Source organism: Siphateles boraxobius, unplaced genomic scaffold (assembly GCF_051911475.1).
Source record: "Siphateles boraxobius isolate OS27281-9 unplaced genomic scaffold, OSU_SipBor_1 29, whole genome shotgun sequence".
NCBI classification, from domain to species: Eukaryota; Metazoa; Chordata; class Actinopteri; order Cypriniformes; family Leuciscidae; genus Siphateles; species Siphateles boraxobius.
Window position 1 is genome coordinate 10,301,286 of NW_027508908.1, and position 125,300 is coordinate 10,426,585.

The 125,300-nt window shown below is 39.1% G+C and overlaps 5 protein-coding genes across 8 annotated transcripts; 3 read left to right on the forward strand and 2 right to left on the reverse strand.

Moving 5' to 3' along the window:
• Positions 1-5,297: 5,297 nt before the first annotated feature.
• On the reverse strand, positions 5,298-51,034 carry LOC143753777 (sarcoplasmic/endoplasmic reticulum calcium ATPase 2). Of its 3 annotated transcripts, XM_077246492.1 has the most exons (23): positions 50,425-50,557; positions 49,295-49,414; positions 49,147-49,164; positions 48,747-48,829; positions 47,963-48,067; positions 47,681-47,819; positions 44,460-44,626; positions 43,210-43,365; positions 40,916-41,057; positions 37,204-37,370; positions 36,925-37,013; positions 36,620-36,722; positions 36,393-36,524; positions 35,702-35,827; positions 33,946-34,167; positions 28,955-29,066; positions 27,753-27,994; positions 25,018-25,238; positions 22,098-22,300; positions 20,273-20,358; positions 10,956-11,089; positions 9,131-9,248; positions 5,298-7,811 (listed from the first exon to the last, which is right to left on the reverse strand). In XM_077246492.1, exons 2-23 carry the CDS (start codon positions 49,410-49,412, stop codon positions 7,527-7,529), a joined length of 3,168 nt encoding a protein of 1,055 aa, XP_077102607.1. In that variant the 5' UTR covers positions 49,413-49,414; positions 50,425-50,557; the 3' UTR covers positions 5,298-7,526. The 3 variants fall into 3 exon arrangements, with proteins under 3 accessions (XP_077102607.1, XP_077102610.1, XP_077102608.1); XM_077246495.1 differs by lacking the exon at positions 49,147-49,164 and having other exon boundaries at positions 49,272-49,414; positions 50,425-51,034; XM_077246493.1 differs by lacking the exon at positions 49,147-49,164 and having other exon boundaries at positions 48,747-48,824; positions 49,272-49,414.
• Positions 51,035-52,108: 1,074 nt separating this feature from the next.
• Positions 52,109-55,294, reverse strand: pold4 (DNA polymerase delta 4, accessory subunit). Its single transcript, XM_077246497.1, has 5 exons — positions 55,148-55,294; positions 54,212-54,313; positions 53,965-54,054; positions 52,361-52,472; positions 52,109-52,263 (listed from the first exon to the last, which is right to left on the reverse strand). The coding sequence occupies exons 1-5, from the start codon at positions 55,263-55,265 to the stop codon at positions 52,239-52,241; spliced, it is 447 nt and encodes a 148-aa protein (XP_077102612.1). The 5' UTR covers positions 55,266-55,294; the 3' UTR covers positions 52,109-52,238.
• Positions 55,292-71,739, forward strand: ssrp1b (structure specific recognition protein 1b). The gene is made up of 18 exons (XM_077246496.1): positions 55,292-55,395; positions 55,808-55,907; positions 55,998-56,183; positions 56,280-56,385; positions 57,564-57,757; positions 58,758-58,858; positions 58,968-59,097; positions 59,233-59,336; positions 59,750-59,878; positions 60,293-60,514; positions 61,817-61,889; positions 62,572-62,704; positions 64,286-64,331; positions 64,633-64,756; positions 64,895-65,062; positions 65,954-66,057; positions 66,217-66,391; positions 69,553-71,739. Exons 2-18 carry the CDS (start codon positions 55,854-55,856, stop codon positions 69,616-69,618), a joined length of 2,115 nt encoding a protein of 704 aa, XP_077102611.1. The 5' UTR covers positions 55,292-55,395; positions 55,808-55,853; the 3' UTR covers positions 69,619-71,739.
• A 7,220-nt stretch (positions 71,740-78,959) lies between these two features.
• p2rx3b (purinergic receptor P2X, ligand-gated ion channel, 3b) lies at positions 78,960-90,993 on the forward strand. 2 transcript variants are annotated; one of them, XM_077246950.1, is made up of 12 exons: positions 78,960-79,727; positions 80,329-80,464; positions 83,484-83,555; positions 83,688-83,757; positions 86,994-87,087; positions 87,171-87,248; positions 87,413-87,554; positions 88,249-88,385; positions 88,636-88,729; positions 88,815-88,880; positions 90,631-90,708; positions 90,804-90,993. In XM_077246950.1, exons 1-12 carry the CDS (start codon positions 79,585-79,587, stop codon positions 90,930-90,932), a joined length of 1,239 nt encoding a protein of 412 aa, XP_077103065.1. In that variant the 5' UTR covers positions 78,960-79,584; the 3' UTR covers positions 90,933-90,993. The 2 variants fall into 2 exon arrangements, with proteins under 2 accessions (XP_077103065.1, XP_077103066.1); XM_077246951.1 differs by lacking the exon at positions 90,631-90,708.
• A 1,846-nt stretch (positions 90,994-92,839) lies between these two features.
• On the forward strand, positions 92,840-96,194 carry LOC143754020 (galactose-specific lectin nattectin-like). The gene is made up of 6 exons (XM_077246952.1): positions 92,840-94,791; positions 94,934-95,015; positions 95,135-95,277; positions 95,415-95,555; positions 95,649-95,763; positions 96,007-96,194. Exons 1-6 carry the CDS (start codon positions 94,759-94,761, stop codon positions 96,087-96,089), a joined length of 597 nt encoding a protein of 198 aa, XP_077103067.1. The 5' UTR covers positions 92,840-94,758; the 3' UTR covers positions 96,090-96,194.
• The last annotated feature ends 29,106 nt before the right edge of the window (positions 96,195-125,300 follow it).

Genomic DNA, 125,300 nt, shown 5'->3' on the forward strand with positions numbered 1-125,300 from the left:
AGGGCCTACGCAAGTGTGCATTTCCCCCAGTTAGTCTTCTCACACAGACACTGTGCAAAGTCAGGGAGGACGAGGAGCAGGTCTTGTTAGTTGCGCCGTTGTTACGGCCCTTAACCAGCTTTAGCTCGTTCTAAAACAGACAAAAAGGTACTGACTGAACATACCAAAAATCACAGACGATTCATTTCTTTCTGACGTCCAGTTATGCCATAATGTTTTTAATTGAGGAGTCACGTGAACAAGTACACAAAAGACAATAAACCATATCAATGATTAAGAAAATAATAACAGTACTAAGGCAGGGCAGCTAAATAAACCAGAAAATCCTGACTACACCTAGTTAACAGGAGAGATCTTACCTAGCTCCCAAAAAGAATAGAACAGGTGAGTCTTGCGGGCAACTGCTTACCTCGCTGATCTAACTAAATTACAAAACGTGAACTAAGAAAAGTAAACCCATGACTTGTTACTGAAGGGACATAACAAAATACTGGGGCGGCAGTGGCTCAGTGGTTCATGTAGGTTGTCTACAAACCGAAAGGTTGGTGGTTCAATCCCCGGTTCCACCTGACCAAGTGTCGAGGTGTCCATGAGCAAGACACCTAACCCCAACTGCTCCCGACGAGCTGGGTGGCGCCTTGCATGGCTGACACCGCCGTCGGTGTATGAATGTGTGTATGAATGGGTGAATGTGAGGCAAATATGTAAAGCGCTTTGGTGGCCATTCGGTCTGTGAAAGCGCTATATAAATGCAGTCCATTTACCATTTACCATTTACCAAATACAATCAAACACTTGATCGCTCCAGCACGTAGAGGAGAGGCGGTGAGCAATCTCGCCATAAGGCGCGAGACACCCAGCAAACAAACAGGAGAGAGACCGCCATCAACGCCATTGCAGTTTAAATAGCAGAAACCCCGATGACGTCACTCCACTTCTATGGTTCAGGGAAAATCCCTTCTCACGACTCCACCTACAAACTAGGATAAATAAATCACACACAGTTCTACATGCACCCACGTAACAGCTGTATTGGCCCAACTGGACCTGGTTCCCAGAACTCATGCTCCTCGCGACAGCAGCTCCTTGGCCCATTCCTTCATTCCCCATTCCTTGGCCCATTCCTTTGGCCCGTTCCTGCTTTCTCGGAGACGGGGCACTCTATGGGACCCGCGTCCAGACCTCTGGAAACTCAATGTCTGGTCCCTGGATGGGACGCGGAGGTTCTAGGTGACCTACCCCAGGCAGTGGTAGACACCATCACTTCTGATAGAGCCCCCTCAATGAGGCGCCTCTATGCTCTGAAGTGGAACCTGTTCGTTGAAAGGTGTTCTTCCCACCGGGAAGACCCCCGAAGATGTCCGATCAGAGTCGTGCTTTCTTTCCTGCAAGATGGGTTGGAGCGAAGGCTGTCTCCCTCCACCCGCAAAGTATATGTTGCTGCTATTGCCGCACATCACGATGCAGTTGAAGGCAAGTCATTAGGAAAGCATGACCTGATCATTAGGTTCCTGAGGGGAGCGAGGCGACTAAATCCGCCTCGGTCGACGAATTGTGCCCTGAGACCCCGGCTTGGATATGTGCCCAGGGTTTCTATCAGTCCCTTCAGGGACCACGTAGTGAACCTGCAAGCGCAGCCTTCGGAGGAGGCAGACCCAGCCCCGGCTTTTCTCTGTTCTGTCCGCTCCTTGCGGTTTTACGTGGACAGAACGCAAAGCTTTAGGACCTCAGATCAGCTCTTCGTCTGTTATGGAGGCTAGCAGAAGGGAAAGGCTGTCTCCAAGCAGAGGATGGCCCACTGGATATTGGATGCCATTGTCTTGGATTATGAAGCCTTGTGAAGGTGTGCCTTGCCCGTTCGGGTTGCGAGCACACTCAACTAGAAGTGTTGCTTCCTCCTGGGCACTGGCTTAAGGCACCTCGCTGACAGACATATGTAGAGCTGCGGGCTGAGCGACACCTAACACGTTCGCTAGATTCAATAGCCTCCGTGTAGAGCCGGTATCTTCCCATGTACTCGCCCCTAGTGGCCAGTAGCACGAAGGACCCGTTCTTAGTGTTGGCTTGCAACGCCACTCCTGCCCCCATGGGCCGGATATTTGCGTCTATTGCTCCAGTAGTGTTCCCCAGAAATGGCTAACCCTGTGAGTTCCTCCGTCACCTTTGCGGCAGTCAGACGTTGTGGAGCGTCTGACGCCAGGCCTACACTCGTATGCATTGTAGAACCTGTGTTAGGCTGGATGTCCATATGTAGCGGTCCCTGCGGCGACCCCATATGTGTATTCCTCCATGATCAGCTCCTCTGCAGACGAGCCCATGTCTTTCCTGGGCTCTGTCGTCTCTGCTGGTGTTCTCCCCCCCTATAACTAGGCTGGAACCACCACAGAGCCTGGCATATGTTGTACTACCCTGCTTGGCTAGTCCATATGTGTATCCGTCACAGTGCCTCCCTCCGGGGTAGGATGAGGCTTCCGCAGCGTTCCCTTCCCCAAGGGCACGCTTTCCCAGCGTTATCCAATAAGTCACACTAGGTAGGCTCCTCAGCAGAAAAACAAGGATGCGAATGCACCTGCTGCTTATTATATGCTCACGCCGCGATGCACAGCAGCTGGTGCACTTATCGCATGCCAATATGCATTGGCTGGTTTTATTTCACTCGAAGTAGATAGGATCTTGCAAGCGATCCCCATCCGTCAGAATCACTTCTGACTCACGCTGTAGTGATCTGACAAAGGGGAACAAGGGTTACCATACGTAACCGAGATGTTTACGAGCTGTTTAATTCATAAAATGTATTTAAAATGAATTAAAACAAAATTCCTTAAAGGACTTTTATGATGGAAACACCTTAAAGTTTACTGTAAAAAAAAGTTGCTTCCTTAAAATTTTAAGTACAATCAACTTGGATGTTTAAGTAATTTCAACTTAAAATACATTAAACTGACTTTATGAATGAGTTGAATCAACTTATAAAAAAGTTGAAAATTGCAGTTAAAGCAATGTAACAACAACATGTGTTGTCGTAACCTATTGATTATCATATCATATATGAAGTGCCTGACAGAGAACCCTTTAAGGTTCTATATATAACCTTTTCTTAAGAGTGTATTGCTTAGTTAAATTTTTTGTTTTGGCACTGACCTTCAATGTCGTAATATTGTAACCCAAAATATTTCAAATAGGCTAATGTATATTAGCTATATATAAATATATATTAAAACAAATATTTTGAGTTATTAATTGTTAATTTATTAAATTTATTTTCAGTTGTGTGCTATATCACAATACACAAATTATAATATTATAATTATATATAATAATAATGTCAGTTATCACAAAGCACATCTCAAATAAGTGTTACTATTTACTACTAGAATTATTCTTTCAGATTATATGTATACCAATGTATAATTTATAAACTAAACTTATGAAAGGGTTGAAATAATGTATATTTTAAGAATTATAGACATAGGGTTAGTAATGATAAATGAGTATTGTTTTTTGCAAGGCTGTTTTCCCCTTACTGGTGGAAAAAGATTAAGAACCAGCTCATTTGTTCACCTTTAATCTGAATATTGGGGAGACTATACATATTCCCATATGGATGTATGGATAGTATAACAGACAAAAAATATATATAAATAGAGATGAAGTGTAATGTATGTTTAAATTAATATTAAAAGTGCATACAAATGTACAATAAAAATGTGCAATGCATTGCCGTACAGAAACAGTGGACATTCATTTCTTCAACTATTTCTTAAAGGACATGAAGAAAGATGTGAACCTGAAAGTCCTGTTGAAATTTTTTCCCCTACCTGAGATATGCCAGTCAAGAAACAAAGTGTTTTAAGTATTCTGGGAATACTATTCCATGCATAATTACATAATTTCCGATAGTTTCCCAGGAGGAAGTGACAAGCAGTGAGCACTAGGGCTTAGGAAATTCTAACGAATTGACAATAGCGTTGAGACATGTCAATACACCCACACAAAATTCACATACACTTTCTAGTCTGGTAAGAAGGTTGATGACACTTCAGAAGTTTTCTCTGAAAGTTTTGAGTCCAGTGCTAGAAGCTTGTGATGAAAGAGGACCTCAAGATATATAAGATGGAGAATCAGGAACATGTGCAGAAGCCGTTGCACAGACATCGATCTCTGACAAGGGCACCCAACTCTAAAACACTGCCAGCAAAGACTTTGTGTTTGACACCAAGGAGATACAAGTAAGACTTTATACGATTGAGAAAATTTAGAGTTTGCTTGTGATTTATTTGCTGTCCTATCAGTGTATGAGCTTTCTGGTTTTGTTTTACAGTGCATTCTATGATATATGCCTCCCTAATGATACTGTGTGTGAGGTCTGGCAGCCTTGCACCCACTGCACACATATGGAGTCCAATAACCTGCAAAAATACAAGGCTGCAGGTTGACAGGATAAAACATTTTTTGACCATTGAAAGTGTAAGTGCAAGTGTCATTAATATCAGTCTATTTTGAGTTAATTTTCTTAATATAATGATAATTCCATTTGTATATTTAGTTCACACCTACTCCGAGTACAAGCAGGGTCATCTCTGAAAAGGGCAGTAGAAAGGTAAGTTACTGGTTGACATTTTACTTTTAACAGCTTCTTTTAGCTAGTGCTTATAGCCACTGTACTGTATCTGACAAGATATGCATTTGTTCTTTTCTCACTCAAAGTGTGAAGTTTTACAGGAACTTGATGATTACTGTAACTGTGAGGAGGTGTTTCAAAATGATGGCGATAAAATCAGGAACGAAATTAAAGGCCTAATTGACAACTTACAGGTAATGAAAAGTGTTAAAGATAAATTAACTACATTTTCAAATATTACACAAGATGAGTTGCAACGTATCTTTGTATTTGCAGATGCTCGAACGCTCAAAAGATGAAAAAACGTGCAATTTATCAGATCCCTCGTGCCCCTCGGAAATTCAACAACTCTCTTCGTGGAAAAAATATGGACATTTTAAGAAGCTCATTGGGAAATGTTTACAAATAATACAACATGTGTGTCCTTAAGTGTCTTAAAAAGGACTGGAAATATCCTGCCACTTTTATATTTATATATTTTTATTTATCATTTAAAATCGTTTTTATATGATATGTTTTCACACATTGTTTGTGCACCTGACCTCTGGTATAAATTGGAAATATGTATTTTTTTATTGTGATAAATGTATGTCAATAAAAAATGTTTTACATTTTAATATTTACAGTAGTGTTTTGTCAAATGTTTCAATATGCTACAAGACACAAACACAGCTAATGAATTTTAAATCAAGAGTTTATTTTCCATTTCATGAAGCGGTTTCCATTTCCCTGTTAATGGAACAGTGATTAAATGACAATTATGGTATCAACTGCATGAATAACAAAATACTACAAAAATTTAAAATGTCTTTTTCAAGAAATAGGAAATAAATAGAATCTATATGACAAATAGAAAGAAAAGGATTTTCATTCTTGTATAAAGCTCCTTTAGTGGAATGATTTTCAATGGGAAAAAAAAGAGCTAACATTAAAATAAGACTCAGATGGATGAGGGAAACAATGACCAAAAGGATGAATACATGAAATAAACAGGTTATGAACATGAACATTTTCCTTTCCCCCCCAAAACTCGACACATTAGGATGGAATTCAACTTAATCGCTCTGTTCTTAACAACAACTGATCCACAACTGATCTTGAAACTGAAAAAAAAAATTTTTTTTGGGGCTCTGATCAATTACAGATGCTATTGCCAAACGTTTTCAGCATCCATCTGATAAGCGGAGTATGATAACTGGACACCTGATAAAGATGTTTGGTCTTAATACGCAATAAATGGCCCCCAATAAATAGTAGCTGGTTAGACTCAGGACACAAGAGTCGTATTAAAGGATAAAGAAAGGGAAAACAACATTCCCTGCCATACTGGCACAGCAATAAAAATAAAGCAGTCACACTGAAAATATTTTAAAAAATCCCCAACGTAATTTTGAAAGTAATGATTCAACGTGAGCTTGAGAGTTCCAAAACCCCAACCCCCTATAAAGGGAATGAAATTTGATAGCGCATGCTATGAGACTTGTATGACCAGTTTTCAATACTCATGGTATAGCTGGCATACCCAAATAAAAGATCTTCAAAAATGCAATGCGATGACAAGGAAGTGTTCCGTCTAAGATAATGAAAGTTTTTTTGTTTTTTTTACCGTCACATCTGACTGGGGAAATTTTAGGAAATTACAATGAACGGCATGCGAAAATATGAAATATGACTTTGTGACTTGATAAAAAAAATTTTTTCGAGTACCAAACAAATAAACATGAAACGCCTGAAACATAAGAATATCGTATGCTGCTAAAAATGTGTATTTTACCCCAAGCACAAGTGAAGTAACATTGGAAAATAGTAAAAAAAAATCATAAATTTGTTCCTTTCTGGGATATTTACTTTTTCAGCCTGCTTTTGACTTAAAAACATCACCCCTAAACATTTAGTTAAAATGTTTTAAGGCCCAACAAACATATTTTAATGTATGTGGCAGTATGTGGTTAAAATGTAATTTATCATCAAAAATTTGTCTATGATAGACAATTGCGATGCTTTTGGGCTGTTTAAACTATATTTCTTTAGGGAAAGTGTGCCAATAGCAGCACCAGATAAAGTTTCCACTGTCTTTCATAGGTCAGTCAAATGGATAGTCCTGCTAAATTCATGCGGCTGAGCCAATGTTTTTATGTCTCACCCGGTTGGGCTGATTAAGCAAACATATGGCATTTCCGTTTGGTATCGCTAGTAATACAAAAATTAAAGTTATACACATTTTTAAAGTAACCTTTAAAAAGCAACTAATTCAAAGAAAAAAATAATATTGACGTATGTGCATTTTTTAACTTATTTTCAAAAAATAAATAACAAAAACAAAAACTAACAGTACAATGCAAAACCAGTGACACATGGGGAAGGCTGAAGTAGTTGGTCATGAGCACATCATTTGCCATTTTTTAAGACTGAATAAATTTGTTCTCCCTCTGTCTGTCCCTAGCTTTTCCCAGCATTCATTTATCTGTGATTGTCCTGGTCCTGCTCTACCTTTTACAGAGCACCTAAAAGGACATGGGGATGAAAAAGTGTTTCAAAAGTTTTGCGAGGAAACGCAATGGTTTTTGCAAACGAATGAAAAGATTCATAGAGGAACACAAACTTGACATCAAAATGTTGATCCTAAAAAAGCTAAAATAATTTTTCCTCCCATGTTTTTTTCCTTCACCATTTCCTTTTAGTGGCTCCGTAACTGTTCCTTCGTACTTCTCCGTTTTTCACTGTTTCTGTACATCTGCCGCTTTTCTCTTTCTGCCTCTGACACACACACACACACACACACACACACACACACACACACACACACACACACACACACACACACACACACACACACACACACACACACACACACACACACACACACACACACACACACACACACACACACACACACACACTCCTTCTAATCCCAGAAGATATTGGTTATGTCTGAGTCCAGGCTGAAGATCCAGACCAGCAATGGGGCAGAGATGAGCACAAATGACCAGGATACACCCCTAAATGCCTGCTGCAGTTTGCCAATCACCCCCCTGGCCACGTTTCCATCCTCCTCCAGCAACTCGTTTCCAGGCTCAATGTAGTTTCTGGCCAGGAACTTCAGGGCTTCATCCATCAAAATAACAGGCAGAGACATCTTCAGAACAGTCACCCACTGAGGCCAAGATAATGGTCTGATCTGAAATATGAACTACAGAGACAAACAGTAACTTACATGAGTAGTTCAGCTAAACAGTATGTCCATTCTAAAATGTCTGACTTTCTATCTTCTGTGGAGCCTAAGTTAATCATAGAACAATTGACATCAATGGACTCTACGATCAACTTAGGCTTATACTGCTTTTGGGAAACGCAGCCCAGTTTGATTTGCGAACTGAAGCATTGAATTCGATTAATTAAAAAGATTCAACTCAAAATAATTTATTTTTTCACAAATATGATGCGTCTACTCTTATTATTAACACAAGGAGCAATAGGGCGGATGTCAAGATTTGTAATATATAACATCGTAAATTTATGATATATCCAGCATTCAAGATACTTTCATGGTGCTTTTTTTGCCATTTTGAAGCTTTATGGCACAAGTCCTAATTCACTTTATAGTGACCAAGATAATCTTCAAAAGATAGAAGGAAAAAAAAATCACCTTTTGTGTCCCACCAAAGTGGGAAAGTCATACTGGTTTTTGGAGCGACATACACCATCATTCAAAGGTTTATGGTCAGTAAGATTTGTTCAAAGAATTTTATACTTTTATTCAGCAAGGACGCATTTTATTGATCAAAAGTGATAGTAGAGGCATAATGTTACAAAAGACTTCCATTTCAAAGAAATGATGTTCTTCTAAAATTTCTAATTCTCAAAGAATCCTGAAAAATATATATATGATTGGTTTTACTTGAGCACCAAATCAGAATATTAGACTGATTTCTAAAGGATCATGTGATACTGAAGACTGGAGTAATGATGCTGAAAATACAGCTTTGCATCAGGAATAAATCTTTAAATGTACAGTATTAAAAGATTGTTTAATTGTGACAAGAGTTCACAATATAGAACTATTTTACTGTATTTATGATCAAATAAATATACCATTGGTGAGAAATTTTTAAAAACTTTTAAAAACGCATTGAGCCCAAACTTTTGTACGGAAGTGTAAATGACACAATTTTTAACTTTCATTCTGAAAGATGACAATTTCCTTAACATTGCATAATTCTACTGATAAAGTCACAAATATTCCTGGTGTGGCGGGGTTATGATTTCCTGTATTATCATCCATCATAGCCGTTATTTTTCAGGGAAGCCTTTCATCATCAGTGAAATAAACCGCAATCTCCATAATTTCCTAGATTCATTAGGCAACCACTTTCACTGTAGCTTACTGACAGACAGGCATGCACAAGCCCAACCTATCAAACTCACACATTCCTCTTAAACTATGCCCAGGCATTTTTCTGAGATACTTCTGAATCATCTTTTAAAACTGGCACACAGAATCTTACTTACAGGAAGAGGGTCCACATATAAGATAAGGAAGTGTAGGGCCATGGAGAGACAGATGGCTCCCACCAGCCAGGGGTTTGACCACGGTGGCATCTTGAGTAGTGACTGATTTTCGGACAAACTGAAACACACATAGACAAAAAAAGTCAATAAGAGCAGTCCATACTCCCCTGTCTTAAAACCAAGCATAGGTAGAATGATCTGCCCTTTTCAGTATTATTACTGTTTAGAAAGATATTATAATATTACTTCAAAGTATAAATTATATTTTTTGACATTTATTTTAATGTATTATGTATTAAATATACAACACATATAAAAATAACAAACACATTTACAATGATTATTTAGTACTGGGATATTTCAGGCAACAAAGAAAAACTTTTTTAGTTTTTGTAACAAAGAATTCTTTTGGATTAATCTGTTCAGTCCCCTATTGAAGCTTGTTTCCGCCACTGAATAAAAAAAAATAAAAAAAAATTGTGACTTTTTATCTCACAATTGCGAGATATGAAGTCAGAATTCTGAGAAATAAAGTCTCAATTCTGAGATATAAAGTCGCAATTCTGAGAAATAAAGTCACAATTCTGAGAAATAAAGTCGCAATTGTGAGAAATAAAGTCGCAACTGCGAGGTATAAAATCAGAATTGCGAGAGAAAAAACTAAGAATTCTGACTTTTTTTCTCGCAATTCCGCCTTTATATCACGCAATTCTGACTTTACAACACATAATTGTGAGATATAAACTCGCAATTGCGAGTTATAAAGTCCAATTCTATGGGAAAAAAAAGACTGACTATTTTTCCCCTTAGAATAGTTTATATCTCATAATTCTGACTTTACAACACGCAATTGCGACTTTATATCACGCAATTCTGACTTTATAACTTGCAATTGCAACTTTATATCAATCAATTCTGACTTTATATCTCGCAATTTTGACTTTATAACACACAATTGCGACTTTATTTCACGCAATTCTGACTTTATATCTCGCAATTTTGAGAAATAAAGTCAGAATTGCGAGATATAAACTCGCAATTATGAGAAAAAAATCGTATCTTTTTTATTTTTCATTCTGTGGCGGAAACAAGCTTCCATAGTCCCCTGTTTCTCCCATGTTCTCAGAAAAGCAGTTATTCCCTTGCTTTAGATACAAAAATAATATGTCAAATACAGTACCTTTCAAAAGTTCGGGGTCAGGAAGATTTTTTATGTTTTTGAAGGCTGAATTTATTGGATCAAAAATACAGTAAAAACAAATAATATTTTTTAAATTGAATATACATTCAAATGTAATTTATTCCTGTGATGTCAAAGCTGAATTTACAGCGTCATTACTCCATTCTTCAGTGTCACATGATCCTTCAGAAATCATTCTAATATGCTGATTTGCTGCTCAAGAAACATTTCTTATTCTCAATGTTGAAAACATGTTGTGCTGCTTAATATTTTTGGGAAACCGTGCTAGATGTTTTTTTTAAGGATTCTTTGAATAGAAAGTTCAAAAAGAAGCATTTATTTAAAATATAATTTTTTGTAACAATATAAAAATCCCATTTAATTAATTTAATGAGTCCTTGCTGAATGAAAGTATTAATTTCTTTTAAAAAAATCTTACTGTCCCCAAATTTTTGAATGGTAGTGCATATATTATATACTTTATAAGTGAGATACATCATCAGTTTTATGAAATAAAGAGAAAATCAAATTAAATGTTATATTTGCATTAAGAATATTTTAGCATAATATAAATGTTCTATTCTCCCCTTAAAAAATCCAGGTTGTGGTTTTATATCATGACAGCATTTCTTAAAAATAACATACCTGTTGAGGGCATTGCACATCTCTATAGTGACCAGCACAGACAGGGCCATAGTCATGGGGTATGGAGACTCGAACACGGAACACTGCACTCCTGCAAACTCAGCATGACCTTCACTGCACTGCAGATAGTGAGACTATAGAGAAAACAGAGAAGATGTATTTACAGAACTGTCTTCCTTGGTCAAAAATTATATTTTATCCTTATCCTCTCCTCCTGTACCTGTAACAAATCCTTCCCTCGCGGGTCAGAATGACCCGAAGCCCTACAATTATACTAATTCACTTTTATAAAGCTTATATCATTTCATTTTAATGCAATTGTTTTTGAGGCATTTTGTTATTTTTTATTTTATTTACCTCTAAATTATTAGATTGTATCAATAATTTTAATATAAATAATCACATCCACATTCTTTCACTTAAATACAAAATAACTCTCCATTAAATGCAAAAACTTGTTGAAGTCGTCATGAAATGGAAGTTGATTGTCAACCTCCATTTCATGAAAGATTGTCCTTTTTTCCTTATTGTGACGTATATCAGAGTGAAACGGCTTCTGAAATTAGAAAAAGATGTAGGGCGGGGCTTGATTTCGTCCTTTGGGAATTGATTAGATCGTTGGAGGCTGGGCGTTGCTAACAAAATGGAGGCAGATTTGAATGCCAGTTTACAGTCAGTTGTGGAGGATCCTCCACTGGACTCACCACCGTTACCCTCCCATGAAGCATTTTTAATTGAGGAAACCGACGATGAGACCGAGGACGAGCAGCCAAATATACCGGAAGGAATCACCCCATATTTATATGAGCCTCCCACGAACCAAGATGAGGCAGCTGATAGATAGTCAAGTCAAAAGAGACAGACCACAATAGCCACGCCCTCTAGTAATAGTTTTTGACCGGAAGAGAAGAGAAGTCGTTTCGAGGGGGGAGGGAAGGGTAACGTATGTGATTAAAGATTATAAGCGATATTTCATGACTCCCGTCACTAGATGGCCTTATTGCTCTATGGAGCAAATTAAAGGACAATTCCGGCCAAAAATGAACCTAGGGCTAAATAACAAATGGGAAGCGAGTCAACCGTTCTCTGGGATGCGTTTTCATGATAATCGAATGTACCCAGTTTTAATGCTAGTTTTAGTTTAACCACAGATTAGCTTATAATGCTAGTGTACGGGGCATTGAATAAGTAAAAATAAAAATCGCTAGTTAATACCACTAAGAAGGCTCAAAATAGCCCCACACTAACACGGTAGCATAATTAGGGTCTGTACCTGCAAACCGAAGCATTGAGAACTTTGTAAGTGAACAGAGAGTTTAATAAGAAGATACTTTATGAAGACAGTATAATTCGCGTATACAAGCAGGAGCCATCTTTGGAAAACAGTCTCGACCAATCGAACCACAAACGCTGTGCTACGTCCTGGTCGATAGTCACAGTTCAGCTCACATAGCACGGCGTTCGTGGTTTGACTGGTCGAGACTGTTCCCATTCGAAGGGAACTCGAACTGTGTCAAGCGCCATGGGAAACGCCTCAGCGTGACCGATGACTGAAACACTGTAGAATCACGACAATCCTATTGGCTGGCGTCAGCCATGACGTCATAATCTAGCGCGACCAGGAAGTATAAGAGGAGCGCCTAGAGAACATGTCATCCACTTCTTCGTCTGAAGGGACTGTAAAAGCAGACCAGAGGCATGGCGACGAGACGCAGTGTCTCGTTCACTGTTCTCAGGGAACATAGGTTACAGTCGCAACCTGAGACGTTCCCTTTCGAAGGGAACTCGAACTGCGTAAAGCGCTATGGGGAACGAGATACCCACGCTGCCATGCTGAGGGGATGCTTTAGCAACTATGGCTACAAGCAAAAACACATTAACTCAAAGTTAAAGCCCCTTACTGCTTAGACGTTAGGCTAACTGTAGCACTACTCCCTACGGCCACTGCCTGAGCTCCATGCTAAGCGAGGGGAACTCTGTGAATCACACAGAGGGCTTGCCAGCTCGAGGGCATGGGAAGCACAGCCCGACCTACAGAGGGGGGTCCCTTTAAAGGAGTATAGCCTGGAGCCTATGGGCCCTAGCCTGCTACTTTCGGGGGGACAGTGTCATTTTTCTGAAGCATCTTCTGGCCCAACAGCCAGTGTTCTGTTGGCTTCGAGCTTGGATGAGCAGGATGGGGCTGAAGCAGGTGAAGATGTTAGGATGGCTGAACCTGCCCAGCCCCCCTGCCCCGCGTATGCAGAGCTGGTGGAGTTGATGGAGCGCGCCACCACTAGGCTTGAGTTATCATGGCAGCGCTTCAGAGGGGAAGTCGCTCGTGGAAGACTTGATGAGCGCTTTCTCTCTGGCCACACCCCATCAGCCCCGGTGAGCCTTCCTTTCCTTCCCGACCTCCATGCAGAGGTTGTGAAGGCATGGAAACACCCGTATTTGGCTCGCATTCACCGTTTCCAGCATTCAAACTACTCGAATGTGGAGGGAATGCGAGAACACGGGTATGTGTCGATGCCTCCCGTTGAGGAGACGTTTGCGAGCTATCTCTCGCTAGGGGAGACATCGACATTAAGAGCTCCAACCCTGCCATCTATACCACTCCAGACTACATCTCGTCTGAATGGCAGGGCATACGCGGCGGCAGGTCAGGCTGGTGCTGCGCACGATGGCTGTGTTGCAGGCGTACCAGGCTGACCTGCTGAGGGACCTGGACCAGGGGCAGGGTCTGACCCCAGGCGCGGAGGTTGAGTTGCGCCGCACCATAGACCTGGCTCTCCGGGCCACTAAACAGACAGCCGCCGCGATCGGGCGATCGTTGGCAGCCATGGTGGCCACGGAGAGGCATCTTTGGGTGAACCTGGCAGGCATCGGGGAGAAAGAAAAAACTTTTCTCCTCGATGCCCCGGTTTCGCCCTCTAAACTTTTTGGGACCTCCATTGAGGCGGTGGTCGGGAAGTTCAGGGAGGCGAAGGCGCGCTCAGCATCTTATAGATCTTGTATACCGCGCAGGTCCAGGCCCACACCCAGACAGCCTGGGGGCCCTGGCCTGTCTCGTTCTGAGGATCAGAGACAGGGCCAGCGGGACTCAGTCGCCACTCGTGCCCCTCCTCCTGGCAGGAGTATGTCATCGAGGCAGCACGAGTCCAGGAGGAACAGGCAGGGTGTCAGGGAAGTAGCTCAGGCCAGACGTGGTCGTCCTGGCACGGGCAGAGGCAGATAAACGCCTCCTTCCCTGTGCACACCTTCCTCTTTCCCCCTTGTCCATAACATCTGGCCCATAGTGCCTGACCAATGATGATAATCTATTCTGACGTTCGACCTTAGGCCTTTTGTTGTGTGACCAACCAAGATCAGCGACTGAGAACATCCCCTGTAGTAGTTGGCACTAGGTGCCCTCCTCAGGTTAGATGAACGTAGTTAGGCTGTTCCCAAAAAAAAAAAAAATTATAATATGATTTTTTAATGGGTTATTCAGCCTCCGATCCCCTCCTGGTTGGGATGGGTTCCCCTTACGGTGTGGTGAGTCTATTACAGGGCCTTTGTCGCTTTATTCACTAAGTTTTTTGTCAGCCAGATCTGAAGTCAGCTTGTATTGTAGTAGTGGTAAGCACAGGTAGCAGGTTCCCTCCCAGGCGTGGTTAGGCTTCCTCTCACTTCAGAGAGTTATCAGCTGAGGCCTGCGCTCTCTAGAGCTCGACAGAATGTTTATTTTCCTGGGATGATGTTTTTACCCCCCTAGTTAGCAAAAAGAAGGTGTTTTTCGTTAGAGTGCTCCATCTCTTGGATAAGCGCAGTGTGAGCGTGTACTACCCCTGGTCCTCTGGATCACTATGCAGAGTATGTCACCTCTGGTTGAGTTTTAGCAGGCCCTCACAAAGCTTGGGCCTCTGTACTCCCAGTAGGTAGGTAGGGTGACAGGCTTTCACAAGTGCAGACTCCATTACTCCCCTTAATGTTTAGGGTCGTCACAATACTCCTCCAGCTACCGTATTTCTGAGAATACCCATAGGGCTGTTCTATAGCATGTGTCAGGCCTCCTCTCCTTCGAGAGTCATCCTGCTGAGACTTCCATGCAAACGGCATTCCAGGTAGAGCTTGAGGAGTGGCCCCTCTCTCTATGAGGAGGTGCTTTAGGCCCTTCGCTCCCTGAGCTCGTATGATTGTTAAGCTAGCTCCTAAATATGGGTCAGACCTCCTCTCCTTTGAGAGTCATCCTGCTGAGGCCTCCATATTTTACAGTTAGGCTGTGCTATCTGTTTCCAGCATGTGTCAGGCCTCCTCTCCTTCGAGAGTCATCCTGCTGAGGCTTCCATGCATACAGCATTTCAGGTGGAGCTTGAAGTGGTCCCTCTCTATCTGAAGAGGTGCTTTAGGCCCTTTGCTCCCTGAGCACCGGTGATCATCAAGCTAGCTCTCCTAAAATATTTGTTTCTGTTTTTAGCATGTGTCAGGCCTCCTCTCCTTCGAGAGTCAGCCTGCTGAGGCATCCATGCATGCAGCAGTTGGAGCTTGAAAAGTGGCCCTTCTCTCTATGAGGAGGTGCTTTAGGCCCTTCGCTCCCTGAGCTCTTAAGATTGATAAGATAGCTCCTAAATATGTGTCAGACCTCCTCTCCTTAGAGAGTCATCCTGCTGAGGCCTCCATATATACAGTTAGGCTGTGCTATCTGTTTTCAGCATGTGTCAGGCCTCCTCTCCTTCGAGAGTCATCCTGCTGAGGCTTCCATGCATTCAGCATTTCAGGTGGAGCTTGAAGTGGCCCCTCCCTATCTAAAGAGGTGCTTTAGGCCCTTCGCTCCATGAGCTCCGGTGATCGTCAAGCTAGCTCTCCTAGAATATGTGCCAGGCCTCCCCTCCTTTGAGTCATCCTGCTGAGGCCTCCATATATACAGTCTGGCTGTGTTTATCTGTTCCATAGAATGTGTCAGGGCTCCTCTCCTTCGAGAGTCATCCTGCTGAGGCTTCCAGGCATACAGCATTTCAGGTGGAGCTTGAAGTGACCCCTCTCTATCTGAAGAGGTGCTTTAGGCCCTTCGCTCCCTGAGCTCTGATGATCGTCGAGCCCTCCTCTTCGTTGATATGTACAGCTGCTGAGTTGATTGGTTTTATAGCATGTGTCAGGCCTCCTCTCCTTCGAGTGGATCCTGCTGAGGCCTCCATGCAAACAGCTTTGTAGGTAGTAGTAAAGGGCCCTCTCACTAACAGAGAGTTGTTTAGGCCCCTTACTTCCGGAGTTCTGCATCATAGCTTTATTCACCCTATGAGGAAAAGCTCTAGACCACAGTGGTGTAAGTGTGGCAGGCCTCCTCTAATCTCAGAGTCATCCTGCTGAGGCCTCCGCTTCCCATAGCACTGTGAAGGAACTATCGTCTCTGGCTAGAGACTGTGGTTGATTAATGTAAACTCAAACAGGTTGTTGGCTTCAGTGTTGAGCATGATAGCCTCCCTGGTGTGGGGATTGACACTGTCCCCCCGAAAGTAGCAGGCTAGAGCCCATAGGCTCCAGGCTATACTCCTTTAAAGGGACCCCCCTCTGTAGGTCGGGCTGTGCTTCCCATGGCCTCGAGCTGGCAAGCCCTCTGTGTGATTCACAGAGTCCCCTCGCTTAGCATGGAGCTCAGGCAGTGGCCGTAGGGAGTAGTGCTACAGTTAGCCTAACGTCTAAGCAGTAAGGGGCTTTAACTTTGAGTTAATGTGTTTTTGCTTGTAGCCATAGTTGCTAAAGCATCCCCTCAGCATGGCAGCGTGGGTATCTCGTTCACCATAGCGCTTGACGCAGTTCGAGTTCCCTTCGAAAGGGAACGTCTCAGGTTACGACTGTAACCTATGTTCCCTGAGAACAGGGAACGAGACACTGCGTCTCGTCGCCATGCCTCTGGTCTGCTTTTACAGTCCCTTCAGACGAAGAAGTGGATGACATGTTCTCTAGTCGCTCCTCTTATACTTCCTGGTCGCGCTAGAGCATGACGTCATGGCTGACGCCGGCCAATAGGATTGTCGTGATTCTACAGTGTTTCAGTCATCAGTCACGCTGAGGCGTTCCCCATAGCGCTTGACGCAGTGACTCGTTCCCTGTTCTCAGGGAACATAGGTTACAGTCAGAACATAGGTTAACCTGAGACGTTTTCCAAAGATGGCGATTTTTATTTTTACTCATTCTATGCCCCATACACTAGTGTTATAAGCTAATCTGTGTTTAAACTAAAACTAACGTTAAAACTGGGTACATTCGATTATCGTGAAAACAGAGAACGGTCGACTCGGTACCCATGTGTTATTTTGCCCTAGGTTAATTTTTGGCCAGAATTGTCCTTTAACTGCTCCCCGGGGTCCTAAAGTCAGTTCTTCAATTTCTTTCTTTAGTTTGCATTCAGGAATATATTATAAAATCTATTTTTGGTAAAGTTTTAGCACTTTTTGTTTACATTTTGAGCATTTTTTTAGAGTTGTATTTCTACTGAAGTATTAGATTTTGTAATAATTCAAGTCAGTAAGGTGGACAGCAGGGGAAAAAAACAAAAAAGAAAGGATTTGTTACGTTTTTTTATTACAACTAGGGGTGGGCGATATGCCAAAAATATCATATCACGATTTTTTTCGAGAAAATCACGATTCACTATTTTATCACAATTTTTTTCATTTAGGTTTTACTATTTTCAAGTGAGTGAGCATTACAGCCAAACTAATGTCCACATTTTAAAAAACAAAGCCTAACAAGGAAACAAAATATATATATAAAAAAAATGGCAGACATTTAGGCCAAGTGGCAAAGATTAAAATCTTTGTTATTACTTTCTTTGTTATTAGAAAATGAGAACAAAGATACACATTACATATACACAACTTAAAGGTGCTCAAAGCGATGTCACACGTTTTTTAGGCCAAAACATTTTTTTGTCACATACAACAAACATCTCCTCACTATCCGCAAGCTGCCTGTCCCCTGAACACACTGTAAAAAAAACACGGTCTCTGCAGACACCCCAGGCTCCACAAACGGCAACAAAAACAAACTGGGCTTACCCGCACCAAGAAACATAACAAACTGTTCCAGCCAATAACTGATAAGAAGGGTTTGGGGGTGGGGTTTGGGGGGTTAGTGCACGGAATAGAAGGAGGGAGGGTCTAACTAGCCTTCGTTTTGTTTGACAATACTTTAAACGTCAACAAGAAGTGATGTCACCCGACATCGCTTAGAGCACCTTTAATATACAACTGAAATAAACAGTGCTTTATTTTTTCAGCTACAGTATGTGCATTTAACAAAAAGATTAATGAACAAATATAAAAATAAAACACTACAAGGACTTCACTGTATAAATTATACATTGATTCTTATTAAAACTACTATTAAAGTTCTCAGTCAAGAGCAGTGAGTGATTTTCTCGTGGTGTTTTGTTGTTTTATTAACATTAAAGGGATAGTTCCTCCAAAAAAAGAAAATTGTCATCATTTAAGTTGTTTTAAACCTGAATAAGATTCTTTCTACTGTAGGAAATAAAAGTTATTTTGAAGTATGTGGGTTTCCAAACAGTTGCTGGTCCCCAGTGACTTCCATAGTATAGTTTGTTCTACTATGGAAGTCAATGGGAACAAGCAACTGTTTGGTTACCCTCATTCTTCAAAATATCTTATTTTGTGTTCAGCACAAGAAATAAATGAATACAGGTTTGGAACAACATTAGAGTGGGTAATTAATGACAGAATTTTCATATTTGGGTGAACTATCCCTTAAAGGACAAGCAGCAGAATGTTTACTATTAGGCTACTGTTACTTTAAATGGACAATGTGTAGGAATTTCTCCCATCTAGCGGTGAAATTGTATTTTGCATTCAAACGAATTGTGCTCTACAGTGCCTATCTTTATCAAATGCGTGTTGCAATTACGGTAGCCGTTATGTACCAAAAAGCCATGACAGGATGTCTTCTAATAGCACTTTGTCGAGTTTTCCTTCGGGTGAACAGGTTTGTTATTTCAAACAAACTGCAACTTGACACAACGTACAAACGGATGTTTGAAAGAATTGAAAGTTTCCAAAGGCAGAGAATCGACCAAAAAAAGCTTGTAATTTAGACCGTAACATTGACTTAACGTTACCTGTTGAGAAGAAAGCAAGCAAGTTCAGCGTCTCTTTTGAAAGCTTTCTCCTGCATCGACTCTTTCAACCTGGAAAAAGCTATCCTGACATTAAACCTTGTTTTTTGCAATCTCCTGTGGCTCCACATAAGTATCGTCCTCCATTATAAATAACCGTGCAGTGCAGCCTTTTAAACTTGCCGGGGCCGTGACAAGCGTCTCTCAAATCTTCTCGTCTGGTTCAGCTGCTTTCAGTCACGTGACGCTGGCTCTGAACGAAAACGCGTAGTGGAAACTCGTTGGCCTATTACTTTTTGTCCCTCTCTGCTATTATAGTTTTACAAGATGGGGGAATGACATGGAAGCCTCCGTGGACCTACCCGTCACATGTATATAAAGATAATAAATTCTTTGTTTATGAGGATAAGTCAGATCATTGGCAGAGGTATTTGTGCACCATTGAGGACATATTTATGAATAAAAATATTGATTTTAGATAATAAAATACTTAAAAAACAACACATTGTCCCTTTTAGAATGGCACGCATCTATTCTAAAATACACGCAAATGACACACACCCGATTTTCTCTCAAATGTTTGCTTTCACTTTAGACATAACCAACTGTGTTTGTGCGCAATATTAGCGCAATAAGACTCGAACGATAACTTAGTCCAGTAACCAGGCAGGCACTGTTTGACAGACATTCAATGCCTGTGCACTTCTGGTGTATGTGCTCAGAAAAGCGCATGTTACAACAGCGCATCAGCCCGCGAATTAAATGTTTAACCGGTGAGGCTTTAAAGCACATGCAAATAATGAACTTTTGTGAATTACAGTGTCAATGTGAGTATAACTACCTCTGCGTTAACATGATTTGATACTACGATATTTCTTCAAAAGCAGATCGTGGAGAGAATTTAATTGTCCACGTTCAAAAATCGTGATATCACACACCCCTAATTACAACCACATAAACTTTTCGAATCCAGTCAAAAAAAGAATTTGTGTATTCCAAGTTCAAGTGCGACAAATCTCCCAAGGTCTTGGACCACTCAGATGAACAATTTTTAAAAATGAAAAGAAAATTAATTTCGGGTTAAAATGAGGAGAGGAGTTTAGATCAAGTTTACAGAAGTCTGTTAAAATGAGGAGAGGAGTTTACATCAAGTTTACAGAAGTCTGTTTCAACTCAGAGAAACTGCAGTGTGTGATTATGTTTTGGGGATTTTATTTTTTATTACCAGTTGGTAGTAGTTGAGCTTTGGTCCATCATGAGCTGCCATGAACCACCAGGCAGCAGCTCCAACTGTTGCTGCCCCTACATAACCTGCAAAACAGAGAGATAAAGAGATTGAAATGCAAATTAACCAATTAACATTTTCAGAGTCAATTCATTGGTTCTTAAACTTGAATTCATGGTTACCATCTAAAAGAGAATGTGTGAAAGTTCATACATAGATTGTTGTAATTTAGCCTCTTGACTAGTTGATGGGATTTATGGCTCTTTGAGGGGATCCGGATCTTGGCGATCCGTTCCTTTCAAAGAGCCGTTCAAAAGAACGGCTCTTTTGGCTCTTTTTAAATATTTAGTCAGTTTTAAGAAGCCAGCTTGGGTGCATCTCAGTTTATCCTGGAAATAATCACTGGGAGGAATGATGAGGTGAGATTTGTAGTCAAATAATTAAAACTCAGATATCACACACCAATATCTGAGTTTGAATTATTCTGAAATATTGATTATTACCTCATTTGTTGTCATGTGTGGACTAAATTCCATAGGGTTGCACAACATCCCTCTGCTTAGAAGGTGACATCACTATTTTGGATTTACCTTTAGTACAAAGTGTGTGTATGTGTAAAGCTATGTTGACTTATCTTATTCATACAATACCTACTCACAAATAAACATCAAAAACAAAGCCGGTTGCAATTAATTTTTTTTTAAAAAAAATTTTAAGTGGAGTAACCATGTGACGGCAGCGTGCACAAGTCATTGGCTCCACTCCTACCAATGACAGAGGCACGTAGGTTTTTTTTTCCACTGGAGTACTCACGTAAAGGATGCACACGCGTGCACAACTAATATCATCATGCTGTTTGGCAGTAGCACCCCTGCGCTGGGTGCGCCCCTTCCCCTATAACTGAGGAGCTAATTTCAAATTAGCTGTGCATCTGTGTGAAACACGCATAGGAAAAAAAAGAACGACAGAAAGAACGGCTCCTCTCCAGCCGCGACTCGGCTCCCATCGTTCATGTTTATGAGCCGTTCAAAAGAATCGGTTCGTTCGCGAACGTCACAACTCTACTCTTGACAGTTCACTCGACTCAGTAATGTTTACTAAAGCTAGGTTGACAATATTGATTAAACACGAACCGACATCAATTCTTAAATTTCAAGATCAATCTTTTGGTCTATGTTGTTTTCTGTTGATGTCTGAACAAAACTTCACTATTACTTGTAGTGTACCTCCCATCCAATAAGTTTCAGCTTTCATATTCTGCTTTATCATGAAATTCCAACAATAAATGTTGTTTTGACGTCCTTTAATGTGGTTTGACAGATTACTCTAGTTGCCTCAACTGTCGTGAAAACATGTTATGACGGTTACCATTTAATGTTTATATTTCAAAAATTGGAGAAGATCAATAAATCATTCAAAAGTTTATATAAAAAATGCCTTGTATGAAAATTTAAATGTTTATATAAATTTATATAAAACTTTTATTTGAATGTTAAGTAGAAATAAATACCAATTGAATTTGGACTAATCCCTGCTGCACACCTCACACAAAGCTGTATGATATACACAAGTATACATTGGATCTATTCCACATTGACACTGCTTGTGTGGCATAACTATTAATTTTGTAGGAGCACGGTCATTTCTATAACAAGGTATGTCACAAAGAAAAACCCTGCACTTTAATGGATACTAAGCGAATTGCAAAAATAATGACTGCACTTGTGTATTATAGCATCTGATCTAACCGGATCAGTCCTTCATTTTAATAGCATTATTTTATATACATTAATGACAAGTAGTGACATTTGTGTAAATGACTCACAGCCAATGATGAGGTATCTGCAGAAGAGCCAACCAGAAATGAGTGGTTCTTTAGGGGAGCGTGGGGGACGTGACATGATATCAAGATCAGGGGGGTTGAAGCCAAGAGCAGTAGCTGGGAAGCCATCCGTCACCAGATTGACCCACAGCAACTGGACTGGGATCAGAGCCTCAGGCATTCCCAAAGCAGCTGTGAGGAAAATACTGAGAGACAGAGAGAAAGAAACAATGTTTAAGGTGCGGTCACAGGATTCATTTTCATGGTACGCAGTAGAAGAAAAAAAACCTTTACAGTAGTCAAGATTTGTTTACATTTAACCGTCTTAATTAAAACTCTTTCACACTGTAAAGTGTAAACTGTGCAACGTTATTAAGTATAAATGTTAGACATAACTTCTCCATTAAACTGAACAGTATTATTACTTTATCAGCTCTTTGAATCAATGACGGTTTGTTAAAACCTGCGAACTGACAATCCCACCAACCGTCCGGAACAGCAGGCTATATTAATAACTTTATCATAAAATGTGTTGTTGCATTCCAGTGCTGCTTTTAAATTGTTATTCTATTTAACATGCACTAGATGGACATCTTTTTACACATTTCACTGATTTTTCAATGAGTTTTTAAAACATGGTGCCAAGAAGTTCAACTTTTAAAAACACGTCTTGAGACATTTTGCTGCACTCCATCTCGCAAATTTATGTAGCGTCTGGACCAATCACACACACACACACACACAAACACACACAAATTATTAATTATATTTAATGAATAGTCTGGCAAACACACTTTCCCAACAAAGATCTGTGTAACTTCCCCCGAAGCTAACACCACTGGCAGAACTCAGACACTCACAGTGTCATGTTACATTGATACGAATTTTTACGACCCCTAAAAGGGAATTCCTGAGAGATGTGACACTCACTTAATTCTTCTGAGAAGGAGAAATAAACTCTGTTAATCCTATATATTCTATATTAAAAGCTGACGTGTGGAAATATTTTGGCTTCTCTGAAGTTGAAGGGGGAAAGGAGCTGGACAAGAGCCACACTAGTTGTAAGCTTTGTAGAATAAAACTAAAATATTTCGGCAACACGACAAATATGAGAAGCCATATGACACGTTTCCACCCAGAGGAGGAAAAACACTCGGCTGTACCAGAGCTGTTTCTCTCTATGGCTCTGGGCTGTACAATGTATAATGTACTGTTTTTATTTTTAAAACGGTGTGAAAAGTAAAAATTCTCATTAAATAATTCATCTTTGACCTGTCAAAGTTTCCTACAAGTCTCCACAGCAAGGATGCATAGATTTATGGGCGTGGTAAGCAGAAGAAAAATGAGTCTGCACATGCGCATAACCAGTAAGTAGCACATCTCGATGGGTAGCATGAATCGTCAGAACACCTGTTGTTGTTATTATTAATTTACTACAAGTATGCTGCTAATTCAGGCACATTTATTTTCCTGTTGGTTCTTTGCAATGTAACTAAAATATATTGTAGGTTAATTCTTTATGGGTCATTACTTTGTACTTTTAAAGCAAAGTATTTATATTCATTCACACACACACACACACAGACACAGACACAGACACAGACACAGACACACACACACACACACACACACACACACACACACACACACACACACACACACACACACACACACAAAAGATTCAGATAATCGATAATCGCTTTAGCATCGAATCGCAGCCCTCTGAATCGGAATCGAATCGAATCGGGAGGTGCCTAGAGATTCCCACCCCTATTTAAATGTTTAGTCTAGTTAATAAAGTCTTGTTCATATCACACGAAAAGTTGTCCGTGTCTCAAGCTCATATCTGGAAGTCAATAATCATATCGATCTTAACTACTTGCTCTTAGTAGTACTTAGTAAGAAAGACATTTCTATTAATTAATAACCGATATTGAGGGTTCACAGGATGAACCGAGTAATTGGTTGCAATTTTATGTAGCTGCATCAAGTTAACCCGATTAACTGACACAAATATTAATAATCAATTATAACAAGTTATGATTGGTTATTAATATTTCATAGAGCTAATTCGCTACAATTAAAAGCAAAAACACGTTCCATGTTCATTCGGCTAATGGCAGTTGGTTCTGTGTGAACACCCAGCCTAAACGGTAATCTACTAAGCACAGTGCAGCACACACTGCTTTTTATCACGGACAGACAGACTACAGCGGTAGACTTATTTAATCGTTACATGAGAGATACTGCGACAAAACATTACTTCATTCATTTCGTGTTTTTGAAACAACCTGCAAAACAAACTTTCCGGAATAATTCACTCCGGCTGATAAACTCCTTCAAACCACCATTGGTCCTTGGCGATTATGTAATAGGGAGGTGTGGCTCTAAGGCTCTGCCTTCTTTGATGTTTAAATCTTCTCCGGTTTATTTCTCTTATTCAGTCCGTCAAGGTCAGATGTCCACGAGTAAAAACATGAACACACTGGAGAGCTGCTTTATAGTGAAAAATGAAGTTGTAATTCTAATTGATTTTTTTTTCATGTTTAATACTGTATAGCTAGTTGCTTTAAAGCATTTTGTTGTATAAAGTGCTATATAAATCAATGTGACTTGATTGAAGTGCCGGATTACAGAGCTTGTGCAAACAATATCCACATCACTATGATCAAATGCTTTCTTTACTGCTGTTTTATTTTGTTATTGAGAGGAAAGCACCCAGCACATATTTACATATTTCATGTAAACGCCACTCTCAACCGCTTGGGCAGCCCCAGGATGTTCGCTAACATTATAACGCTGCAAAGGCATTTCAAACTTCTTTTTACCAATAAGCGAAGACAGAAAAAGAACTCAGCCGTGAGTATATCAGGGCATTAAGACTAAGAGTGATATATAAGAGTGTATTTCTGTCTGAACTTACCAGACTACCTCTCCAATGTTAGAAGAAATAAGGTAACGGATGAACTGTTTCATGTTGTTGTAAATGGCTCGACCCTCCTCCACTGCGGCCACGATGGTTGAAAAGTTATCATCTGCCAAGATCATCTCTGAAGCAGATTTAGCCACGGCCGTGCCTGAGCCCATAGCAATGCCAATCTCAGCCTTCTTCAAAGCAGGGGCATCATTTACACCATCACCAGTCTGGACAGAAAAAACAAGTGTGAGGGTTCATTCATTTGGGATTTTGTCATGATTCTGCCCTCTTGTCATTTCCTTTCTCTAGTCTTGAGGCAGGATCATGACAGACCCATGTTTTGTGTGCAGGCACATGGCCTTGATTTTGGGTTGTGTGCTTGTGTTGTCTCGGTCTCTTTCCCCGCCCCCTTGTTATCCTCATCTTGTCTTCATTGCCTGATCAGTGTCACCTGCTGTCGTTATCTGTTCTCCCTATATTATCCCCTTGTGTTTGCTGTCCTGTGCTGGTTCATTGTGATTGATTGTGTGTGTATCCACACACGGTAATACTTGTGAGTACCTTGTCTTGAGTTCTGTCTAAACAAAGAAGTTTTCTTGTTATAGTTATTTTGTTCCTGTGAAGTTTTATGTTTAAGTCTTAGTCTATTGTTGTTAGTCTTTTGCTTTGCCTGTGCTGTTTTTCCTCCCTCGTGGGGTTTTGTTTTCCCTTTTTGTTATCAATAAACCTTGTGTGTCAGCAAACTGTCTGCAATTGGGTTCGTTCCTGAAAATCCGTGACAGAATGAACCAGCCAAAGAAGAACCCAGCAGACAGTTTGTCTTTTTCTGCCAAGCGACAATCTGATCCCCTTGAACAATGGTGGCTGTCGACTACCTCCGACATGAAGGGTGGCAAGGCACCGTTTTCCCCCCAGGGAGAGAGGTCGTTGAGAGAGTATGCCCAGGCCGTGGAAGAGAGGAGGAGGTTCTTGCCTGAGATCCTCCTCAACTCATACTTCATCGCAGGTCTCAATGGTCCTCCTCCTTTGACTGAACGGGAGGGGCTGATTCGCCGTCCGTTTTGGGAAGTGGTGGACCGTTTGTGTCAGGAGGAGCTGCAGGGCTCCTCCACGAGGTCTTCACCTTCTGCCTGTCTGCCTGTTATTCCTGAGGGTCGTTTGTTAGGCGTCGTGACGTTTGGGAACCAGGTTAGCTCCTCCACGACTCCTGAGATTCCATCTGCTTCCTTCGGTCTTCGTGGAAAACGAGGGAGGCGGACCTCGTGGGAGTCCCCTTCAGAGTCCTCAGCGACTGAGTCAACCCACCCAGAGAAACCTCCTCTTCTACCCGACACGGCACCTGCTGCGCTTCCCCAACTGGTCACAGATCCGGCTATGGTCTCTGCTTCCCGCCCTAGGAGAAAGAGGAGGAAGGGGGCTTCCCGTTCCCCGTCTCTTCCTTCCCCTGAACCTGCGACGGTTCCTGGACCAGCTGCTGAGGGCAATGCTTCGGCCAGCACTGTTCCCGAGCCAGTCTCTGCCAGCGCGGTTCCCGAGCCAGTCTCTGCCAGCGCTGTTCCCGAGCCGGTTTCAGACAACACTGTTCTAGGATCTGTTCCCGTCAACTCGTTTCCAGTGTCAGCTGCAGACATTGCAGGTTCAGAGTCTGACATGAGTAGCGCCTCTTCTGAATCTGATATGATGAGCGCTGTTTTTGGTTCTGCTACTGAGTACACTGACCCCTTTCCTGCTCTTCAGCCAGCCACAGTGTTGCCCATCTCCGCCCCACAGTCGCCTACATCTTGCCCTGTCTTTTGTCCTGTACCGTCTCCTTCCCAGTCTAGTTCTCCTAGCACTTCTTCATGTGTCACCCTGTCCCAGTCTAATTCCCCCAAGGCTTCTCCATGTGTCTCCCCGTCCAAGTCAGCTCGGATTCCTCGTCCTCAACCCTTGTCCCGTAAACCCAAGACCCCCAGTCCTCCTACCCTCCCTGGTCGACCACCTATGAACTTTCTTGTTCCCCCACCCCCCCTCCCTTGTTTGTTATTTTTATTGATGCATCCCAACCCCATTATTGTATATTCTTGTATGCCGTTGCTTTTATTTGTCATGTTTTGTTGGTTTGTGTCTGTCCCAGTCTGTCATGTCTCGTGTTTGATGTCCTCTTTTGGAGCGTCTGGTAGCCGCTCCTTAAGGTGGGGGTTCTGTCATGATTCTGCCCTCTTGTCATTTCCTTTCTCTAGTCTTGAGGCAGGATCATGACAGACCCATGTTTTGTGTGCAGGCACATGGCCTTGATTTTGGGTTGTGTGCTTGTGTTGTCTCGGTCTCTTTCCCCGCCCCCTTGTTATCCTCATCTTGTCTTCATTGCCTGATCAGTGTCACCTGCTGTCGTTATCTGTTCTCCCTATATTATCCCCTTGTGTTTGCTGTCCTGTGCTGGTTCATTGTGATTGATTGTGTGTGTATCCACACACGGTAATACTTGTGAGTACCTTGTCTTGAGTTCTGTCTAAACAAAGAAGTTTTCTTGTTATAGTTATTTTGTTCCTGTGAAGTTTTATGTTTAAGTCTTAGTCTATTGTTGTTAGTCTTTTGCTTTGCCTGTGCTGTTTTTCCTCCCTCGTGGGGTTTTGTTTTCCCTTTTTGTTATCAATAAACCCTGTGTGTCAGCAAACTGTCTGCAATTGGGTTCGTTCCTGAAAATCCGTGACAGATTTTTGCACTTTTGCACTCAAACAAACATAACTAGAAAAACTTACCATAGCTGTGATATCACTTAGGCTTTGCAAATATTCTACAATGCGGCTCTTGTGCGTCGGCTCAACGCGGGCGAAACAGCGGGCGGTGCGGCAGGCCTCTCGCTGCAGGTGGGTAGGCAGCTCATCAAACTCACGTCCTGTGAGGCCGCTGCCATACGGCCCCCTTTCAGCCTCCTCTTCCTCCTGCTCAGTGATGATGCCCACTCGACGACAAATAGACAGGGCAGTGGCCTTATTGTCGCCTATACAAATCAACACAGGAAGAGGACCTCAAATTGACTTTCTTTATATGCATATTTGTTCATTCTTACTGTGGCTGGGTACAATTAGATAATAGATAGTCTTGTATTTGGCCTTATATTGGTCAAAGAGCTTGCACTTTGAGACATTCATATGAAATGATTCCATATGAATCAAGCAGCTTAATCCAATGACAATGACAATTTATTTGTATAGCACAATTTAAAACAACAGCTGTTGACTAATGTGCTTTCCACAATCTAATTAAGTTATTTTAAAGAATAACCAACAGACAAGACAGAATGACAGAAAAAGACCTAACTTAAAAAGCATATAACATCACAACATTAAAACACATAATAAGAAAAACTTAAAAATCACATAAGATCACATCATTTACAACACAAGATACAGTCCTTTGAGGAGATACTTAACAATTTAGATGATTTAATTAAAACAGATTTAATTTAGGATTTTATTTACATCTAAACAAAGATTGACGCACATACATAGAGCACATATACGATAAACACAGCTCAAACATGTGTGCTTCATGTATAAGAACCAATGAGGTTTGTTCTAGCGCATGATGTGACACACGGATATGTGATGTGGTCTATTGGTGTATGTGTTTGAATAAAAGCCTAATTTATATCTGTTCATCATATAAAGTGATCGTATCTCTTCACAAGTCTTGGATTAAACTGCTCAATTCATATGGATTTATTGTACAACGCCTTTATGACCTTTTTGGATCTTCTGAGCTTTGGTTACCTGGACCTTCAATGGAGGGACAGAAATACTTTAGGTTTCTTAATAAAAATACCTTAATTTGTGTTTTGGAAGATTAATCAAAGTCGTATGAGTTTGGAACAATATGAGGGTGAGTAAATAATGACAGAATTTTCATTTTTGGGTGAACTATCCCTTTAAAATCACCTCAGCATATGTGTTTAACCCACCTGTGATCATAATGACCCGTATGCCAGCCTGTCTGCACATACGCACTGCACTCAGCACTTCCTTCCTTGGTGGATCTAACATTCCCACACAGCCCACGAATGTCAAGTCCGACTGAGAGATGCACAAAGAAAAGTGTTAGTTATAGCACTAAAATATGCATTTTAAAAGCTTTTATGTAAATTAAAGGGGACCTATTATGTCCCTTTTTACAAGATGTAACATAAATCTCAGGTGTTCCCGTTTGACAGCTTGTGCATCGGATACTCTGCCAAAAACTAAAATATCTGTTTGATTTGATTATCATCTCTATTGCGGTCATGTTCGGGTGACATGGCAGTTCTTCATCATCGTGGAATTTTATTATCTATCAGTCTACACTTCTGATATATGGTTTTCTGTAGGGCTGTACCGATACAATTTTTTTTCCAGAACCGATCCGATACCAGAAATTCGGAGTATTTTCAAAGCACAAAGGAAAGACATATTGATGCTTAGTGTATTATACAGTATCTATCTATGCAATAGTATATTGAGCCTTTTCTTTAAACAGTTTTAAATTTCAGTTACTGTGCGCGTGAAGAACAATTATAGTGCCCTCTACTCCAGTGTTGTGATTAAACAGACACACGGTAGAGTAGAAAGTAACATGGTTAAGGTACAGCAATAAAGTCCAGCAAGATAAAGTTGTTTTATGCGATACCATAGACTTTTATAAACACATCAAGTATAATAATATTAACATTGAATCATCTCAGAGTTTCATCATGTTGACTGTCGTAACTGAACGCGACGCGGTGTTTGAATCCGCAGTGGAGGGAAGACTTAACGTGAACTTGACATTGTAGAATGGCTTAGAACACTTAGAATATGGTGCACGAAAACTTTATGGTGCTTTATAATGTTTTTGTGCCTTTTGTGGAGCTTAACAATAACACAAAATAGTGTACGCACAATATCGGATTTGGATCGGGATCCAGCGGGATATTCCTGACTGTCCCATCTCAGTACGAGAAGTCCATGCCTTTCCTGTTCTTGTGTCTCACCAGGTGAAACCCATGCTGAGCAAGTTTGAACACCTGCTATTTTATTAATGAGACTGTTTTGTCTTGGGAGTTCTTGTCTCAGTACGAGAAGTCCTGCAACGTCCTTTTCTCGTGTCTCATGCTGAGCAGGTTCCACAACCTGTATACCTCATTTACATTTGCTTTGTTTCAGAGAAGTCTCCACCTAAATGTAATCCCTCCCCCTTGAAATGTATATAAACTACAATATAAAGTTCCCTTAGTTATACTTGACTTGGGTAAGATTTTGGACGAAGCAGACTACAGAAAATAAAGAATCTGCTTAAAAGATACCCCCAAGTCTCCTGGTTTTCGCTTCTAAATCTTCTACACTGAGGAAGGAAGAACTTTACAACACTGAGTACTGTGAAACAAAGAAAAAAGGTCATAATATTCCGAACGCAAATAATACGAACGCATATTTCATGATTTAAAGGTCCCATATTGACAAAACTGAAATTTCCTGGCTTTTTCATGATAACAGAGGTCTAGGGGCTATGAAACTACCATATTAGTTTCAAAACAGTCAATCCACAGACAAATGGACACAGCCTGGATAAAGTAGCTGTAGCTTTTCACGAGCCGTTATGACTTCCGTAAAAATGTGATGTCAGAAGAACTACTCAGTCACCGCCTTCAATCACAACCCCGAGCACTGCCCACCGTCAGGTTTTTCAAAGAAGCTACTCCTCAAAGATGCTGCAGTCCCTATAGTTCATAGTTTTACAAGTTTACCTGGGGCGTCAATTGCAACATATGTTCTCGCGTTCTGTGGGCATCTATGCACATTTACCACAAGTACACCTTTTACAGAAAAAGTAACATTGTAAAAGAAATTGTAGCATGTCAACTTACTGTATCAGTAGGAAAGCAATAGTTACATAGCTTACTGCATTCGGTGTTTGTCTGCTAACATTACATTATAAAGCAGTTAAGTGTTTCAATATTTATATATTCTATAACTAGCTTGTAAGACTGAAAAAACTGGAAGATAGCGCAACTCTCTGAGAGAACATAGCAAATTAACATTTGACCTTCTCGCTTGTGCACCATTCGAGATGCAAGTCTCACCTAAGCAATCCTAATCTACATTTTTTACATTCTCCCCCCACTCCTTCTCCCTCATGCAAAGATCATCGGAAATTCACCCAAGAATATATATAGTTTAATGTGAATAATTATCATACAGTATCATCAAACATGTTTGATATCATTTGAAATGTCTCAGTGCGACTGGTACAAAGGTCTCATTCTCAAAGAAGTAAACCAGAAGGTAATAAGGTACTTAAGAGTTTAGAAATAATTCTCATACATAGGAGGTGTGTCTTCCAGGCAAATGGCCTCATGTTCTCAGAAGGTGTTAACTCAATGCAAATTCCCACTGTTAGCAAATGTAAATTCCACAAAAAATGTAAGTTCCATGTAAATTAACTTCTGCCCCTAGTAAGTCTGGGACAGTGATTAAGGTGAATTTCCACTGTCAGAGCTGCCAACTTTCGAGTTTAGCTTAGCGTGAGACTTCTCCAACATGGGGGGTGGGGGAGGGTACTGTCTGCACACGAAGCAAGGTCTCTCGCTCGCTTACGTCTATGCCATGCGCGCGCGCGGTTTGAAGCACAATATCTGTCTCACATGCACGCTCGCTCTAGTTAGATGACGGGATATTTTACCTAATTTGCGGTATAACTATTCGATCACGAGTGGCTTAACAGGTAGATATATAGATAAACTCATCTTTCAGGCATTTGACCGACCGGGTTGACACTTCAGCGTGAGAAATCGGGGGTGTGGCGTGAGAGCGTGAGAATTGGGTCAATTGCGTGAGTCTCACGCTCAATGCGTGAGAGTTGGCAGCCCTGCACTGTGAACTCATGTTTACATTTGAAATGAGGTCTGTCTATCTAATGAAATGCAACTAGAGCTCAGAGCTTTCTGTATCTCAGATCAGCCCGTGAATTTTGAGAGCCGCCAGGACTCTCAGCTTCATGTATTTCCTAATCTCGGGTTTGCATCTCTTCTCTTTATTCCAGAGCAATTGATGTTATTGTATTGATTATATTTAAACTGATTATGAAATTGGCATGATACATTTACCTGACATAATAAATTGTAACATTTGATTATTCTAATTGACTTTGACATTTTCATTCAAGAGTTTAAAAAGAGTAGTCAAACATTCGCTCACACTTAATGATGCACAGATATCATTAAAACCTTTTCATTTATGGAGTCAGATTAGAGTAAATACATGAAAAAATGTATTTCATTTAATCAAATTACTTTGCCATGCTAAAAGATGATAATGCGCAGAGACCTTCACCTGCTGATCGGAAAACTTCCATTGGGCCGATCCAGCCTGACTTTACAGGTAACTAGCTATTAACATACGTATTTTGGAGATTTAAATCGAATTTGACAAAAAAAAGTCTGAGTTTGTTTACAGACAGTTTAAATTAGTGTTAACGTTAAATCTGCATGCAGCTTTGATGTAATGGTTATTATAATACTCTAACAATAACATCGAAAGTAAGGAGGGGGTGGGTTGTCTCCTGTCGCCGCCGATTCGGGGTCTGAGTCCGGCTCGAACATATAAACCCGGATAACATTTCCCTCAGCAATGTCCATCATTACAGGTTTTATTTACCTTACTTGTGAGCATCACCAAGCCACAGCAGGCTACAGCATACATGACCCTAGTTACCTGTGGTTGGCCTGGCCGTGCGTCACTCAGAAAACAACAGGCCAATCAGAAGAGAGACTCATGAATATTAATTAGAAAGGCCAAAATCGACCTGTTCTTACCAGAGCTCCTGAGGAAGGAGCTGAAAAATATATTGGGATGGTTTTTGATACTTATTCCTGCAAATATATATTCCTAAGGACATCAAAACCTAAAATAAAACGTCAGAAAGGTGTACAATATGGGACCTTTAAAGGGGAGCGTGCAAGCCATACGCAATACTTTAGAGTCTGATCACCCTATTGTATAACATAACTGCAAGAAAACAAACAACATATCACATTAAAGAGCAGTAGAATTAGACAGAGCATAAAATATTAATTACAACTTAAGTTTAGGAGGATAAAGGTTTGTGGGAAACTTCTTGTATTACACAATAATTTACGATTTGGGGGGGCAGAATCATGCACTTACCTTATAATGCAATCATCAATAATTTGATCAAATTGAAGTTGTTTTAAAAAATGAATATTTCCAGCCCATAGACGATTTTTCAAAAATAACTGGTTTGATCATCTTAAATGAGTCATATTCTCTATGTTTGAGAGCAATGACTGGATAGCATTACACTGTAGACCAAAATGGGTGGTAAATCATAATAAATATAATGCAAAATAAACAAATAGATATTAAAATTAAAATTTAGTTAGTCCGATTACTTCTCTGGCAGTAACTTGAGTGCATGCTGTTCATTAATCTCATGACCGGCAGCTCAGATAATGTTACACAATAAAATAAAAGACGAAATACATGGTAGGGTATCATGCAAGTCTAAATACACAGTTTTAAATATTTATGTTTATTGTTAAGTTCAAATAAATGAGTTTCATTTTCTTCTCAAAACTGGCATCCGTCCATTGACAATAATGCAGGCAGAAATTTGTTTATGCTACTTGATCCGTGCCGGATGTGATGACACGGGGACTGTGATAAAGGCCTGTTCCAATGTGACATCACATTAGAGCACATTCCTAAACGGCTCAATTTGAGACACTTTCAGAATTATGGGGACAATAAGAAATGGAGTGAATGGATTTTTACCACAATAGGGTAGCTGTGTATACACACTGCAGACACATAAATATGTTCAAAAACAATACAAAAGGGAATTTTGCATAATAAGCCCTCATTTAGGAATTCAAAGATTTATTCCCATGATTTTAAATCAGTTCTCCACAAACTTGCTCACCTCATAGTCTATGAAGCCAGCAGAGTTCTCCAAGTTCAGGGTTCGAGGGTCAGGGGGTGAATCTCTGGTTGCCATGGCGAGGCAGCGTAGTGTATCACGTCCCGAGCCCCACTCTCTTACTGTGCTTAAAAGCTGCTCTCTGAGGTCAGAGGTCAGCGGCACTCGTGCACCACCTCCTACCCGTATCCAGCGGCAACGCTCCAGTACACTCTCTGGTGCCCCCTGAGAAGTCAGGACCAAGAAATAAAATGCATGTAGATTTGTAGATGCTTGGAGAGTCAGGATACATTTCAAGAATCGAGAACCAGTAAATATTCAGAATGGACTATGGGAAGGAAATATGTTATTTTCAACAAAGAATCCTGAAAAAACATATATCATGGTTTCTACAAAAATATTAAATGGCACAACTGTTTTCAACATTTATAATAATAATTATATATATATATATATATATATATATATATATATACGATTTTTAATGTTTTTAAAAGAAGTCTCTTCTGCTCACCAGTGCTGTATTTATTTGATTAAAAATACAAAACAAACCCAGTAATATTGAGAAATATTATTTTAATGTAAAACAACTGTTTTCTTTGTGAATATATAGTAATGTGTAATTTATTCCTGTGATCAAAGCTGAATTTTCAGCATCATTACTCCAGTCTTCAGTGTCACATAATCCTTCAGAAATCATTCTCATCTAATATGATGATTTGATGCTCAAGAAACATTTCTCATTGTTATCAATGTTGAAAACAGTTATTTACTTTTTTATTTCAGGATTCTTTGATGAATAGAAAGTTCAAAAGAACAGCATTTATCTGAAATAGAATCTTTTGTAACATTAAACACTACCGTTCAAAACTTTGGGGTCAGTAAGAATCTTTATTTTATTTTTGGGGGGAAATAAATAAAATAAATCAATACTTTTATCTATCAAGGAGTTAAATTGATCAAAAGTGACAGTAAAGACATTTATAATGTTACAAAAGATTCTATTTCAAATAAATGCTGTTGTTTTTAACTTTCTGTTCATCAAAGAATCCTAAAAAATGGTACACAACTGTTTTCATCATTGATAATAATGAGAAATGTTTCTTGAGCATCAAATCATCATATTAGATGAGAATGATTTCTGAAGGATTATGTGACACTGAAGACTGGAGTAATGATGCTGAAAATTCAGCTTTGATCACAGGAATAAATTACACTTTACAATATATTCACATAGAAAACAGTTTTACATTGAAATAATATTTCACAATATTACTGGGTTTGTTTTGTATTTTTAATCAAATAAATACAGCACTGGTGAGCACAAGTGACTTCTTTTAAAAATCTTACCGACCCCAAACTTTTGAACGGCAGTGTATGTATGTATATGTATATGTATAATATATATATTATATACGATTAATCACATCCAAAATAAAAGTTTGTGTTTACATTATGTAAACACAAACTTTTATTTTGGATTTATATAAATTACAATCTTTACATTCCTAAAGATTACCATCCCTAATTGTGTGCCAATGTGTCATTTTAAAAGACACAAAGACATTTTAAATGTTGGCTGATGAATACCAACTTGTCACATCATCTTTTTTAAACATCTGTTCTTTTTAAAATAACTTTTTCTTTATTAGTCTATTTTGTTAAAAGATTATATGGTTATATATTGAACAAAACATTTCAGTGACTCTCCAACAAAAATGGAAAAAGAAAAAGCTTTAAGGAAGGATGAAAGCCAGACCTTGACAAACATCTTGGCACCTAAAGCAGAGCGAGTGAGTTTGTTTGGAGAGCAGAAAACAGACATGGACTTCCTGTCTCGAGAAAACTCCAGAGTCAGCTCTTTCCTCATTAACTGCTTTATGACCTGAGAGAGAGAGAAATAGACTCGCTACCTTTAGTGACTGTAATTTTCACAAGCAGTAGATCACAAAAACATCCAAGCCAAAAGCCACCAAATAAGCCATTTAACAGATCCACAAAGAATATGTGTATGTATATACTGTATGAATGAATTTGTGTATGCGTATACAGTATATGATATTATACATTAAATGTAAAAATATTTTAAACAGCCTTTTTCTTATTCTATAAATGATGTATATAATTTAATATTATTATTCAAAATATGATATATGTAAATGTGTGTGTATATAATATATATGAATATATATTGAATCATTTAATAAAATTTTTTTTTAAAAACAATTAACTGAAATTATTAACATTTTGAAAGAACCTCTAGTAAATGACACGTTATTTTGTGTGCGTGTGTGTGTGTGTATATATGTGTGTGTGTGTGTGTATGATATATATATATAAATATATATATATATATATATATATATATATATATATATATATATATATCATATTGCTGTTACTGATTGCAGATTCTCTGTGGGCCGACATATTACTATATGAGCACTCACTGAACAGCAGGCAGTTGCTCTTTCAGCAGGTGTGAGGCCCTTCAGGTCTGTGTCGAACACGTTCATCTTCTCCACCAGACAACAGAGTGCCGTCTCAGTCGCTTCTCCCACTTTCTCAAACACCCCTTTACTCTGTGTATTTCCGAGAGATAGAGGAAATACAAAGAAAATTAAGTCTCTACAGCTTTATGATATCATAGAAAGAGTATGTACATGTGCATATGGACCTCATTGTAATCCAGCGAAGAGTCGTTACACAGGGCACAGATAGAGGCCATTTCCACCAGCCCTTCATACTGACTACAGCGTATCGGTACACCGTCCTTATACCTGAAACAGAGAGAAGAGGGTGGAAGGAATTGGAGGAGGAATCCAGGAATTAAGGAGAACATAAGAGAAAATAATGGGTAAAGTGAGAAAGAGATGCGAGTCTAGTGAAAGTCATCATAAGCAAACCACAGGTTAGTTCAGAAGAGATTCCTGTGAGAAGTGTATGTGTACGTGAGTGTAGTTAGATGTGAAATAAACTCACACTTCTCCTTCAGGGGCGTAAGTAGATCCAGTTATTGTAAACTCGTTCAGTAAACACCTCTCACCTGCGACCATGTCCACAATAGACATCTGCACGCAGACAAACACACAAGCACAGCCATTCATGCACGTGCACAAACACACACACACGCGCGACTAGTAAGTTTGATCAGTGGTTTTAAAACATCATTCCATGGTATTAATCTCCTAGCTAACATAGAAATAAAAAAAATCCCACAATGCATTTGTTAGAATCACAGTGGATGCAAGTCTCTCTCACCCTGCAGACAGACATCTGGTTGGTGGTAAGAGTGCCCGTTTTGTCAGAACAGATGACAGAAGTGCAGCCAAGTGTCTCCACAGATGGGAGGGAACGGACTATAGCATTTTTGCGGGCCATGCGGCGCGTACCAAGTGCCAGGCATGTGGTGATGACGGCAGGAAGACCTTTGAGAAAGAATGAAAGACATCAGCGAGTAAGTTACGAGAAATGAGAGAGGAGTGGATAATAGACAGGGGTAAAATTAACAATTATACAATGAGATGAGATATTAAACAATATTTCTATAAATCTTCTCTAAATTTTCCATGAAACAATCAGTTTTATTTAGATTTAAATACTGTATTTTTATACTGCAAGACTTCACCTATGCCTTTAATCAGAGATGGTGTAGTTTTCTGGATTATTTGGAAAACAAGTAGATGAATCCTCTGTTATGCTTGTCACGTAACGTGGTAACAAAGCTCATGAAGACAAGTAATATGTAGGATTACTTTAATAAACAAACTCACAGGATATACTCAGGAGAAAACACCATATACATTGATGATAACGGACAAAGAAACTCAGGCCAAGGACTAAGTACTAAACAGACTGTAAAAAAAGATGGACGACACCCCTTCACTCTCTTCCATTGGTGAAAACTGAAGCCGCCAAAGTCCTAATATGGCGCTGACATCTTGCACAGATTTAGGACCTGATTCATCGCAGTAGTGAGAGAAGTAAAGCTGCGATATCAAGGTCTCGCCCTCACTCCCGCACAAACGGTTATTACATAGCAACTCATTGTGTCCGTGTGAAATAAACCTAATAGATATATAAACATGTAGAAATGAAAGTTGAAGCTATAATCACCTCCCGAAAAAAAGAAAAAAAAACTCTGTTGGTGCCTTGGTGACTACTTTGTTTAGAGAAGCTGTCAATCACAGCTGTCAATCATGACGTCACATTCCCGTTTTTTAAGCATCAAATAACAAACTTTTTTAAAAAAACGAACACTTAAACTTAAATCAGCGTGATAAAAACTACCTAAAATGACAGAAAACATCTTTGAAAAAAATGCATTTGAAGTGTAATTTGATTGTTTAATTTCCATCTCGTCCATTAGACTACATGGGGAGGCAAGCTTTATGACCTATACAGGGACCAACCACCGGGGGGGCAATCGAGACGCTTTGGCTTCAGTTTTCAGCACTTGTGCGGCACGCTTCGTACTAAAGCAAGCGAGGGACTAATGATATAATTAAAACAGGTGGGCTGAATCTAATGCTAAAAAAGAAACAAACTAGAACCAAGCACACATGTTACAATGCTGTCATTTTGGTTGTTTAGTTTCATTTCATTTCATTGTCATTATTATTTATTTTTGCTGTTCATTTTTGTATATGTTGTGCCTGTTTGTTTTGTAGTTAATATAAGTTCAAAATTAAAAAGCTTTATGACAAAAATACTGTATTTTTAATACTCCAAATGGAGTTATTCTCTATATAAGTAAGCACTGATTCTGTATGGAGCCAGATCAGCCTAAAAAATAATACATTTACAAAACAAAATTCATAAATGCGCAGCACAATTCACATTTACAAAACACGACTCGTAAATTCAAAACACAATTCATAAATACACAAGTAAAAGCATAAATATTTCCCCAAATGCACACACAAAAGCATCTTACCTAAATAATTTAAAAATGTTTACACAAATCCATGTATTTATGGATCGTTGAATCTGCATTTGCAAATCATCACACGTGCGTGGACTGCTTTGAATTTGTATGTGGTATTTTTGAGACCTTCCTGACAGGTTAAGATTCATAAATATCTGTTTTTGGAGGATGTTCTTTTTAGCCAATCGCAGTGAGCTTACAAAACAATCCTTTCTGAACAGACTCAAGAAGCTCAACCAGAGGGAGATGAGAGGGTCTGTATCTCTTACCATTAGAGAAAGCGTAATGGCTTGAAAGTGACAACTTACGTTATGAAATTATTCAGTGAAGGAGAGAGTAACAGCATGTGTACTTTAAAAGCATAACATGAAGTCATGAAGAAAATGAACATTTTCTAAAGGTTATGAAACAAATGAGGATTCAGTCACTGCAGGATAAACAATTTAAAGTATGATGCAATTGTTTCCCCTTTAGCCCCATTCATTAAAGTGCATAATATCAGCGTCATATCATATACATACATGCAGTTATAATAGTCATTACAATTTACGTCTTATTATAACTGGTAAAACCTGAAAGCCAAAGAAAGAAAACATCTGTATATTTTTACTTTCTTTAGACAATATACAATATCACTCAATATTACTATTAAATACTATGGTAATGCCGTAAAGGAGTCCTGCCAGGCTGTCGCGACATTCCCTTCTCTGCCTTCCCTTATAAAACAACCTTTTTATCATAGTAAAATCTACATATCGTTCACAAAAAAAGTATTGTTCCACGTAAAACATGTTTAAGAATAGTGTACAGGCTTGTCATCTAGTGGCTTTGATACAGACCCTCTCATTTCCCTTTGGTTGAGCTTCTTGAGTCTGTTTTGTAAGGAGCGTTTTGACTGGTGGATTAAAAGCTCAGCGCGATTGGCTTAACGGAACATCCTCCAAAAAAAGATATTTATGAATCTTAACCTGTCAGGAAGGTCTCAAAAATACCGCACACAAATTCAAAGCAGTCCACGCACGTGTGATGATTTGAAAATGCAGATTCAAAAAACCAAAAACACGTGTAACATCATTCATAAATGTGTGGCGGATATTAATTCAAGAACTTGATATATACATATTTGTGTAAACATTTATTTAAGTAAGATGCCTTTGTGTGAGCATTTGGGGAAATATTTATGCTTTTACGTGTGCATTTATGAATTATGTTTTGAATTTTGTTATCGGATTTTGTAAATGTGAATTGTGCTGCGCATTCATAAATTTAGTTTTGTAAAATTATTATTTTTTAAGGCTGATCTGGCTCCATAATTCTGAACTCTCTGAAACGCCTCGATTATAGTCTTGATTTTCTTCCGAGAACGTACACATCACAATGTTCCTCAATAAATTAAATTCCCACCCTATACACAAAAAAGAAGGGAGCTAGGTGGGTTGAGTTGCATTTGTAGTGTGTTGAAATTTGCAGTTAATGTAAAGGGCGTGACATTCCTGCAACATGCTCAAAGCAGTTGACCAATCACAACACACTGGTCCAGCCGACGAATCAGAGCACAGTTGAAGCTCTTTGGAAGGAAGGGCTTCACAAAGCCAGGAACTAAACAGGAGTCTGTTTCTCAGAAGCATAGTAAGCCTAAGAAACATCGACATCAATGGTCTTTATGATCAACTTAGCCCAGGGCATTACTGACAGATTGGGAAGAGAGGTGCTGTAAATATGTGGAAAATAAGGTGCTTTTTGAACATTCAAGCATGAAAACCTATTCCCCAGTAGACACCAAAAAAGCACAATAGGTCCTCTTTAATAACCAACAAAAAATGCTGATTTATTTTATTAATTTGTCATAACTTAAAATTGAATATATTTTTTTTATTTTATCCTAACATTTTTTTGTTAATTTCTATGTTCAAATTTTGAATCCCAGATTTTCGATGTGCTCTCGACTTCTGGACCCCAACATATAGCTTGATGACAATCGTTCCTGAGCTGATTTCAATAATTTGGCTACAGTAGAGAGAAAGAAAAAGGTTAAGATTTGCAGACCCTCAGGGATGGCGGCTACAGCCAGAGCCACGGCGATCTTAAAGTAGTACACAGCTCCACGCAGCCAGCTGCCTCCGTGCACTGGGTCACTGAAGTGACCGATGTTAATGCCCCACACCGCCACACAGATCACTGTGATCACCTTCAGACAGAGAGAGACAGAAAGAAAGAATGACTCATGCAAAACAGCTACTTCAAACTCAACCTCTGAAACTCGATAATGCTGACAAGCTCTGTTACAGAGTGAATGCTGACTGTTACGTAGCGGATGAGAGGGTCTGTCAATGAAATGTTGCTGTACAAAATACAAATTAACCTGCTTTAATTCTCCTGTAAATGTATTTTAAATGTTCATTTCTTTATCACAGAGGCTTTTTGTAGTGGAATACTAGACATTAGATTAGATTACACTAATTCTGATTGACATTGGGCAAAGTACAAGTACACAGCCAATAAAATGCAGCTATATATTATTCAAATAATGATGTAAGTGTAAATGGTGTGAGGTATAGATAGCAAGAGATCAGTTCAATGCAAATTACAATGAATAAAAATAGAGAGGGTGCAATGTACAGTGATAATGTGGTATAAACGGCAGATGACAATGACAGTGCACATTATTTTGTGTATAAATGGGAAAGTTACAGTGAGTTATTGAATAGTAAAAATGTGCAAAAAGGACTGAAATAGTAAAAATAATAAGGTACAATAAATGAGGTATAAAAATGGAAAATGACAAGTTCTAAAAACACAATGTGCACTGAATTGAAGTATAACAGGAAATAGCAGAATTGTGCAAAATGGCAAGAATATTTTTGAATGTTGTATTTTTGAATCGGTTGGAAGGGTTTGCATTTATAGCTCAGTAGAAAGTAGAAATGAACAAGGTATTTCTACATGCTGCACAGTACATATTAAAGGGGTCATGATGACATGATGAGAAATCAAATTTACCTTAATCTTTTGACATATAAGAGGTCTTTGTACCATTGAAACATTTCATAGTTTAAAACATCCTCCTCATTGTAAACAAAGCATTTATTTAATCAAGTTTCAAAAAAGGCTTGTTTGGATACTGTGACGTCACACGGGCAAATACATTTTCGTATGACTGCCTCCACAGCAAGACATTGACAAACAGTTTTACATCATCGCACCATATAGCCCACTGGCGTTCAGTAACTTAACGGCTGACAATCGCCTACGCCGGATGTGAGTATCGCGTGAAAAGGTAATAGAAACCATTATAATCACTGACGATGTCTACACTAGATACAATATACAGATGCCCGATCACTTTTTGTCATACTCCACGTGATTGAGTCTGCCGACAACAGGACAAATGGAAGAGTAAATGGAAGCGTAAAGGAACATTCGCTTTGATGCGTCCTGTTTAAACAGCTCATTTGCTCATATCTCTAGAGACTTCAGAGGATTGCCAGCATCAAGAACAAGTGGTTGGTTTATTTTTAATGGTATCATAGATCGCGTCGGAGGATTATATGTTTGTCCGGAGCATTTGACTGCAGATTGTTTTGTAAACGGGGCACAGTGCTATGGAGAGTTTGCAAATTTTTTTTTTTTTACCAAAAATAAATAAATAGTAATAAAAAAATATACATACGCATACACTAGTACAAATTAAAATGATAAAACTCACACACCTTTACAACTGGTAAACATACTGTATAGCCTACTTGAAGTATTTTCTCCTCACAAAAGTAAACAGTTTAACAAAAAAGTGCTCTCAATATAATACTGAACAATGTACCAACATAAATAATAATAATAAAATATAATATTTTGGGATTTTTTTTAATAACCTACAGAGAATGTCATCATCAGAGGTTATTTAAGCCAAATTCTAGTCGTGTTTGCCACACGCGTTCACAACCGGTCAAACAAAGATGTTTTCTTTGAACGTTCCCAGCAGGTTATTTTGGAGATTTATTTTATAACCATGTAAACTATTTAAAACGTTGCAGATGATACCAATATGCTACAGAGTTTATTCTAATGCTGAAATGTGTAAATTATTTATAAACAAACTACATTATGCTCAGACACATTCGGTCTCTCTCGCGCACCGTCGAGCGTTCGCCTCGCTTTTGTCCAGTCCGGCGCCTCATAAACACACACACACCAGAGAGAAAACTTTGGTATTGTATATGTATGCACACAAGAAATGTCCATAATGTGCACAGAAAACATAGACAATGCATATAGTTACTCGCCAAACAAATGGAGTGAAGTTCAAATAAAAAAGAGAGAGAACAAAAAAAAGAGTGTCCCACCTTAGAGAGTTGCTCTCCAAACTGGTCTAGTTTCTGCTGCAGAGGGGTTCTCTCTGGATCGGTGGCTGCCATCTCATCTCTGATCTTCCCAATCTCTGTGTGTACACCTGTCGCCACCACCACACCAATCGCTCGCCCCGCCGCAATATTCGTCCCCTACATAAACACATTTAAATAATTATATTTCCAGTATGGAGTAAGATCACCTACAATAGTTATAACAAACTTAGTATTTTAACCAGGTCCCAAAATAAACACTCCTCAAGTGCCAAATTGCCTTTGGCAAATTAATAAAACATAGTTATTGGCCTGCTAGAAAGGAATCGCGACATTATACATGATTTACATTGCAATTTATAGATGATAGTTTAATGTAAATCAAACCAGTACAAATGGTCTACTAAAGAGAATTATCTTTTTACCTGAACTTTTACTTCAGTTGGAAATATAATGTCATAACTGACAATATACTGGCAACATATTTGAATGACACAATGGCAAAATTAATTATTGTTTGTTATAGTAGGAACAAATCTGTATATCTCAAATAAACAAAATAAAGTTTTATAGTGGGCAAGAAAAATGTATGGCTGGTACTTTTATAACACACCCACCAATGGCAGCTGAAGCAAAAAGATCATTTTGTGATATTTAAAGCCATTTCATTTATTGCTTTACTTGATAGAGGCCCCAGGTCACTGTTTATATTCCTGTCCTTACATGGCCAGACATCCATTAGACCAGGGGTTCTAAACTCTGGCCCTTGATGTCAGTTTCCTGCAGTGTCTAGCTCCAAACTTTATTAAACTCACCTGTCTGTAGGTTTCTAGTAATCCTGAAGACTAAACTCTGCAGGAAAGTGGACTCGAGGGCCAGAGTTGGGAACCCCTGCATAAGACTTTCTCAGCAAGAAAAAAGTAATGGAGGCTTTAGCGTATGCGTGTGTGGTTGTGGCGGTGGAGTCTTTGAGGCTGGTACTCTCTGGTCATTATCCATCTAAGAGCTCAAAGCCTGTGTGATGTGATGACTCAGTCCATAGCCATGTGGGAGCAAACAATATGAGTGATGTTTTATTCAACACACAGGCTCGCCACTGTCGGACATAATCCACTACACAAACAACAAAACACATTCACATCTTGCGGCGTTTTATCTAATGCCTAATCATGTCAAGTGACAAAAACAAAACCTGAAATTCATACAGCCACAGGTTGACAGATGACAAACATTATCACTCCAGAAAATCTTACAGAAAAGAGCATGTTTTTCTTATCCTGGTTGACGGCACGGGGGTCAGGCACTGGGTCTGTGTGTTTTATTACGGATACAGACTCCCCTGTCAGGATGGACTGGTCCACTCTCAGGGTAGTAGAGCGTATGGAGGTCAGTCGGATATCTGCTGGGACTTTATCACCAACTGGAGAAAAGTAAGGGCAAAAAAGGAAAAAAGAGGTAATCATGTCATTTTTGTCAAGGATGTAATGCAATAAGAACAATTTAAGATGTGACTAGCATACAAGATGTGAATATTTTACATAAACGCAACCGATGAGAAATCAACACTAATGCTTAGAAAATTTATAAAAACACAAGTTGATGAATAAAAACATGTTTAGTTAAATTTAGCAACAGACAGACCTTAAGATATCACCTTTTCATATTTAATCCTCTTTCCTTGGTATATTATAATATAATTATTATATATTTCCCTTTTTTTTGGTGTCACAGATTGGAAAATGTTGCAATAATAGTTAAAGGTGCTCTAAGCAATGTTGGGTGACGTCACTTCTTGTTGACATTCGAAGTATTGTCAAACAAATCGGAGGCTAGCTAGACCCTCCCTCCTGCTCATCCGCACACTAACCCCCCAAACCCCACCCCCAAATCCTTCTTGTTGGTTATTGGCTCGAACAGTTTGTTATGTTTCGTGATGCGGGTTTAGCCTTGGTTTCCCCATGCTGCCTTGCGCGCAGCGCGATTTTATTCACGCTGCTAGGCAGCCTGGATTCCATGGACCAGATTTTTGCCTCAGCGAGGGGACCAATCACAGAACGGGGAGGGAGCAGCAAGACGATGATGACTCGGTGTTTTTTTCGATAAAAACATGTCTGTAAAGTGTCCATATATACCTTCTACCCTCATGTTTGTCTTGCACAAACGGAAATAGTCGCTGAACGCCATCGTGTACACATAAATCTCTGACCTATCGTCTTCTTCCTCGTCTAATGTCTGTCGCTCTACATACGTCATCTGGTATAATTGAAACGATATGCTATGAGCTACGTACAGGCGCATTTGATAGACATTCGTAGCACCCAATAAACGGCTCTGGGCATTCGTAAACCACGCCTCAAATATGAGAAAATGAACATGTGGTTCCCAGACCCAGGTCTCAATGAGACTAGGTCTGACGTTAGCCAGGCCAGTGCGGGTTAGCCCAATTTGTTTTTGTTGCCGATTGTGGAGCCTGGTGTGTCTGCAGAGCCCGCGTTTTTTACAGTGTGTTCAGGGGACAGGCAGCTAGCGGATAGTGAGGAGATGTTTGCTGTATGTGACAAAAAATGTTTTGCCCTAAAAAAAACACATGACATCGCTTAGAGCACCTTTAATAAGTCAAGAAATATAAGGTAACAGCATTTTTTTTAAACAGCATCAAAAATATATTTGGAATATTTATCTATTATTTAATGGGCTGTGTTGTGTGAAGTATATACAAAACTTGTATATAAAAGGCAGCATTTTTGCAACATTCCAAAAAATGGTCCACTATTTAGGAAAGTTGTTATTCTTGTGATGTTGCCATTTGTCTATCACTAGGCCTAAATACTGGGAATTCAGAAAGAAATGTATTATTATATAATTGTGCTACTGTGTCTGAGATTTAAAGTACAATACTACTTATTAGCCTCATATTTTACAATCTGCTGTATCTTTAGAAACCAATGTCAGTCAAGATACAGATCGACACACAAAAGGACCTTAACCTTATTTTTATTCGTTAGATTCGGGATTCTTAAAATAGACCTTTGAGTGGCAGGCCAAGAAAATTCTGAGACTGGGTCTTAACCCTTTCTGTCAAATCTGATACTAAAGATCCAAAAAAACAGAAATGGCTTCAAATAAAAATACACAGAGTTGGATAAAAAGTCTGAGACCCCTAAAGAAAATTCTCCTATTTTTCTAATTAAGTATTTTTTCCAGTTCAACGTCAAATATACTATCAGCATAATCATTTGAGTGAAAGACTGAACTGAAAGTTCACATTGTCAATGTCAAAAATTTGCTTGTTGACATAATTTTATTCATTTAAAACTGTTTAAAATCCCGGCGACCCTACATTAGATAACAATTTGGAGGATGGATGGATGGATGGATGTTTTTGAATCCCAGATTTTCAATGGGATCTCAGATTTTTGGCTGTCCCTGTGCATGTACATTTATTTAAATGAATAATAGATTTACTTTGAAGTAACCAAATCATAATTACAAATGTAGCTGCAAAGGAGAGCCAAATTAGGTTGATTGCCAATTAGCAACAAGCATCAGCTATAAATGGGGTCAGACAAGTAGGACTTTGATCATGTGAGTTTTCAAAGCAACTGAGTTCCAAAGACATCCCGATTGCAGGTGCTTCAGTTAAACCAAACGAAACACAATTTAATATGTCCAGGGAAATAGTCTGCAAAGATAACATTCGCAAATAAATCTGTGAAAACGCCACTGACGTAAAAGGAACAGTGACAGCAAGTCACAGCTCACCAACAATAATGGTAGGACAGCTATCACAGCACAACTGGCCTAAAGCCCAAGCACATTTAAAGAAATGCAAAAATGTATTTTATCAACACAAACTTTATAAACTTGGAATTGGTGGAAGTGCTTTCGATTAGAAACAATCTGATGAGAAATTTTTCATTAAGTTGGGGGGAACCCAACTTTACCACATAGTCTTGGGCAGAAATCTCACGGGAGTCATTACCTCAGATAATCACTCTGCACGGTTTTTTGGGAAGAATCAAACTAAGCCAAAAATGTATTTGACAATCCTTTGCTTAACTGTGGGAACAGTCTGCTATTTTCTTGAGAAACATCCTTACAACATGTCTGCATTTGTCTGCAGCAGACTGTTCTAGGCGGTTTTGATTGGCTTATACCAACTATCAAAACAGCCATCTCTATTCAGCAATGTCCTATATTTATCTTCAGACATTTCCTTTGAGAGTGGACCTCTTTTTTTCTTCTTCCGGAAACACTGCCACCATTTTATTTTTGACAACTCCAGCCTCGTGAGAAACTAATTAGTTGCAGACAAATTATAAAATGCAACTAGGACATAAATTAAATACATCAGTGTACAGATGTCCAAACTACACAAACCATTAAGAAAATCATTTAGATACCATGAAATCATTAAATGCATTTAATAATAATAAAAAAAGAGATCTAAAAAAAATCTAATTGTCATTCTTACCAGCCACCTCCACAATGTCTCCAGGCACAATGTCCCTGGCTTTGACCCTCTGTACACTCTTCCTGTCCTGTCTGTACACCTTCCCCATCTCTGGCTCATACTGTTTAAGGGCTTCGATGGCATTTTCTGCATTACGCTCCTACAACGCACAGAAACATACACACAGACAGTGAGACGTAATTTCTACTACAACAGAAAGGGATATCTGCTTTATCCACAGGCTTAAAATAATTTAAGTTACATTATATTAATGTGTTTTAAAACTTATTTCACAGGCTATACCTGCCACACTCCTACAATGGCATTGGCAATAAGAATGAGCAGGATGACAAATGGCTCTACGAAGGCTGTGATGGTTCCTTCACCTTCCTCAAACCAGGCCAGAGTCTGTAAGAGAGAGAATGTGATGCAAAATTTGGTCAGTGCAAACGTTTGTCAAAGCTTTGGTAACAATATAATGTAAATGTTTTTAATTTTTCATTCGTTAATAACTGTGTACAAGTGTACTTTCTTTTGTGGGCAGGCAAAATTTCCACCAGATTCACAAAAGATGCATAGACATACATTTTAACATAAAGATTCAAATGATTCTAAATAAAGCTTTGAGTTGGTTCTAAATTTTAGCTTAAATTTAGTGCAAACATACTTATGAATGTTGAACGTTTGTATGCAGGCTAAGCACAAATATGGGTCACACTTTACATAATATATTAAGTGTCTTTAACTACTATGTACTTATATATATATATATAATAATTGTTACTGTAGGTACACTTTTGTTGCTCCTATTGACAATGTATACATATTGGTATGAATATGTACAGTAAGTATATATATATATTGTACATGTTGTTGAATGCTTTTCAAAATAACTACATTTGGCAAGGAATATTTGTGGATAAATGGATTTTGGGATTCTTTGATTATTCGCTGTAGCTAGAGTTTTATAGCATTGTCACATGTTTATTTTGAATATATGAGTGTGAAAAGCTTGTGCTATTGTCCTGTGCCAGCACTAGTCTTGATTACATTATAAGAGTAAACGCGGCCTTTGATTTATACTTACAAAGGAAATACAGGCCGCAAGAAGGAGAATGCGAACTAGCAGATCTTCAAACTGCTCCAGAACAAGTTCCCATAGTGACTTGCCTTTAAACACATGATCAAACAAAGATTATACACTCTTATGGCAGTCACAAAGTTTCAAGATCCTTTTCCATTAAGTGACAAATAACTCTCAGAAAATGTGTAACGCGTAAACAATTGAAACCCTTTACAAAAACAACATCTCTAAGAAACATTCAATCAAGATCTATTCAGCTACAAAGAGAGTGCAAACCTCATCCAACATCCTCAAGGGAATCCAATAATAACTCTAATTAACTACACAACCAGCATCCCCCATGCAACAAAGAATATGATGAAAGATCTGCTAATAATTACGCAAACCCAAGGGAAGAGCTCACCTTCTTCTGCAGGTAACTCTGTGGCACAGGTTGCAGCAAAATAAAACAAAAATGGGCAGTAGAAAAAACAGATAAAAGGTTAAATGTCATCATGAAATTACAACTTGTTCATATTGCTCAAACACAATTTTTGCAAGTGATGTAGTACCATTGGGCCCCCATCTTTCCCTGCTTTTCCTTAATTGCTCAGAGCTCAGTCCTGTTGTCTCATTGACACCGAAGTATCCCAGTACCTCCTCAACCGTCTTTGTATGGGCATTGTCCATCCCTGCAAGAGAAGAATATATCTTTAAGATGCTCTTAAAGGGCCAGCACCATCAAATAAAATTGTTGTCATCATTTACTCAACCTCATGTATGTTGTTACCATATCAAGTATGACTTACTTTCTTATGTGAAAAACACAAGTGTGAGATAGAGGTCTCAGTCACCTTTCACATTCACTGTATGGACAAAATACGCAATGGAGGTGAATGGTGACTGAGTCTTACTATCTACGATCTTATACAAGTTTGGACCAACATGAGGGTTAAATAATGACAATAATGACTTACCCTTTCATTTTCAAGAACTAGAGGGAACTTTCAATATTCACAAAAACAGTATCCTTACGTAAACGTAATGTAAGCTAAAAATCTGTTTGCACATGTTGTTTATCGTTGTCTGAAAGAACCAGGGGTAACATGCGTTGCATGTACTTACTATAGTAATAACAGTAAATGATGCATAATTAAGTAACTTACCCTAAACCGAAACCTATGGCAAGTACATGTTGTTAATTAATATTACTCAGTACTTAATTGTATTATTACACTGTAACAGGTACACCTTAAAATAAATATTTTCATGTAGCGTTAACGTTACGTTAGCTGTATTGAAACTAGTGCGCACCTGTTAATGTACCTGCAAGTTCGGCTATTATGTTGACTTTTGAAGAAAACAATTCAAAATTATTTCATTCAAGAACACTATGAGAAAACGTTTCAGAAAAAAATTCACACAATATTATTTATGAAACACCCGAGACTAGATGTTTCAGCTGCGTAGTTCATTTGATGCCCTAGCAAATGACGATGCAAATGTAAATAATAGCGACTCATTATTAAAAGCTGTGAATCGTTTATCTTGCTGTAAAGTTTGGCTTTTAGCTGACTGAACAAAATCCGCGCGCACATCAGATTCTCTCTAAATGACTGATTATGCAGTAACTTAACGTTACAGTGGTCGATATTGCCCTCAATCTAACGTATTGTATTATCAGACACAACACCTTACTCACCAGGTTAACTTTAATTCAGTCCTCTGCCAAACCAACAACGTCCGTTATAATAAACCGTTATACTTAACCGCGACCAGATAGAATGTCCCAGTTATAATAACCCAAAGCGGTGAGGTACTGTAGATCGATCCGATGTTGAAATCCACTACGACAGAGGCAGAGTGATGGCACTGCAGCGCTGCTCAAGGCAAATGATGATTTTCTGCTATGCGTGTTCCTTCTGATTTCAGCATGATCCGGAAAATTATACAAAAAAAATCCACTGCAAGATGAATGATTGACTTCTTAAGTGGATTTTACGACGCTGTCGATTCTTGCTGAATGCGCCCGTCGTATTTAAAATGACAAAGCCGATGCTATAATCCGCGCTACCGCCTTGCTATAACCGTCGCTTTATTTAATACTAGGTCACTGAGCGACATTATTACCGTAGGTGCTTCCAGTCCTATGGGCAGCGCTGCAGCCAATTAGCGACCAAAACATCATCCTGACGGCTGGACTGGACAAATCATCTTTGTTCCTCTACTGATAACCCCGCCTTCTCGTTCTTGCTGCAGGAGGGTGGGGCTTCCACCCGCATTGTGCCTTCTGTTTAACCAGTGACCGTTGCGTGCGACAGTATACGCCACTCAATTTAATATTACATTAGCCAATCAGACTACGTACATGTTAAGTGACGCAGTTGGGAACCAATGACAAACAATCCTAGCTGAAGAGACGGAACAACGTCGTTCGGGTCAATAATCCAGCCCCTCCCCCGCACCCATCTGTCACTCAAGAGAGGTTTATTGTAGTGTGATGACCTATGGTGATGACGCTGTAGTCTAGTGGATAGTGGGGCGACTGGGGCCACCACAAGTGTACGAGGCCGCTATGACGAACCTGCAAATTTGTTTAAACTCATAATACATACCGACTTGAAGCTATTATAAGGGTATTACAGTCAAACCAGAAGACTGATGGGGAAGAAAGGGATCTGACCTATTTCAATTGTTGCCATAATTATCTGCCCCTAATTAATACCATTCTCTAGAGGAGCTGCTGTAATTCCTGTAAGGATATATTTTACACATGCATATACCTTACTGTAAAACCCTTTTTGACTGCTAGAAATCCTTAAAGTTATTAATTCTGTGCAAACTATTGAGTGCCCACAAAAAAATGTGTACCATTGAAGTTAAATCAATGTGGACTTTTTAAAAAAAGCTGTTAATTAGGAAATATTGCAGCTCACACAGGGAGGTATTAAGCTACAAAAGATGCTTTCCGAGCATTACACAAACATGTGTTTGTATGTATTAGAATAAAGTATAAACAATGCATTTGTGTATCTTACATATTTTCAATTGAAAAAAAATTTGGATTCAAGTCCCCAGTAAAGGCCATTTAAACGATCGATAAATGACGCTTCCAACTCTAGTATAAGCTTCTTTAAAATTGTACAGTATATGCATCCCCTTACATATCTTTGAACACCACTGCATACCTGACAGCTAAACTACTCCAGACATTTACAATGTTGTCAGATGATAAATAATATGTGAGTCTCTACTAATAATATACAAATAGGATGGATTAAATTGAAAAAAATTGAGGATATGAGGACCTGATAAGTGTATGCATATGTAGCAGGTGCACTGTAAATCATTATTGTTATATAAATGCCTGAGACTCAACAATGAAAGCTTTTGCATAGAAAAATGTTTAATAAAATGTAGTGTGATAAACAACAAAGCAAACAAAGTAGAACATATCAAACACTATGAACGTTTTTTCTTCTTTTCACCCCTTTCTGTCTTTTCTCTATCAGTTTTTCAGAGGGGATAGTCACGCCAGAGACTGAAACAGAGGGGGAAAAGGTGAGTGTTAGCGATAAAGGCTTTGGTTTGTGTGGTTTCTGCATGTGTAAAAGGAAGAGAGAATGTGTGAGTAATACCTCTGTGTGTACTCTGGGTCAGTGTACTCTTTCAGAACAATGTCTTTAATCTCATGCGGGGGATTCAGCCCATGCAGTGCTGCCCTCTCCCATCTCTGCAGTCGACTGATCCCTAACACACACATAGGGTCACACACACTTTATTTTACAGTACATGCATTTTCAATGTACTTACAGTCTATTTACCCAAAAACGTACTAAGTAAGATGCCCCCCATAGATGATGCATCAGCCAATGTGTTATTAAAGGAAATAAATATAAACATTTGATATTTATATATATTTTAAAGTGTCATTAATGTAAAATACTTAATCAACTATTCTATTTAACATTTTATTTTGACAATTCATTTTTAATTCAAATTATTGAATAACGGATGACAGACAAAGCAGAATCCCAGTAAAAGAGATTCATCTGAAAGGTAAAATTATCTTATGACTTATATACAGGCATATGAATATTTACATATTTGATTGCCCATATTTTAATTGAAGATATATCATAATAGAAACACTGTGAAATCAAATTGAATGATTTCACTCAATTAACCTATGGGTTTAAATGAAGGGAAAGATGTCTGAAATGTCTAATTCATGGAAATATTAAATTACCCCAAATTAATAACAATAAGTATTACATTTAAAAATAATAACACTAGTAACAACATGCCACCCTGGGCCTTCTCTGCCAATTCCGGGTGGTTCATCTTACCCCAATGGTCTAATTTTATCTTTTTACTTTCAAATAAAACATATACTCCACAAATCCAAAAACATTGATGTGCCCATCCCTCATTAACAAATACAGACACAAAAAAAATGTTATTCAACATAATACAATGTCATAGATCACTGTTTTCCAGAAACAAAGAATTAGATTAATTAACCTCACTAAATCTCACAAATGTTTATATTCAGTGTATATTACATTATATTAAAAATAGTATTCCCATTTATCAAAAGAGCTGAGATGAGATTTTGTGCCATCTATGGCCAGGAGAAAAAATTAAGGCACGGGGTCATCTTGCCCTAAAAGCAGTAGCGTTTACTATGTTCACTTGAAACGGGCCCACAAAAGAGGTGGCCTCCGTCCGATTGCACTCAAAAAAGAGCCCCGTCCCGGCCATCACGGAAAGGAACGGGAGCTATAGGGCAAAAATGCCACCAAAATGAATAAAAATGCCCTCAAAATTGAAGATATATGGGTTGAAGAAAAATGTCCTTGTATGAGCTCTTGCTCATGAGCTCTTATTTTTAACAAATCGTTTGAATGATGGAGGCCTCCAAGTGTTTCTTTGAAACAGGCCTCCGAATTGCAAAGGCATGGCTTCCTCTTCATGGGTTAATATTAGGTTTAGGGGAATAGGTTCAGGACTAGTAGTACCTAGTTTTATTTTTTAAGTAAACACACTTTATAATGTGAACAACAAGATACAGACAAAGCTTGCAACAAAATAATTCAAGACCTTAAAGTGATAAAGCCGACAGTTTTCAGGGTCCTACATTATTGTGCTTCAGAAGCTAAATGAAAAATACAGACATAAACAGCATAACAATGTAACTGGCATAAAGATATCGGTTAATTAAAATGATGATGTACTGTACCTGTGCATGGTCCGAAACTCCAGTCCAGATCAAACTTCTTCAGTTCTTGTAGATCTTTTTCTCTTTCACTCTGTTGTGGGGGCTCAGGCTCTGATCAGTAATGACATGTTATAAATGCTGATAGACTACTGATGCACTTACATGGTCCTTTAAATAATTTGTATAGTTTAGGAATACAATGACATTGCAGATCTCTGCTTTTATTTAAATATGCACAGACACACAGATAAACAAACTCTCCTCCTACCTGCTTTTGGCGGGGAAGGAGACTTGTTTCTCTTGGCCCCTCTCTTTGCCTTCTTTACAACCTTAAATGTGTCGGTGATGAGGCCACGCTTAGGTGTCATATCTAAAATAAAAGATAGTTTGTAACATTTTACACAGTAAGCTTACTTGCCTAGGTCATATGTCCCATTATTAAACGTTGAGAAACGTTTGTTACAGTATCTATTAATTTTTGTTAACGTTAGTTAATGAAAAAAACAACTGTTGGTAACACTTTCATTTAAAGTTTCCTTGTTAAGTTACATGTGTTTATTAGTAATAATTATACATTACATGCAACTCACCCTAAACCAAACCCTAATCCTGCCAAACCCTATAGTGAGTAGCTACATGTAGTTACTTATTATCACTCAGTACTTAAATGTATAATTATTACACTGTAACAGTGACACATTAAAATAAAGTGTAACCCAACTTTTCATTTCACGTTCATGTTAGATCATCTTTGATTGAATAATGTAATGAAGTGTTTCCAACAGGAGATAGTGAGTCAATGATTCTTAATGGTGAGTCAATGATTCTTTTTTGGGAGCACACTTATTGGGCAAGATGATTGACCTGATATTACATTTACTTCAACAAGCTAATTCGATAAGTAGTCTATGTGGTAAAGGCATAATGTTGTTTTGTGCACAACACTCGGGTTTTATACATTTTGTTAATAACACAATATCGCAGCACCGCACAGATCTTTGGTCAGATGCTCTAGGCCATTCGACCAAGAAACCAATGTATTTATCATAACAAAGTATAAACAATCTATTTTTGTGTAGTATTCCAGCTTTCGATTAAAAAAAATTGCATTATAGATCGATCGAAAAACAATGCTTCCATCTCGAGTATAAAGCTTCTGCAAAAGTGCATGTGCATCCCCTTATATTTGAAATGTACAGCATACCTGAATGCTTGTAGAACGTTGTCAGATGATAAAATATTTGCCAATGTTGACAGCTGTCTGCGTCAAATCCTTTTAACTTTCGCTTTGTAGTTCGATCGTTTACAAAACAGACTGACATTCAATAGGAAGGGCGGGGCCACGCACAGAGCGTGATGGCGTCATGATGACGAACGCGACGCGTAGCTCTGCACTCCGCTCATCTTCGCACACAGGACTCGAGTCGGCCTTGATCCTCTCGCCGAATTACAGTAATGCTTATTCAAATATCTCACGTTTCATTTTCTGTGCAATAAAATTGTTTGAAATAAACTATTACTGCTTGAAATTCACTGTACATTTTAAATAAGTCGTTCGTAACAAAACAGAAAAAAACACTAGCCGCTTTTATATGGCCGAATATGGTTGCTTTGCTAGCTCTACTTATTTGTTTATAGTTAGAAAACAATTTACAGCGTGCAACTGCAAAATATTTAATTTCGCAAAGTTTTATTTTACAGCTCAAAGCTAACTGTTTACAACCAAACAACCTGCAAGAAAAAGTTGTCATGTAGGAGCTTTTCTTCATTGCAGAATTCATAATGCCACAGGCAGTGAAAAACAAAGAAGCTATATGAATACGGTTTGATGTGTGTATTTATGATTTTACCCCTGTTGTCGCAGCTTTTGAGCGTCACAGGTCCACTCTGTCTAAGCTGGAGTGGCTGACATGAGTGACATTCTGGAATTCAATGAAATTTATCAGGAGGTCAAGGGCACCTGGGTGAGTGGAGGCTCCAGCAGTTTGGTGTCTAATCGAGATGTTATTCTAGAAAACACTGAACAAAAACGATTGACTTACCTCTTTCTGTAGAATGATGGCCGTCTGCGCTTCAGTAAGCAGACAGTGGTGTTTAAAAACAGTAAGACTGGGAAGGTGGACAGCATTGGGGTCTCCGAGCTCACTCAGGCCCAGTGGAGGAGAGTCTGTCTGGGTCACGGCATCAAACTGTGCACCACCACTGGTCACATCTACAAATATGATGGCTTCAAAGACACTGTGAGTCAGAGATACAAAATTCAATCAATCAAAATACCCCCACCCTCCAACATTTCATTCAATGCCTTAAATTTTCATCTATCTCTTTATGTACAGGACCTTGACAAGATCTCAGAGTACTTCAAAGCCAACTACAAAGTGGAGCTGATGGAGAAAGATATGTGTGTGAAGGGCTGGAATTGGGGCACTGCTAAATTTAATGGTCAGTGCACTCCTGATGCTACACTATTTCTGAGATATGTACAGTAGCATCTTGTATAGTTACACTCTTAAAAATAAAGGTTCCAAATAGGGTGTTTTGCAGCAATGCCTTTGAAATAAGAATTTGGGTTCCCAAAAGAACCTTTCAGTCAACAGTTTTTACAAGAACCACGTTTTTCTTACAAAAGTGTGAAAAACATTTTAATAATTTAAAGAACTATAAAGAACCTTTTGTGCAATGAAAAAGTTCCATGGATGTTAAATATTCTTCATGGAACCATAGATGCCAATAAAGAACATTTATTGTTAAGAATGAAGTTTCTATTGTCTATAATAGAAAGATAGATTATTAGTATAATATAGGCAGATATTTGGCATTGTTTAATCATCAGCGTCAGCCGATACGTTTTTCTTTATTACTAATTGCCGGAAGCAGGACTTTCGTTAGTTTACTTTGTTTGTTTAACAGTTCTGTCTAATAGATTATTAGAACTGTTAAACAAAGAAAGTAAATGGTACATAAAAAGTATTAGAGTGTTATTAATGTATTATTAGCGAAATAAAAAAGGCAAATACAGTGATACTTTCTCATTCACCAACTTTAAATCCTTGATTTCAAAATATGCTGTGCAATATTCATTTAGCCGCTGTCATATTCACTGTCTACTTTGTCATTAGTGCTTCCTGGTCTTTATTTGAGAAAATATGATTCTCAGTGCAAACAGACTTACCAGATGATGAGTGCACTGTTGGTTACAGTGTTTACTTCCTTTTTATTTTTTAACAATTAATTTTTTTGTGAAAAAATATATAATAGGATTATAGAATCATGCACTAGCTAAGTATACATCTTTTTATTTTACAGGTTATTATTTTTCATATTGATTAATTAATTTCCAAATTATTAGTTTTTTATTTAGTAAATATTATTTTAAATAAATATAAATCTCATTACAGTATATATATATATATATATATATATATATATATATATATATATATATATATATATATATATATATATAAAAAGATATCAGTCGACTGCCATAAATAATGACTTTTTTTTCTTAAACGTAAACCATGTTCCAGCATTGCATTTTTAATACACTCAGCTTAAAATTTCTTTTTTTTACTGCCATTTCAAGGTATTAAACTCTTTGCCCCTCTGTGGCTTTTCAGGGCCGTTGCTTTCATTTGAGGTGAATGACAGTCCTGCATTTGAGATTCCACTCTCCAGTGTATCCCAGTGTGCAACGGGAAAGAATGAAGTCACTGTGGAGTTTCATCAGAATGATGACACAGAGGTATCCCTCATGGAGGTGCGCTTCTATGTCCCCCCCAGCACAGGAGATGAGGGTTCAGACCCTGTGGAGGTAAGTGTGTGTGTTTGTGTGTGTGTGTGTGTGTGTGTGTGTGTGTGTGTGTGTGTGTGTGTGTGTGTGTGTGTGTGTGTGTGTGTGTGTGTGTCCACCCCTACCTAACACTGACCAACAGATGGCGTAGTTTACCAAGCAACAATCATAACATGCCCCTAAACAAAGGGTTTCAATCTTTTAGATGCCATGACGGACCCCCAAATATGATCATCCTCATGCAAGGTACCCAAATCCTAAAATTTAAAAGACAGCTATACATTTTTGTGTAGAAAAAACAAATTTATACTGTAAAAAATGAATACTATAAATATGTGTAAAATATTATTTGGAAAAAATGTAGTTTTATGTCATGTTTAAAATGGTTTAAAAAAATCTACTCACTATAGTACTATTCAATTGAATTCACATTTTTTGTTTAGAGCTTTTCACAATGCATATCGTTTCAAAGCAGCTTTACAGAAAAATGAATGTTTGAACATTGCAATTTAGAGTGACCCGTTTTCAGACATGACTGTGTCAAAGTAATGTCCATATGTCAAAAATATACAGTTCTAAGATAATATAAATCAACCAGTTAGCTAATATTATGTAATAATTTAGGCAGAAACAATTATCTAATTTACGAAAATATTAGAAGTTGTGATCAATGATTACAAAATAGAGAAAATTCATACTATTGTTAGATTAATAATTATACTTTATAAATAATGTATTGTTAGATGTATTATTTAGAATTTATTTATATATATATATTTAGAATAAATATTTATTTGAATCATTTTATTATTTGTTTAGTTTAATCTTTTTTATTATTATTATGCATTTATTTTTATATTTTTACATGGGTTTTTCTCTATCTTCATTCCTTTGCGGCCCCCTGGGGTTCCCCAGATCCCAGTTGATAAACCCTTACCCTAAAGTACAACATTTACATCCTTAAAGCCAACTTAAACAAAAATGCAAATTGAGGTCACAGTACTTTTCTCTGCTGTTTTAGGCATTTGCTCAGAACGTTTTGTCCAAAGCAGATGTCATCCAGGCCACAGGAGATGCTGTGTGTATCTTCAGAGAGTTGCAGTGCCTCACACCTAGGGGCAGGTAAATACACCTACACACCAATATATTTACCTCACTATTTTTCAGGTTTCCCTTTAAAATAAAAAAGTGTGAAGTAGCAGAAAAATATTTTTTTTCCCTCTCTCTCTAGATACGATATCCGTATTTATCCGACATTCCTCCATCTGCATGGTAAGACGTTTGACTACAAGATCCCGTACACCACAGTGCTCCGCCTTTTCCTGTTGCCTCATAAAGACCAGCGGCAGATGTTCTTTGTGGTAAGTGGAGCATCATAGTCTGTAAAACAGTCTCTGATCCATCTTTAGGGCTAGTATCAGAGGGCTTTAATCTACTTTTTCTGTGTGTGTGTCTGATTGTCTGAAATAAGACCTGCAACCTCCATTCTCTTTCAGATCAGTCTGGACCCACCCATTAAACAGGGTCAAACCCGCTACCATTTTCTCATTCTTCTGTTCTCCAAGGAAGAGGAAGTCAGCCTTACTCTTAACATGAACGAGTGAGTGAGAGCGAGAGAGACAGAGAATGAGTAAGACCGGTGAAGGATGTGATGGGTGTCAGAAATAAACTGTTTACATTTTCTGCCAAGACTAAAAGGAGATACCAAAGAGAAATTAATTTTGTGTGTGCAGTTATGTTTAGCTATATTCTGTGAAGTGTTATGCCAAAAAAATAATTCTTCCTGAGCAAGCTGTTTCACTTCAACAAGGTCGATGACACCATTTCATTTAGCAGATGCTTTATCGTAGGCAAATTACAGTACATTTATTACAGGGACTTAAACCCTGGAGCAACATGGAGTTAAAGGAATTGTTCACTTGAACAATTGAATTGAATTCTGCTGTTATTTGCTGATTCATTCACTATGTGTTGCCAACCAGCAGTATAATTTCTCTCTCTTATGTTCTGCAGGGAAGAGGTGGAGAGACGTTTTGAAGGGAAACTTAATAAAAACATGTCTGGCTCTCTCTATGAGATGGTAAGCAGAGTCATGAAGGCCCTGGTCAACAGGAAGATCACAGTGCCGGGAAATTTCCAAGGGTAAAACACATATGCAAAACATATAAATAATATACCAAAATTTACAACAGTAAATGCCTGAAACATTGCCATTCAACCAAAACTTTCTGATTTATTTCTTATTTTTAACAGTAATTTGTCAATATACTGTAAAAACGGCAATATTGTGAAATATTATTTCAATTTAAAAAAAATCTGATTTCTATTTTGATATATTTGAATTTATTCCTGTGATGCAAAGCAGAATTTTTAGCAGCCATTACGACAATGTTCAGTGTCACATGATCCTTCAGAAATCATTCTAACATGCTGATGAATAAAGTTTTTTTTTAACTATTTGAACATTACTGTATATAGTACAACATAATATCACTACAAATTTTGTAAAAGTCTGATCACTTCCAGTATCATTATGTCTCCCTCTCTTCTCTGTAGTCACTCAGGAGCTCAGTGTATAACATGTTCATATAAGGCCACTTCAGGGCTGTTGTATCCTCTGGAAAGAGGTTTCATCTATGTGCACAAGCCCCCGGTGCACCTGCGCTTTGAAGAGATCGCCTGCGTGAACTTCGCCCGTGGAACCACCACCACTCGCTCCTTCGATTTTGAGATTGAGACCAAGCAGGGGAACCAGTACACCTTCAGCAGCATCGAGAGGTACCCATAAGCCTAATGTTATTCTTGTCCACTTGTCGGGAACATAGCTTTGTGGGAACTAGACCATAACAGTAATGAAAAGACCAGTGTCCAATATCCTCTATAAGGCACTTCCTGCCATTATGTCCTTGAGCACTTAACCCCCATCTGCCATAGAAAGTCTATGCTGCCTCTTTGTGGTGATTCTTTCTGCTTTGTCTTATACTGGAGTAAAACAGCCTCTCTCTTTTAGTGACCTGACCCCTTCTACATTAGATTTTAAGGGGAAAAAACAAAGCTACTTGAGGCACATTAACGTTTTTAGTTGGGTCCATATTATGTCTGAATCAGTACACCAACACGTCACATTAATGTGGCAGAAGCAACTTTTTCTTGAAAACAGTTCATCCTCATGTCGTTTAAAACCTGTTTGACTTTCTGTTTGTTTTTTTCCATGCACTGATAGTCCAAAACACTTTCAAATTTTCAAATGATCTTCTTCCATGTTCCACAGAAGAAAGTCATACAGGTTTGGACTGACATGAGAGTGAGTAAATGATGACAGAAATGTCATTCTTTGAGTGAACTATCCCTTCAACACATTCTTCAACCATTCTGGTACGTTCTTTTTGTAAAAACGATACACACAACAAACATACTTCGCTTCAAATCTAAAACACATCACAATGAGCTAATATAGCAAAACATCTCTCACTGAACAAGCTTTCCCTATTTAACATACTAAAGATACTGTTTCATTTGACAAATAGTGCACCAGCCTGTTTACACAAATGACACTAACTAACTGTAACTATAAAGTTTTAATTATCGCTCTAATTTTATATGAATAGGGAAGTCCACACCACGGCTATTATGATAATGACACAGAGGAATGATTATTTCCAGCTGATGAATGATAAAAGCATCGACAGCTAATCAGAATCCACCCAACTTTCAAGAGCTTGAGCATTTAAAGGTGCAGTAAGCAATTTCTGAGAAACACTGTTGATATTTGAAATTGACACCCAAACAAACACACCCCTACCCTCATTGCTCCACCCCCAAAATAACATACACTCTATGCAACACATGCAATGACTAACAGCTGGCGAATCAGATTGTCCCGTTACTATAGCTAATATTACAAAAACAGCACATCTTGGAAACATATCAAAACCAATGTTTCTCACATATCCTGCAGGACACTAATATAGTTATTGTTGTGGTTATCGTTATTGGTGTGAACGGGCCTTAACTCACTAAAAGAGCCTTCATCCTCTCTTTGTTTTTATATGTTTAATCTATCTCTACCTTCTTCTTCAGGGAAGAATATGGGAAACTCTTTGACTTCGTCAATGCTAAGAAGTTAAGCATCAAGAACAGAGGCTTTAAAGAGGTACACCTACAGTCCTGTTTCTGTCCCATCAAGCACCACATCATTTTCATCTGCATAGACATGTCCATATAGACCGCTCACACAGTGGACGGACACTTATTCTACTCTTTGTGTTTGTGCTGTATGTCTGTATTGTGTTCATGTAGAAAAAGGTTGGTATTGTCCTGCGGTTTGGTGTCGGTCCTCCAATAACTTGCTTGCATGTTGTTTGTTTTGCGTGTCACAATCACAACCCGAGTGTCGAAAGCATTCTCTCTTTGAAGGCTTATAGCAGATGTCTCATCCACCACAGGTGGCAAGGCTCACTGGTTCATGATTTGACCAGGTGAACGCTGTGTTCAGATCACTCAGACGTCATTATAAGACTGCAACAGTGTTTCATCTGAAATCTGTATTCAATGTTGTGGTCACTTTACAAAAAAACATGTGTTAAACAATCCTGTGTGCTATGAACACAGCGTTGCTCAAGGGCGTGCTTTTGAATGAGTTAACGCTGATTGCTTATATGATAGTAATGTATGTGTGTGTGAGAGAGAGAGAGGCCGGTAAGGATGGGAACATGAATGGGTTTGAAATCAATGCTTGGAGAGGGTTTCTTGTGTCGGCTTTGTTACAAATACTAACTTTGCAATGACATGATGTTGATATTGCATTGATATCATTTTGATTTGTTTTCTATCAGGGTATGAAAGGTAATGACAACATGTACAGCGACTCGGACGACGACCAGCATGATGCGTACCTGGAGCGCATGAAAGAAGAGGGCAAGATCCGTGAGGAGGCCAATGACAGTGACGACTCAGAGGGCGAGAGTGGTGAGTGGCAGCTCTCTGAGCCAATCATTCTTATTTTATTAATGATTGTTTACTTGTTTTCTATAAGCTTGATGACTTATGCTAGTTAGGCTCAGGGCTCTCAAGTCTCACGCATTGGGCGTGAGACACACGCATTTCAACCCGTTCACACGCCCACACGCCACACCTTGTATTTCTCACGCTGAGGAGTAAGGGAACTTGTCCCGCTATACAATTAATGGACGAGGCGCAGGCAAAACAGAGGGAAGTTCTCTGCCGAGTTCATAGCATCTGTCTCGAGTTATACAGAGTTAAATGCTAGCTACCAGCCAATCAGAAATTAGAATTAGTTGTTCCCGGGTAAATTATCTGTTCCCACTGCAAGCTCGTTCGTTACTAGACAACACGCGCACACACGGAGTGGAAGTTGAAAGAGCACGATCTGATGAATGCGGTTTTTGGACATCTTCATTTAATTATTATTTTTTTTTTTTAGCATTTTGATTTTACGATTCCTGGACGATATCTCTTGCCTGTGATCAAAGACAGTGAGAGCTGATGTTGAGGAGTATAGCCAAATTCGTGCTAAATTATTTTTGATGCATTCAAAAACTCTCCAACTGCTTTTAAAGGGGTCATCTGATGCAAAATACACTTTTATATGGTATTTGCAAATAAATGTGTCTTTGCAGTGTGTGGACACAATCACCACACAATGAAAAAAATCCATTCACTTTTTTTTAATCCTCAAAAAGCCAAAAAGTTGTTGCTCATTAACATTTAAAGAGACATGCACCAAAACGGGTCACTGTGAACAGAGCTTTTTTTGAAGAGGTAAAAAGGGTGTTGTTTTACACAACCATTGAGAAATTTTAACCAAAGTATGTTACAAACTTTTCATGAAGACCCAAAAGAATCATACCAACTTGTGGAAAATGGGCATCCGATGACCCCTGTAAAGGTGACCGGTTTGGGTCTTGACATACATGCTCAGGGCAAGTTGTTATGACACAATGTTATGTACATTGAGCACTGATGTTCAGTTGGCTTGTTTGGGGTCAAATTTTATTTTATTTTTCAATAAATTTGTATTTTTTAAATATAACTATTTATTTTATTTGGATGAATTTGTCTTTTTATCAGATTTAACAATTGTTATAATTTCCATTTGTGCTGGTCAATTATGAACAATAGGCAAAATTGAACTGCTAGCAAAAATTGAAGTGAATTTGGTTGGGTCGATGGACCGCTGCTGCAAATATTTGGGTGGCTCCTCCCCTAAATCTCACTCTAAACTTTTGATAAAACTTGAGAGCCCTGTAGGCTAGAATTGTTTTTTGCTGTGATGTCGAAATTGGTGTAGAAAATTGTGAAATGTCAGTAGTATCTAAAATGGTGGTATCAAAACAACCTTATTTCCAGGAAAAATAACTATATTGCGATATATATATATCAATTATTTACATTGAGATAAGAATTTGATATATTAGCCACACCTAGCTGCAACTGTATTTGGGTGTCATAAATTACAACTGGCTTGGCTGAACAGAATACTTGTGTGAGATAAATTAACATTTGAATTGACTTTTTTTCTCCCCCCAGATGAATCTTTTAATCCTGGAGAAGAAGATGATGATATTGCAGAGGAGTAAGAGGCTTTGCGTTGATCTGTTTGCGATAGCTTCAATTAGTGGTGCTTGCTAAGGAAAACATCACTATTACTATTGCTCATACTTGAACAAACTCATAATATATATATATATATATATATATATATATATATAAGTATAAACAAACAAATTAGTAAAAATCACCTATAAAAGTATCTTAGTATCAATGACATCTGACACTAAAAACCACAAATAACATCCTAGTGTTAAGGGGGCAAACACACTTACACTTTCTTCATAAAACCTAATACCTAATAATGTCATATTTGTGTGTGTCAGGTACGACAGTAAGGCCTCTGCCAGTGAAAGCAGCGCTGATGGCGGGGACAGTGATGAAGACCGAAAGAAGAAACCAGCCAAGAAAGCTAAATTTGTAAAAGAAAGAAAACCACGCAAGAAAGAGGTGAGAAAAGAGAGTGAATGATAAAATTTGTTGGTGACAGTTAGGGTTTCTATAAACTGTTTATCTAGCATTTATTGTAAGTACAAGCAGTACAAGGACTTACAAATTCAGTGCTACTTTGTTTGTTCTTGTGTGTAGAAAAAGGCAAAGGATATTAATGCCCCCAAGAGGCCAATGAGTGCCTACATGCTCTGGTTGAACTCTAGCAGAGACCGCATTAAATCAGAAAATCCAGGCATCTCTGTCACAGAGATCTCGAAAAAAGCTGGGGAAATGTGGAAACAAATCAGCAAAGACAAGAAAGAGGTGACTCTCTAGCACATTCACTTGGACCTTCCACAATGTTAAATGGATAGTTCACCCAAAATTAAAAATTAGCCCATGATTTACTCACCCTCAAAGTCATCCTTGGTGTATATGACTTTCTTCTTTCAGACGAATACAAATAGAGTTATATTAGAAAATATCCTCGCTCTTCCAAGCTTTCTAATGGCAGTGAATTGCTGTTTATGTTTTGAAGTCCATAAAAGTGCATCTATCCATCATAAAAGTGCTCCACATTGCTCCAGGGGGTTATGTGATGCTTTTGTTTAAGAAAAATATTCATATTTAAAACTTTGTAAAGTAAAATAACTAGCATCGGCCAAACTAACATACGGATTTGACTTAAGTCTAAGCACAACTTATGCGAGTGATGCGAAGTACTGGTGATGTTTACGCTACGCCATGATGCACTACACTACTTCCGACGTCACAAGTTGCACATTAGGCGCAAGTAGACTGCGTATGTTCATTTGGCCGGAAGCTAGAACTTTATTTTGTAACATGTTAAATATGAATATTTTTCTTACACAAACGCACCGCTTCGCTCCAGAAGGCCTTTATTAACCCCCTGGAGCCGTGTGGAGCACTTTTATGATGAATAGATGCACTTTTATGGACTTCAAAACACAAACTGCCATTCACTGCCATTATAAAGCTTGGAAGAGCCAGGACATTTTTAATATAACTCCCAACGTATTCGTCTGAAAGCAGAAAGTCATGTACACTTAGGATGACTTGAGGGTGAGTAAATCATGGGCTAATTTTCAACTTTGGGTGAACTATGCCTTTAGTGCCTCAGATTGTTTTCTCTGTCTAACTGTCTTGGTATACTTTAAACTTGAACTGATACCTGTGTCTTGTTCTTTCCACCAGGAGTGGGAAGGAAAAGCAGAGGAAGCAAAGAAAGACTATGAGCGAGCGATGAGAGAGTACAAGGAGAGTGGTGGAGCTGGAGGATCCTCAAACAGCTCAAAAAAGTACTCAAAATATTCAAATAGCTTAGTCCTGTGGCTTACCACTTCAGCCAAAAATGAAAATTCTGTCGTTTACTAACTCGCAATCAACATTGTTCCAAACTATGATGTCAGCATTAATAATTGGCTATGTCTCACTCTTCCCACATTTTATTTCCGAAGGGAGAGGAAAAAGAAAGGAGGGAAGAATGAAGAAAAGAAGAAAAAGAAGTCAGGTGGTGGGAAGGAGAAAGAGAAGGAACGAGCAACAGGCAACGACAGCTTTAAGAGTCGAGAGTTCATATCCAGTGAAGAGAGCTCATCAGAGTCAGAAAGAGGGAAGGGACGGAAGCGCAAGGTAACACAAACATACACTTAACTAAATTGTCTATGCAATGGAAACAGTTTCACTCAACAACATTGTTACAGCAACAGTGTAACGTAGTACATACATAGTTTAGAAGGTGGGTAACTTTATAGTTCAGAAATGTACATTTTTAAAACTACATCATATTATGTACATCACATCCTGAGGAGTAAGGTTGTCAAACAACATCAAAGTATTGCCCAAATGTCAGGATTATGTCTATATATATATATATATATATATATATATATATATATATAAATTTGTTTCAGCAGACCTCAAAAACTACAAACTAAAAAAGTCCTATAAACAGCAAATGACAAAGTATCAAGCCATAAAAAAATGTTCAGTCATGTTTCATCTTACTATGAGCTGTTGAATAAAAAATAAAGCATAAAGCAAATTCTGTCCGATTTTTAGGAACAAAACTAATGCATTTTTTCTAGATTTACCTCAAGAAGAATAAAAAAAATAGAGCAGTATGACTTTTAATAGTAAAACTTTACAATGAGGTTCCATTAGTTAGCATGGGTTAATGTAGTAGCTAACATTAACTAACAATGAGCTGTTATAGTATTTATTCATCTTTGTTAACTTTAGTTAATAAAAATGCAACTGTTTATTGTTAGTTCATGTTAGCTCAGGTACCTTAAATAATATAAACAACAGATAATACTTTTGATTTTAATAATGTATTAGTAAATGTTAAAATGAACAAACTTAGATTAATAAATGCTTTAGAAAGTTTTCTTCATTACTTCATAACTAACATAGTTAACTAATGGTAACAAATGGAACATTATTGTAAAGCATTACCAATTTAATAATTGAAAATAATTTTAAATTAATTTATTGTTAATTCTAAATTTAGTTTGCTGTTAAAATAAAATGATCCATTTACATTTTGATTTAAATTTTACATTAAAATTTAGGATTCATATTTAATCATTCGAACTAGTTTTAGTCTTAAAGGGGAACTTGGCAAATATTTCAACTTAATAAAACCATTTAGAAATCATTTGGATGGTTTAATAACCTGTTCTGGTGAGAATGGTGACTTTCCCCGCTCCCCCCAACGTTCCTAGGCGGAAAACCAACCTTGCAACATGGGGAAATAGTTGGAAATAGGAAGTCTTGTGAGAAGCGAGAACGAGCGAGAAACACAAACTGCTTTACGGCAATTCGACATAAACACACGCCCCCCTCAATGTGTATGATGTATTACCCACCTCGGTAGACATAGCTCCACATGATAAAGTTGGCTGGCTCCAATGATAACAAATGCACATGAGCAGCGGTAGAAAGGGGGAGGAGGGGCCGCAAGTGAGTTTTTCTTTTACGTCATTGTTGTGAAATATACGCCTCACAGCTGTAGGGGGAGCTCGCTGAGAAAACATGCGACAACAAAAGAAATCAGCGAAGAAATGGCTAGAGTTGCCGAATGCCCCTTTAATATGAAACATATGTCTCTCTGTGTCCAATTTTACAATTTGTTTTGAATTATCTGTGACACTGATTTTTTGTTGTTGTCATTTGTTTTTGATGACCGCTTTGATGCTCTCTTCTCTGCTATGATCAATTCTAAATTTGGTCCCATCCATATTCTGATTTATGCTGTGCCTGTCTTATGCGTCCAGAATTCCTGACACTTTTTTGAATTTATAATTTTATAGATTTTATTGTCCTTTTTTAGGGTGTATTCATTTTTTTTTTTGGTACGGTTCGCTTTCACACTGCTCTTTTTGCAAGTGAACCAAAATTTGTAAACAAAACCACACGTGGGTCGTGCCGACGCGGTGTCATTGGTTGTTGCGTTAAATCTTACCCAGATACAATAGTGCTATTTTCTGATTGGCTAACAACACCAGAGACGCGCTTGATTCCTGCCGGTGTCGTGCCGAAAAGTGATGGTCCGGCGAAAATTTATTGCGCCCAGTCTCTTTACGTCTACAGCTGGATCAAACAGAAATAACGTGCAAACAACCATCAGTTTATGTCCGTGGTAGGCCTACTAATAGCAAAGGTATGTCTGTGTGATACTTTAACGTTTCTTTTAACATAATAATAACAATTGTGGCCAAATAAGTGTTTGCAGGTTATAGCTTAATCAGGAAGCCTATGACATTTACGTTATTATAGGAAATAATAATAGAAGCCTGTTGTTGCCGATGGAATACGTGTTTGTATTTGGAAAACGGACTGTAGCCTATAAAAACATGACTTACTGCTGAGCTATATATAAAATAAAGACATGATCTCTTTTGCAATTATCCTTATGACTGCATTATTTTACCTGCTGTGTACCAAACAATCCAGGCTTTTTTACCTGTTAAAATACTTTTAAATGTCGAAAACAACCCATAAAATGCAGTATTCGATTAACAAGAAAATGATTGAAGCCTCTACTTATTGCAATAAATAATGCAATCAATTTTCGGCAGACCATCACTTTTCGGCAAGACACCGGTTCCACAGTGAGAGCGGCGCGGCCAGAGTTTTGGGCGCTGCGGCATATTAAATATATTACAAATAGTTTTTCAGCGTGAGAAATACAATGTGTGGCGGGAGAGCATGACAAAAGACCGAAATGAGTGACTGTCATGCTCAATGCGTGACACTCTGTCACTCTGTCACTCAAGTGACACTCAAGCCCTGTCACTCATTCATTCATTCATTCCATTCCAATGATGCACACACGACGCGCAGAAAGACGCGCAACAGTATCGTGTGGCCAGACAGCGCGCCGGAATGGAATGTAGTAGGCTACAACAGATCACTTTCCCATAACGCAACTCCGACTACGGAAGCCTGTTAACTCAAAGGCTCAGTGCTTTCTTGCAATTGGGTCGGTTCATGTTCACACCGTAAACGAACCGTACCAGAGTTCGTTTGGAAACGTACCGAGACCACCTCTTCAGCTGGGTCTCGGTTCGGTTGTTTGGTCCGCACCTGAGTTCGATTGCTGTATTCACACCTGCCCAAAAGGTCCGCACCAAGGGGGTAAACGAACTAGAGTTCGATTCAATTGAACCAAACAAGGCAGGTGTGAATACACCCTTAGATTTGATCTTATATCAGTTGGTATAAGAAAATGTATTGAACTGTATTCATTGTCTCCCTGTCATTCTCTGTACCTACTACTTTTTATACAGGGGTCTGATGATGAAGAGGAAGCAGTCAGCACACCGCCAAGCTCTGAGGAGTCCGGCTCAGACTGAAAGACACTAATGAAAGACATAAACGGGGAGTGGATAAAAAACCCTTTCTTATACTTCTTTCATCATTTCAATTTACATGACCTGATGAAATCCTGATAGTACATGCATTCAAAAACACTTTGTTTATTTAGGGGCCAAGCACTGAAAGTGCATAGGCTCCTCCTGAAATCGTCGGCGTTCTTATTATTATTATTCTTCCGTTTCTTCTTCTTCCTTATGGAAAGTTACGAAATTTGGCACACTGATAGAGGACAGTCTGAACAGTCACCATAGCAAATTTGGAGTCTCTAACTCAATCCCTCTAGCGTCACCAACTGTCCAAAGTTTCACTCATGTTTATGCCAAGAACTTTTGAACCGTAAGGGCTAGTAGCAAAATATATTTATGTCGAAAACATAGATACCAATTTTGCCATAGTCAGCCAAACTTCCTGTCTGCCATCTTTGTTTTCTTTTAAAACCTACTTTTTCGAACTTCTCCTAGACCGTTTGTCCGATTTTCACCAAAATCTAATCGTATCATCTCCGGACCGTGCCGACAAAATGTTATGGAATTCATGTCAATAGACGAAACAGTTTTCGTATACCGTAGCAGCAAAGTTAAGGGCATGATGCCAAAATGACTATTCAGGCTTTATATCTGCAATGCCTTGACATATTGACACCAAACTTTGTATGTGTCATTGTCACTTCACTCTGACCACACCACATCAATTTCATAATTGTGCCACCTATTGGTCGAAATTAATAAACCGCTAAATAATATTATTGATGACTGTATATATGATTAATCAGCCATTTTGCCTAAAATCATCATAAAATGTATTTAATTGCTCCTTGCTGTAATCGGTCTGACACTCCCAGCCATGTTGGCATGTCTTTTAGTGATCTTTGCGCTTGGCCCCGATAATTGCTGCTTGCAGCTATATTTACCTTTGGTATTGTTGACTTCAGTGGAATAGCTCACCAAAAAAAATTTAATTCTGTCATTTACTGACCCTTATGTCATTTTAAACTTGCATGACTTTTTCTTCCTGAATGAAGACTGGAGCTTTAAAAGATGCCAAGATGACATAAAAGTATAATAAAAGTAGCCCATACAGCCAGTGGCCGGTTGCATAAACCTCTAAGACTAGTCTTACAAGTTAGACATCAAATTTGTTTCTTTCAGACTGTTCATAGTTTTTTTTAAATCAGTTACATAAAAACGTAGATTGGCCTAATTTAATACCGAAAAGTAAGACTGACTGGCCCTGACTGGGTCAGTGGGTCATACTAGAACTTAAGACACTGTCTTAACGTAATGGCTATGTTTATGCAACCAGTCCCAGAACATTATATTCCAAGTCTTGCAGAGCTATACAATAGTTTTGTGTGAGGAACAGCGAAAATGTTGTTCACTGAATTCACACTAGCTTTGGCTAATTCAGGAGAGAAGTAGTAATGTCTAATTTATGAACAAATTAGCTATTTTCAATAAATCGGTTGATCCCGTTCATAAATAGGTTTTTGTGAATCGGAATTGGCATTTCATACATGTTTGGAACAACACAAGGGTAAACTATTCCTTTAAATTAGAGTGTATTCATTTTATCCTGTCCTGTACTTGTTCTGATCACTATGTTTATCTGTTTGTACAGAGATATTTTACAGTGCTGCTTTCCAAACAGAATAGAAACTGCATCTTTGACACATCTATTGAGCTTGCTTTATATGTATTTGCATTGAATGACAGTTATGAAACACAAAAAATACCTTAAATTTAAAATATTTCTTTTTACATTTGTATTCTCTTTGAAACATATTTGATTTTGATCCGAGCTCAACATTTATTTTATACAGTATTTTGAAATTTTGTTTAGCGCACACATTACTAATTGTGCACGATTGTTGATGCATTAAATAATCTACATTTTAAAAAATATGTTATTGTTAAGAAATTTTTCTAATAATTATCTAAGTAATCATATTAATGTATGACATATATCATGAAAACAACAACCATTTTCTCATTCATGCTCATCATCCCCTGAAATGTAACGGGAAATATTGTGGTTTTTAAGATAATGTGTTTGTAGAGCCAGTAAAAGGTTTTAAGACTATTAAAAGCCAACAAACCCAACAACTGGCAGCATGCGATGTAAAACGTTCTGGAAAGTGTATTGTCCTTTCACTTTCAGTTGTAAAGCTTAAGAATTACTATATGAATATCAACATCAGCACAACGTTATCATGTTCACGTGTATATTTTGTGATGTTACTGAGTAAAAAGAAAACAACAAATTGATTAATGGTCAGACAGCCCATTAGGCGACTACCAAGACCTTTTTGTGGGAAATTTTCCAAGCTAATTTCACTTGGGAATCATTAAATCCATGCCTTTTTTCAACATTTCAACATTTACTCACAACGTTTCTAGCATTATGACACATATCGCATTTTCTGTTGTTTATATAGAATCAGAAGTGATGTCTGAGGCCTGTTGCATAAATTGCTTAGACTATTAAACATATATATATATATATATATATATATATATATATATATATATATATTATTATTATTATTATTATTATTATTATTAAGAATGAGTCATATGACTTTAATTTAATCCTTTGCCTTAAAACCTTGGTTGGAGTTTGGTCTTTTTTGAGAACGAAAACTAAAACTGAATATCTCTTTGCTATCTGCTGTTTGGTCAGACTATTACAGTCTTTGTTTATATAACTGGACCCTCATTCTTGAATGAATCACCTGAGTCGGTTCTTTTCCATGATTTGGTCAAAAAGGATAGCAAAATATTTATTTACTCAAAACGGTGAATCGTTTAGGGCGGTTTCTCACTTGTACAACAAAACAAAACAGAAAGAACGCAGAAATAAGTGAATATTAACATAAATGCGAAAAGGCACTAGTACAGACAGCTTGTGAATGACTCTACTGCAGGTAAAGACATTTTCTGAATACGTGATAAAACATGAAAATACTAAAACTACCGAAGTAGGGGTGCTTCTCGTCAGAGATTCTATTCAGATTTATATTAGATTGATTGATTTGACAGACATGTTTAAATCCAAATAATAACTTGCAGATTCAAGGAATAGTGCAGTTTAAAATTAGGCTATTTCAAACCCATGACTTTGGCATTGCTAAACAACCTGAGCTCTTTAGCTTGAGAACTATTATTATTAATATTATCATTATTAGGCTATTACACTTGTTTCTCATTAGACTTAAAATTGCAGTAGGGAGTTTTGAGAAAATGTTGACTTAGCCTGAAAATTTGAAGAAGCACAGCTTACAGGTCCAACCCCCTTGCTGTCTGCTACGCTACAGCTCCTCCCTCCACAGCTCCTCCCCCACAGCGGAGCCTGCCGTGAACCCGCAGGCTAGTAAGCAGGACCACCGATGACGGCGGATTATAAACAGTTATGGAACATTCACTAATAGGGACGAAACATCAACAAAATGCTTTACATTGACTATGGCCTGCCCATACTTTGTCTACAAACTTGGTCCTCAAATCATTATGTATTTTGCAATACATGTAACTTTATATGGTTGCACTCTTTCAATGAGTTATAAATAGCTACTAAGATAACGTTAAAGGATTAGTTCACTTTTAAAAAAAACTTTTGCTGATAATTTACTCACCCCCATGTCATCCATGATGTCCATGTCTTTCTTTCTTCAGTCGAAAAGAAATTAAGGTTTTTGATGAAAACAATCCAGGCTTTTTCTCCATATAATGGACTTCAATAGGACACAAACGTTTAAAGGACCAAATGACAGTTTCAGTGCAGTTTCAAAGGGCTTTAAACGATACCAGACGATGAATAAGGGTCTTATCTAGCGAAACGATCGGTCATTTCAAAAATAAATAAAAAACTTTACGTTTTATAAGCACAAATGCTCGCCTTGCTCTGTTCTGTGATGCACGTTCGTGATCCTGTTCGAACTCGTTCATCCAAATGAACGAATCTTTTTTCGAGTCATGTCGTTCATTGAATGACCGAAATGACTCCAAAAAAGACTCGTTCAAAATGAACAAATCTTTTTTCGAGTCATTTCGTTCGTTGAATGAACGAAATGACTCGAAAAAAGATTTGTTCATTTGGATGAACGAGTTCGAACAGGAGAGTCACGAACGAGGGTACGCGCTCGCGCTGTGCAAGAGAGGGGTGATCAGCGCGTACACGAGCGTGATTGACACTGCTAAGACATTCCTCCTGACTCTGATTGGTTGTTTCTGACCGGGAGCGGTGTATTTCTGCAAATGGCAATAGGACCACTGGGAGGAGCCAGAGGAGCTTGATTTTTTTCACAGATTATCTGTCTCATATTCTACTTTCAGGACATAATGACAGTTTTAACAAATATTTGTTTACAAAAGCTACCTACTGGAGCTTTAATAGCTTTTTTTGCTCTTTGTATAAGGAAATTTATAGGAGAAACCGTTTTTTAAGCACCTGCATTATGGCGGGAAAAAGGTTACCATTCATACCATGTTACCATGTCATTGGTGTGGTTATTTTTTTATCATATTCCTTAGGATGTATATTCCCAGGCCCAGCTAACAAAATATGTTCTAAGAATGTTTTGCTAATGTTTCCATTAAGTTATGAAACCAAAATTTCTGAACGTTCCTGACTTACCTTTTGTTTTAGAATGTTCTAGACGTAGCTTACTGTTTTTTCAAGAAGCATTCCATTTTATAATTCTGCAGACATTTTTGGAACAAAACTTTTAAATGTTCTCTGAATATTCTGAGACCAGTAGGCCTAGTTACATTCGAAAAAACTTAGAACATATATATATACACTAATATTTTGAGAGCCCTATTAAAGACAAGATAACTTTGAACAAACATTCTATTAACATTACCGTACTATGAATATTTGCTGATAACTTTGAGAGATTCATGACAGAACGTTAGCCAAAGTTCTGAAAATGATCATGTTAGCTGGGAGACCGATTAAATGTCTATGCTGTTCATATGGGAGAAATAGTCTATAAACATTTCTTTAGGCTCTACTTCTTTCTTTCCCTTTCGAGGGAACTCGCGTTGCGACTATGACGCATTGGCAACGCCACTGCATGATTGCGTCTGAAGCACGTATGTCAACTAGTCCAATGGCGAGAGGGAATGTCACGGGCGGGTGACGTCACGATCAGGAAAGGATAAAAGTAGATCTGGAATGACTGTCGTTAGCTTCTGTGCCTAAGCAAGCGCTTTATGTCAAACTGTGTCTCTTATTTATTGTTGTCTGTCCCGAGATTGCAGTCACCATATCACATCCGGCGAACCAAACATTCAAGCAGTGTGCTTCTCCCTTCCCGCGCTTCCTAATGCCAGGGGTTACACACGACTTGTGTTTTATGTGTTTTGGAGCGGATCATGCTTTGTCAGCCTTCGAGGGGGCAGACTGCAAGCATTGTGAGAGGCTACCGCTTCGCACACTCCACTAACGCCAGTCAGTTTTTTAGGAAAGTGTTCAGGTTCGCGTTCCTCGTGATTCTGGTCCCGCTGCTGCCGAGGCAGCACGGAAGCTGAAATCATGGGGTTCGCAAATGGATCTCTCGGAGGGGTTAGAGAAGGGCAGCTATCTAGCTGGTAGATGTGGTGAGCATCTCACAAGAAATTTGTTCAAATACAGCAGCCGCACACTCAAACACTGTGCAAGATCAATTTATTAGCAAGCTTTCGGTCTTGCGACCTTCTTCAGGCATACAAACAGAGTGAATGTGGCCATATAAAAAAGCCCTTGTCAAAATGGCCACATTCACTCTGTTTGTATGCCTGAAGAAGGTCGCAAGACCGAAAGCTTGCTAATAAACTGATCTTGCACAGTGTTTGAGTGTGCGGCTGCTGTATTTTTACAATTTTCCATAATGATTTAATGTAGCAGCACCTCTCTACAAGAGTTTTTTGACGGATGAGCGGTGGTTCTTTTCTATTTTTTCTAATGAAACAAGAAATGAAATCTTTATTAGCAAAAAAAAAGCTATAGAACAGGTTCTTCCACCCGACAGAGAATTGGGGTTCTAACAGTTCTAACTAATAATGTATTAGATAGGACTGTTAGACAGATCATAAACTAATGAACATGGAGAATGTAAGCACTGTGTGCTCAGGCTCTGGCATTCTCAGCGCCATCAAAATAAAGGTCTGCCACGTCGTCAAAATAAAAGTCACAACAACAAGCGCGGCTTACGTCACTTCAGAGCTCCTTCCTTCGTTGAAGCAGCCCCTGGGGCTGGACACTATGGACATGGCCGAGGTTATGCCTGTATGCTTTTCCCCCAATTGCTCTGCTCCCAGGAGTTCTAGAAAAAGTCCCACGGGATGGAATAAGTCTACTGATAGTAGCACTATACTGGCCAAGCCAGATTTTGTTCTCGGGCCTACTGTCCCTCCTCGGCGGGTCTCCCTTGGAGATCATGCTGTCTCAGGTAGGAGGAGCAATTTTTCACCTCCGCCCGGAAATATGGAACCTGTGGATTTGGCCTCTGGGGGGCCCAACTCATAGGCGCTGATCTTTGAACCGAGGTTGTAGAGACCATACTTCACTCCAGAGCTCCGTCCGCAAGGAAACGCCCTGAAGTGGAAAGTCTTCACTTCTTGGTGCAGAATGCAACAATAGGATCCAGTATACTGCCCGGTTGGTTTCTACAAGATCGCTTTTTGGCAGGGCTATCTCCTTCTTCCATAAAGGTTTATGTGGCTGCCATAGCGGCTTAACTTGCCCTTGTGGATAAGGCATTTTAGGGGAGGAACCCTCTAATAACTTGTTTCCTACGTGGCACTTTGAGGCTGAGGCCTGCAATTCGAACCAGGGTTCCTGCTTGTGACCTGGCTGTTGTTTTAGAAGGCTTATCTGTGGCTCCATTCGAGCCCCTTGATACAGTTTCAGAAAAGTTTCTGACGTTAAAAACATTTTCCTTCTAGCTATTTCTTCTCTTAGAGTAGGAAGTAGGAGATCTTCAGGCCTTATCGTTATCCACCACTTGCCTTGACTTCGGGATGGTCAAGGCATTTCTTTACCCTAAACCGGGCTATGCCCCTAAGGTGCCGAGCAATGTACCACGGCCTAAAGTTTTGCAAGCCTTCTGCCGTCCTCCTTTCAGAGATCAGGAAGAGTAAAAGCTGAACCTTCTCTGTCCACTAAGAGCGCTGGATACATATATCCACAAAGTTGACCCTGTAGAGGAATTTGGATCAGCTGTTTGTCTGTTTTGGATCACCTAAGAAAGGTAGTTCTAAGCAGACAGTCAGCAAGTGAATAGTTGAGGCTATCTCTCTTGCTTACGAGGTCTCTGGTCACCTTTGGCTGTCCGAGCTCATTCTACCAGGAGTATGGTGGCCTCCAAGACCTTCATTTCAGGTGTATCCCTTCAAGAGGTTTGTGAAGTGGCAGGATTGGTCTTTCTCACTCACATTTGTGAGGTTTCATAGCCTGGACCTGGACACTGTCCCAGGTTCTCAGGTGCTTATGTCTTAATTGTGCCACAGTTTCACACAGACAGGCACTTGTAAGTACAGCGTTTGGGTATTATCGTTCCCAAAGCGTCATCTACACACCGCGAGTTCCGTTGAAAGGGAACGTTTCAGGTTACGACTGTAACCCTAGTTCCCTGAAAAGGGAACGAGACGCTGTGTCTCCCTGCCATACTTCCTTCATCCCTGTGATCTACTTGCTTCGGCTAATGGAAGCTAACACCTGTCATCCCTGATGTGCTTTAATCCTTTCCTGGTCGTGACGTCACCCTCCCGTGACGTTCCCTCTCGCTATTGGATTAGTGGCTATACGTACCTCAGACGCAATCACGCAAAGGTTTCCTTCTCAGGGTTACAGTCGTAGCCTGAAAATTTGTGTTACTTTTATTTTGATCTTGTTTCTCCGTTACATAAAATTTACCATGATAACCACAATTTAACCATGGTTTTGCTACACTAACCATAGTTTAACCATAGTTTTTAAAGTAAACTGTGGTTATACAAATGGGAATCAATCCACCAAAGAACATAGTTACTACACTACTATAATAAAACCATGGTTAATTTTCGTAAGGGCTGGTTACTGGTATATGCATGTAACGTTAATTCCAATATCTCTCCCCTCCTCTTTCCTGGTGCTATGATTTCCCTTTAGTCTGCTTTTTTTTCATCACTCCCCCTATTCATATCTGTTACGTTTCTGTGAATTTTGTCTCTCTCTCAATCATGGCTCTCAAACCACTTTGCTCATTATTGCATTTGGAGCATTGATGACTTTGTTCACCAATTTGTATTGAGTCCCATCCATTTCCTCACTCTCTCCTCAGTCTCTCCCCCCCCCCCCCCCCCCATCCCCCCTTTTCACTCTGTACCTTCCCTTCATCTCAAGATACTGTTTCAAGACAATCAAATCAGTGTAAGACATCTAACACTTAACATTATCCTTGACTGATAGACATCTCCATATACTCCAGCAGTTCTTGAGCGTAGCCCCACCCTGCTGCCTCTTATTGGATTTGGTCCTCTGTCATGCGTTACTACTCCATTGTGTGTGTTTTTGTGGGGAAGCAAGTCCCAGATGTATTGAACTTATAGAGAGAGAGAGAGAACCACAGGTTAATGTTTACACTCTCGGCCCTGTCAAGAAATGTTGCCTCTTAGTTGTGGTTAGTGTTTATTTGTTAGTGCTGGTTGTGGGATGCAGCCTAAATTTTCCATTTGGATAATTGAGATTGGAGTTAATGGTAGTCTGGCACTCTCATCCACCTGGACGCTTCAGTGTTAATGACTGATATTTAAATTGAAATATAAATTATAAATTTTATTAAATAAATTATTACTTTTATTCAGCAATCAAAAGTGACAAAAGTGGGAGGGGGGTTAATGTATCATGTTTTCCACAAAAATATTAAGCTGCACAACTGTTTTCAGCATTGATATTAATACGTATATAAGGATCATGTGATACTATGGCTGCTGAAAATTCAGCTTTGCCATCGCAGGAATAAATTACATTTTAAAATTGTAAAACAGTTACGAAAGTTATTTAATTTTCTTATATAAATATTATTAATTGTCATTGCTGTTGTTATTGTTATTTTGATTAAATAAATGCAAACTTTGTGAGCATAAGAGATGTTAAAACGTTAAAAACTACTAATAACTTTTGAATGTTAAAAGAGTAATAAAAACATTTATATAATATTAGTAAAAAAAAAATTTATTACTACAAACATTATAAATACTATTTTAAATTAATACAACTAATATCATTTCTGATAATATTATTCATATTATTTTTTACACAAACAACATTAGGGATTCTGGGCCTCTAAGTATAAAATTGTCTGTCAAATGCATAAATGTAAAAACCATCTAGTCAATCCCATTAGAACATGAGAGTTTTGATAACTAACTGATATTGCAAATGACTAGATCGCAAAGATGTAATCTTTAATGCTACTCTAATGAGACGCTTTTTACTACTGCATGGAGCTTTCATGGTGACATGATATAATGTGCATCAGTCATCAAGATTCAGCTATTCCAGACCTCTCTGACATTAAACATCTATCCTATACCTTTACCGCTAAGACCCAGTGTCAGATTCTGTTGTTTTGTTATGGACACTGTATATGGTTGAGTAAGAGATGTTAGGATGCTTGGTAAGAGAACATCTGCTAAGAATGTCAAATGTAAATTTTATATGGGCAGAATAATTGAAGGACGAAGAAAATAGGGAGGAGAGAGGGAGGGACTAGGAGAAAGAGAAATATTTTTCTTCTGTGAAAGCATCTGATCTCAAGATGTGGAGACTTTTTATCAGGGAAACAAATAAGGAAGATTACTGAAGAGTTTTTTTTTACTTTTATTGACCAAACGTAGGATAAAGCATTTTGGCAATTATCACCAGCATTAACTAAACATTCATGCAAATACATTGATACACTTGAAGTGTAATTTTTGTGAATGCAGCAGTGTTCTGGAAAAATGTGGAACTGTGTAACAGATTTCTTTACCTATGAGACAACTAAGTCCGTGGTGGTAAAGAGCTGGACCATCGGCATCATCAACCGTGTTGTTCAACTCCTCATCATAACGTACTTCATTGGGTGAGTGTTCTAACTCATTTTTACAATGGTAGCAAGATTTAAACTTGTGCCCAAATAAAAGTAAAAAAACAAAACATGTTTGTGTTTATAGACTTTGTTACAAATGTATTATGCATTTATTCATCTTAATGTTAAATTCAACATTTACAAATACATTATTAAAATCAAAAGTTGCATCTGTTCTTATTATTTAATGGACCTGAGCTAACATGAACTAACAACGAACAGGTGTATTATAATTAACTAACATTAATGAAGATTAATAAAGACTGTAACAAATAAAATGCTGATTGATATTTAATGGTAGTTAATGCATTAACTATGGGACCTTATAAGTGTTACCAAAGAAATATATTGCAGTTAATTTGAATAATTATTTTACGACAATTAAATGAGTTGTTTTTTAGTCTTTTGACTTGGTGACATAATTTATGTTAAGTACAACACGGTTGTATGAGACTAAAAAATGTTGTTCTTAGTATATAAGTGCATGAAAATTTTACATGCAGTTTTTTATATATATTTGTGAGCATTTTATATTAAAGAAAGCAAAAATTGCTGTTTTCCTAACTCTCTATCTCCCCCTCTCCCCCTCCCTCAGCTGGGTGTTTTTGTATGAGAAAGCATATCAAGTGCGAGACACATCTATCGAGTCATCAGTGATGACTAAAGTGAAAGGTTTCGGAGAGTATAACAACCGGATCATGGATGTAGCCGATTATGTCACACCAACTCAAGTAAATCTCAAGTTTTAGAATACTTAAAAGAATATGTATACTTTTGTGACCAATTTGTATTACAAGTGTGTGAGTTAACATAGTTTGATGCAAAAATCTCCCTTTGAAGATGTGAGGACCCTGCAAAAAAAAAAAAGTTCTTAGAATGTTTTGCTAATTTTCTCATTAAGTTATGAAAATGTTATTTCTAAATGTTCTCTGAGCGTTCAAAATGTCCCGTTTTTTAAGCATTTTAAAAACGTTTTTCTTTTTTAATGCGAACATTTGATCATTTTCCAAACATTAAAGGGATTGTTCACTCAGAAATTAAAATTCTGTCATTAATTACTTACCCTCATGTCATTCCAAACCCGTAAGACTTGTGCTCATCTTCAGAACACCGATTAAGATATTTTTGAGGAAATCTGAGACCTTTGTGGCCCTCCATAGACAGCTACACAACTACCACTTTTAAACTTCAAAAAAGTTTATAAAGAGATCGTAAAACTATTCCATATTAATTGAGTGGATTTAGTCCAAATTTTCTGAAAAGACCAGATTACGTTATATGATGAACAGTTTAGTCTGAGTTTAGTCTTTTATTCAGATATACATTCATCGACTCACACATTGCAAATAAAGCAAGGCTACTTTCGCGCAGTAGTCGAGACATCGGTGGGAGGCAACGCAGCTCGCTTCCTTCACACCGAAGTGTCAAACCTACTAATGAAAGGAGCTGTCAAGACAGTTCCCCCATCATTAAGCCAGTCGGGCTATTACAGTTGCTACTTCCTCATTCCGAAGAAGGACTGCAGCCTCAGACCAATTCTAGATCTCAGACACCTGAACAAGGCCGTTATGAAACGGCCTTTTAGAATGCTTACAACCAAACAAATTCTCGCGCAAATTCGCCTAGGGGATTGTTTCTTCTCAGTCGATCTGAAAGATGCTTAATTTCATATCCAAGTAGCCTACCACCACAGGCCATTCTTGAGATTCGCCTTCGAGGGTCGGGCTTATCAATATACAGTCCTACCATTCGGTTTGTCTCTGGCACCCCGTACATTCACAAAATGCATGGATGCTGCGTTTATTCCCCTGAGACAACGAGGAATGCGCATCCTAAACTACCTCGACGATTGGCACGATTTAACATTAGATGGGCTCTCACAGGCCGAGTGCCAGCTCAATGCATGGCTCTCTGATCACTTATGCATCAGGGTGGATCACAGCTGTGTCAAAGCCCTGACACCTTCGAAGCGCACTGACTGGTACCAGTCAGGTGTAGACATTGGGTTGGTCTCGAGAAGGAAAGTGGTTTCAACAGATACCTCCAACCTGGGTTAGGGGGCACTGTGCGAGGGCAGGCCAAGCGCGGCCAAGCCCTGGTCGAGCCCGGAGAAGTGCCTATATATCAACTGCCTCGAAATGAGAGCGGTTCATTTAGCCCTGAAAACCTTCCTCCCAGATCTGGCAGGACAAACTGGTCCACACGGACAACATGTCAGTGCTGTCCTACATAAATTGCCAGGGCGGCGTCAGATCGGCCAACCTGGACGCTATGGCCAGACTCCTCCTCCTTTGGGCACATGCCAACCTGCGCTCACTAAGGCCAGTGCAGGTGCCGGGCATTCTGAACCAGGGTACGGATATGTTATCCAGAGACAGGGGAATGGTCTCTCCACCCTCAGATGGTTCACATGATCTGGAGTACCTTCGGCAAGGCAGAGGTCGACCTCTTCGCCTCAGAAGACAATGCTTACTGCCCAATATTCTTTTCAAAGACCAGGAAGCTCAAACTGCCTCGGCCCCCCTCAGTTCCCGCCTGGGACCTATCCATGGTCCTCAGGCCCCTTAGGGGACCCCCGTTTGAGCCACTCCAGTCGGCTGACCTTAAACCGCTTTCACTGAAAACCGTACTCCTCCTAGCGCTGGCATCGGTCAAAAGAGTAAGCAACCTGCAAGCACTTTCCATAACCGGTGCATGCCTTGAGTTTGGGCTGGGCGACTCCAGAGTCGAGCTCAGACCCAGACACGGCTATGTTCCTAAGGTGCTCTCAACACCGTTCAGATCCCAGGTGATATCGCTATCAGCTCTTCCCCTGTCGGAAGATAATAATAATTTGAATCTGGTCTGCCCTGTCAGGGCTCTCAGAATCTATCTAGAGCACCCCGCCACATTCAGACAGTCGGAACAGCTCTTTGTGTGTTTTGGTGGCCGGACTAAAGGTCTGCCTGTCACAAAACAGAGACTTTCTAGATGGATAGAAGACGCTATCTCTATAGCCATACGGGTTAGAGCTCATTTCACTAAGGCCGTGCCTCATGGGCTTGGTCCAGTGGTGTACCAATCGAAGACATCTGTGTGGCGGCAGGCTGGACCTCACCATCCACATTTGTGAGATTTTATAACCTAGAGGTCCCTGCTCTGCAGGGACTTAGCCTCAGGTAATGGTTCAGGGCGAAGTCGCTAGCTAATAGCACGGCATTTTAAAATGGGTTCCCACTGCGTACAGCTACGCAATACGAAGTGAACGTTCTCAAAAGGGAATGTACTCGGTTACTAACGTAAACTCGGTTCCCCGAGAGTAGGGAGAGTGCCGTGCTATTACGCTTGGGTCAGGTGCTGTGGTTTCAGTCAATTTAACCTGATTCTATGGCGAAATGGTCTGCTAATATAGGCAGAAGCCAGACCCATTCTGGTGGGTTCTGACGCGCCCTGGGCACGAAGCGACCAAGTTGGTTTGCCGCCTCGCCATAGGTTCGTGCAGTTGCTGCAGTACAGCCAATGAGCAAGCTAGACGTTCTGCTCTGTGCTCGCTGTGCAGCTGCACTGCATTTGAAAATAATGGCTTCAATATTCTCAAGAAAAGGAGTTTTCCACTGCGTATAGCTACGCAATACTTTATACTATTTTAAATTCTAAAAAAGCTCATTAAAGGTGTGGGTTAGTTTATAGTAATTGTAAATAAAAACAGTAGTAGTTTAGTATACAGTATGTGTTTTTTACACAATGTCTGTGTGTGCATGTGTCCACCAGGGGGCTTCAGTTTTCTGCGTCATAACAAAGCTCATCACGACAGAGAACCAAGTTCAAGGAAACTGTCCAGAGGTGAGTGTGGACACTGCTTTGAATTACGTTAGTGGGTTTTTTGAAGTACTGAAATTTGTCATGGTTAATGTACACTAATTTCATTGATTCTTGTCTGTGTTTCCTCATGTGTTTGTCTATATATCTCTTCAGAGTGAGATGAAATTCAAATGTGACAATGACAGTACTTGTAAGAAGCAGATGTCAAAACCATCAAGCAATGGTAAAATTCTAATGTTCTTTATATCCTTTGTGAGATTAATAATTTTTATTGAAGGATCATATCAAGAAGAATTTTTGTTTTTACAATGAATAATAATAAATTAATAATAATAATAATAATAATAAAGGAAATTATTTTTAAATTGGTTAGACCCCCTGTGGTGAAAATCAAGTAAATAATGTTCATATGTCTCTGTGGTGTTTTTAATATGCCTTAAGACAAACCATGCGCAAATTCATTGGTCAAAACCAATGCTGAGTATTTTAAAACGGTCTAAAATATGCGATATGAAACTGCCCGACTGTAACCAATCCCATCAATGTTGTGGGGCGGGGATTTTTCTATCATAGGTGTGTTCAATTGACTCGGTGCTGCAGACCGATCGGTCTATGACATCAAAGTACCGCGAGAGTTATTAGAGAGCAGTAAGAGACAGCATTAGAGACCGTATGCTTTCGAATTGCTCTCGTGGTTCTTTGATATCATCGGTTTGCACGCTTGTTTCCACCACAGAATAAAAAATTGTAAAAGATTATTGTGATTTTTTATCGCACAATTGTGAGATATAAACTGACATGTTGTGAGTTAGAAAGTCCAATTCTGGGAGGAAAAATACTGACTTCTTTCTCAGAATTGCAAGTTTATATCTCACAATTCTGACTTTATAACTTGAAATTGTGGCTTTATATCAGACAATTGAGCGAAAAAAGTCAGAATTGTGAGATAAAAAGTTGCATTTACCTTTTTAAATTTTTATTCCACTCTTTTTCTCAGAATTGCAGCAACTAATTGTGAGAAAAAAAAGTCAAAATTGCTTTAATCTCATAATTGCGAGAAAAAGTCAGAATTGTGAGATAAAAAGTTGCAATTACCTTTCTTATTTTTTATTCAGTTGCTGAAACGAGCTTCCATAGCGCAGCGCCGTTTCAAGTCGAACACACCTATTATTTCTAGGGATGCTGATTGTTAGAAGTCAGCTGTCTGGCTCAGAGATGGCGAACGGGGAGATGGTTTGTGTTAGCAACACATTATTAGCTGTTTGATAACTGTAACGAGTTTAGTAATCGGCAAACATTTAAACAATTTAATCAATAACCAAACACGAAACGAAAGTAAAAGCGACAGCCCCTCACAGACACTCATTATAAATCACGCCACCGGCCTTGCGCCGTTCACTCATGGCTCTCAGCCTTGCCCTGCTTGCCACAAAAACGTATCAAGTCTAACATATCAGTTACTGTTATGTGTCAACTTTTATTAAAATTCTGAATGGATTATATAGTCTAGAAAGCACGCAAAGACCCCCTTATAATCCCAAAGGAATCACTAAAATCCTGTCACTCATCTCAGTTCGCGATTTCCCAAAGTTCAGTTATAATCAATAAAGTTGTCTACATTGGACAATGAATCTCTTATTTACATCATATGTACACTTGAGAGGATTTACGAGCGTGGAAAACTCAGTGCCGAATCAAACCTCTGGCGTTTTAACAGGAGAGTTAATTCTGACTTAATTAGATGCCCCTGATTGGCCACTGCATTCAATTCAAACATTTCTGTGAGCATTTACTAAATCTGTTTCGTCAATATTATATTACTATAGTATCAACTTAGGGTGCTCCTGAGTGGAGGCGGGAACTCAATTGCATATTCATGTCTCCGAGTATGCTAAATGAAGCAAGGGTGTAGAGTTACATTTCAAGTATTTTTACAGGAAAAACGTTTAAATATGTCATTGTGAGGTAACACTTTATATTACGACCCGCAAACAACTGCGTAAGTACACCGAAATTATGGTGTACGTTTCTGTAATTATAGTGTACTTCCGTGTAGGTATAAGGGAACAATATGTTAAGTTTTGGGTAATAAAGGGGTAACAAGCAGGTATACAACCTGCAAAGAACTTCGTAAGTAAACCTAAATTACGGTGTACGTTTCTGTAATTATAGTGTACCTCCGTGTAGGCATAAGGGAACAATATGTTAAGTTTTGGGTAATAAAGGGGCACAACCAGATATACAAGCAAATTATTTATAATGTAATTATTTTAAAACTAACAGGTACCTATTCTGTTAATATATTCCAGGCAAACATTGTACTGTTGTACAATTTTTATCACATTTCTGGCAAAATATGTTCTTGTGCAATGTAGTTACAGGGTAATTTTGACATCTGTGGGTTGTAAATTAAAGTGGCGGTTTACTTTGAAATTTTGTTTTGAATTTTTCTTGTAAAATAAAAGTCAGAAATTAAATGGGATCCTTTATTGTATATTTACTGCACTTACCCAGTAACTACACAGAACAAGAGGGTAACAAGCGCCACTTTAATTTACAGCCCGCAGGAGTTACACTTACCCTGTAAATACACAGTTGAAACGGGTAACGAACACTACTTACTATGTAACAATACGAAACAACACTATTTGCACAGTAATTACAGAGAAAGGTACTCTACTAAAACAAAACAAAACAACGTTTTAATTACACAGTATATTTGCCCTGACATTTAAGTGTCATTGCAATACAATGTGATAAGGTAAGTACTAAGTACTACATGGTACGTTCTAAACTAAAATAATAGAAGAAACTTTTTTTTTTGGCTGAACGTTAAGTAGTTTAGTAAGAAAAGCCAATAAATTTAATTTTTATCATACTGTGCAAACATACAGCCATATATATATATATATATACACGTTTAATTTACAACCCACAGATGTCAAAATTACCCTCTAACTACATTGCACAAGAATATTTTGCCAGAAATGTGATAAAAACTTTTATATACAACAGACATACAATTATATGTCTATTATATACATTGATGGGATTATATATATACAAAAAAGACATACATACAAAAAAACAGAATAGGTACCTGTTAGTTTTAAAATAATTACATTATAAATAATTTGCTTGTATATCTGGTTGTACCCCTTTATTACACAAAACTTATAAAACACGGAGGTACACTATAATTACAGAAACATACACCGTAATTTCGGTGTACTTACGCAGTTGTTTGCGGGTCGTAATATAAAGTGTTACCCATTGTGATCATCAAAGATGAGTTTTAAGGGATAACTTTTTTGACTGCAGGGGAATTTTAACAATTTGAGTGTTTCATTGTGGATTGTTTTGTTATCTTGAAATGATCAAGGAAAACCAATAACCTACTAACATTATTACAAATTTGACAGTCATGTTATGTTTTGATCTATTGGTTGTATCTCGAAGGGTTGCTGACAGGACGATGTGTGAACTTCAATGGTACCCAAAAAACCTGTGAGATCAAAGGATGGTGTCCTGCAGAGATAGATTCAATTCAACCGTGAGTCCACTTTTAAATAAACAAATTAATAGACGTGTGAATGTTGAATAAAAAAGGACTGATGGAGTTTTTTTCTTATTAAGAAACCCCATGATGGAGGTGGAGAACTTTACCATTTTCATCAAGAACAGCATTCGCTTCCCACGTTTTAACTTCACCAAGTAAATGCAATCAAACACAAAGACTGAAAAATTATCCTTTTTTTTTTTTTTTTTACATAATCTACCAGTAAACCTTTTTTTTAAAAATAATGACCCTCATTGTTTCATAATTAGATCTCCTTTTCTGTAAATTGTTTCATTAAATATTTCTCTTTTCCTTTCAGGGGAAACTTTTTGCCCAACATCAATAGTACCTATATAAAGAAATGTAACTTTGACTCTGAGAGTAATATGTATTGTCCAATATTCAAAGTGGGTGATGTGATACGATTTGCACAACAAGACTTCACCACTCTTGCTAAAAAAGTGAGTGTTTATTTAATTATTTTGTAATACTTGGCTTTTTTTGTTACTTTGTTCCTACCTTGCTTTCTTCCTTTCATCATGTAGTTTTACATTTGTAAGAAATATTTCATAAGCACGACTTTTATACAACAGTTCTATATATAAGTATAAATATATAAACTAATGCAAATGTACTCATATTAACAAATTTAACCTTATTGTAAAATATTTTTCACCAATAAGTTGTGAGTAGTTTGGCCACTTAGTTCCCACCAATGGAAATAGTTTCAAAAGAGACCAGAGAAATACCTGTTGTAAAAAATAATAACTGTTTCATAAAAGTATTTAATAACTGTTAGCAAACATTACATTAGTAAACATTACATTTCAGACATTACATTTCTTTTTTATTCTCAACACTGTAAAAAGTGATCAGTTGACTTAAAAATGTGAGGAAACCCATTGCCTTAAAATTATTAAGTAAATAAATTTCATGCATAATTGAAAAAATTAACTTTGTGGAATTGTCAAGTTCACATAACTTAATTTTTTCAATTATGGATGAAGTTTATTATTCATTTTAAGGCAATGGGTCTCACTTTAGTTAAGTCATCTGATCACTTTTTACAGAGAAAAGTATTGCACCATCGTTATTTCACTTTAAGTGCAAAGTCAAATTGGATTTGTGTAAGTAATCTCTTTCTCTTTCTCTCAGGGAGGAGTGATAGGGATAAAAATAGCGTGGATATGTGATTTAGACAAGGCAGATGATGAGTGTAAGCCCGCCTACTCCTTCACTCGTCTGGACGCCATGTCAGAGAAGACCACTGTGTCTCCGGGATACAACTTTAGGTTCTAGAACCTTTTCTTTCCACCTTAAATTTTAATTAAGAATGTTACAGTCTGCAGGCCTCTAATTATACTGCACAAACAAATGCCTCCAATCTGTACACATACTTCATCCACATGTTTATCAGACATGTATTTTGTAGTGGCCATATACTCTAAAATATTACAAAAAGGCACCAAATCATTCGAAGTTGATAGCTTGGATAATCCTTTTTGAAACTATCTGCTAACATGTCTAAATCTTTGTCCTTAGGTACGCAAAGTATTTTCAAATGGAGAACGGAACTGAGTATCGCACTCTGCTGAAAGCCTACGCCATCAGATTCGATGTGCTTGTTAATGGAGATGTGAGTTCATTTTAAGTTGTTTGTGTGTTTTTTCAAGCATATTCTGCATCTGGGCATAGTTACTCATTACATTTTCTCGTTAAAGGCTGGAAAATTTGACATGATACCAACTCTAATCAACATGGTTGCTGCCTTCACCTCTGTTGGTGTGGTATGTGTCTTCATTAGGAGTTCTTCGTTTTCACAAGTTGGATAATATAAATGGGTCACTTTTTTGGTAATTCTTAGTAGAAAGTCAACTCCAAATGTCAGCTAAAACATAATGAAATCAACAACAAACTATAAAATAGTAAAATGTTGCAACCATAATAATTAGAGATCCGTTAATATGTGTGTGTCTCTAGCACCAAAGACATAAACAGTGGCTTACTCAAATTCATCATTTGCTTCAACTATTTAAGATGTAATTTGTTATTTCATATTAACGAGATTATCATTTCACATTGCACTGCTGGCTTGCAGAATAGAGTTAGTCAAAAACATTCATTCCATATTGTCTTGAAGTTAAGTAGATTATACTCAATAGTTATATCTTATCTGTGAACTTTATTAAAATCTGCAAATAAATATGTTTACAACACTTCTTTATGTTTGAATCAATACACGACTCATTGTAAATATAATGAACAATCCAAAGTAATATATAAGTATCAGTTAGATCTTTGTTTTCTACTTTCATGAATCAAGTACAAATCTAATATTTGTTTCATATTTTTAAGTTCACGTTTAGCAAGGCAAGTTTATTTATGTAGCACATTTCATACACTATGGCAATTCAAAGTGCTTTGCACAGAAAGGAATTAAAATAATCACAAAGTAAAAGCAAAAGGAAAATGAAACAAAAGGAAAATGAAAACAGTTATAAAAGAAATTAAAATAGTTATATGATAAAGTTATAAAAGGAATTAAAAGAATAAAAAGATGATACATAGATAAACTTCTCATCTGGCAAAACACCAGTGTATCATATTTTTCACAACTCCCAGTTTTACACTGAGATATTTAGATTTAGTCTGAACATATTCAATGTAGAAAGTGCTTTTTTGCTTTATTTACTATAATACTGTAATATACTAAAATTTAGCTATATAAAGGCTACTATATATTTATTTAAAAAAAATTGTGTACAGCGTTCTAAAAAATCATTAAAATATCAATAGATTCAAGCAAAACGCTTTCACTCATTGTCTGTCCTGGCCTGTCCTGCCACTAAGCACAAAACTTTTACCATAGTTCTGACCAGTGTAAGTCAAATAATGAAGATTTGTTTACTTTAAGTATGTGAAATATGACCCAAGTGAGAAGTGAGCAAAGCGCCTGGCTGGCCCCAGACTTTAAAAGAACAATTGATCAGTAGACATAATATACCACTGTAAAAAAATTTTTGCTGACTTAAACTTTGAAGTAATCAACTTGTATGTTTAAGTCATTCATATTTAATAACATTAAACTGACTTAAAAAATGAGTTGAATCTTGTATAACTAAAAATGTATTGTCATTAACTTATTTTGATGAGTTAAAGCAATGTAAAAACATTATGTTATCTTATTGATCACATAATTTTAAAACTGCTTACCCATTTTTGTGTAATATATATTTACCTTTGTATATAAATGATGTAACTATCCGTCTCCATCCTCATCCTAAACTTGGACTGTTTTATCATTAATCAGTGCCAGACAGCAACCTGCGTCTTAATACAATATTTTAAAGCATTAGCATCTATTTCCATTAAAGCTTAACAGCATGTATGCATATGTATTTGTAATGTATTCATAATTCATAATTTATTGTTTATTATTGTTCATGTTTAATAATGAAATTAATTCATAATAGAAAATAATTCATACCTGTGAACCTCTTTAAGTAGACAAAATTGAGATTTTTTCCTTTATTTTAGGGTACAGTGCTTTGTGATATAATTCTGCTGAACTTCTTGAAAGGAGCTGACCAGTACAAGGCCAAGAAATTTGAAGAGGTTTGCATTTTAGCAAGTCGCCAACAACGTTACATCAATCCAGTTATGATGACAATGAATGCCTCACTGCCTCTCTCTTGTTCTGTTTTTTCTAGGTATCAGATTCACATATTCAGAGCACTAGTTCTTTCTACAGGTCCAGAGACCACAGCCAGCATTCAATCAAACCTGATGAGAAGTTTTCAACTGACTCCGGAGCATTTTCCATTGAACGCTATAGTTAATTGTGCCCACCACAGGGCTTGGGAAGGATTGCAAAAAAGCATTCAATTTTTTTTTCATTAATTCAGTATATATATATATATATATATATATATATATATATATATATATATATATATATATATATATATATATATAATACACACACACACACACACACACACACATATTACAATTTTCCCCCATTAGCCATTAATAATATTTTAGAATCATCTTCAAATCAAATTAAACTTCAAAATTTGCCTGACTGATCAAATATTAAAAAACATTACTATATTTTGTAAATAATAGTATTAAGTAAATACTAAATATTTATATCTGATATGTATGCTCATAGAGTTAGCATGGCCTTTACACAACTATTAATAAGTTATAAGTTATTAATAGAATATAGATAACATATCAAATGTTGAAAGTGAGACATTTTGAAATGTCATGCCAAATATTGGCTCATTTTGGATTTCATGAGAGCTACACATTCCAAAAAAGTTGGGACAGGTAGCAATAAGAGGCCGGAAAAGTTAAATGTACATATAGGAACAGCTGGAGGACCAATATGCAACTTATTAGTTCAATTGGCAACATGATTGGGTATAAAAAGAGCCTCTCAGAGTGGCAGTGTCTCTCAGAAGTCAAGATGGGCAGAGGATCACCAATTCCCCCAATGCCGTTGCCGGCTAAAACTCTATAGGTCAAAAAAGAAGCTATATCTAAACAGGATCCAGAAGCGCAGGCGTTTTCTCTGGGTCAAGGCTAATTTAAAATGGACCGTGGCAAAGTGGAAAACTGTTCTGTGGTCAGACAAATCAAAATTTGAAGTTCTTTTTGGAAAACTGGGACGCCATGTCATCCGGACTAAAGAGGACAAAGACAACCCATAAGTTGTTTTCAGCGCTCCGTTCAGAAGCCTGCCTCTCTGATGGTATGGGGTTGCATGAGTGCGTGTGGCATGGGCAGCTTACACATCTGGAAAGGCACCATCAATGCTGAAAGGTATATCCAAGTTCTAGAACAACAAATGCTCCCATCCAGACGTCGACTCTTTCAGGGAAGACCTTGCATTTTCCAACATGACAATGCCAGACCACATACTGCATCAATTACAATATCATGGCTGCGTAGAAGAAGGTACTGAAATGGCCAGCCTGCAGTCCAGATCTTTCACCCATATTAAACATTTGATGCATCATAAAGAGGAAGATGCGACAAAGAAGACCTAAGACAGTTGATAACAACTAGAAGCCTGTATTAGACAAGAATGGGACAACATTCCTATTCCTACACTTGAGCAACTTGTCTCCTCAGTCCCCAGCCTTGTCCCAACTTTTTTGAGATGTGTTGATGCCATGATATTTAAAATCAACTTATTTTCCCCTTAAAATGATACATTTTCTCAGTTTAAACATTTGATGTGTCATCTATGTTGTATTCTGAATAAAATATTGAAATTTGAAACTTCCACATCATTGCATTCTGTTTTTATTCACAATTTGTACAGTGTCCCAACTTTTTTGGAATCGGGTTTGTATTTTGATACCAGAGGTCTTCTGCATTTTCCCGAGTTATATTGTAATAAATAGTTTTTCTGTTATTTCCCTATACTTATGCACACATTGTTAATACTTTATTTATACTACCAATTCTAATTTGGTTGTAAATATTGATGCTCAGGGCAACAAAAAACATGTATATGTCATTTCTGATATAAATTGTCTCATTTGAACTAACAGTTTACAGCAGAGAAACGAGACTGACAAGATATTACTGTTAATTACTGAAAATTGCATTTAGAAGTAAAATAAGATCCCTGGTTAACTTTACTAGGAGGTACCTTAACATTTTTTGTTTTGACACCATAAGTTAACAAGCAGAGCGTGTTTGGTTTTTGCATGTGAAGACTGCTGAATAAGTATTACAGTTTAAAAGCATCAAGAAAAAGTGAGAATTAGTTGTAAAAAAAGTGTTATACCATTAGCACTTTATTTTACAGTCCTATTCCTATGAACATACTATGTACTTATTATAGTGATGACAATAACTGTTTAATAACTAGCCACCAACCCTGAACCTACTCTTACCTAACCTTAACCAATATAGTTGTATTATATTATCCAGTACTTTAGTTAAGAACTCGCACTGCCGGTGTACTGGACATGCAATGTTCTTAAATGGTTTTAATAGTGTAATTTATGAATAAAAAAACATTTATGACAAGAACATTGTTTGGATTGTCTTTTGATTTGCAGTTATTCTGAAGTTGCATTATAATATTATTCCCTATAAATGTATATACTGTAATAACAACATATTATTTATAGTATCATTATTAGTAATTTGACAATTATGATATTTTGCAACAATGTATCAATACAGATATTACAGTACAATACTGTACAATTAATTATAGCAGAAGTAGACAAAAATTACAAAATACAGTAAAAATACAGTACAGTACTGTTTTGTAGTTTACAGTACTGTTTGTGTGTACTGTAAATTGAATTACAGTACTATTACTGTAAAGCAAAATACGGTAACTTGCTGGCAACCTTGCTGCCAGTACTGTACTGTAAAAATACAAGAAAATTGTTAACAGTGTGCTTTAAAATAAACTGTAACCGTTATACTAATATTGTCATGTGCTGCTGTACAAAGCGCACAACAAAGAAGATTAGCAAAAACTGTCTTTAAATCCAACAGGCTAGGAAATTTAATAAATTTAATAAAAGGTGAATTAATCAAGGGAACAAACTGGAAACTGTAGTTCACACAGGAAAAGAGAACTAAAACACACAGAACATAATCCTGACATATATAAGGAGAAATATACTTTTACTAAGCTAAAAAAAAAAAGAATATAATATGCTCTGCAGTCATTTTCTGAAAAATAATCTGTCTTTCATAACATTAAAGTCTTGAGTCAGACTAACAGTACAGCCATTCAGCGTGTGATTTCCATCATCTGTAGTTGTGTGTAGCAATGTGAAATGTAGAAGTTCAAATTTAAAGAGATCAGCAACAGTGTCTGTAACCACATGGCACAGTGGTATAACGGTCTATAGTGGTAAAGGAGCAAGCTTGTTAGTTGATCAGAAGCATTAGGCCCATTCAAGTTGGGATCAGATGTTTGAGCCAACGGCATTTTGATTGCATCAACAACAAAGATTTTTTCTTTCACAATTATGTTTTTATGTTACATACTGAATACGTTAAAGGTGTTTTCCAAACCAAAATAATGAATCCACATTATTTGGTTAATCTGCTCCACAGATGATTCGTATTCATCTTGGCATGAAACGGAAGTTGCGATAGTCTTATCTTCGCTATTGTGAAGTGTATCTGAGTGAAACGGCTTCTCAAACAAGAACAAATGTAGCTTGATTTTGTCCATCGGGAATTGGTTGGATGTTTGGATTTTTGACTTTTGACTGGTTGTGGTTTTCTATTGCTGTGATCTCATGTGAATGACAGGTTTGTCCCGCCCTCACGGCAGTAAACTAAAGGAAAATCATCAGTGAAGAGATGCCATTGCAAGAGGAAGGGGAAGTTATTCTGGTTAAAGATTTGGAGGGAACATAAGTTATTTTCAAAAAATAATGATGTACGCAGATAAATCATTTATAATAAATACTGCAATTTTCCATAAAAGGGAAGTGTCAATTTTGAGATCATGGTGACAAATCATTCACTTTTTTCCCCCTTTTTTTTAATTCAACTAAACTCATGTAATGAGCTTTCGTGTGGAACTCCATATAGACACACTGAATGCTGAGTAAGAGAAAGGGAGGAGTTGTGAAAAAAAAGTGACGGATTTAAGACAGTCTAAATGTTATGAGGAGACACGGAAGACGAGTGGAAGGAGTGGTAAGTCCATTTTAGTACCATTTGGTAACCATGTATTATTTTTAAATTATTAAAAAAAGAAAAACGAAGGAATTTTTTCTTGAATGAATATTTTTTAAAACAATAGTGTAAGCTTCCACCGATCATGTTCTCTCCTTCACAGTGTGCAGCAGGAATGGAGATTTTTAGCTTTTTGTTGATGACTTTCCTTTTTGGAAGTGGTAGCTTCTTAACCATGGAGAGAGGTGCTGATTAAAATTAGGCTATTTAATTTAATTAAATATTTCATGCTATATACACAGAGTATTTTTAAAGAAAGTTTTTAACCCACAAGGGTAAATTTTGGTGTGATGTTCACATTTAGATGAGGCAGCTGGCCGTATAAATCCCTCATTAGGCTGCATTTTGCCTAAAGCCTGTCCTATGACTGGCTATGAGAGTTGGTTCAGAGTGGGATCACACTGTGTCAAATACTTTGGCAATCCTCTCAACTTCACTGCAGCTGAGGTAAGTAGTGTCAGTGTGGGACAAAATAGACAACACATATTAAAAAGAAACTGACATATGTAATTCTCCGAATGATTATTTCCTCATTTTCTATAAAGATGTTTCTTATCGATGTTGTTGCTCTTTCCCACACACAGTTCAGCTGCAGAAGCAAAGCCCCTGGTGGACACCTGGTGTCAATGCACAACACAAAGGCTAATGGGGACGTGCTCTGCATTGTGATCAAGTATAGTCCACATAACCTGCGCATCTGGATCGGAGCCTTTGAGTTTTTTCAGGTAGCCTAAATGAGACAGAAGTGATTTAAAAAGTAAATATATAATTTACCTATAACCTTTACCATAAGAGGTTTGATCTTCTCACTCTCTCAGTCTGGTAGATTTGTCTGGACTGACGGATCCTTTTGGAACTATCAAATCTGGACACCCGGTGAGCCCAACCACAAATTCAATTACAGGGACGACTGCGTGGAAATGAACTGGAATCGTAAGCAAAAGAGTTTTTTTAAAATGCAATTTTAAAAAGCCTAAAATTCAATTGTGAAACTTTTCATGTAGGCCTATAGTTGACTTTGCATATAGTAACAGGAAGATACCACTGTCCCAATAATTATTATTTATTGGTAAAATTACATTCGCTACATGATTGGTATACAATGTAACTAATCTATCATGATTATTTTATTCTCACGTTCTATGTTGGTTTGACCTTCTTTCTGCTTTCTTTTAGATGTTGGCAAGTGGAATGATGATGCGTGTTATGTGCAGAAAAACTACGTATGCGCCTTCAAAGTGATGACAGATTTGACTTAGACTGAACTGTTTTATCTGTCAATGAACCTTAAACATAACTTACGAGTTCAAAATTGTGAAAACAACATTTTAAAACATTAATAAAAAATGTTTTTATAATATAAATGAGTAATCTCGAGTTTTTAAAATTGTATTGCATGGACAGTTACCAGTTGATATCGTCTTCAAATACAGTATACATACATATTTGGGGTACATATTCATTGGTGCAGGGATGATGTCAAAACCCTGAAGACAAATTCACCACTGGTCTCCCTTGATTTTCCTATGGGGTTTTTCAACTTATTGTTAAAATAAGGTCTGTGGTAAACATAACTTGATACTTGGACCTTTTGCTCTACAACAACAGTCAAAAACACCCCAAACACATTATTTTGTTTTGTTTTTTAATAAAAATAGCTTCAAAATTCATGTTTTCGATTTTAGTGTGTGTAAGCTATGTTGCATGTTTGCATATAATACAGTTATGTTTAGTACATACCTTATTTTAATCATACATTGAAAAAAAACCATTATAAAACCCCATAGGAAAATCACAACTCTTCCGGGTTTTGATATCATCCCTGCTTTTCTTGTTCCTATAGCCTATTTGTCAGCCTAAGTATGTCATAGCAGTGACTGGCATTATCCCAGTTCTCTCATCAGCCACTAGAAGGGCAATAGAAAGTGATTTTGTTTCCCGAGATCATAATTGTAGTGGTTTTGGTGAGCTGAAATGCCATTTGTCTGTGCAAGTGCACCGAGGTGATTCAATCAGGCTTCAGTATTTTGGAGAAACAGGAGTTTTTCATGGTGTCTCTTTCCACCACTTATCCACACTTAGCCCACCATAATTAATCAACATTTACAGCAAAATCTGACATTTTTAAACTATTTCCTTCAAGAAAATACAGAATTGTTTACAGAATGATGCAAGTGTGACCAGAGCGGTATTTTCGGTGTAATTAAATCTAGATAACACGGACTACGCCACCCTTCATTTGCACCAAGAAAATACAAGGAGGAACACAGGTTCGGTGGTGCAATGAAAAAACAGAGACGTGTTGTCTAATTTATCAAATGAATAGTTTTATTCAAAAAAATAAACTAGAATCATCTTAATCATAAACCACTAGCAAGTTTATTATAACAATAATATTAAAAATCATAACGTTAAAAGAACCTCAAAACGTAAGAAAATACTGTAGCCCAGTGGTTCTCAAACTTTGTTCGTAGATTTTTTTTAAATAAAAAAAGTGCAATGAAAAACACCTGCAATAGTTTCACTTTGTAATGTCATTATTTCATATAACAGTAAGAGAGAATAATAATCAGGGCTGGCTGGCCAATAGAGGGCGCTAGGGCGCCGCTCCCCTATGAGCCAGACCACAGTTTATGAGCCCCATATACATAAATAAATACATGTAAATACATAAATAAATAATATATACAAATTGTCAATATTTGTGTGTTTGAGATATTAAATGCACCCAGTATATGTGAAAAATATGATAGAAATTCAAAATGTCTGTTTTTTCTACACGTCCCCTCCAGTTCTGTGTACGTGATCAGCTCTGGGGCGCTGGAAAAATCGCCCCAGAAAGGCGGGTCTCGGGAGCAGTTCAGCCAATTGCTGATTTAAGATATAAATATTTGACATAATCTGTAGCCAATCAGCGAGCTCCAATCAGGCCAGCGATTATTTTAGCGCCCCAAACTGCGCGAGCATCTCTATCAGATATAGCAGCAATATAGAGATGTCTATGGCAGAAACACTATCGGAGCTGTACACTAGAAAGGCCTGGCTAGCTGGATGCGGTCATGCTAATGCCTTGTTTTGGTGATTACTTTTTAAAACAACAGTGACAGATCCAGCATGGACAGTTACCGGAGTGAGGGAATCAGCACCTGTCTGAGAAAGTAAACAGTTTGAGTTAAATTTCAAATGCAAATGGAAAGTTTGTGCAATTTGTTCGTTTTTGTGTAAGAATACCTCAGCCTTGTAATATGGCATTAAATAATTACTGACTTTATCAAAAAGCACTGGTATCATGCAGTTTGTTAAAATGTGTTTAGGTGGTTATTAATAATAATAATAATTATTATTATTTGTGTTTATATAAGTTAGTGTCTTTCCAACACCCAAGGTCTCTTAACAAAGATATGTAAAGGCAGTGATTCTCAAACTGTTGTACGTAACGTTACGTACGTGGGGTGACAGAAGGAAGGGGGGACGGGAACAAAATGCTGAATTTTGCCGTTCATTTAAGTCGACCTCACCTTAAAATAAGATTTAAACTGAGCATGTTTTTCTATCTTGTAAAATTCTGTAAGTATCCTTGTGCAGATTGCTGCCTTGGCAAATCGAACTATACAACCGTTCTAGACAATGTACCTCTGTAAAATAAGAGATTTAGCACTTACTAGCATGCAGAACAAATATAGACACAGGCTGTGCATGGAGATCGATATAAGATTCAAATTCTCTTCAATACAGACACATTCCCTGTGTTAGTTCCTATTGATCACATTATATGAAGGTCCACACGATTGCAAACGTGACATTAATTTTATACAACAGTTCAACAAACGAAATATTAATATTAAGTGATTCTCAGAGTGTGTAATGTGTTGTATGCTTCCCAGAGCAAGCTTCATGAGATGCACTCTGAGCTACTATAGAGAACTGGTTGATCATTGATTAATCTAATGCTTTACATTCCTAATGCCTTTATGTTTTGAGGGGTAAGACTATTCAACAGAGAACCAGTAAAATACATTTTGATAATCATGACATAAGCAATTAATAATGTAAGAAACAGCAGACAGCAGTACAAAATCAATTGCATGAATGAACCAAAGCATTTGCAATTTGTTCATGAGAAATTGCTTTTATGATGTGCACAAGTGGCGAGATAATGTGGAGGTTGAACAAGTAAGAATTATAGTTGTGATCTGCGAAATGCACCAAAGCAACTGAGAAAAGCTGTAATATAATTAATATAATAATATTATATAATTAGAATGTTTGCTGTAACTGCTCTCCTTTGAATAATATAATATATTATATTATAATTAGTATGTTTGCTGTAACTGCTCTCCTTTGAATAATATAATATATTATATTATAATTAGAATGTTTGCTGTAACTGCTCTCCTTTGAATAATATAATATAATATATTAATTATAATTAGAATGTTTGCTGTAACTGCTCTCCTTTGAATAATATAATATAATATATTAATTATAATTAGAATGTTTGCTGTAACTGCTCTCCTTTGAATAATATAATATATTATATTATAATTAGTATGTTTGCTGTAACTGCTCTCCTTTGAATAATATAATATATTATATTATAATTAGAATGTTTGCTGTAACTGCTCTCCTTTGAATAATATAATATAATATATTAATTATAATTAGAATGTTTGCTGTAACTGCTCTCCTTTGAATAATATAATATAATATATTAATTATAATTAGAATGTTTGCTGTAACTGCTCTCCTTTGAATAATATAATATATTATATTATAATTAGTATGTTTGCTGTAACTGCTCTCCTTTGTATATAATATAATATACATAATATAATGTAATACAGTATAAAGAGAATGTGTTGCTGTAAGTGACTGTGTTCTGCTGTAACTTCCGCTCGTGCGGTGGGTGGGGGAGGTGCGGCGGCCGATCAGGGAAATCACTGATAATATGAGAGGGAACGGCAGAACGCAAAGTAGGAGAAAACACTTAAAACAAATAAAATCACTCATAAGGGCAAGCGATTTTGCATGTTTTCACATCTTTTTTTTTGGCTTGTGTATTTTTATTGAACAAACTCAGATGAATAAATCATCACACCCATACTGAAAGATTTAAACAGGTGTCCCTCCGCTTTTGGAAAGAAATATGTACTTTTTAAATTCACATGACGTAATGTGTCTGTCCCTTCCCCGCTTCAAACTCGTTCCTACATGATTAATAAACTCCTATAAATTACTGTACGTGCTGTAGTGACAGTCTCAAAATTTAAGTGACACTTAACAAACACTGCTTGAAACTCTCCACTACCAAATGTGCTAAGAAAAGGTATAAAAATGTAAAATAAAATAATAATAATTCAGTCAGGGAACATACAGTAGGTTAAATTTTGATTTTGAAAAAACCCCCTGAAATTATACAATTAAAATAGGTTAATATCTATAAATAGATTAACGTATAATAATAATAGAATAATGAAATGACCTGTAAACCATTAGCTGTCATGCATCAACAGAGATTTATCAACATTTATTGCATTTATTCATCTTGGTTTGGTTACTGTTTGGGTTCATATTAGTTTAATGCATTGCTAAACATGTATTAGTAGTATATTTAATTTTCTAGGTCATTTAATTACTGATTGATATAGATTAATAAATGCTATAATACTGTTAGGTCTGGTTACCTAATGAATGTTGACAAATGTAGCTTAATTGTAATATTAGTAATATTCATTTTACTACTATCAGTCTCTCTCGGCTTATTCCTCTAGGGGTCGCCACAACGTCACTAATATGCCATTCATTTTACTATCACTAATACTAAAATTAATATTATTAAAATTTGTATTCTTTATTCATTCAAATTCAATTAATATATGTTTGTTTAAAAATGCAAAAATGATTAGACCTAAACTTAATTGGTACTAGCCTGCCATGCAAGCAGATTTGAGCTTTCGTGTTCACCGTATCATATATAATTGATAAGCTCTTACGTATGTGCGCTGTTCAGTGTTCAATAAAAGTCTAAATTAAATCAGTTGAATGATGGACTAACCTGTCGATCTCTGAACTCTGTGAACAAGTCAGGATGAGCAACTGACAAGTCAAGTGCTTAGGCAGATTTGATGTGTTGCCTCCCCGTTTGCAGAGTGGTGCTTTGAGATCTGTTTCTTTACTTGTCTCATTACTTTTGTAGGCAAAGTAATGCCTTATTTCACTCATACTGCTCTCTCTATTTATTAATTTCGGGCGTGTAGAAATTCGAATGAGCTTCGTTTGATCCATCGTGTTCCTCTGTTGTCGCCGTTTGCCGGTTTCGCATGACCCGCGTCAGTTTAGGTAAACAGCATCGCATCAAATACCGAATTGAACAAAATTAGGATATTGTACCGTTTGAAATATAATATATACCGGTACTGCAAAAATACCGGTATATATTATATTTCAAACGGTACAATATCCTAATTTTGTTCAATTCGGTATTTGATGCGATGCTGTTTACCTAAACTGACGCGGGTCATGCGAAATCCCTAACGTGCTGTATAGTCTCGGTGACGCGGGGATGGGGCAGCAGCGCGATCTGCACACACGCAGAGCCGTTTTGACACACACACTGATGCGAGAGCAAACCTGCGAGGATTAAAGTTTAAAAACATGTTCATATAAATCGTGAGAGCTCCTGCTGCTCAGGGCAAATTAGTCTATTTTTATTTAAATACTAATTATTGTGAATTTGTCTATATTTTAATGTGGATTATCTGTCAATTCAATTCATAATCATGATTGTTTTGGGCTCAGCCATCTTTGTTGATGACGTGATAGCCTCTGTTTGGTCAGATCATCAAGTCCCGCTCCTATAGTGGCTTCCAGCGCTCTGATTGGTCAGAATCCCCGAAGGGTGTATCTTTTCCGGAAGTGTAGTACTACTAGAGGGCGCTGTGTTATACACACTTTAGTGGGGTGGCATATACATTTCAGGTACACAAATCACTTAAAAGTGATTTTTTGGGACAAATGAGATTTTAAGTCTGGACACCATTTTAGAGTATGCTGAATGCCATAGTATAGTCAAACAAATGAGGACATACAAAATGTCCCAAATTTTTGAGGTGATCCTCAGTTTATTGGTGTGTATCCTGGTGAATGTACCCAAAAGGGACATAAGCAAGTACACAGACACACACACACACACACACACACACACACACACACACACACACACACACACACACACACACACACACACACACACACACACACACACACACACACACACACACAAATTCTGTTCTAAAACCTAGTCAACTGCCTACTTATAGCATCTAAAAACAACTGTTCCAAAGCCTAGTATAATATATAGTGTTCATGTTTTAATTATCGTATATGCAGGCTACAGGATACAAATGGTTTCAAATATTAACACTCACATATAGGCTAGCTGCATAACCATAAAAAAACCCCACTGCTATAAATCTGTTCAATTATAATAGGCTACAATAAAGTAAATAAATACGCTCTTGAGCACATAGCCTACATTATTTGCTATAGATCGACATATCATCTGTTTTAGTAAAAAAAATTTTTTTAAAATTCACATTGCAGCGCTGCAAAGATTTTATTCCCTGTGTAAGCACAAAACCCAATGGCCAGGGCTTGCTATTTGGTAGCCTGTCTTATTTGTCACCGTGGTTTTGCTTTAAAATAAAATAAAACACACTTTCGGATTTATCCTTTGTTTTACTGAAATACAGGGAATTATCATAATTAGTGTAAAATCCCGAGTTTGTGTTTATTCACTGATCCTAATGGAAAAACGAAGAAGCATAAACAAATTATGTAAAATTACGGAGCTCTGCATGACATGCGGAAAAATAGTGTCTAAATCAGCCCAGATAGAAATTATCTCTCCTTTGATATGCCAGTAATATTATGCAGTCATGCTCATTGCCCACCAAAAGTGGCACTGACTTATCTGCAGGGTAAATTAATTTAGTACAGCTAGGCTAAATCTCAAACAGTTTATTATTTAAAAGCTACATATTTTGTGATATCGCCAAGCCATAAAACTGCTCAATATTAAAGCTTACAATATGACTTTTTGTAAAGCTGCTTTGAAACGATGTGAATTGCGAATACATTTTGACAGTAACTTCATCTAACTTGATTGGTAAGTTCATCAAAACATTATCCAATTGATCGTTACTGAAATCGCCATGGTTATCACTTAATGTAGTACGGCCAAACAGCGTCGTAGATAATTCATACACTCGTACATAAAGGAATGCGCATGCTCATGCCTCAAGCGTCTATGCCAGTAAGATTGCTGTTTTATAAACCAATAAAATCGTGTGTGGGCGGAACGACAGTGTCGCCCCACCTAAAAGTGTCGTCCCGCCCCATCGTCCAGACTGCACTCTGGGGCTACCAAGGGGGTAATCCATCAGCCGGAAACTGAAGCCTTGCGGGAGCCGCCATTGTAGCAGAACTTCACCTATTGTTAGTATTCCATTGACTCCCATTCATTTTGGCATCACTTTGACAGCGAATAACTTTACATTTGAGGTGTTCAAAGACTTCGTTTGTCCATTATTTATTTCTAAATAAACACGACAATGTATAAAAGGCTCCATTACTTTGTATCCTACGTTATGGCCCCGTAGAAGCCGTTTTTGTTAAAAACAGGCTACGGATTGTGTCATAACCACGCGACTTTATGTCGCACAATAGAGACATAGAGAGCCTAAGTCCCTCCCCTTCCGGTGGACCACTATGGGACCTTATTTCGGAAAAATATTGTATGGTAGTCAATGGCGAGAGAAAACATTTGGATCCCGTTTAAATTGTGCCCTGAATTACACATATGATGTTTGTCAATTTAAAAGATACATTTTAAAGTCAAGAAAGTCTCAGTTTGATGTAAAACTGTTGAGGTATAAGACTGTGGAAATACATAATTACAAAGACTACAAAACCCAAAAGGCAAACGGCTCTCAATGAATGAAGCTAACTTTACTGAAGGTAACGTCTGTCATTTTTTCTATAGTCTAACGTTATAATCGTAACGTTACGCCGTCATGCCTGTGTGTTTTGTACAAGTCTGCACACACACACAAGCTTGGTGACGTACATAGTGCGAGACGAGAGATGTAGTTCATTGAGCGATTTTCACATAAAACTAAATGTTACTCTTCTGTTTTATGACAAACTGTGACTTTCTTGACTTTCCTAATTATCTTTTAAATTGACAAACATCATATGTGTAATTCAGGGCACAGTTCAGACAGAATAAAAAGATAAGTTGTCTCTCGCCATTGACCATCATACATATTTTTTCCAAAATAAGGCCATGAGCCGGAAGCGGAGGGGAGGGACTTAGGCTCTCTATTACCGTATAGACAGGAGGAGAAGCTCGCAGGCAATCTTTTACTGTCTATGAGGCAATCGGGGGGACATAGATTCAATAAAAACAACGGGACAAAATATTTCTACCACGTTTTTGAGGAATTAGGTGATTCAGATTTGTCTTGGCTACTAGAAGACTAGGCTACTTACAACTGTTAGACTGTCGTCACGCTCAGTTTGAGCCTGCGCAGTCGCTCAGCCATCAGACAGGAAGTGCAATAATCGGGTTTCAGTCTTCTCCTTTTAAATCAATGGGGTCGCTGTGTCCATTTCTTTTACTGTCTATGGGGGCTACTCGTAGAAGCCGCTCGCGTTCTGCCATCCGGAAGTATCTTAGTGCCTATTGTTTACAAAAATTCTGAAATGCGCCGACGTCACAGTTACGTCACGTCGCTAGCTGGAGGCAATACAAAGGGGAAACTGGAGGCGGCAAATACAAACCAGCACAGATTCGGCTACATAATAAGGAGCTTAAATTAGTATTATTATTATTAAATGTCATCTTGTTGTGTTGTTGGGTGCTAGAATCAATGAAAAATGAATATGCTGTATCTGTAATTTTTATTTCTAGAAAATATTCACATCATTACAAATGTACCGTAATGTCACTCTTTACATTGTCGTCTTCTTGGCGCTGGCTAGGCAGAACTGCGGATCGTACCACACAAGTCTTGTACATGACAATTCAGCACATAGTTATAGGCAGGGGTTAAATTGGGAATTATTATCACATAATCACATAATATTATCACATAATAATAGCTATACGCAGTGGGGACGCCATGCAAAACGCCGCACTGAGTAACTGGCTGCCACTGCAACTCCCTGGACCCCTGGACCCCTGAGCATACAGAACAAGCCATATCCGCATAATTATGTATAAATAGACCAGACACCGTCAAGTCTAAAATAGTACACATTAGTTAGAAATAACCCAATATAATACACCAATGAACCCAGACACTGTCGGGGTTATTAGTATATGAACATATTACAAGTCAAGTGGGTTTATATATGAAATTATAACCGGCCAAAGCGGATTTTATATATGTATGGAATATAACCGGCAAAGCGGGTTTTATATATGTCATATAACCGGCCAAAAGCGGGTTTTTTATATATTTTATAATGTCAATATAACCGGCAACAGCGGGTTTATGCATGAAATACAACCGGCCGCCAGCGGGTTTTATATATATATATATGTGAATGTGATTGTGCACAATAATATATGACAAGACCGGACACCGACGGGTCTTAATCATACCGAAAGCACCTTCGCCTGCAGGCAAGGCACTTCCATATTATAGTAACGCCGCATCACACATATCACTAATGGGAATGCCAGATGACCAAGCCCATGACGAGGCCATACCTCTGGTCGAATGGGCCTTGATGCCTATAGGGCAAACTTGACCCGCTGCAGTATAAGCCATAGAAATAGTATCCACTATCCATCTAGACAGTCTTTGCTTAGTGACTGGATCCCCCTTGGATCTACCACCAAAGCAGACAAAAAGCTGTTCTGATTGTCGAAAAGACGCAGAACGCTCCAGATAGATTCTCAGCGCTCTGACAGGGCAGAGAAGATTAACCTCTCCATCCTCTGCAGAAGGAGGGAGGGCTGATAATGTCACCACCTGTGCTCTGAACGGTGTTGAGAGCACTTTAGGAACGTAACCATGTCTGGGCTTGAGGATGACTCTGGAGTCATCTAGACCCAACTCCAAACATGCAGGGCTCACAGAGAGCGCCTGCAGATCTCCCACTCGCTTGATAGATGCCAACGCCATAAGGAGAGCGATCTTCAGCAAGAGGGGTTTTAGATCAACTGATTGAAGCGGTTTGAAAGGCAGACATTTCAGTGCCCCCAGGACCGTGGAGAGGTCCCAAGACGGCACTTACGGAGGTCTGGATGGGTTCATTCTCCTAGCACCTTTCAGGAATCTTACGACCAGGTCGTTTCTTCCCAGTGACTGGCCAGCCGTCAGAATATGATGTGCTGCTATGGCTGCCACATACACTTTGAGTGTGGACGGGGAGCGACCCGCGTCCAGCACCTCCTGTAAGAATGAGAGAACCACAGATATCTCACGTGACTCATGGTCAGCCTGATTTTTCGAGCACCAGCTGGAAAAACCTGACCATTTTGAAGCATACAGGCGCCGAGTCGACGGGGCCCTGGCTTCAGATATAGTGCTTAAAACCTTCTCATGAAGGTCCTTGGGTACCCGTTGAGGGGCCAAACATGGAGGGCCCATAAATCGGGTCTCGGATGCCACAATGTCCCATTCGCCTGTGTGAGGAGGTCTTTCCTCAGTGGGACAGACCATAGGATTGTGTCCAATAAATGAACTAGTTCCGGGAACATCGGTATGGTTTTCCAGAGAGGGGCCACCAGAAGGACTGGGCACCCGCTCTCTCTGACCCGTTTGATGACTTGTGGAATCATCGAGACAAAGGGAAAGGCATAAAGGGGACGGTTGGGCCAGACATGGGCCAGCGCATCCCTGTTCTTCGAGAAGAACAATTTGCAGTGGGTGTTGATTCTCGAGGCGAAAAGGTCGATTTCGGCCTCGCCAAACACCTTCCATATCAGACTGACCGTCTGTGGGTTCAGGGACCACTCACCGAGGGGAGTGTTGCCCCGTGAAAGCATATCCGCGCCCACATTCTGGACGCCCGGGATATACGCTGCTCTCAGAGAGCTCAGGTTGGTTTGTACCCATAAGAGGAGGTCTCTCGCCATCGCATGCTGGTTTCCTGACCTGATGCCAACAGGCGATTTATGTAGGCCACCACTGATGTATTGTCTGTGCGGACTAAGACGTGGTGACCTCTGAGGTCCGACAGAAATGCCTTCAGGGCCAACCCAACTGCTTTCATCTCCAGATAGTTGATCTCGAGTCTAAAACTGTACCCAGAAAGATCACGCTCTGGCTGGGGGTTAGTTTGCTTTTTGAAACATTGATTGTGAAACCCAGGCATTTTAGATGTCCGAGAATCAAATCCCTGTGAGCTAATAGCTCGATTCTCGACTGTGCCAGCACCAGCCAGTCGTCGAGATAATTTAACACGCACACTCCCTGATGTCTCAGATGCGAAAGCATGCAGCGCTTTCTCATCTGAGTCATCAGGGAGTGTGCGTGTTAAATTCGTGAATGTACGGGATGCCAACGATAGACCAATGGCAGAACGGTGTATTGATAAGCCTGGCCAATCTCAAGAATGGCCTGTGACGAGGATTTATAAGCCTGGCGAATATCAAGAATGGCCTGTGACGAGGATTTATTTGAATGTGAAAGTAAGCATCTTTCAGATCCATTGTGACAAACCAAATCCCCCGGGCGCAGTTGCGCGAGGATATGTTTGATAGTTAACATTTTGAACGGCCGTCTCATGAGAGCTTTGTTCAAATGTCTCAAATCTAGAATGGGTCTGAGACCGCCGTCTTTTTTCGGAATCAGAAAATAATGGCTGTAAAAACCCATATGTTTTAGCGCGGGGGGGACTAATTGTATTGCCCCTTTTGCTAATAGATTCTGTACTTCGGTGCGAGGCACGTGACACACGTTGCTTCTCACCGAAGTCTCGAAAACTGCCTGAAATTTCGGGGGTCTGCGAGCGAATTGGAGCGAGTAACCTCGCTTTATAGTGTTTATGACCCAAACCGACACATCGGGGATAGCTTGCCAGGCTAGAACCCATGTGGCTAGGGCTTGACACACAGATTGGGGCTGGTCGCCTAATGTAGGGGAACCTGATACCCTTATATTGTGATGTGTGCACACATTGAGTATTGGACTGATTGTACAAGCATTTGCGTGTGGGGAAGTCAGTGTTACAACGGGAGAGGGGCCGCCTGATGAAGGGACATCCTGAACCCATGTGTTGTGTTTGTGAAACATGCTCTTGTTGTGCTTTATTTAGGTTGCCGTGAAAACGGCGTTTGTTTGCAAAGACGCGCTTACAAAGACGCGGGCCTTTTTGCAGTAATAAAATCCCCAGCCGCCTGAACTGAACAGGGGGCTGTGGGAAGTTTTGTTGGCTTCTTTGAGGGTGGTCCGGGGAATGCGGGACCCGTGCCCTCTCTCTTTCCCCTGCGTGCTAGGACGACCTTGGCGGCGTTGTGTGGGGCGCGGCGCTTGGTCTCGGGCCTTGGCGTCGGGGGAGCGGGAAGCGCTTGGCTGCTCTTGGCTGGCGCTGGGCATCAGCCGCAGGGCGGGCTGAGAGGCCTGTTTTGCGGGCTTTGTTGGTCGAGGCTTCGACGGGGCTGGCTTGTGAGCACTCGATGTCGAGCTCGAGCGCTTAGGCAGGAAGTGACGCATGGCCTGGGACGCTTTCTGTGCCTCGGTGTATCTCTCCGAGAACCCCTTCACCGCCAGGCCGAAGAGGCCGGAGCTGGATACTGGGGCGTTGAGGAACCTCGTTCTCTTTGCGTCCTTAATGTCAGTGAGGGTAAGCCAGAGGTGGCGATCGAGCACGACCAAACTCGCCATATTCCTCCCGATAGCCTGCGCTGTGGCCTTGGTAGGTCTCAAGGCCGGGTCCGTGGCGCTTCGAAGGTCCCGAAACGCCTCAGGGTCTGGGCCAGCCTCGTCCATAGACCGAAGGAGTGTGGCCTGGTAAACCTGCAGCACGGCCATCGTGTGCTGGGCTGATGCAGCCTGACCGGAGGTGGAATACGCGCGTCCAGCGAGGGCTGAAGTGCTACGGCATGGCTTGTTGGGATGAACAGCTCTATTTTGCCAGCTAGCAGCTGTGTTCGGGCAGAGATGACCGGCCAACGCCTCTTCAAGGGGCGACAACGACTCATAGCCTCTTTCCGCTGCTCCGACCACGGAGGAGAGCGTCGCGAAAACTGCAGGGCCTCGTGTTGAATAAGGAGTGCGCCAGGCTTTGGTAAGCTCCTCGTGTACTCCGGGAAAAATGTCTTGGCTGGCTTGTGACGAGGGGCCTGCTGGTCTCCCACGAACAGGACCGGAGATGAACGAGCTGGAGAGAGTGAGGCACGCGGGGACGTGGCCGGCCTGCGTTCACTAACATCCATGCTCTGCGGTTGCCGTTGGCTGCGGCGCTTCTTCTTCCTCGGCTGAAGTAGGGACGCAGAAGCGTTGACGTTAATCCTGTCAGATAGTCCATCCATTGAGTGAACGTGTACGGGTCAGCCAATCTGGTTCCGTCCGTTAAAATGAACTTTTGCAAATAACAATCGCGGTCCTGGACAGTGATTATATCGGTGATAAACAGTGATAAAATCGGATTTTCTCGAGTCATTGTTAAAAAACAAGCTAACAAAACTCGCAAACTAACGTTAGTGAAGCGGCCAGAGGGATCGTTCTGCCTCCACCTAAGCTCAGCCCACAAAAAAACTTCACCATGTTTACTATCTGAAAAGGGGTCTATAGAACGCAAGGTTAATTCTTCTGTTTAAGCAATTTTTTGCTTAAGTATGTGGCCTTTGACCGAAGCATCCTTAGACTGCATCTAATGTGCATTTAATGTGGAAATACCCATCACATGAAATATTTATATCACACATAAATAGCTGTGTTTGCCGTGTGTTTGTTATCAAGCTCAAAGTGTGTTCAACTTTTGGACATTGGTTCGGCAATCGAACACCGAAAACCGGACTTTCATTTCTTCAGTGATGCCCCGCTGTTTACAAACACGGCAGCGGAGCCCTTTGTCTGGGCAGCTCGGCCTCAGAAACGCAGACGGAGAAGGGGAAGAAGAGCCGGCGTTCTCGTCAGAGTAAGACGGCGCGCAAATCGACCCCCGCTTCCAAGTATTCCCAGTATTTTGCTAGCAAACATTCAGTCTCTAGACAACAAGCTCTGTGAGCTGAGAGCGCGGATCTCTTTCCAACGGGAGACGAGAGACTGCTGCATTATCTGCCTTACAGAAACTCGGATGTCTGCTGAGATTCCAGACTCGGCCATTGAAACCGCGGGGTTCTCAGTGCACCGAGCGGACAGAGTTAAAGACCTCTCAGGTAAAAGCAGAGGTGGGGGTGTATGTTTTATGATCAACAAATCCTGGTGTGATCAGAGGAACGTACATTCTATCAAGTCTTTCTGCTCTCCTGATCTGGAATTTCTCATGCTTCTGTGTCGACCACTCTGGCTACCGAGGGAATTCACAGCGGTCATTATCACGGCTGTGTACATTCCCCCACAAGCCGACACAGACCGGGCACTAAAGGAACTGTATGGGGAAATAAGCGAGCAGGAAACCGCGCACCCTGAGGCCGCGTTCATTGTGTCCGGGGACTTTAACAAAGCCAACTTTAAAAAAATAGCACCTAAATACCACCAACACATAAACTTTAACACACGAGGGGACCGGGTTTTGGATCATTGCTACTCCCCTTTCCGGGATGGCTACAAATCCCTCCCCCGTCCACCTTTTGGCAAATCGGATCACTCTTCCGTTCTCCTTCTGCCCGCTTATAGGCAGAATCTGAAACAGGAAACACCCGCCCTCAGATCGATCCAGTGCTGGTCGGACCAATCAGACTCTATGCTTCAGGACTGTTTTGATCACGCGGACTGGGAGATGTTCCGGTCGGCCTCTGATGACGATATCGAGGTTTACGCTGACAGCGTAACATGTTTCATCAGGAAGTGCGTAGAAGACGTTGTTCCGACCAAAACAATTCGGATTTACCCGAACCAGAAACCATGGATTAACAGCGATGTTCGTGCGGCACTCAATGCGCGGACTTCCGCTTTTAACTCCGGGAGTGCGGAGGAGAAAAAACAAGCAAGTTATGCCCTCCGTAAAACTATCAGAGCAGCAGAACGCCAATACAGGGACAAGATTGAAGGAGAGTTCAACACCTCCGACTCTAGAAGCATGTGGAAGGGAATTAATATCATTACGGACTACAGAGGAAACATAAACTCCACAGTGAACAACACTGCTTCTCTCCCAGATGAGCTAAACACTTTTTATGCAAGCTTTGAGGGAACTAACACCCCCCTCGCGGAGAGAGTTCTCGCGGCTGAAGCTACAGAGGTTAGTACACTCTCCGTCTCTGTAGCGGATGTAACCCGATCTTTCCGTCGAGTGAACATCCGTAAAGCCGCGGGTCCAGACGGTATTCCGGGCCGCGTCATCAGAAAGTGCGCGAATCAACTTGCTGGTGTTTTTACGGACATTTTCAATCGGTCCCTCTGCTTGTCTGTAGTCCCCACATGCTTCAAAACGTCCATCATTGTACCTGTACCGAAGCAAACCAACATCACCTGCTTAAATGACTGGCGCCCTGTTGCTCTGACCCCCATCATCAGTAAATGCTTTGAGAGACTAGTCAGAGATTACATCTGCTCTGTTCTACCTCCCTCACTGGACCCACTGCAGTTTGCATACCGCAATACCCGCTCCACTGATGATGCTATTGCATCTACAATACACACTGCTCTCTCCCACCTGGAAAAAAGGAACACATATGTGAGAATGCTGTTTGTAGACTACAGCTCTGCATTCAACACCATAGTGCCCTCCTTGCTTGATGTGAAACTCCGGGCTCTGGGCTTAAACAGCTTGCTGTGCAGCTGGATCCTGGACTTCCTGTCAAACAGACGCCAGGTGGTTAGAATAGGCAGCAACATCTCCTCATCACTGACCCTCAACACTGGAGCCCCTCAGGGCTGTGTTCTTAGCCCACTCTTGTACTCTTTGTACACATATGACTGCGTGGCAACTCACAGCTCCAATTCCATCATCAAGTTTGCTGATGATACGACGGTCGTGGGTCTGATCACCGACAACGATGAAACGGCCTACAGAGAGGAGGTGCTCACTCTGACGCACTGGTGTCAGAAGAACAACCTCTCCCTCAACATCAGCAAAACCAAGGAGCTAGTGGTCGACTTCAGGAAGAACGACAGAGAACACAGCCCCATCACCATCAATGGAGCACCGGTGGAGAGAGTCAGCAGCTTCAAGTTCCTCGGTGTCCACATCACAGAGGAACTCACATGGTCCGTCCACACCGAGGCCGTCGTGATGAAGGCTCATCAGCGCCTCTTCTTCGGCTGAGGAAGTTCGGAATGAACCGCCACATCCTCTCACAGTTCTACACCAGCACCGTCGAGAGCATCCTGACTGGCTGCATCACTGCCTGGTACGGCAACACCACCAGCCGTAACCGCAAAGCCCTGCGAAGGGTGGCGCGCACTGTCAGCCGTATCATCGGAGGTGAGCTTCCCTCCCTCCAGGATATATATGCCAGGCGGTGTGTGAGGAAAGCTCGGAGGATCATCAGAGACTCCAGCCACCCGAGCCATGAACTGCTCTCACTGCTACCATCAGGGAGGCAGTACCGCAGCATTAGGACACACACCAGTCGACTCCATGACAGCTTAGCAATTAGATTTCTAAACTCTTGATCCATCATGATCAATAACCATAAACAGTCTAACTGTCAACACACCACAACATAACCTAAAACATATTACAATATATATATATATATATATATATATATATATATATATATATATATATATATATATATATATAAAAAAAATTATATCCACCTTACGTGTATCTATTGCATGTATACATACCTCTTTTTGTATTTTTTGTATATTGTTGTATATTGTAAATTGTTGTATATTGTATAGTGTATATATATTATATATATTATTTATTGTTCTGTTAGTGTGTATGGTACTGTGAGTAATTGTGCGCACATTAGATGTGTAATCTATGTAAATCTGATGTTTGCTATAATTGTTTACGTCACATCGTGTCATACTGATGTGTTGCTCGGAACTGCACCTAAGAATTTCACCCACTGTTGCACTTGTGTATATGGTTGTGTGACAATAAAAGGATTTGATTTGATTTGATATTTTTAATTATTATTATTAAGAAGTTAATGTTAATTATTAAGTAATAAAGTGTAGTAATTCTTAGCGTGTGTGTGGGTGAAGGAAGAAGAAGACAGGGTCGGCGAACTTGAGACTCGTACTTTATTCAGAATAAAAGAACAAACTAAAGGTGCGCTTGTGCGCCTTCACCGTAGTGTTCCACTACAGCACATAAATAAGAAACACTCTGGCCGCTGTACCAGCTCTCGCTGTATGTCTCCAGCTCTCAAGGTTCAGTTGAACAACCACTCTTCCCGATGTGTAACTCAGTCCATTTATAAAACTCTTTCCGATGTGTAACTCAGTCCATTGTCCGCCAGCAGGTCGTGAGTGTTTGGTACGAGTCCCCAGTCCTTCTCTCTCCCCGCTCTCTCATTCCTGGCAGCTTATATGCGGTCTCCACACCAATCACTGCAATCAGACACAGGTGTTCATCATCTGCACTTGACCTACTTACTCACCGCACAGCTCGCTGACTCGTCTCTCGCTACACGGTCTCTAGCCGTCCGGCCTTACATCCACACGCCCAATCGCACACTTCTTCGGGTTGGCCGTGAGCCCAGCCCTTCTCAGAGTCTTCAGGACAGCACGCAAATGCTGCATGTGACGCTGCCAGTCGTTACTATAGATGATAATATCATCCAAGTAGGCAGTGGCATATGCAGCATGCGGCCGGAGAATTTTGTCCATCAGACGCTTAAAAGTCGCAGGAGCCCCGAACAAGCCGAAAGGAAGGGTGACAAATTGGTGTAATCCGAACGGCGTTGTGAAAGCTGACTTTTCTTTGGACATAGGAGACAAGGGGATCTGCCAATAGCCCTTTGTTAAGTCCAGTGTCGAATAAAAACGAGCAGTACCCACCCGATCAAGCAATTCGTCAACCCTCGGCATTGGATAAGCATCAAACTTAGACACCGCGTTCACCTTTCTATAGTCCACACAGAAACGGACCGAGCCGTCGGTTTTAGGAACTAAAACTATCGGGCTCGCCCAGTCACTGTTGGACTCTTCTATTACCCCCATATCCAGCATAGCCTCTAATTCGTCCTGAACTACCTTTTTTTTTGTGCTCAGGTGAACGATACGGCCGGCAGCGCACCACCACACCCGGTTCCGTATCAATGTGGTGCTGAATGAGGTCCGTTCGACCAGGTAGGGGAGAGAACACATCAGCAAATTCAGCTTGTACATTTTTAACGTCAGTGAGCTGGGAGGGCGAGAGGTGATCTCCACCAAGAGCCAGCGCGAGAGATTGTGGTTTTGTGTTCGCTTCGGGCCCGAGATCCTCCTCCCCACTCACTACCGTCGCCAGCATCACTGACTCTGCCTCAACCCACTTTTTGAGGAGGTTGAGGTGATAAATTTGATGTGCTCCGCCCCTATTTGTTCGAACTACTTCATAATTGAGATCGCTAACCCGCCGTGTGACCTCAAAAGGTCCTTGCCACTTTGCAAGTAATTTAGGGCTGGAAGTAGAGAGTAATACAAGCACTTTATCTCCCGGTGCAAATTGACGAAGTCTAGCCCCCCTTTTGAACAGCTGACTCTGTCTGTCCTGGGCCTGTAACAAATTCTCCATTGATAGCCGCCCCAAAGTGTGCAGTTTTGTTCTCAGGTCCAAGACATACTGAATTTCGTTCTTACTAGCGGACGGTCCGTCTTCCCAAGTTTCTCTAAGAACGTCTAACATCCCCCGCGGGGCTGACGCCTATAGAGAAGCTCGAAGGGGGGAAACCCCTGTGGAGGCTTGGGGGACCTCGCATACAGCGAACAAGAGGGGTTCTAGCCACTTATCCCAATTTTTGGCGTCCTCGTGAACAAACTTCCGAATCATGGACTTCAAAGTGCGGTTAAATCGTTCCACTAACCCGTCTGTCTGTGGGTGGTAGACGCTAGTGCGAATCGATTTAACGCCCAATAATTCATAGAGTTCGCGAATAGTTCGTGACATAAATGCTGTGCCCTGATCGGTGAGAATCTCTTTAGGGATTCCCACCCGGGAGATTAACGAGAAGAGTGCGCTTGCAACACTTTTGGCAGAAATGTTACGGAGCGGGACTGCTTCAGGGTACCGCGTTGCGTAATCCACCAGGACTAACGCAAAGCGGTGCCCACGTGCAGACCGTTCTAATGGCCCGATGAGGTCCATACCAATTCGTTCGAAGGGGACCTGCATTAATGGAAGGGGGCACAACGGTGCTTTTGGGTTGGCCGGTGGGTTCACCTACTGACATTCGCGACAAGACGCGCACCACCTGTGCACATTCTCGTGAATGCCCGGCCAAAAGAATCGGCCATGAGCCGGTTTAGTGTCGCCATTTGACCTAAATGCCCCACTTTGGATTACAGTGAGCCGCCTGAAAAAGCATTTCCCGGCGGCTCTTAGGAACTAACAACTGTGTTGTATCTTCTTTTGACTGGGTGTCTTGGGTCACCCGATACAACCTATCTTTCAAAATAGCAAAATAGGGATAAGAGAGCGGTTGGCCTGGGTGGAGTAGCTGGCCGTCGATAGAACGGACCTGGTCAAACGCACGTTTTAACGTCTCGTCCTGGGACTGCTCCAGGGGAAAATCATCGCGCTCGGTGAGGATAGTTCTCTCCAGAGCACTCCGTTCCCCTGCAGCAGAAGCCAGAGGTCCCGGCTTAGCATCTCCCACCTGAACAACCGCTGTCTTTCCCTTGTTTCTCTTTTTCCAAGAGGCATCTGGACATAAAGACCTGAATAATTTCCCAAAAGCAGGCCAATTCGTCCCCAGAATTAGCGGATGCCGGAGGTGCGGGCTAACTGCTACCTCTACGCTATGCTTTTGTCCCCTAAATTGAATTACCACAGGCATTAAAGGATAACTCACCACCACCCCGTGCACACACCGCACCTTAACCATGCGGCTGTTTTCCAATGCCCCGGTTTGAATCAGGTTTTGATGAATGGAGGTTTGGTTGTAGCCTGAATCCACCAAAGCCTGATAAGCACCCCCCTTGATTCTCACTGGTATCTGGTACAGGCCAGTTTGATCGGGGGCATCCTGTGGCGCGTCAGGGACCCGGATCAGTGTCCCCACCTCCATCACCGGACACCGGTCGATAAAGTGTCCTGGGTCCCCGCAGGTCCCCTAGGTGGGAAGCGGGTCAAGGGATTGGGGTGGAGAGCTCAGGGTTGCAGGAACCGGGGCGGAGTGGTCGACCGCTGCGGGCCCCCTGGATGGGCCCCTGGCTGCCGGGACAGGTTCCGCCGGAGGCCCCGTTCTCGACCTCGGCGCTGGCCGGAGCATCAGCCCCCCGCGAGACCTGGGAAGGGGGACAGGTTTGGGGAGAGAAGGGGACGAGAGAGAGAAAGAGGGAGAGAGAGAGACAGATGGGAGGGGCTCGCCGACCCCTGGGCACGCCACCAAGTCATCCTCCGCCAGGTGGATGGCCTGGTCCAGCGACGTCGGGCGGTGGCACTGGACCCACTGCGTGGTCTTCTTGGGCAGATTAGCGATGAACTGTTCCAGTACCACCTTGCTGATAACCTCCTCGACGTCGCCTCCGTCAGCCATCAGCCATCTGCGGCAGAAGTCCCTGAGCTGCTGCGCCATAACGAAGGGCCGGCTGGACTCGTCCAGGCTCAGAGACCTGAACCGCTGGCGATGTTGTTCCGGGGTCCGGCCGACCCGCTGAAGAATGGCGCGCCTCAGATCTCCATAGACCAGAAGATTCTGGACTGGCAGTTGGTGGGCGGCTATCTACGACTCGCCGGATAGTAGAGGGATTAGCCGCATAGGCCAGTTAATTGGGGGCCATCCCCGGGCCTCAGCCGACCTCTCAAAAAGCTCCAGGAATGCCTCCGGATCATCCTGGTGCCACGTCTTATTGAGAGGCAGGGGCGGGGCCGAGGCCGTAGCTGGATCGGGGACAGCCCGAATCTCCCGGTCGAGCCAGCTCCGGAACAGCTCGCGGTCTTCTTGCTGGCCTTGGAGAAGCAGCTGGAACCGGTTATCTTGCGCCTCCTTTACGGCCAGCAGGGCGTGGTGTTGTTCCCGGTGAAGACCCGCGAGCGTTCGAATGAGGTCCGCAAATGGCGTTCCTGGCGGGTTCTGCATGGCGCCGGCACTCTTCTCCTTCCCGGGTTTCGGCACCAGTGTAGTAATTCTTAGCGTGTGTGTGGGTGAAGGAAGAAGAAGACAGGGTCGGCGAACTTGAGACTCGTTCTTTATTCAGAAAAAAAGAACAAACAAAAGGTGCGCTTGTGCGCCTTCACCGTAGTGTTCCACTACAGTACATAAATAAGAAACACTCTGGCCGCTGTACCAGCTCTCGCTGTATGTCTCCAGCTCTCAAGGTTCAGTTGAACGACCACTCTTCCCGATGTGTAACTCAGTCCATTTATAAAACTCTTTCCGATGTGTAACTCAGTCCATTTATAAAACTCTTTCCGATGTGTAACTCAGTCCATTGTCAGCCAGCAGGTCGTGAGTGTTTGGTACGAGTCCCCAGTCCTTCTCTCTCCCCGCTCTCTCATTCCTGGCAGCTTATATGCGGTCTCCACACCAATCATTGCAATCAGACACAGGTGTTCATCATCTGCACTTGACCTACTTACCGCACAGCTCGCTGACTCGTCTCTCGCTACAGACTTCGCGAGACCACGCCCCCCTCGCCACATAAAGTTATTAAGTTAATTATGAAAAAGTTAATAATAGTATTTTGTTTAGAAAATGTTTAGTTTGCCGTGTATATTTTTGGATTAGAGCAGATAACATTAAGCTGTCATATGGTCATGTTACAATGTGCCCCACCTATGGTGTATGTTGTCACATTTCACTTCCATTCTTTTTTCACTTCCATACTTTTTATAAAAAGTATACACTGTATTAATGAAACAAAACCACATAATTGTATTAGACGTGTGAATTTACACGAACTGAGAAAGTAAAAAAGTATTAGGTTGTCACACTCTCTCCACTACAACATGGCCTAACAATGTTACTTTTTGTTTTAACATTAACTTTGCTCTGCCTAAATACATTATTATTTAAGCATCTGAAACTGACATGAACAAGAGTTGATAGTGAATATATATTTCTGGCATTTTTGTCTACCTGTAAAAGTGAATGAGAAATAAGATAACTAATTCTTCTTGCAGCATATTGCTGTATAATAAAAGCAGCTATGTGTTATCTTCAGAGTGCATTCGTTTTAAAGGCGTTTCATGTGTGATGGATAACTCTGAAAGCGAAACGCGATTAAGACATGAGAAAAAATGTGTGAGAGGTTGTGAAAATGAAAGAGATACAGAGTGACTGGCATAAAGTGAAAAATGAAACATTTTTATGTTAAAAATTAAGTTAATAGAAACATTTTTACACTGGCCGTTTTCTCTGCCTGCAATGAAATTTAAATTCTTAAGTCATTAGGTTGCAGTGAATTTAGTTACTTTAGTTATGCTAATACATGATAATCAATCGGATTGCTTAAATTACTCTCAAACAGTGCATTCAGAATGTATTCAGTCCCCAAGTTTTTGTAACATTTTGTTATGTTGCTGCCTTATGCTAAAATTGACACATAAATCTGCTCATCCAGCCTCGCTGGTCAAAAGTATAAGGTAGCCTATGTTTTGCATGCTGGGATCAGCATGCCAAGCGGGAAAGCTGGTGGACATGGGAATCATACTGGTTTATGCTGTTTTTTTCAGCAGGGTAATACCCCATAATGACAAGAAAACAGATGTGTGTAGCTGTCTGATTAGCAAAAATGCAAAAAGAGACAAAATCTATGAAGCATTCAGACTGAGCTGCAGCAACTTTGGCTGACAGCGTTAAGTGGAGGTTGACACTAAGAGATCACAAATGTATCCATAAATACAAGATCTAGCGGTTTTATTATTTATACAAGACAATCCAACTTAGATCACAGTTACACAGTTTTAGATACATTTTACTCTGCCGGGGTGTCCATCAAGGCTGCTGGGGCTTACAGTGCTGTTGAACAGGCTGCCTCTGCAAGTCTACAAGGCAAAAGCACTCATAAAACATGAGGGTATGGATTTTTTCTAACCGTGGTTGAAAAGCAAGAAATTCCCGTGGTATTGCGGTAAACTGCATTAAATAATGGAACTGGAGCTCGTCTCGTAAATGAAACGAAACTCAGCGTATAGGCTACTTGCCTCACAGACATGAGAAATAAATAGAAAGTTTGAAATGTCTACTTTTAAACAAAATTCAAAACGAAATGATAAAATTGTACAGTAGCCTAGTCAGTTAAGGTCAGGTTTGCCGATGTGCATTTTGCTTAGGCTATTTATTTATTTTTGTCCCTGTGCGCAGATCGGAGACGGAGTTCACTGCTGAATTTCTGGGGATACAACATGGCCAATAGGCTATAGCCTATAGGGACTTTATCCTTTGAATATCTTTGCTGCATTGGATCAGTGTCCTTTCTAGAACAGCCAAGAGCTGTCTAGCCTCGCGGCAGCAGCGTCTTGCATCGCCCATAGACCTTAAAACAATCAGCGGATGGCAGTTTTGAAAATTGGTCAAAAAACGTTGGTGCGGATGGATGGTGTACGGATGATGAGTTTTGTGATGCGGTTGCGGATGAAATAATAGCCCATCCGTGCATCTCTAGTACGAATGTAATGATATTATTCGCCATGGAACATTGCCCCAACTCGCGAAAGGTCGGATTTACTCCATCTTTTGATGATAAGTTTTGTTTAGAAAACCTTGAATCTATGTAAGACAATGTCATTATACATAATCCATTTCATTAGAATCAATGAATCCATGTCATTAGAATCAATGAATCCATGTCATTAGACACAAATTACACACATGGGCAGGCCAATGTTTTTTTTGCGGTGATGACGGTGACGAGCTCAGATCCGCGGTAGGCGTCACCTGACCAAGGTATTGCGGTAATGTGGTAACCGTCCCAGCCCTAGACTTCAATGGAATGTATCACATAAATAGGATTCATTTACATTTAAATTATTTATACTTGAACATACTCTAACTCTTACAACTATTATTTTAATTTCAGAATGAGAGGACGCTGCAGACACTGCAAAAAAGGATATTCAAATACGCTCTGCAGGAAGTGCAATCTCCGTCTCTGCTTTTTAGAGGGAAAAAACTGATTTTGGGACTACCATTGCAAGTGAACACTGGACACTGTTTCTTTGACAGTTTTCAATCTGTTTTGTATTTAATATTTAATATTTATATTTTATGTTTATTTTTAATAAATTCTAATTCATAAAAATATGACTGTTGGGTGATTATTATTATTCATAATATTTACTGTTATGGTGTTATGTAAGCAATCAACACTTCAAATGAGCCCTTAGTTGTTCTGTATATTTGTTCTGACAGTGTAAGTGCAAATGCTGAAATTCTGCTCCCAAATAGGCCCAACGTTTGCAATATTACAAGATATCTTTAAAAACGTACTAAAACATAATTTAAAAAAAAAAATCCTTCATTATTTGCATCAGAGGCCTCCTACAACAACATCTGACAGGTGAAAAAAATATATATTTTTTTTCTATATTTGGGTCTTACAGGGCTTTCATATGGTCATGTACCCCTATGGGGTATGTTGTTACATTTCACTTCCATTCTTTTCGGGTAAATAAAAAAAAAAGTATACACTGAATTAATGAAACAAAACCACATAATTGTACAAGAAGTGTGAATTTAATGTGAAAAATACTCTGAACCCCAAGTGAATTTACACGAACTGAGAAAGTAAAAAAGTATTAGGTTGTCACACCCTCTCCACTACAACATGGCCTAACAATGTTACTTTTTGTTTTAAGCTTAACTTTGCTCTGCCTAAATACATTAATATTTAAGCATCTGAAACTGACATGAACAAGAGTTGATAGTGAACATATATTTCTGGCATTTTTGTCTACCTGTAAAAGTGAATGAGAAATAAGATAACTAATTCTTCTTGCATCATATTGTATAATAAAAGCAGCTATGTGTTATCTTCAGAGTGCATTTGTTTTAAAGGCATTTCATGTGTGATGGATAACTCTGAAAGCGAAACGCGATTAAGACACGAGAAACAAATGTGTGAGAGGTTGTGAAAATGAAAGAGATACAGAGTGACTGGCATAAAGTGAAAACTGAAACATTTTTATGTTAAAAATTAAGTTAATAGAAACATTTTTACACTGGCCGTTTTCTCTGCCTGCCATGAAATTTAAATTCTTAAGTCATTAGGATGCAGTGAATTTAGTTACTTTAGTTATGCTAATACATGATAATCAATCGGATTGCTTAAATTACTCTCATACAGTGCATTCAGAATGTATTCACTCCCCAATTTTTTGTAACATTTTGTTATGTTGCTGCCTTATGCTAAAATTGACACATAAATCTGCTCATCCAGCCTCACTGGTCAAAAGTATAAGGTAGCCTATGTTTTGCATGCTGGGATCAGCATGCCAAGCGGGAAAGCTGGTGGACATGGGAATCATACTGGTTTATGCTGTTTTTTTCAGCAGGGTAATACCCCATAATGACAAGAAAACAGATGTGTGTAGCTGTCTGATTAGCAAAAATGCAAAAAGAGACAAAATCTATGAAGCATTCAGACTGAGCTGCAGCAACTTTGGCTGACAGCGTTAAGTGGAGGTTGACACTAAGAGATCACAACTGTATCCATAAATACAAGATCTAGCGGTTTTATTATTTATACAAGACAATCCAACTTAGATCACAGTTACACAGTTTTAGATACATTTTACTCTGCCGGGGTGTCCATCAAGGCTGCTGGGGCTTACAGTGCTGTTGAACAGGCTGCCTCTGCAAGTCTACAAGGCAAAAGCACTCATAAAACATGAGGGTATGGATTTTTTCTAACCGTGGTTGAAAAGCGAGAAATTCCCGCGGTATAGCGGTAAACTGCATTAAATACTGGAACTGGAGCTCGTCTCGTAAATGAAACGAAACTCAGCGTATAGGCTACTTGCCTCACAGACATGAGAAATAAATAGAAAGTTTGAAATGTCTACTTTTAAACAAAATTCAAAACGAAATGATAAAATTGTACAGTAGCCTAGTCAGTTAAGGTCAGGTTTGCCGATGTGCATTTTGCTTAGGCTATTTATTTATTTTTGTCCCTGTGCGCAGATCGGAGACGGAGTTCACTGCTGATATTCTGGGGATACAACATGGCCAATAGGCTATAGCCTATAGGGACTTTATCCTTTGAATATCTTTGCTGCATTGGATCAGTGTCCTTTCTAGAACAGCCAAGAGCTGTCTAGCCTCGCGGCAGCAGCGTCTTGCATCGCCCATAGACCTTAAAACAATCAGCGGATGGCAGTTTTGAAAATTGGTCAAAAAACGTTGGTGCGGATGGATGGTGTACGGATGATGAGTTTTGTGATGCGGTTGCGGATGAAATAATAGCCCATCCGTGCATCTCTAGTACGAATGTAATGATATTATTCGCCATGGAACATTGCCCCAACTCGCGAAAGGTCGGATTTACTCCATCTTTTGATGATAAGTTTTGTTTAGAAAACCTTGAATCTATGTAAGACAATGTCATTATACATAATCCATTTCATTAGAATCAATGAATCCATGTCATTAGAATCAATGAATCCATGTCATTAGACACAAATTACACACATGGGCAGGCCAATGTTTTTTTTGCGGTGATGACGGTGACGAGCTCAGATCCGCGGTAGGCGTCACCTGACCAAGGTATTGCGGTAATGTGGTAACCGTCCCAGCCCTAGACTTCAATGGAATGTATCACATAAATAGGATTCATTTACATTTAAATTATTTATACTTGAACATACTCTAACTCTTACAACTATTATTTTAATTTCAGAATGAGAGGACGCTGCAGACACTGCAAAAAAGGATATTCAAATACGCTCTGCAGGAAGTGCAATCTCCGTCTCTGCTTTTTAGAGGAAAAAAACTGCTTTTGGGACTACCATTGCAAGTGAACACTGGACACTGTTTCTTTGAAAGTTTTCAATCTGTTTTGTATTTAATATTTAATATTTATATTTTATGTTTATTTTTAATAAATTCTAATTCATAAAAATATGACTGTTGGGTGATTATTATTATTCATAATATTTACTGTTATGGTGTTATGTAAGCAATCCACACTTCAAATGAGCCCTTAGTTGTTCTGTATATTTGTTCTGACAGTGTAAGTGCAAATGCTGAAATTCTGCTCCCAAATAGGCCCAACGTTTGCAATATTACAACATATCTTTAAAAACGTACTAAAACATAATTTAAAAAAAAATCCTTCATTATTTGCATCAGAGGCCTCCTACAACAACATCTGACAGGTGAAAAAAATATTTTATTTTTTTCTATATTTGGGTCTTACAGGGCTTTCATATGGTCATGTACCCCTATGGGGTATGTTGTTACATTTCACTTCCATTCTTTTCGGGTAAATAAAAAAAAAAGTATACACTGAATTAATGAAACAAAACCACATAATTGTACAAGACGTGTGAATTTAATGTGAAAAATACTCTGAACCCCAAGTGAATTTACACGAACTGAGAAAGTAAAAAAGTATTAGGTTGTCACACCCTCTCCACTACAACATGGCCTAACAATATTACTTTTTGTCTTAAGCTTAACTTTGCTCTGCCTAAATACATTAATATTTAAGCATCTGAAACTGACATGAACAAGAGTTGATAGTGAACATATATTTCTGGCATTTTTGTCTACCTGTAAAAGTGAATGAGAAATAAGATAACTAATTCTTCTTGCATCATATTGTATAATAAAAGCAGCTATGTGTTATCTTCAGAGTGCATTTGTTTTAAAGGCATTTCATGTGTGATGGATAACTCTGAAAGCGAAACGCGATTAAGACACGAGAAACAAATGTGTGAGAGGTTGTGAAAATGAAAGAGATACAGAGTGACTGGCATAAAGTGAAAAATGAAACATTTTTATGTTAAAAATTAAGTTAATAGAAACATTTTTACACTGGCCGTTTTCTCTGCCTGCAATGAAATTTAAATTCTTAAGTCATTAGGATGCAGTGAATTTAGTTACTTTAGTTATGCTACATGATAATCAATCGGATTGCTTAAATTACTCTCATACAGTGCATTCAGAATGTATTCAGTCCCCAATTTTTTGTAACATTTTGTTATGTTGCTGCCTTATGCTAAAATTGACACATAAATCTGCTCATCCAGCTGAACAAATCCAGCCTCGCTGGTCAAAAGTATAAGGTGGCCTATGTTTTGCATGCTGGGATCAGCATGCCAAGCGGGAAAGCTGGTGGACATGGGAATCATACTGGTTTATGCTGTTTTTTTCAGCAGGGTAATACCACATAATGACAAGAAAACAGATGTGTGTAGCTATCTGATTAGCAAAAATGCAAAAAGAGACAAAATCTATGAAGCATTCAGACTGAGCTGCAGCAACTTTGGCTGACAGCGTTAAGTGGAGGTTGACACTAAGAGATCACAACTGTATCCATAAATACAAGATCTAGCGGTTTTATTATTTATACAAGACAATCCAACTTAGATCACAGTTACACAGTTTTAGATACATTTTACTCTGCCGGGGTGTCCATCAAGGCTGCTGGGGCTTACAGTGCTGTTGAACAGGCTGCCTCTGCAAGTCTACAAGGCAAAAGCACTCATAATACATTCCCTTCGCTACAATTACTGTAGTACCACTGCTGAGCGGCCGGGTCACCGGCTCGGCTCCTCAGCAAAAACCTAAATGTGCGTTCCGCTTCCGTATTTATACCCGCACTGCAATGTGTAAACCTGTAATGTGCAATGGCTCGTTTAGTTTACACACTTAAAGGTGATTGGGCTCTCAGACGAGATACCAATTCATAAGGGACTTTATCCTTTGAATATCTTTGCTGCATTGGATCAGTGTCCTTTCTAGAACAGCCAAGAGCTGTCTAGCCTCGCGGCAGCAGCGCCTTGCATCGCCCATAGACTTTAAAACAATCAGCCCAATTCATAAGACGACATCTGACGTAATGTCTCCGTTCCCTGATGGTTACGTGCACAACCGAGACGTTCTATGTCTTGTTTAGTTTAAACCTTAAGTGAATTCAAAAATGCATTGACCCAGATTGCAATGAGAAGCTTGCACATTATCAAGTCTAAGGAAATAATATGAGTAAACATGTTTGAACCCATTTGGACACTTATCC

Coding starts and splice junctions, on each gene's coding strand:
- LOC143753777 (XM_077246492.1), bottom strand. CDS start 49,412: ATGGACAATGCCCATACAAAGACGGTTGAGGAGGTACTGGGATACTTC. Junction 43,366..44,459: donor AGAAAAACATGCTCTTTTCT/GTAAGATTTTCT, acceptor GTGTTTATGTAG/GGGACGAATATTGCGGCGGG. Junction 29,067..33,945: donor CTGGCTTCATAGACTATGAG/GTGAGCAAGTTT, acceptor TGCATCTCTCAG/TCGGACTTGACATTCGTGGG.
- pold4 (XM_077246497.1), bottom strand. CDS start 55,265: ATGTCAGTCTGTTTTGTAAACGATCGAACTACAAAGCGAAAGTTAAAA. Junction 54,055..54,211: donor TCCTTCCCCGCCAAAAGCAG/GTAGGAGGAGAG, acceptor ATTACTGATCAG/AGCCTGAGCCCCCACAACAG. Junction 52,473..53,964: donor GAGTTTCGGACCATGCACAG/GTACAGTACATC, acceptor TGTGTGTGTTAG/GGATCAGTCGACTGCAGAGA.
- ssrp1b (XM_077246496.1), top strand. CDS start 55,854: ATGAGTGACATTCTGGAATTCAATGAAATTTATCAGGAGGTCAAGGGC. Junction 57,758..58,757: donor AGGGTTCAGACCCTGTGGAG/GTAAGTGTGTGT, acceptor CTGCTGTTTTAG/GCATTTGCTCAGAACGTTTT. Junction 66,392..69,552: donor GGAAGGGACGGAAGCGCAAG/GTAACACAAACA, acceptor CTTTTTATACAG/GGGTCTGATGATGAAGAGGA.
- p2rx3b (XM_077246950.1), top strand. CDS start 79,585: ATGCAGCAGTGTTCTGGAAAAATGTGGAACTGTGTAACAGATTTCTTT. Junction 79,728..80,328: donor ATCATAACGTACTTCATTGG/GTGAGTGTTCTA, acceptor CCCCTCCCTCAG/CTGGGTGTTTTTGTATGAGA. Junction 87,249..87,412: donor CCACGTTTTAACTTCACCAA/GTAAATGCAATC, acceptor TTTTCCTTTCAG/GGGAAACTTTTTGCCCAACA.
- LOC143754020 (XM_077246952.1), top strand. CDS start 94,759: ATGAGGAGACACGGAAGACGAGTGGAAGGAGTG. Junction 95,016..95,134: donor CTTCTTAACCATGGAGAGAG/GTGCTGATTAAA, acceptor GTTCACATTTAG/ATGAGGCAGCTGGCCGTATA. Junction 95,764..96,006: donor CGTGGAAATGAACTGGAATC/GTAAGCAAAAGA, acceptor GCTTTCTTTTAG/ATGTTGGCAAGTGGAATGAT.